The 115,000-nt window shown below is 36.7% G+C and overlaps 4 protein-coding genes across 8 annotated transcripts in view; 1 reads left to right on the forward strand and 3 right to left on the reverse strand.

The window, feature by feature from the left end:
- Positions 1-7,878: 7,878 nt before the first annotated feature.
- LOC106868568 (NADH-ubiquinone oxidoreductase subunit 8) lies at positions 7,879-19,180 on the reverse strand. The gene is made up of 6 exons (XM_014913890.3): positions 19,043-19,180; positions 16,007-16,069; positions 13,223-13,312; positions 12,581-12,753; positions 10,151-10,279; positions 7,879-8,156 (listed from the first exon to the last, which is right to left on the reverse strand). The coding sequence occupies exons 1-6, from the start codon at positions 19,080-19,082 to the stop codon at positions 8,025-8,027; spliced, it is 627 nt and encodes a 208-aa protein (XP_014769376.2). The 5' UTR covers positions 19,083-19,180; the 3' UTR covers positions 7,879-8,024.
- Positions 19,181-19,196: 16 nt separating this feature from the next.
- On the forward strand, positions 19,197-39,149 carry LOC106868567 (putative ATP-dependent RNA helicase DDX52). The gene is made up of 16 exons (XM_014913888.3): positions 19,197-19,675; positions 21,317-21,431; positions 22,147-22,262; positions 24,996-25,178; positions 26,367-26,510; positions 27,459-27,564; positions 29,017-29,089; positions 31,118-31,187; positions 31,957-32,090; positions 32,191-32,281; positions 33,328-33,450; positions 34,175-34,325; positions 35,082-35,157; positions 35,633-35,704; positions 36,502-36,588; positions 38,982-39,149. The coding sequence occupies exons 1-16, from the start codon at positions 19,589-19,591 to the stop codon at positions 39,127-39,129; spliced, it is 1,776 nt and encodes a 591-aa protein (XP_014769374.1). The 5' UTR covers positions 19,197-19,588; the 3' UTR covers positions 39,130-39,149.
- A 2,443-nt stretch (positions 39,150-41,592) lies between these two features.
- Positions 41,593-107,560, reverse strand: LOC106868569 (endoplasmic reticulum disulfide reductase DNAJC10). The gene is made up of 21 exons (XM_089353254.1): positions 107,387-107,560; positions 89,142-89,461; positions 86,532-86,700; positions 86,392-86,442; positions 83,270-83,355; positions 81,719-81,844; positions 79,210-79,369; positions 78,205-78,248; positions 77,982-78,104; positions 75,011-75,100; positions 74,017-74,133; positions 67,974-68,085; positions 66,203-66,339; positions 65,618-65,734; positions 64,849-64,950; positions 63,482-63,637; positions 61,961-62,094; positions 47,973-48,174; positions 46,887-47,009; positions 46,649-46,729; positions 41,593-42,255 (listed from the first exon to the last, which is right to left on the reverse strand). Exons 2-21 carry the CDS (start codon positions 89,334-89,336, stop codon positions 42,238-42,240), a joined length of 2,343 nt encoding a protein of 780 aa, XP_089209380.1. The 5' UTR covers positions 89,337-89,461; positions 107,387-107,560; the 3' UTR covers positions 41,593-42,237.
- Positions 107,561-110,070: 2,510 nt separating this feature from the next.
- Positions 110,071-115,000, reverse strand: part of LOC106868573 (centrosomal protein of 89 kDa) — a 141,549-nt gene continuing 136,619 nt past the window's right edge. For all 5 annotated transcript variants that reach the window (XM_089353276.1, XM_089353267.1, XM_089353271.1 and 2 more), the window contains one exon: positions 110,071-110,381. In XM_089353276.1, the coding sequence (XP_089209402.1) occupies positions 110,204-110,381 (178 nt within the window). In that variant the 3' untranslated portion in view covers positions 110,071-110,203. The remainder of the gene's footprint in view (positions 110,382-115,000) is intronic.

The raw sequence follows: 115,000 nt of genomic DNA on the forward strand, positions 1-115,000 counted from the left end.
CCGTGTCCGTGAGTCCGTGTTTGTCTTCCACCACCGCTTGAAACCACTGTTGGTTTATTTTACATTCACGCAAATTAGCGGTTTAGCAAAAGGGTACGGTAGAGTTAGTAGCAAGCTTTAAAAAATGTAGTATTAGAGTCGATTCGTTCCCACTTCAAGGCGATTCCCTAGCATGGCCGCGGACTAAGACTGAAACAAGTGAATGATGAGCGATAACAGTTAAACATTCAGGCCTAAAAAAAAAAAATAGCGTAACCTGCAAGTCGAGGCGCGATCTAATAACCCCGAGGAGAGACTTAGTCACCAGAGAAACGTTTACACTTACCGTCCACTCCTCTGGTATGTCTAGATATTGTATACTTATATTAAAACATTTATGATCATGAAAATAGGAACCCCCTCACTGTTTACTGCAGATATATATGAATATCAAAACATTATGATTATTAAAAAAATGAAACTCCACGACCACAATGATTTATAGATCGAAGCTCAGTAGGGAGTAATTGTTTAGCTATGGATCTGTAATAACACGTAGTTGTCTTAATGAAACCAAAATAGCCAACAGGCTACTTATGTATGGGAACTAGTTCATAATGTAAACAAAAGAACGAAAGGAAACAAGGTCACTTAGTAAAGTGAGACATCGACAAATATCTACTAATTCTATTTCATTGCTACTGTAACTGATAGAAATGTTCCTATCTTACAAGCTGAGCTCAAAGGTTCAATATTTTCGAAGGAAATACAATTACGTGGACATTCAGACATTTCCCAAGGGAATTAATTTATTGTTTTGTTGCTTTTAGCCCTAGATCACTCTAATCGAGTTGACCTACTATCAAACACATACCATTCTGTCTTTTTCCTATATGCAGTTGTGTAGTTCTAGATCTACATTATTCAACGTGTCTCTTGTATGATGATGAGATGTAAATTGAGGGAGATTTGGCTGCTATTTCTTGCAGGATGACTAACCATGTAGAGAGGCTTCCTCATCTCGAAGCAAAGTATGTGATGCAAATTTGCGTGAAATGGTTATTGAAAGGCAGTGGTATTCAGGATTCAACAATGCAATGTTATACTTTTCGAGAATTGAGATGATTAACTACCAAAGACATCAGTTTCGTGTAAGAACTTGGTTGTGATAGGTTACTGAAATTTATTTATATAACCTTTCTTGTACTTGACTACAAATAATATGAACAAACAAGTTGTAAATTATAGCATTTTCCCCCACAAACAACAAAGGCTCTACGTGGCAGTTTGATCTTCTAAAATTAGCAACCAAATATCCTTCAAATCACACCTTAAAAAAGGCCGCCGAAACAAGAAGTAAATGTAATAACAAAATAAATGATTTTACTGACAGAACAAAATGGTTAAAAAGCATTCCTTTATAATCGAAACTATAGGCTAAAATATCTAAATTATAGGCTGAAATATCTAAAACATAGTCTAAAATAATTAACTATAGGGTCAAATATCGAAACTATAGACTAAAATATCTAATGTATATGCTACAATAACTAAACTATAGGCTGAAATATCGAAACTATAGGCTAAAAATTTTAAATTATAGGCGGAAATATGTAAACTATAGGCTAAAATATCTAATGTATATGCTACAATAACTTTACGATAGGCTGAAATATTGAAACTATAGGCTAAAATATCTTGAAACTATAGGCTAAACTATCTTAAGTATAGGCAAAAATAACTAAACTATAGGCTAAAATATTTAAAGTATAGGCTTAGAATATCTAATGTATAGGCTAACATATTTCAAGTATAGGCTGACATCGAAACTATATGTTAAAATATCTAAATTATAGGCTGAAATATCGAAACTATAGGCTAAAACATCTAAAATATAGGCTAAAATAACAAAACTATAGGTTCAAATATCGTAACTATAGGCTAAAATATCTAAAGTATAGGCTAAAATTCCAGGGTTTAGTGAAATGTCTTTGAATGCCATAGATGCATTAAGAAATAGAGTTAAACGCAGGTGTTATTCAAATCTTGATACTTTCGGAAGTATGAAGATTTGAATAGCACCTGCATTTAACTCCGTTTCTTAATTTATATATATATATATATATATATATGCATGTGTGTATGCACATATATATATATGTAACCTCGTGGACATCGGTACCATTTTCCTATTTCTCCGTTCTTCCATTCTCCGAACTTTCCATCGTTCCGACGAAGGGCTACGCCCGAAACGTCATACACTCTCTCTTTCCTTTCCTGAGCGTCCAATAACACTATCCATATCACGTCCTCACTTTGTTGTTTTTTTGTTATTGTTTTTTTGAACTTATATATATATATATGTGTGTGTGTGTGTGTGTGTGTGTGTATATGTGTGTGCATATGTTTGTGTGTTTCTGTTTGTCCCCCCAACATCGCTTGACAACCGATGCTGGTGTGTTTATATCCCCGTTACTTAGCGGTCCGGCAAAAGAGATCGATAGAATAAGTACTAGGCTTACAAAGAATAAGTCCTGGTCGATTTGCTCGATGGCCACAGTCAAATGACTGAAACAAGTATAAGGGTAAAAGAGCAAAGAGTATATATATATATATAGGTGCAGGAGTAGCAGTGTGGTATGTGGCTTGCTTACCAATCACATGGTCCTGGGTTCAGTCCCACTGCTTGGCACCTTGGGTAAGTGTCTTCTACTACAGCCTGTGTTTATGTCCCCGTAACTTAGCAGTTCAGTAAAAAGAGACCGATAGAATAAGTTCTAGGCTTACAAAAAATAAGTCCTGGGGTCGATTTGCTCGACTAAAGGGGTGCCCCAGCATGACCGCAGTCAAATGACTGAGGCAAGGAAAAGAATTAAAGAATATATATATGTGTGTATGTGTGTGCATATTTATATATGTGTGTATATATATGTGTGTGTGTGTATGTATATATATATATATATGTATATATATATATATATATATATATATATATATATATATATATATATATATATATATTAAAAATGGGGAAGACCAGTTTATGGGATTATCTTAGGTTTCCCGTCCATAAATATATATATCTTTCAGTTAGTGGAGACAGCAGTACCCTTAACTGACAAAAGGAAGTGCGGTAAGCTAGAGTGTGCACCACCCGGGGCAGCCCTTGTGTTTGCTGCTTCTCCTCCGACCCCTCCAAGCTTATTCATGCTTGTATTATACAGCAGACCCCAAAATGCCGCCCCCATAAAAGCATTGACTGGGATGGACCGCTACCCTTGCATAGTGCTTGAAGAAGTAGCGGTTATATAATATGAATTTATATATTTGAAATAAACTGGCAATTGAAACACTTGTAGTGATGCCCTGAAGTATTCATTCGGCTTATTCTTGCTTACTATATATATCACACTACATAAAATGTACCATTATTCCTTTGATACAAATATGGATTTGCAGGATAACCGGCACCAGTGAACAGCTGTTTAAACTCTGTATTGACTGCTGATCTGAACGGCTGAATCACCTAGAAGTTTATACGGAACAATCAACCTAGCCAAAAATTTGCGGAGATGCTTCTATGTTAATTTGCCTTGATTTAATTCATCCTTTTTATTTTAATGTATGTACGTATTTATATTTGTATGTATGCATGTATGTACGAAAGTATGTGTGTGTGTGCGATGTTTTGTATATATGTGCGTGTGTGTGTGTGTATGTGCATGTTTGTGTAATCAAACGTATTATTAACCATCATTTGATTACCTTTCACTTAATGCAGTTTGTTTCACTAAGTCCGCCATCTTACATTTATAAAGTTCGAACAATCGTCAAAGAAAATGGGTTTTAACAAAACTATGGCTAACAGAATACTTTCTTGTTTTGTTTTTTTGGAGGGTGTTTATTTTAAACTTTGGGTTGATAATTGGTGGGAAAAGCAGTACGAAACATTTAAGGTTACTCAGAAACTCCTTTACATTCACAATTACGATAGAGCATGATGGAACATGCATTTCAAAATGAACACATTTACACCAACTATCTTTCTGTCTGTCTCTCTCTTTCTCTCCCTCTCAGTTAAATGAAATAAAAGTGTGTGTGTGTGTATGTATGTGGGTATAGTATGTTAATTCTCTCTCTTTCTTTCTTTCTTTCTCTCTATCCAGTTAAATCGAATGGATAATTAGTTCTCTGCACACATGCACGTGCGTGTCTGTGAATACTGGCTTAATTCTTTTTTTGAAACAGGCTCAAGGCTATAAATAATATAACATAAATATCGGGTTGAAAAACCCTTTTTGGATAGAAAAAGTTGAAGATAACCTCATAAGCTTTCATTTATAGCTTTATGCTGCAGGATTTACTGTTCCAAAACAGAATTATCTCGCGTTCTCTTGAAAGTTTATAAAATTCTTATGGTTGAAAACATGGCTATTAATCAGAAGGTATGCAAGTTTATGTGGAGGCGCAACGGCCCAGTGGTTAGGGCAGCAGACTCGCGGTTTCGATTCCCAGACTGGGCGTTGTGAGTGTTTATTGAGTGAAAACACCTAAAGCTCCACGAGGCTCCGGCAGGGGATGGTGGTGAACCCTGCTGTACTCTTTCACCACAACTTTCTCTCACTATTGCTTCCTGTTTCTGTTGTGCCTGTAATTCAAAGGGTCAGCCTTGTCACTCTGTGTCATGCTGAATATCCCCGAGAACTACGTTAAGGGTACACATGTACACAAGCAGGCTGTTCCGTTGATCGGATCAACTGGAACCCTCGTCGTCGTAAGCGACGGGGTGCCAACAACATGCAAGTTTATGTGATGCTGGAGTAGAGAGCTTTGAAACCAAACACAGGAAATTGTATGGAGGGAGGAGGAGACATCATCAACCCTACGCAGCTGTTGTTCAGGGTCACTTTCTGTGCCCTCAGTGCTACAGGAGCTGCTTCTCTCATATCAGTTTTATTCAACCATGTCTGTTCCCATGAGAAACAATTTGCTGGAGGCAGAGAAGGATGAATGTCCTGGATCAACGCTGTCGTCACTTTTGATGGGCCATCATAAGCAAGCAAGTAAGCAAATGTGATAGAGAGGGAGTGAGAGTGAGAGAAAGATGTAATCAATTGAACCAAACACCTTTATTTACTGTTAGTTATTTCATTGACTATTAGTGAGAAGCTAATCATCATCATCATCATCATCGTTTAACGTCCGCTTTCCATGCTAGCATGGGTTGGACGACTTGACTGAGGACTGGTGAAACCGGATGGCAACACCAGGCTCCAATCTAAATTTGGCAGAGTTTCTACAGCTGGATGCCCTTCCTAACGCCAACCACATTATACCCAGCAAAAGCCAGTTGTTGAGTGAGTAATACAGGCTGTTGCAAATTATTTCTTGGTTTTGTTATTGTTTAGCTTTAAGTCAACTCTGACTAAAGAAATCTATGGTTAATGACGTTTCAACCATAACCACCCTTTTGTTTTCTATATCAGAAACTCCTTTAGTCAATATGTTCCCTTTTATATGATTGTAGAGTACAATTTGATGGTAATTTGGCTGCTATTTCTAACAAGTCAATTGACCATGTAGAGACTTCCACATTGGTTCTGCATTGTCTACCAAAGGTGTTTTACCAATAACTAATTTCTGCTCAAGTTGGCTTCCATTCTCTCTATTGTTGGAAAGAATTATGTAAGATGTGTTTGCTATCAAGTCTGCAATTCAATACCACTGCTCCAGGTCCCATACAGCTTGTAAGACTGACATCTATGTCCTTGACCAAGTAAGCAATCCGCTAAGCCTGTTAAACATTGTATGTTAGCAGAAACTGATATACCACCAGCAAACCATCTTGCCTGGTATTATCTCAAGCAAGCTTTGTTGAAGAAAACCACAGAAGAAATAATGAACTGATGATGTGAAAAAAAATAGATGGGCAACCAACCTGTATGTCACCTACTGAGAATTGCTCCAAGTGCAATCACACTGATGACCAGTCAAGGAAGTCACAATACATTGCTTCTCAATCTCATGGTACAATGAAGACATGGTTTTAGTAGAGCTTATCAAAAACCTGCCTGAGATTCTTGTGCTTTAGGTCAGCACAAAGAGCATCTCTTTGATGCATTAATGCAAGCTTTCATTTACAGACAACTTTGTAGTTTTATCAATTAGGTACTCTTTCAAATTCCAAATTTACTAAGAGAGTGAAGTTTTTTACCTTTCCTGAAGGTGTAGATGTATTATACATACCTGATCTTAGACATATTTTTTATGGGCCCAGTATAATTCTTCTCAACACGATTTTACCTGTACTTTTTCAAAGCACTTGATTTGTGTAGTTATTGTTTAGCTCCATAGTCTGATCAAAGCTGTTCTAACCTTGACCGTTCCATCATTGTTTTCAGTTGTAGTGTATCCAGAAACTATATGGTCCAATCTTTTCCTTCTTTTCATGTGTGGGATCTTAAGAAAAGGTGAATGAATGTTTGACTACTATCTTAAGTAGGTTGAGCAACTATATGTATTCCATTATTGCAATGGATATTGTGCTGGTGTTTCGCATATCTAGGCAATATTACCATAGCAATATTTCCTATACAATTATAGCTAACTTTTAGAATGCTGATGATGAGGTGAAATCTTAGCTTTGAAAGAATGAATTAGTTTCTCTCTCTCACCTACAATATGATGATCGTCATCATTGGGAATTTGATCATATCCAAAGGATAAGTTACAGTCAGTTAAGATAAAGTATTTCAAATAGAAAGTAATAGTGATGTTTCAAACAAGGGGTGTGGTTCTCAATGAGCTAACAGTATTGGTGATGCAAAATTCATATAAGATTCACAGATTCTGATAATCTCCTTGATTTTTGAGTGTTTCTGCTCAGTAATTTTCTGTCACTCTGTATGTATTTAAATCATGTTTGTCAAGTTTTATGTGTGCATTTGTTATCTCCCTGCATTCAGAGCACTCAAGTTAATAGAGCCTCTACAGTCACTCAACAAGCTAGAAATAGCAGCCAAATCTTCAACTCACATATTACCATCTTAATAAAAGACTCATCAGATAATGTTGTCCTTAATGTGCAAAAGAGATGGTCATGACTAGGGTGCCTTTGATCCATGGGTATACTCACTCAGTAGGTGACTTGAGACAAAACAATAACTGCAAAGTTGAACAGTTTGGTCTTTACCAAGTTTCACATGGTAGTATACATTCAATCTATTCATCACAAACCTACCTTGTTTTAACTTAGTTGTTGTAGTCCTTATGACCCTTTATTACTTAGTTTATCTGGCATATGTCTCTTATCTTTGAGACAGTTAAAGCTAACAATCTCTCACAAATTTATACCAGTTCTGATATCACTTCTAACTGTATTTGATATTTTCATTTCTGCTTTTAAATAAAATGCAATTCTTAACAAATTTTAACAAACTGTAGTGACAAATATATATTCTTTCTGTAAACATTGCTGTTTAAGGGGAAAATATTATTTTCTACAGCATGGAAGGCACATATTAGTCATTCAAAATCAAAAACACACAAACACTGTTATTTTCAATTTGTGTCAGTGACTAGGTTGCAGTTGATGCAACAAAAGTTTGGACACCAAATAATAAATATTTAATTGAATTTAACAGATTTAAATCATTTGCCAGGCAAATACAGCTCCAAAATTATTCTTGTTTGTTCATCATAATCATCCTTTAACATCCGTGTGTTGGGTGCTTTTAACTTGGTACCAACACAAGCACTTTTACATGGTGCTGGCATGAGTGGTTTATACATGGCACCAGCACAGGACTCTTGCAGGCCAATCCTCTTCAACAGGGGATACGGAAATTAACATTTCTGCTGGGGAGGACAGGTCTTTTAAGAAATAAAGAATGACAGGCATTATTTGCAATAATGAAATTTAATGTACAAGGTATTTTCATATGCATAAGTACAGTACAAAATGTCAACCTATTGAACTCCATCTAGAAAAGAAACAAGTTACCAACTCATGCTGTCAGGGGTAATCTAAACTAGTACTAAACTAGTTATCGGTATAAATAGTCAGCCTGGAGATTAGCAGCTATTTCAGGTTCCCATCTGTCACCATTTGAAAGTAACTTTTCTTTATTATAAAGTAATTCTTCTCGAGTTTCAGTGGAATACTCAAAATTGGGACCCTGAGAAAAAGAAAAAGGAATAGAAAATCATAAGGAAGTCTATCCAGAGCATTTTTGAAATTTTTACAAATGCATGACTACAAAAATAATTTAAACAAATCATCTACACTTTTATATCAAGATATAAATTCAAAGTAAAAAAGAGTCAACTTGAAAAAATTTTCAAGGTAATGAATGGTATAAGAAAATTATAGAAATTGATGATTAATATATTTGTCAGAAATGGATATCAGATATACTTCACACTGAAATTTAAATTATGGTAAATACCAATGCAGTCTTGTAAAATCAATGTTTATAATGAAAGATTTCATGAAGTAAAATTAGATTCCAAAATTAACTACAATTTTTCATTTAGCATATTTGGTAGAGACATGGCTGAATAGTTAAGATGTTCCCTCTGCAACCACAAGGTTTTAAGTTCATTCCTACAGCACAGCATCTTGGGCTGGTGCCTTCTACTACATTATCCAATATTTAGTGAGCAAATCTGGTAAACAAAAATTGTACAAACTTCAGTGTGTGTGTGTGTGTGTGTGCGCATGTGTGTATGAATGATTACATTCTGAAATTGCATAATAAAATTGTTGTCTTTTGTCATTTCCCAGTCAACAAACCATCTGGTGGCTCTGCACTTTAGAACACAAGTGGAATGGAAATTGTTTTACATAAAAATACAGCTTAGTATTAGAGGTAGGGAGGGCATTCAGCTGTAAAACAATGTCTCAACAATATGCATTCATCTAACCTTTGAACTTGAAACAAAGTCCATCAGAGAAATGGAACCAAGTCAATTATAGTGAAATTGTTACTACACTGAATACATGATTGTTTTAATTGCCTATTAAGAAGAGGAAGGGTGGCATCCATAACCCTTTTTAAGGGCTCCAAGACAGATGGGAGGAAATTCTTCCCATAGATTTGACCTAAATCCTAGCAATAAAGTGGACCCTGCTAAATGCACCCAAGGACCAGATTATGGGGCAAACTACCAAAGAACAGGAATAGTCCCTTTGATGAGCTTCCTTTCAGTTTCAGTTTATCCAATTTCATAGACAATGTTTTAGTTAACCCAAGGCTATGTTAAAAAACATTTGTTCAAGGCACTGTTCAGTTGGAATTGAACCCAAAACCATGTGTTTCCAAAACGAACTTCTTAACTACACAACCCTACTTGTGACCATGTTAATATCTGTTGAGGTTACATCCTGGTTGTGATTTCTAATGTTTCTTCAGTAAAAGTTTTAATTCGTTCATTTCTTTTACATCCACTTTTCCATGCTAGCATGGATTAGATGGATATATTGTTGAGGCATTGTTCTACAGGTGGGTGTCCTTCTTATCACCTAACCCTTACTTGTTTTTTCAAGTTAGGAGCCACTTATTTCACTTCTTTGAAAGCACAAAACCAAGATGTGATTTGTTGACAGAGGAAATAACAACAATCTCTCTGCTTGTAGCTCAACAATTTTCAAAGAAACACAAATGTAAACAAATGCAGACACACAAGTACACACACACACACATGCACATATACATAGGGCTTTGTGCAGTTTCTGTTTGCCAGATTTACACACAAGGCAATGGTTGGTTGAGGACCAAAAATGCCACACAGTGAGGCCTAACCTGAGACCATATGGTTGTGAAGCAAACTTCTTAACCAGACAGCTATGCCCGCACCTATTAACCTGAACAATATATGCGATAAGCACCAATTTGAGAGGAACAGAATAGAATGTTATACATTAAAATGATTTTTAAGGTAATGGAAACAAAATATATTTTATGAAAATTCACTTTCATTCTTCATCAAGATCTTACATGGAAAAATGGATATGAAATGGTGATGACAATACACATCCTTCACAAAGGCATTAGAGACACACATATATGGAATCAAAACAGTATTGTAGAGTCAGTTTGCATGAAAATTTAAAGACTACCATAGCTATAATTTGTATTTATTATTCATAAAATGAAAAGTAAACTTTTACCTCAACGATTGCATCAACAGGACAAGCTTCCTGACAGAATCCACAATAAATACATTTTGTCATATCAATATCATATCTGGTAGTTCTACGACTGCCATCAGCACGTGGTTCAGCTTCAATGGTAATAGCCTGTAGATATATATATATATATATATAATATATATGTACACATGCACACACACACATATATATCAAAGAAACAGAGAAAACAATTACGCTCTGCAGAAGTAAATATTTTATCTTCAACCTAACATCATAAAACAACTGATTTATACCAAATTTTTCTATACTAGTTTGACTGGAGTGATTGCTGAGAATTTAGATATTGACACATTTTAGGAACAAATGATTTTACAACTATATCTCTTTCATAACTATGAAAACAGCAGCTGGGTAGATTAACATTCATCTAACAGTGAATTTTTTTACAAGCACAAAGCAAGGTTTGAGCATATAACCATACACTTATTGTTCCAGTACCTTAATTATACCATACACTAAATTTCAAGTATTTTGGGGTTTTTTTAAAGTTTTTTACTCTATTTTTCAATGCTAGCATGAATAAGATATACCTTGCAAACTTATAACTTTTGCATTTTCTTAGATCAACTGAATTTACGGTTAATGCTAATACAATGGCAAACAGACTGAAGCAACTAGTTACCTGCTTTGCCCAGGTTCACAGATAGTGAAAAATTGTAGCATGGCTATTGTAAACCAACAAATTTAACAGTTCTTTTTTGGAACAGTGAATCTCAAAGCACAGAAAAAGTTGAAGGCTGCCTGTGGGACATTACAGGCCTGTGGAGACATGACAACTTTTGACTATTTCTCACCAAATGCAATTTAGAGTTTTATGTGCATCAAGATTCACTGTTCCAAAAAATAATTATTTCATGTTTTCTCAAAAGATTATAAATTCTAATGACATAAATAAAATTTAACAGTGCTATATGTTGTTTATGCATGCCTGTCCATGACCACAGTTAAACCTATGAATTTCCCTGAAACAGTTAATCAACTATCCCACTTCTTTCTCTTCACTGCTTTAGACATGAGTTTATAGAACTCTAAGTTGTCTCTAAGAGAGAAACTAAACAAATATTAAATTCTTAACAAAAGTTACTGCCAAAAAATATACAAATTAAAAAGCACAAACATTCTACCATTGGACCAAAACAACCCCTTGAATTTCTCAATCCATTTCTCAACTAGCAAGAACTGTATGTTGTTTACATTATTAAAATTTAGAAACTTAGAGAGAACATGAAATAATTTGCTTTTAACCCATTCAGTGTGGAATGAAGATATATCTACTCAACATTTCACTACCGTTAACTGCAAAGAGTGATTTTACTCCATAACTTTGAAAAAAACCCTCTCCGTCTGCTGCAAGAAGAGGAGACACCCTCCTGTGACACTTTTTAAAGACAAATTTTCAAATTTTCTTTATTTTTTTTTTCACATATTTCATCAAATATATCTTTACAGAGAGAGAATCAAATACTTTTAGTGGTGGATATGAAAACCATACCTGCAAGAGATACTCAAAAAGTATCTACAAAAGCAGAAAATATCAATTTTACCATTTGGCGGACAATTAATATCATTATGGGAATGAGCGGAAATTTAATTACATAATCAAACGGTTAATAAATAGTAGCGTTAAAAACACTACAATTTATAACCTTATCAACTGTTAAAAATAAATTATTTCAAATTCTCTCAAAGTTTCCAAATTCTTATGACATAAAATGGTTGGCATTAGGAAGGGCATCCAGCTGTAGAAACCATGCCAAATCAGACTGGAATTTGGTGCAGTTGACCAGCTTTGGTCAAACCGTCCAACCCAACAACAGACATTAAATGATGATGATCATGATAATGATGAACAACATACAATACTTGCTGGTAAAAACAGTTTTTAAAGTGAATAGAGAAATTTGACGGGTAGCTGTAGTTCCAGTGGTAGAACATCTGTCATGGTTACAGAAGATATATGTTCAAGTCCCATAGGCAGCCTTCAATTTTTTCTATCCAAATGGATTTTTGACCCAATGTTTACACGCTATTATTTATAGCTTTATCTACTTTGAGTTGGACCATTAAAAACGAATTATAAATTAACCTTTTTGTTACCAACCCGGCTGAAACCGGCTCTGGCTCTGAGTACAAATGTCTTGTTTTCATAAGTTTTGAATTAAAATCTTCCACTAAACCTTAGTCACAATTTATGTTCCTAACACTAACTGAATGATAACTAAGTTATTTTACTGAATTCTTTGTTATATTTGAAGTAACTGAAAGAAACAGAGAGCATCTCAAAATAAATACAGTAACAAAAGGGTTAAACTACTATAATTCTGAACAGTTAAAATACGATATCATCATAAATAATCTAGATAAATCATGCAATTTCTGATCTGTTACCTGAGCTGGGCAAATAGCTTCACAAAGCTTGCAAGCAATGCATCTTTCTTCTCCAGATGGATACCTGCGTAAAGCATGCTCCCCACGAAATCGTGGACTGAGTGGGCCTTTCTCGAAAGGGTAGTTGATTGTGGCAGGCTCTTTGAAAAGATGACCAAAGACAAGTGCAAGACCTAGAAATGAAAGAGAAAAAAAGAAATAACCAGGAATACCTTGAAATATTTTTGCAACATACTTTCACACATGTCATTCTACTATAGACCCAAGCCAACCATAGCCTTGTGCATGAACTTAGTAGATGGAAACTGAAAGAAGCTTGCTGTGTGTGTGTGTGGGGGGTGTCTGTTCCTGCATAAAACATGTCCAGGCTGTTTACTGTTCAATAGATTAGGAGTTTATTACCTTGCTTGGTAACAAGGGGTGATTAGTGACAGGAGGGAATCTGGCCATAAAAAAAAACACTGTCTCAATGTACTTTCATCTGACCCATGCAAGCAGGGAAAAGCAGACATAAAAATAATGATGATGACACATACACACACACATATATATATATATATATATATATATACACACACACACATGCACATACAACATAGAGCAAAATCACTACCATAAAAGATAAACTCTAAATAATCTTACCACCGATCATTTCTCCCCAGAAGGTTGTTCTTGCGGCTCGATCTGTGATATCAGCCCACTTCATGCTAGGCTCAGGAGGACTTACATCCTCTGAAAAGAGATCATGTGCATCACGATTAGAGATTATTACCAATATTAAGAAAGGCAACAAGCAGTAGACATTGTACAAAACAAAACAAATAATTATCATTCAAAATAGAAAAGTGTTCAATAAAATGATAAAGTATAAAACATAATAAATTCATATTACACAGGAGATGACAAAGGATTGAGATATCTGGTGCCTTGCTGTACTCAAGACCAGTCCACCACAGCAAAATTGATACTGGAGCTGGGGTTACACAAAAAGCATCCAGTGCACTTTGTAAAATGGTTGACATTAGGAAAGGCATCAAGTCATAGAAATCATGCTAGAACAGACAATGGAGCCTGGTGTGGTCCCTGGCCTTACCAGCTCCTGTAAAACCATCCAACCCAAAACCAGCATGTAAAACAGACGTTAAATGATAATGATGATGCTGATGATGTGATGGACAAAGTTTGACAATATCTTTATATATGATTTATAATGGAGGTTTTTCAATGCAATATTGTAGTTTAATAGAAGGAAAACAAAAATCCATTGCTTGATTTAGCACCACCACCAATAACAACCCCTCTAGACTGCCTTTCACAAAGCCCATTATGCTGTAAACATTCAGATCAGATCTTCCAACTGAGGAAACTCAATATTTTAATAAGATGCTTCCTACTGCAGCAGCCCAGGAGTCGTAGTTTCTTCTTCCCCATCCCTACTTTCCAAAGTCATGAGCACTGTCAAAAAGAATCATGAGCCAAAGAATCATCAACATTATTTTTATGTCCACGGTATTTCACCCATCACTGCATTCTGAGTTCAAATTCTGCCGAGGTCGACTTTGCTTTTCATCCTTTCGGGGTTGATAAATAAGTACCAGTTGAAAACCCTGAGGTCAATGTAATTGGCTTATCTCCTCCCTCAAAATTGCTGCCCTTGTGGCAAAATTTGAAACCATTATTTCTTATGTCTAATTTTCCATACTGGCATTGAGTTGGATGGGTTTCATGCAACAGCATTTTATAGCCCTCTTGTCACCAAACATTTTAGTGACCTCTTATGACATGGTATACTCACCCCAATACAAGCCATAAAATACATAGAACTCCTTATATTTGACTGCTATCAAATTCAATAACCTAATTCCCCTACCCTAATTTTTTTCTTTTTCTTTTAAAAATGCCATGCAAACAGGCATAGGACAGACAAGGTTCAGAAAAAGAAAATTTTTGGTACTAAGGTTATGCTGGTACAGTACTTAATGATAAAAAAGACATAAGTTATTAAAAAACAAAAAAAATCACCAGTCTACAGTTCATGTAGCACTGAATAAATGGAAATACTTCTAAGATTAAGAACTGACTCAAATCATGACGACCCATGCAATACATGCTAGCATGGAAAGTAGATATCAAATGCTGGAGATGAGGTGCTGAATACTACCATTGACAGGGTAGTATTCAAGTTGATTCGAGTTATATCCCTTTATGTTAAATTCAACTGCCTTTTGCCACTTAGGAGACAATAAAATTAGTACTTGAAAAATATTGGTGTTGGTATATATAAATCAGTCAACTAAAATCCTTAAAGGTGATGCTCCAGCATGACTGTAGTCCAATGACTGAAACTAGTAACAAAATAAAAATGCAAAAAGATAGTTTAAAAAATCTTACATGGGCACAGGCAAAACTTTGTGGCTAATATTTCGATTCCACTGTGTGGCACCTTAAACATATGTCTTCTGTAACCTCTTCATTGTTATAATGATTAGCCACAGAGCACTTTCTGCCCTCAGATTGTGTCTACTTAAATCAGGATGCAAACTCTTTTTTGGGATCGATGAAGAGGCTACTTCACTATTGATAGCAGTTTAGACAGGATTTTGAACTCGGGAAACATGGAACTAGAATAGACATCATCATCATCATCATCATCATCGTTTAATGTCCAGCTTCCATGCTAGCATGGGTGGAACAGAACACAATTCTACCAATCCACTACCCTGGATTCAAGGAGACCAATTCCTTGTGAGTGGAATTTGGTAGAAAGAAACTGTGTGAAAGTCCATCACAAATAAATATATATGTAGAGAATTCACAAAAAAAACAAAAAGACGAAGACAGGTGGTGTAGACAACAAACAGATGTATTAGTTTAACTCCTTTGTTCATTCTTTCAGGACTGATAAAATAAAGTACAAATTGAACACTTGGGTTGATGTAATCAACTTAACGTCCTGAAAATTGCTGGTCTTGTGCTAAAATTGGAAAGAATTATGAAAGTAAGATCAAACAGTGATGAATAGATTTGTTACTGAATATTACAAGAAATACTGACAAGGTTAAAAGTTGCAGCCTCAGTTTAATCATTTTGATAAAAATACTGCCATGGAATATTTCCTTACTGAAAAAGTCTGTAGAGAAACAGAAAAACTATAAAAATTTATGAGAGAATCAAATAAAAATATCATAAACACCAGTTCCTGAGATAGATCCTACTCCTTATTTTAGAAATGATTTAAGAAGTCAATGGAATAGTTTTAACATATACACACACTGTATTCATCTAAAACCTTACTCTAAAGTATTAAGTTCTAACTACTGGTTATTAGCATTGCTATGCCTAAGCAAAATCATTATATATATATATATATGTCTATGTATGCATGCATTATTAAGTCAACAAATTTAAAATAAATTCTATACTTACTCCATAGTGATCTATTGGGAACAATTGATGTAGCACGAGTAGAATGACATAGTATTTGATGGGCTGTAAAGAAAATGCATAAAGTTAGTCTTAAAACAATATAAAGTTAACACAACTGATGGAGCTTTACATTTCACTTCTGAGTGAAAGGTATTCCAGCCAGTTGTAGCCTATCTTTTTAGGAGTCATTATCATCATCATTTAACATCCACTTTCCATGCTGGCATGGGCTGGGCGGTTTGACTGAGGACTGGTGAGCCAGAGGCTGAACCAGGCTCAATCTGATCTGGCAAAGTTTCTACAGCTGAATGCCCTTCCTAACGCCAACCACTTCGAGAGTGTAGTGGGTGCTTTTACGTGCCACCAGCACGAGGGCTAGTCAGGTGGTTCTGGCTCAAAAGGTGTTTTTTACATGCTACCTGCACAGGAGCCAGTCCAGCGGCACTGGCAATGACCATGCTCGAATGTTGTTTTTCACGTGCCACTGGCACATGTGCCAGTAGGACGACTCTGGCAACGATCACATTCAAATGGTGCTTTCATATGCCAGCGGCATGGGAGCCAATCTGTGGCCCTGGCAACGATCACGCTTGGATGTGCTTTTAACGTTCCACTGGCATGAGTGCCAATTAGGCGGTACTGTCATCAGCCACATCAGCAATTTTGATTTGTTTTCACTTGCCTCAATAGGTCTTCACAAGCAGTGGGCCAGGTTCACATCACATTTGGATGTTCTTTTAACATTCCACTGGCATGAGTGCTAATCAGGCAGTACTGTCAGCGATTTTAATATTGATTTCACTTGCCTCAATAGGTCTTCGCAAGCAAAGTTTATTGTCCAATGAACGAGGGGTAATCATAAGTGGGCTGGTTACACCCACTGGCATAGGCCATGGGCTCACTTGGCTTGTTGGGTCTTCTCAAGCACAGCAAAGGTCTCAGTCACTAGTCATTGCCTCGGTAAGGAGTATTTAGGATATTTTCTAAAGTGGCTTTTTAGTTATTTTTTAAGAAGATAGGAGGTAATTTTAATGAGATTTGGCTGTTGTTTCTTACCATGTAAAAGCTACCTTGTTGGCTCAAATATTTCAGTCTATCAAGTGTTAGAACTTTAGAACTTCTGTTTTGTCAATTATAACAAACCACCCATTAAAAGGAGTAATCTTGTTCTTGAATGATTCCAGGTCAGTACTTATCAAACAAACCTCATAACAAACAGGCAGCTATCCAAAAGACTGGGTACAATCTATGGCTAGATCTAGTTGAGATGACATTCTGACATGTCATGTATATCTATCAGTGTTTGATGGAGACTGACTTCAGTTCACAACACTTCAACAGAAAACGCAGTCACACGAGAGCCACAGAATGATGACTGTTCCCTCTATGCTACACCATCCATGTGCCCTTCCAACTGGGGAAAGTATGAAAGTGGCAGTATTTCACAATTGCAGACATGTGTGATACTACTACAGTAAAAGGCTTGCCATTTGTTTGTAGTTCCAAAAATGTTCACATCAAGCGGGATCAAAGTTATGACTTGCATGTGGTCTAGTTTGAAGTAAAGAAAACTTGCACAGCATCATAAACACTCTCAAGTTCCAAATTATCTGAAAATTCAGCAGCAAGTGACAGTTGCTGGATCCAGCTAATTTGGGATGAGATGAGATGGTAATGAGACTAGAAGCAGGAGTCACTGGACACACAGTAGAATTTGTCAAGGAACCGTTTGCAGAGCTCCACTCTGATAGTTCTATCAAGATTGCTTCCCTTAACCTTCTACTATACCAAGAACTCACAAAACAATGTTATTATTTAACTCCTAGTTGAAGGCGTATCAATGGTCATTGTGTACTCCTCTGACACAGTTCTCAGGGTCATTAAAGCATACAAACAACCACACCACAACAATGACTGGATCTTGAAGTGAACAATCCATGATGGAACAAATATATTGTTTATAAACTTAAATTGTTATTTCTTTGGATTGACCAACTGTGGTTGGCCTATGAGTGCTCTAAGTATATTTTGTGAACTGCTTTTTCTTCATTTTCAATCTTCTATATATGCGATGTGCTAATGTTTTTGAATGTGACGATTGATTGTTATTGATGCTCTCTGATGTTGCTTGTAAAAAAAGTAAAAAGGTGTATTTCGAGTCAGGTTCCAGTGTGACTGACAAGCTTTGCGCTTAGATGGAAGGGAAGATGTTACTATATCATCTGTGTATGAGGATGTGATATGTATATTTTACGGAGGTATAGCACTGTCGTGGAGTAAGAGTTAGAAAAAAAGTAAAGGGACAGATACTTGTGGTACTCTGTTAACGAAGGTGGGGAGTGCCGAAAGTTTACGTTGTAAATCGACCTGCTAGAAATAGCAGCTACATCTTCAAATAACACTATATAACTTAAAGAAAGGAAGGACACATTGGATGAGTTTAAAATCTAAATTTGCTTCCTAAAACACAAATACATACACACCTGTAACCGTAAACAAATTATACCAATAAGATTTGAATACAAAGAATCAAATACATTTTAAATAAATAGAACTACGTTTATTATTATGCTCCAGTTTATGCAAAATAAAGAGGAAAAGAAACAAGACTTATTTTAATCGAGTATTCTGCTATGCTTACGACTTGCATTGGACAATATCAGACTGCGGAGTCTACTCAGTTCACACAACACCCAAGTACATCGGAATATTGTGAATAATAAAGTTGAATTATGGATTATATAAAACGAAATGAACCACAAATTCAACACATATGACTAGAATTGTACAGTCATTGAAAAACATTGCTAGAAGTTGTCTGTGTCAGCTGAGTGAGCTAGAAGAAAACAAATCAGATTTTTAAGACTGCACTGAGAGCACTGAAGGACGAAGCTTCCAAGGTTGTGGAAGAAAAACACTGAATGCTGTATTGACTCAGTGGATTTTGTAGAAATCTATTTTGTAATTAAACAACCTAAGCTGCATTTGCTTATCAATTACAAATTTTAAAAAAAAATTTTAATAATAGACTTTTACCTGAACGTCCCGTCGAATATATCTTTAAATAATTCGTCATATCTGCTACAAAATACGTCACCAAAATGCTGATCAAGGGGAGTTAACTACAAATTAGAGTTTCGTTTCGGAATTACTATAAAATATGGAATACCTGAAGGAACATAATTATTATGTGGTGATACTTTATTGATGTGTGAGGGTGAAACAGTGGAAACGAACTTTTTTTTTTTATAAATAATCTACTAGAACATGACAAATACATCTCTGATTAGTTAAGAATTTTAAATACTAATAGAATTTTAAAATACTAATAGAATTTTAAATCAAGAATTTTAAATACTAATAGAAAAGTTCGACACAATTTCTATGTAATTTACAATTTTCAAGCCAAAACATTGATTACAGTGCGTCTACATTCCTTCTAAATCTTGATAAAACATATTATCAGATATATCATATTCTTTCCTCTGAAGTCATATTAATTACTAGGTAAAATGAAAACGTGAACACCGGTTTCTCGTGTTTATATTATACGACGTCCATCCCACGTGTTTGGTCGTCAAAATGGATGGCCATTCTTTATTCCGACTCCTCGGAGTTGGTGCGAAATTTGACTTAAAGCGCTTTAAGTCTGATGCTCAGAAGCTTAAGGTAATTATTAAGATGTTCATTTTTATATTATCGGTTTTATGTACTTATAAATAATAGATAATCACCCTATTGAGATGAAAAGATAACGTGTCACAACTTCCTCTTAATTTTGGAACTTATTCTTATAATTTTGCAAGTTGCTTATAAATTGTTTTTGATTATCTACTTCTTTTCACAATTTCAAACACAACGACTGATATATTCTTGTTTATTATAATTATTATTAGTAGTAGTATATAGAACATGTGTGTGTTTATATCAAATATGCATGGGGTATGCATCTTTGCATCGATCACAAAACATGGTAACTAATAATGTAAATCAATAATTATTTGTCTTACGTCAACCAAAACTTTTGTTCCACATACTGTTGCCTTTCTCTGTCGATTTATCACTGCTTCAACAGCGTTTGCTCTCTTGAACTAACTTGTTTCATGCTAACTTTTACCCAGGCCTATTCAACAAGCTCGTCTTTCTTCATGTTACCTCTGTTGTGTCTTGCCACCAGATCCCATGCTAGCTACTATAACCAATCATTCTTCCATTAAGTGGTCAACCCAACTTCTCTTCGGTCTTTTTTTTTTTATTATTTCTTTGCACACATTGACTTACATTTGGTCAAGCTGAGCATAAACTGTATTAATCTTAGCAATCTTGGAAAGCTTCCAGATTAAGCCATAAAATTATTTTACATTCTAAGTTAGTCCATATAATTTTACTTGGCTGTGTGGTAAGTAGCTTGCTTACCAACCACATGGTTCCGGGTTCAGTCCCACTGCGTGGCACCTTTGGCAAGTGTCTTCTACTATAGCCTCGGGCCGACCAAAGCCTTGTGAGTGGATTTGGTAGACGGAAACTGAAAGAAGCCCGTCGTATATATGTATGTGTGTCTGTGTTTGTCCCCCCACCATCGCTTGACAACCGATGCTGGTGTGTTTACGTCCCCGTAACTTAGCGGTTCGGCAAAAAGAGACCGATAGAATAAGTACTAGGCTTACAAAGAATAAGTCCTGGGGTCGATTAGTTCGACTAAAGGCGGTGCTCCAGTATGGCCACAGTCAAATGACTGAAACAAATAAAAGAGTAAATATATATATATATATATATATATATATATATATACATATATATATATATATATAAGTGCAGTGCAGCCAAATAGTTAAAAAGTTTGCTTCACAACCAGAAGGTCCTTGATTCAATCTCCCTGCTTGTCATTTTGGGCAAATGTCATTTCTCATGGCCTCAAATTGATCCCTGCTACGAGTGAAACTGATGGATTGTACTTATAATTTTAATAAAATTCAACCATGTCTCATACTGTGTCACGCTGATTTTACCTGTGAATTCAGTTAAGGGTGCACATCTCTGAAATATTCAGTCACTTAAATACTATTTCATTGAGCAGGTAATCTCATTGATTGAACAACTGATAGAAAGCTAAGCATGGTTTTGCTTATGTTTCAGTTCTTAAATCATGATGGATTTTATTGTTATTTGTTACTCCATTTTATTATGAATATATTTTGAAGCAGCAGTTCCTCTTCTGAAAGCTGGATTCTTATCTTGTTAAAGCCCAGTATTTATCAGTTACTCCAAAACATGATTTATGTTTAATTTATTCTCTCATATTTCTTGCAGTTAATTAAGACAGATGTAAAAGAAATCAAACCTGAAACTGATTCTACCTTATTAGAAGAAACCTCTACCACCAATACAGAATTGTCAAAGAAAAAAAGATCTAGAAAAGTTGAAGGTAATATTGGTTTCAAATTTCGGCACAAGGCCAGCAGGTTCAAAGGTGGGGGTAAGTCAATTACATCGACTTGGTGCTCAACTGGTACTTATTTTATCAACCCTGAAAGGGATTGAAGACGACATCGATCTCAGCAGCATTTGAACCCAGAACATACAGACGGACAAAATGCTGCTAAGAATTTTGTCCTGCATGCTGATGATTCTGCCAGTTTGCCACCTCCAGTTGAAGGTAACATTCATAATAAAGTTGTCGCTATTGCTATCACAGAAGATAGGAAGTTGTGACCATATCACAGCTTTTCTGTAAACATTGGTTTGTTGGGATACAACAGTATATTCATTTTAATCTAAGGAGAAAATGTGGGACTTTAAAATATAATTTAATTTTTGGGGTATGATATTACAAAAATAAATTTCGTATATATTATTTTTTTAATTTAGTACTTCACTAGTATATATTATAGTAGATTTGGATAAAAGACCTGAACTACTTTAAGGTATTGGGGCACATTAGTCTACTGTTCATTTCAACTTCACCACTTTCATTTGTGTTTCATGTTATGTCACCAAATGAGAATTACTGGAGCTTACCTAAAACAAGAATATTTACACATTCGACATTAGAACCAATTCGAATGTGTTTTGATGAAATGGTCTGCAGATTGGTCTCACCAATATGTTAATAATGAATCGTCTTTTTTTCTTTCCACTAGAGCTAGATGAGGATGATGAAGGTGACATTATTTTTTATAAACAGAAGAAAGTACAAAAAACAGAACCTGATAAAGGAAATTCTGTGAAGAAAGTAACTAAAAATAAAGACTCATTGGTAGGTGTATAAAGCTCATTTTCAGTTTGCTGGCACACATTTTTTAACATTCATGTTTCATGAGATCTACAAAAGTATTCAAAATATTAAGTCATCCCATAAATAATGCGGTTTTTTTATACTTCTTTTATTTTTCAAAATTAAGATAAAGTTCTTTTTTAATCTGAAATATATACTCCTTCATTTTCTACAATGCTCTTCCATCAATCTGATAGACTTGCAAGACCCCTCTTCCAAAATTCACTTGTCCGTGATGAAAAATACTCCTCCAGTACTGTTCTGACCTCAACTACAGAATTCATATTTTTTCTGTCAAAATGATTTTGAAGACTGCAGAATAAATGACAATCAGATGGGGCAATATGGTGGGTGGGGCATCGTTGCCCATTCAAACTCCTCCAGCCTTTGGAATGTCATCCTCGCTGTATGTGGCTGAGCATTATCTGGATGGAAGAACATCTTTCGTCTTGAAACCAAAGATGGTCGTTTTTCTTCTAGTGCTGACTTAAGCCACTCAAGCTGCTCGCATTAAATCTCCTTTTTTATTGTTTGGTTTGGGTTTAAAAGTTCCAAGTGGACTAAACCTTTCATATATCACCAAACAGATAACAACACCTTACGTAGGTGAAGACTTTCTTTAGCCTGGGGTGCCAATGTTTCTCCTTCCCCTACCCACTGTCTTCGGCACTTGACTTTTTTATAGAGAGCCCATTTCTCGTCACCAGTCTCTATTCAGTCCAAAAAAGGTTCATTCATGAGACGTGACAGCAAAGAAGAGCACACATTCAATCTCTGTGTGTGATTAGACTTGGAAAGTATATGAGGAACCCATTGACCCAATTTGCTGACTTTTCCAATGGCACACAAGTGTTGTCAATAGTTAAATGACCAACCCAAGCTTCTTTTCTAGTTCTTCAACAGTTACAATGGGATCTTGTTCCACCAGCGTTTGCAGAATGTCTTCATCGAGCTCTACAGATCTTCCAGGACAAGGCTCATCTTCTAGGCTGTAGTTTCTGGCTCAGAATTTCTGAAACCACTGCTGACACTGTCTTGCGCTTATTGTCTGATCCCCATATACTGCATTAATATTCCTTGCACTTTCTATTGTATTGCTGCCTTTACTGAATTCATAAAGTAAAATATACTGAATATGCTCCTTTGTCACTTCCATTATAGCTTTGAAAAAATAACTGTTAAAATTGAACTGCACTTTTCAAAACTTGCAATAAGAATAAGGGCATGGTAAAATTACTACTTGCTTTGATAGCAAGTTGATGCAAGTAGTTTATCCCGTCCCCTCCAACTTTTAGTTTATGCAGTTGAAAAAACACATTATTTATGGGATGACCCAATATTTTAAACTACAGAGAAATCTATTCTAACTAATTGAAATACCTTGTTCTTTCTCTTTTCTCTTATTTTACTTGTTCTAGTCAGGGACTAAGGGCATACTGTGGTACTGCCATGAAGGGTTTTAGTTGACCAGACTGACCCCAGTACTTACATTTTTTAAAGCCTTGTATTTATTTTATCAGTGTCTTTTGCTGAACTGCTATGTTATAGAGATGTAAACAAACCAACACTAGTTATCAAGTGGTGGTGGGTGACAGACACAGAGACACACAGACTGCTGATATGTGTTGTGTGTTTAAACAGATCACCTACTTGTTTCTCTGGGATTGATCAAATGATGTAGACAGCTCTGATAAGAACCCAGTAAGGTTTGAAAATTGATTAAGGCTGTTTATCATTTTTCTTTCAATCAACAGATAGTTGAATTTGCTATGTTTAGTATGTGGGTTTGCATATATTATGTCATACCTTGATACTGCATGGACTGAGATCCTTGTAGACAGGCCACTGATATTAAATAAAATATTAAATGCTTATAGCATACAAATTAGTAGCTCCAGTCTTTTGAAGTTACTGGGTTTGTTGTGTATATAAACAGTTTGGCCACTTGTTTCTCGGAGATTGGTCAGCTGATATAGAGACCTCTAATGAGAACCTGATAAGGTTTCAAAATCATGGCTGTATGGTAAGAAGCTTGCTTCCCAACCACGTAGTTCCAGGATCAGTCCCACTGCATGGCATCTTGGGAAAGTTTCTTCTACTATAGCCTCAGGCCGACCAGAGCCTTGTGAGTGGATTTGGTAGACAGAATCTGAAAGAAACCCATCATATATATATGTATGTATATATATACGTGTGTGTGTGTGTTTGTCTCCCCCATCACCACTGGACAATCAGTGTTGGTGTGTTTACGTCCCCATAACTTAGCGGTTTGGCAAAAGAGGCCAACAGAATAAGTACCAGGCTTAAAAAATAAGTACTGGAATTGATTCATTTGACTAAAAATTCAAAGCAGTGCCACCAGTATGGCCGCAGTCTAATGAGTGAAATAGGTAAAAGATAAAAGAAAGCGGTTTGTCATTTTTTCAATCAACAGAGAAATAGTTAAATTGGCCCTGTTTGTATGTCTATTTAATTGGTTTATATATATATATATGATGGGCTTCCATGTGGTTTCCATCTACCAAATTCACTCACAAGTCAATGGTCCACACAACCATGTGGGTAAAAATTTTTTGGAAAATAAAAACAAAACTTTAACAATTTCTATTTTCTTTTCCATTATATCTACTAATTAGATTATACTCCTGTAGAACTTATATTTAGTTCTTTATTTATTATTTCATTGTATTATTTGTTCACATTATTCATTTCTAGGAAACTCTGATTCGCAAGAAAAATAAAATCCATGTGCATGGTTTTGATCCCCCACCACCAGTAACAGATTTTGAGCAACTGAAAAACTACAGCATCCATCCAAGACTCTTGGAGAATGTGAAGAAAGTTGAATACACCAAACCTACTCCCATTCAAATGCAAGCAATACCAGTGATGATGCGTGTAAGTAAAAACTTTGCATCCCTTTAAAACATGTTGATATTCATTTTTATAGATTTATAAGCAATGATACTAAATAATGTGATATGTAGCTAGAATGGTGAGGATAAAATGCTAACATTTCAAGACAGTGAACTGGCAGAATCATTAGCACATCACGCAAAATGCTTAGCAGCATTTCATCCATCCTTACATTCTAAGTTCAGCTTCTACCAAGGTTCACTTTGCCTTTCATCCTTTCAGAGTCAATTAATTTAAGTACCAGTTGGGCGCTGGGGTTAATATAATCGATTTACCCATCCCCTGAAATTGCTGGCCTTGTGCCATAATTTGGAACCAATATTAATACATTTCAGAGCAGTGGATTGGTGGAATCATAGGTGCAAGCATGGCTGTGTGGGTAAGAAGTTCACTTCCCAACCACATGGTTTCAGATTCAACCCACTATATGGTACCTTGGGCCAACCCAAGCCCTATGAGTGGATTTGGTAGACAGAAGTTCTGTCATATGTATATATGTGTGTGAAAGTGTTTGTGCCTCCTTTGATAGATTGGATGGATTACATAATAATGGGGTCCAATTCCACTGCATGGGAACCTTGGACAAAGTCCTCAACAATAGCTGTAACTTGAGCAAAGCTTTGTGAGTGAAGTGTGGGAATTAAAATCTGTATGGAAATATGGAAACCCATCCAGAGAATTTTTATTGTTTTGGGTGTTAGACTTAATTCACTGCCTGGTTTTAGAGCTATCAACAGATTCTCTGATTCTTCTAACAGAATCCACTTTGTTGCAATCATTTAGGCCAAGTTCCTGATCTGAAATGAATTTCCTCCTTTATGCTCACCAATCTTAAAAGGTTTATAGACTCTGATCTTGTTCCTCTGGTTAAGCCACTAAAAAAAAAAAATTAGATACTATAACAGGATGGAAATATTTCATAAGTTCATTATAAGAATGATAAAGTGATATATTAGAGGAAGAAAGAATAAAAAAAACCATGAAATGAAATTAGTATGGAATATATGAATGTCATTATACTCGTTACATTGATGAAAAAAAGGAAAGAAATGTTAAGCAAAATAAAAACAAAACTTGTTTTAATTTTTATAAACATTAATTAGTAAAATGGAATTTTTTTTTTTTTTTGTTCACTTAATTTATATTTCTTATTTTGTTACTTCTTTCCAGAGACGAGAGGTTATGGCATGTGCCCCAACTGGTTCTGGTAAAACAGCAGCATTTGCATTGCCTGTTTTGAACTATCTTAAAGAACCAAGAAATAGTGGTATAAGATCTGTGATACTAGCCCCTACTCGAGAACTGTCCAATCAGGTACCTTTTTTTTTTTTTTACATATTCCTTGTAGCTGCTTTATTTGAGTTATTGATATTGTCATCATTTAACATCCACATTTCCATGCTTGTATGGGTTAGATGGAATTTGTTGGGGCAGATTTTCTATTTCACAAACCATCACCTGTTTCCATGCAAGGTAATATTTCCCATCACCAGACATATATTTTATGGAAGACTGGAAATAAACACGCTCGTTCACAACCATCACATGATATAAAGACATAGTTACAAACATACACACACTCGTGCATACATACATGCATGCACGACAGGCGTTTTTCAGTTTCCATCTTAACTACATAGCCATGCCTGCACTTGTGTGTGTGTGTGTATGTATAATATATATATATATATATATATGTGTGTGTGTGTGTTACATTATGATGCCGGTGTCACGTAACTGTCACCCATGCCAGTAGCACAAGAAAAGCACTTTTTCAAGCATTGGACCTCATGGAGGCAATGTTGGTGATGCTAGTGTCACGTAACTAGCACCCATGCTGGTAGCATGTACGAAGCATCTTTTGAGCGTTGAGCCTCACAGAGACTATGACAAATGACCAAGACCTTTGACAATATGCCATCCCTGAGTAGAAGACCCATCAAGTCAAGTGAAATCGTAGTCATGGCAGATACTGGTGTCACAATACTGACACCCATACCAGGGGTACGTAAAAAAACACCCATTACACTCTCAGAGTGGTTGGTATTAGGAAGTGTATCCAGCTGTAGAAAGCATACCAAATCAGACTGGAGTCTGGTGCAGCCCCTCAGCTTACGAGCCTTGGTCAAACCATCCAACCCATGCCAGCATGGAAAACAGACGCTAAATGATGATGATATATATATGTATGTGTATGTATATATATATATATATATATATATATACACACACACACATATATACACTTAATTTCCTTATCAGATATACCAAGAAATGCAGCGCCTATCTGAGGGACTTGGACTGCGAATTTATTACATTAAAAAAGCTAACCTAAAGAAAATTGGACCAAAGACATTCAGCAAGAAAGGTATGGTTTATTTTTCCTTTCCTTTTTCATAATTGAAGTTATATTTAATTATTCAAAATATACCCTGCTGGGTGGTTGGTGATAGGAAGGGCATCCAGCTGTAAAAACCTCACCAAAGCAGACACAGAAGTATGGTGCAGTGTTCTGCCTAGCCATAATAGTTCTTAGCAACACTGTCTCTTCGTTTTCAAATTGCTCTGTCCAGCTAACTGTAAATAGGTAAGGCAGATAGGAAGAACTAGCTGTTGGTGATTAGTGAGCTTTCTCTGTCAAATTCAATTCTCCTTTTTCAACTTTTGGGAAGGAACAAACTAAGTGAAGCTGACTTGTCTTAATGTGAATCTGAGAGGCCAAACAAGCTGAAGCAGTCTATAGTTATTTTAGATATGGTATCATATATGTGATTAGAGTATTGTATCCTAAATATAGAAGTTGTTTGTATTCATCATGAAAATGGCAGAACAGACGCAAGTTTAGGGATGTGAAGAAAACAAAATCATTGAAGAACTGATTTCTTTTCCAAGTAAAAGTCTCAGATTTATTGAAGAATAAAATTTCCCTACATTTGTACCTTTCTTGAAAGTTATTTTTGAAGTGAAATGGTTACAACTTTAGTAAAAGTAGGGTTACAGTTCATACTTTAGTATTACATTACATTGCTTTCAAGAATGCAGAACAATTTAAAACAAGAAGACAGTTAGTGTCATCATCATCATCATCATTTAGTGTCTATTTTCCATGCTGGCATGGGTTAGATGGTTTGACTGGAACTGGTAAGCCAGATTGCTGTACCAGGCTCCAGTCTGTTTTGGCTTGATTTCTATGACTGGATGCCTTTCCTAATGCTAACCACTCCACAGTGTACCAGTTGCCTTTTACATGTCACCAGCCCTGGCTATGACTATGATTTCACTTAGCTTGACATGTCTTCTTAAGAACAGCAAATTGCTAGAAGTCTCAGTCACTTGTCATCGCTTTCGTGAGACTCGACATCCAAAGATCAAATTTCACCACCTCATCCCACGTCTTCCTGGGTCTACCTCTTCCATAGGTTCCCTCCACAGTTAGAGGTCGACACTTCTTTACACAGCTGTCCTTGTCCAAAATGACGGATCTCTTAAGTACTTATGAGATATATAATTAATTATAACGATAATATTAATAAGTTCAATTAGAGTTTGGTGTATATGTAATTGTAATTGCAACAGGATGCCAGTCCATTGCAAGATTAACTTCCCAGCTGTTGCTGATATGCGTTTAAAGCTGAGTGGACTGGAAACCCATAAAATGAGGTGTTTTACTGAAGAACACAGCACACTTCCCAGTCTGAGAATTAAAAGCATGATCGTATGGTCATGAGTGCAACACCTTGACCAATAAACGACACACCTTCAGATTTCATATAGAAATGCCTAATCTTAATTTTGTTTTTTCTTTTGTATTTCTTTGTAGATATTTTGGTGACGACCCCTCAAAGACTTGTTTTTGTCCTTTCTCAAGAACCACAAATCCTCTCTCTAAGCAGGTTGGTCTTTGATTTTGTATTTTATGTCTGTGTGTGTGTAAATTTTCTTTGACTTTGCTTCACTTTTTCTTCTTATTGCAATTGTAAATATATTTAAAACAAAATTTGCAATAAAGTATTTTTGGCTATTAGACCTTTTATGCTACTTGCATTTCCATAACCACCTAGTTATTGAATGCTTTTAGCAGAGTTCACGCTATTACAGATGTTCAAATCAGTTACCCAGTCCTTTCTTGACACACAATTTACTTGCAGACAACACCAGTTGCATCAATATCAAGGAGGGCTTTTGAAGATCATACTCGCTCTCTCTCTCTTTTACTTGTTTCAGTCATTTGACTGCGGCCATGCTGGGGCACCACCTTTAGTCGAGCAAATCAACCCCAGGACTTATTCTTTGTAAGCCCAGTACTTATTCTATTGGTCTCTTTTGCCGAACCGCTAAGTGACGGGCACATAAACACACCAGCATCAGTTGTCAAGCAATGCTAGGGGAACAAACAGAGACACACAAACACACACACATATATATATATATATATATATATATATATATATATATATATATATATATATATACATATATACGACGGGCTTCTTTCAGTTTCCGTCTACCAAATCCTCTCAAGGATTTGGTCGGCCCGAGGCTATAGTAGAAGACACTTGCCCAAGATGCCACGCAGTGGGACTGAACCCGGAACCATGTGGTTGGTAAGCAAGCTACTTATCACACAGCCACTCCTGCACCACTCATAAGCACTATTTTTTTTGTTTTTTTATAAGTTAAAGTTTTTAATCAGTATTTATAATTTAAAGAAAAGATCTTTCGACCATGGGAAACTCAAAAAGAATCTGTGTACATTTTGCTTTGAGCAGAAATAATTTTGGTGAGAAGCTTTTAACAAAATATCCTGTTCTTAATTAAGTTTATTTGATGAAAACAGAGCCCTAATTTGATTGTGCCTTTCTTGACCTAATATTTACATTTTAGATTTGAATTATAGTTTATTTCCAGATACTTTTATTACATTTAATGTTTTGTTTCCCTTTAACATGTTTCCTATGCTTTCACGGGTTGGAGGAATATGTTATGGGTGTCATTATTTTACAGTTGGGTACCTTTCCTGTTGCTAACCCTTGCCTGTTTATCAAGTAAGGGATTCTTTACTCCACAGGTCTTCGAAAGCACAGAACAAGCAGATGATTTGTGGACAGGAAAATTAACAACATCAACACTACTTGTGTATCATAATTTTTGTAGAAGTGATCAAGATGTAAACACATACATGCACGCCGGTACACACACATACACACACACACACACACATATACAATGGTCTTCTTTTAGTTTCTACCAAATCCACTCACAAGTTTTTCCTCAGCCCAAAACTATAGTAGAAGACACTTGTTCAAGGTGCTGCACTGTACAACTGAACCCAAAACCATGTAATTTAGAAGTGAACTTCTTAATCATACAGCCATGTCTGTACATGGTCATAGATATTTAAGAATCAAGTCATAAATATCTCAACGCAGACACAAGTTGAAATTATATAATCATTTATATTTTTGTTGTTGTTGTTGTTCTAGACTCAATGCATTTTATTTTAGTTCGTCTTCCTTTTCCTTGTGTTTTGTTCTATTTTGCCTCTTATCTATCTGAAACTCAAAAGTACAGGTTATCTATTATAATCTATTAAATTGACTATTCCTCTTTCCTTGAAAATCATTATTTTGTTTTTAATATCATGATTATAATTATTAATAAAAAATAATAATAATGTGGCAAGCTGGCTGGATTGTTAGCACACTGGACGAAACTCTCAGCGGCATTTTGTCCCTCTTTACATTCGGAGCTCAAATTCTACAATGGTTGACTTTTCCTTTCATCCTTTTGGAAGTCAATGAAATAAATATTAGTTGAGTACTGAGTTTAGTTCAATCAACTAATTCCACCCAACCAAACAAATTTCAAACTTTGTACTTGTAATAGAAAGTATTATTGTTATTATTCCTATTTTCTTTCAGTGTTGAATGGCTTATCATAGATGAATCTGACAAATTGTTTGAAGATGGTAAAACAGGATTCCGCGACCAGGTATTTCTATGTTCTGATTGTCTAAACTTTTGACTTATTCTGCATGTCCACCATATAAACACTTTTATGCAGTGAACACACTAAAATAAACCTTTAAAAAAAATAAAAGTGAAAATTGTAAATTTTAAAACTTGGTAAAAGGAAAGCTGAAAACCTAGAGTTTGTTGTCAGCACTTGACTGAGTCCTGAGCAAAGACACTTAAGTTGTAAACTTCACTGCTGTATAGTGAATGCTCTGTTTGACATGCTTTTTGTTGTTTATTTTAGCCCATAGAATTCTGGGAGAAGTATTTCTCAGATGCTTCCTAATGAAATCAGTGGTCTGTCAACCTTTGTGTAATTTAATTATTCTATAGCCATAAATCTTTTGTTTATCAATAATCTCGACAGATTATCAGTGTTCTTCCTCGTACAGACTTGTCCAATCTATGCAAATATGGAAAAGTGGATGTAATGAAGTACACTACCATTGCATTTCATTTAATTTTGAAAATAATCAAGAATTTGACTGGGCTTAACAAAATAACCAACATTTTTTTATTATTTAGGTGGTGTTTGGAATACAACTTAACAAGAGATTCTAATGTTAAATTATATTGAAAGGGTTTAATTTAAATATAAGTACTTTAAAACAGCCTGTTCTGTATCAGAACCAGAGTCAGTCTCAGGCAGGTTGGTACAAAAAGAGCTAAACTCATGAATAATGCACCAAACTATACTCAACCAATTACTATTTGTACATAATTACAATAATGTTTATTTTCTTCAGCTTGGTGTTATCTACAAAGCATGTGACTCTCCAAATATCCGTAGAGCCATGTTTAGTGCTACTTTTGCCCATGATGTTGAACAGTGGTGTAAGAAGAGTCTAAATGATGTGATACAGGTCTACATTGGTGGCAAGTAAGTTATTAACTTTTTCAGTTTTTCATTCCTTGTCCGTTTTATATCTTGATTTAAATACATAATAGTTCTTTATAACAGTCTCATCCTGTCTCTCTAGGAACACTGCTACGGAAACAGTTGAGCAACAACTGATGTTTGTTGGGTCTGAAAGTGGCAAGCTCTTTGCTTTGAGAGATATAGTTCAAAAGGTATGTTGATTTAATGATATTTATGATTGGTTTAATATGTATATCATTTATTAATGCTTCTTTTTGAATACACACTGCAATTTTTAATAACTGAATGCCATTCCTCTTGCCTACCACTTTATAGTATAGGTTGGGCTCGTTTTATCAGGTCACAGGCACTGGAAAGGTTGTCTACAGTAAGACTATAGAACCTATCTACACTCTAGTTTATTCATGGCTAGTTGCCTTCACTATGACTTGTGGGTTCACATTTCCTTATATATGTAAATATATAGATATAAAGAGGGTATAATATATCATCATCAGCATTTAATATCTGTTGTCCATGCTGGCATGGGTTGGATGGTTTGACCAGAGCTGGTAAGCTGAAGGGCTGCATTAGACCAGTCTGATTCGGCGAGGTTTCTAAGGCTGGATGCCCTTCCTAAAGCCTCCCACTCCAAGAGTATAATGGGTGTTTTCAAATGCCACTAGCACAGGTGCCAGTTCACATCTATGATTTCACTTGGCTTGATGAGTCTTCTACTCAAGCAAGCACAGCATGTTGTTGAAGATCTCTGTTATTTGTCATTTCCTCCATGAGGCCCAACACTCGAAAGTGCTTTTTACATGCCTCCGGCAAAGGTGCTAGTTACACAACGCTAGTGTTGGCCACATTGCCTCCTTGAGGACCAATGTTCGAAAGGTGCTTTTTTACATGCCACCAGCACGGGTGCTACTTATGCAACACTAGCATCAGCTACATTACCTCTGTGAGGCCCAACACTCAATAAGTGGTTTTTACATGCCACTGGCATGAGTGCCAGTTATGTGACACCAGCATTGACCACAACTACAATTTCACTTGGCTTGACAGGTCTTTTTGGTTAATAATCATTGCTTCCATGAGGCCCAACGTTTGAAGATCATGCTTCACCACCTCGTCCCATGTCTTCCTGGGCCTACCACTTCTACAGGTTCCCACCACAGTTGAATTAGCTTTTCTCAATTTCTTTTACTTATACTGTCTCTAGCTTTTCCAAATTATTTTTTTATTTTTAATTCAGGGTATTGAACCTCCAGTTTTAATATTTGTGCAATCCCAGGAACGTGCAACAGAGTTATTTCAAGAATTGATTTATGATGGCATAAATGTTGATGTTATACATGCTGGTCGTTCACAGGCTCAGGTTATTTATTTATTAATTTTCATTTTCTCATATTATTTAAATTTATGGAGTTTACAAAGAGGAACATGGGCATCTTAGCTTTTCTTTAAAAACGCTGAAATATTGACATAAAGAGCCTTGAGTTAGATGTTGTACTTCTTAGTGAGGTACATTATTCCACATACCTTTGTCAGGTCTCTTTCCTATCAAAGTTGAGTATTAAGTATTTGAAACAGTGTCGTAAAAATTATCTAACAATTCATGTAAATATGAAAGATTATTGGTTCCATCCTACTCATATGGCTGCACAGAAAAATTGCTTGTAAATGCTCTAAAAATATGTGAAAACCGGAAGACTCTGGGTTGTAAATTTGTTAAGGAAGCTTAATAAATTCATCAGATAATGTCAGACAGTTGTGATAGATTATTGATATTACATCAATGCTATATTTACCATTGAAACCTGATTAAAATTAACTATCTATACATTGTTTTATTTTAACAATACTACATAACAGGATCATAATATTTTTATTTAATGAATCGTGAAGAAGTGAAGAATTAACAATTAATTCAAATCAGTTTGTGTTTCAAACAGCATCCCTAGATACAGCGATCAAAACTAATATTCCAAGACTCCTTCAGTTGTTATTCATCCCTGATTTGTTCTCAAAATAGAGTTTTAAGGTTCTTAAGTGTAGTTTACTTAACTCATCTTATTTTTTTATTCCATTCTTCTTTTCAGAGAGAAAATGTTGTATCAAGTTTCCGTGAAGGCAAAATATGGGTCCTTATTTGTACTGAGCTCATGGGACGAGGTATCGATTTCAAAGGTGTAAACCTGGTAGTCAATTATGATTTTCCAACCAGTGCCATCAGTTATATTCACAGAATCGGTAAGTTTCTTGCAAAACCTTGTTCATATATAGACACAAGCAATGCCATGTAGTAAGAAGTTTTTTTCCCCAACCATGTGACTTCAGGTTCAGTTCCACTGTATGGCACCTTGAACAAGTGCATTCTACAACCCCAAACTGAACCGAAGTCTTTTGACTGGATTTGGTAGATGGAAACTGAAAGAACCTCATCATGATATATGTATATATACATTGTGTTTCCTCATTTTGATATCTTGTAATAGCTGTAAATGAGTATCACTGTGATATAAGCAATGTTATTTGTTTCAAATCTTCCATTAAAAACACACCCAGTTGTAGAGAAGTATTTTTTACCTTGTTTGGAAACAAGCGAAGGTTGGTCTCAGGAAGGTGATCCAGCCTTAGAAAATCTACTAAAATGAATTCCATCTGCCCTGTGCAAGACTGGAAAAGTGGACATTAAAACAATGATGATGATTATGTGTATGTTTCTGAATCCTAGGAAAATAACTTATAAATAAGAAATCACTCAAATAAGTATTGACTGGAGAATAGCTGTGGAAAATTAAGATATTTGAAGAAGTGATGAGCCCTCTTCTGAAGATGTTAGGCCTCTCAAACAAAACAAGATCAAGAGAAATCACATGCTATATGGCAGACCTCTCCAACTTGTATCGGCATGGATGATGATGAGTTAATATTTTAACCTTTTTCTAACACTTTAAAAACCTTATATTTATAAGAGAAAAAATATTCTTTTGTGTTCTTGTGCAGGTCGTACTGGACGTGCTGGAAGACAAGGCAAGGCTATTACATTCTTTGTTGAAGACGATGTTGATTATTTACGAAGGTGAGTTGTAATGCCATCTCTTATCTAATTATTACTATTACTACAGAAATTTTTTTCTTTTTTGGATGGTGAGTATATATATTGTCTATTTTAGGAATACATTATGCCTTATAAAATTAATCTTTTAGACTATTAGCCTCAGCTCATCTGTAGAGATGAAACTTTTTTTATATTGATATCTACATTATTTTTAATTATTTTCATTACCAATTCTCATCGGGGGTCTCATTCCTGGACATGGATTTGAACTGGGAACATTTATAACTTTACCAAGAACAATAACATTCCTATCTTTTAGGTCACTCATAGATACAGAAACAAGACACAATGATCATGAATTGAAACAGATGTAAATCTGAAAAAAGAGTTTGTATTCAAAGATGATGTTAATATTCCAGAAAATTATTATTAATAATGTCATGGATATTTAGACATATGTTGATGTTTATATCAAGTATGCATTTATTGTTTACAGTATTGCCAATGTTATGCATGGTGCTGGTTGTCCTGTTCCAGAATATATGTTGAAACTAAAACGTCCTAGCAAGTAAGTCTTTCTAGTTTAATCCAGTTCATGGTTATTATTCTTGATGGCAAGGATAATAATTTATATCCTTTTATTGTTTCCTGTTAAATTCTGCTAAGGTTGATCATTTAATGTTTAGGGGGTTTGTAAATTTCAGAAACATCAATCACATGGTTCTAGATTCAGTCTCACTGCATAGCTCCTTTGGCATATGTCTTCTAATGTAGCTTCAGAATTGACCAATGCTTTGTGAACAGAATTGAGTAGTGGTAGAAGGAAACTGAGAAGCCTGTCATACATATGTATGTGTGTATATATATATATATATATACACACACACACATACGTGTACGTGCACGTGTGCAAATGCTTTCCCACACATCCTAATTAAAAACATCTGAGCAAAATAAGAGTGTTTTTGTTTACACTCTCCAGGAAGCAAAAGCCTTGTACTTTCAGTGTGTGAAGGACCCATGGAATGAAAACATGTCTAACTTAAAAAGCAAGTAAGGATCAGCAACAGAAAAAACATCCAGCCATAAATATCTACTTCAACAAGTTTCATCAAACCCAAGCCAGCATGGAAAAACAGACATAAAACCAAATGAACTGAATTGAGATGAAATGAGATGGTTTTAATAATGAAGAAACCAGATCACAATTTTTTTAACCTTATTGAAATTGGCTGGCATACCTGAACTTTTATGATAGAGTCCATTTGAATCTAAGCAGTTATCTTAAACACTAACCATGTCAACTCATTTACTTTACTGGCTTTTGATTAAAGGATTCTGTTTCACTACCTTTTACTTTTGCAGGAAAGACCGCAGAAAAATGGCTCAGAAAAATCCCAAACGAAAAGGCATTTCTACTTCCCTTAGAGAAAATAAAAAGAAACTAAAAAGGTAAAGTTTTTTTTATATAAAAGAATTTTAATCAGTTTGGTTGTTGTGTATTTTCATTTAGATTCATCAAACTACTTCTCTTGTTTGTCTTGATGGCAAAGAAATGCACAAAAAAGAGGATTTTGGTATTTTTATTAAATACATTTCCATTTATTATTCACCATAATGTTTACAAGGTGAATATTGTTGTTCGACTGCAACTTCCATGTATCAAAATTGCTTTTATGAAACAATTTAATAATATTTAAGTTAAGCTAAGATGTAATCATCATCATTATCGTTTAACATCCGCTTTCCATGCTGGCATGGGTGGGATAGTACCACAAGAGCCAGCAAGGCTGAAGCCTGCACCAGACTTCTGTGGCTGTTTTGGCAGGATTTTTACAGCTGGATGCCTTTCCTAACAGTTGAAGGCTTACTTTTGACCAAATACTTTTCCTGCATCTCATTTTGTTTAATTCTATTCCTAATCAATTAAGCTATAACCTTCTCAGTAACTTTCGTGACTTGGTGTAGCAGTTTAATACCTCTGTAGTTGTTTTTATCTAAGGCATCAACTTTACCCTTGTAGCAGCTAACTATAACACTACTACCACAGTCATTGGGGATGGCACCTTCCTGAATAACCTGATTAACTATGCAGGTGACAAAGTTTTATCCTATACCACCAGAAATTTTAATCATCTCTACAGTGATTCCTGATGGCCCAGGGGCTTTCCCTGTCTTTGTATGCTTAATTGCTTTATCTATTATGCTGCTATCAACTCTAATGGTTGGTTCCTCAATTGGTTCAATATTTGGTAGATTCTCCTTCTCCCATTCATTTTCTACATTTAGTAACCTTTCATAGTGACACTTCCATGCATCTTTCTTCTCTGAGTCACTAAGTGCAAGCATACCATTATCCATTCACACACATTTCTCACCTACCACATCTCTATTCTCTCTGATACACTACTTTGCAATCCTGAACACCTCACACTGTAGTACATTTGTAAATTTCTTACCTTCAGCTATTCCTTTTGCTATATAAACCTGACGCCTAGCTGCCCTTTTGGCTACCTGATATAATTCTCTGCTTCCACCATTTTTTTTTTGTCTTTCCAGGCCTGTCTTTTTGCTTTTATAGCATTGTCTACCTCCTTGTTCCACCACCATGTCCCCTTTTGTCTAGATGGGACTCTGCACTAACCACAGATTTCATCTGTAGCTCTCAGTAGATTGTCCTGCGGGAACTTCCAATTGTCCTCTAAGCTATATGTCCCCAACTCTTCCTCTCTTTCATCAGAAGCTTCCATTAGGAAATCTCTAAATTTTTGTCTATTTGCTGGGACTTTGAGCTTCCATAGTCTTCTTTTCCAGATTGGTTTATTTCTATGAATCTTTCTAGCTCTAATTCTGAAGTCACTAACTAGTAAACTATGTTAGGTTGTACACTCTTCACCTGGGAGAGACTTAAGCATCCATCTATCTCGTTGCCTGGTGAGGAGGTAGTCAATCTGGCTTATGTGCCCACCAGACTGATAAGTGGTTAGGTGGCTGGTTTTCTGAAGTTAGTGTTGCAGATCATGAGATCATTTGCATATGTTATGAATATATAAAAATCAATCTAGCTGTAAAGTTTGCTTTAATTTAAAGCCCAAGCAAATGAGAACATATCATCAGGGATTTTAAACTAAAAAAATGCTCTACAGTAATGCTTTGTAGTGAAATCACCACTTTTGGTACATTACCAAAGAGTTATAAATTTTAAACCCTAATTAAGGGAGCATGTGTTAAGCGTAACAAGAATTCAAACATGGGAACCTTCTTTCTGATTTAGTAAGTTTGAAGCAAACCAGCCTTCTAACACTTTTCTAATTCCTTAGAAGAACCCTGCACACCTCAGGGCACACCAACTTACCAACACAGACATAATAGATTCAATATTATTTGTTAGCTTTTAATCCATGTTAAGTTGTTTATTAACGCTTGTCATGTTCATATTAGCAATGCTACTATGTGTAATTACAGTATTATTTAATAGGAATAAAAGTGGTGAATTAGTAGAATCATTAGTGCACTGGACCAAATACCTTATATTTTTTCCAACTATTTATGTTTTAGGTTCAAATCTCACTGAGGTCAACTTTGCTTTTCATCTTTTTGAGGTGGTTGATAAAATAAGTACTGGGATCAATGGTATTGACTTAGTTCCTCTACATAAAAGTGTTGGCCTTATGCCTAAATTAGAAACAACTATATAATAGGGACCTCATAGAAGACTTAATTCATTAGAATCAGTTTTTTTTTTGAACTGCACATGGTTTATATAAATTGTGTTTTAATCTTTCTTGGTCATTTTAATCCTTTTTATCTATTGCTTCAACTGAAAATTTTTTTTTTTTATTTAGGAACAAAAATAATTCTGATTTACCAAATGGAATTTCAAAAACAAAGTTGAAAGCTTCAAGAGAGTTCCCTGGGAAAAAGAAGAAAAAAGTTTCAAAGGAGTTTCCTGGAAAAAGAAAGAAAGCTTCAAAGAAATCATCTAATAAATAAAATAGTTTCAAATTTTATAATGTGTTGGCTTGTGTCTAGAATTTTATTGTACATTTTTTTAAAAGAGTGTGGCAAATGTATATTAGCTGACTATGAAAGCTATGGAAATAAAAACAAGCATGAATAATTTCCTTTAGTTTAGCCTCTATTAAACTGATATGGCTGGTTTAAATGCAAAAGGGTTAAGAGATTTTATATTATCTGCAACTTACCTCTACAGCATTTATCTCAGTTATCATGTAAAAATTAAATATGTAGCATAAAATCAAAATACAAATTGGATGTAAATTTACATGAAAGAAAATCATTACAGGTAAACTAAACTGAGAATTATATTACCAGATTATAGCCAGTCATCAAACTATGAAAATATGTTGCAAAATACCTAAAATACATAAAATATTTAACAATTCATCATCATTTGATGTCTGTTTTCTATGCTGGCATGAGTTGGATGGCTTGACAGGAACTGGTAAGGCCAAGGGCCTGCATCAGGTTCCATATTCTGTTTTGGCTTGGTTTCTACAGCTTCATGCCCTTCCTAATGCCAACCACTCCATAGAGTGTACTGGGTGCTTTTTAAGTGGCACCATAACCAATGCTTTTTATGTGGTACCAGCACTAGTGCTTTTCACATGGCACCAGCACCCACACCAATGCTTTTTACGTGGCACCTTGGCTTTAAGATCTCAATTCTGTTGTGGTGGGCAAGTCTTCTCAAGTACAGCAATGCACCACATATCTTGGTCCTCTGTCATCTTTATAAGGTTCAGCATTTTGAGATCAGCCTTCAAAACTTCAGTCTTTTAAGATCAGCCTTATTTAATTAATGAAATATGATAGAATTTTTTAAACATCATATGGCTATGAGAGTTCAATAGAGTAAAATAGGAATCAAAGGGGTTTGTAGATAAAAAATGGTTGGGAACCACTGAGTTTAGAGTATGCTTCTGAGTAATTTCATAGCAATCAGTTGAATGGCCTTGGCTCTTCTTCAGTTGCAGTCTAGGATGTGTGAATATATGTAGCAGAAACATCATCTCAGATGTGGATGCAGTACATCCATTGTAGGCTTCACTTGAGCTTTATAGAGGGTTGGTAGTTATTGGTGGGGACAAAGTATTTCAGTTGTTACAACTATATTGAGCATCAATTTCAAGAGATATAAATCATGGTCCCAGAATTTAAAATGACAGGTATTAAAAAAAAAAAAATTAAGATGCTATAAGATTTTTCTTTGCTTCCTCATCTTCAAAGTATTATATATATGTCCTAGTAAAAATAAAGGACTTCAAATGATCAGAAGGAGAAAATAACAGGTGTGAGTCATTGATTATTTAATAATTAGTAATGCAACAGCATAAACACAAGATGAATTAAGGATAACTCGGTGAACAAAACAATATCTCACTAACCCGACAAAGAAAGTAAACAAATATAGTTATTTCTGTTAGGAAACAAGTACCTAATATCAAAATCTAAATCTAAGCCTAGCAGTTAGCTCAAGGCTACCAGGTTTTAAATGAAAATAAAACACATGCCTAATAGTGAAATAATACAGTAACTTAACACTTAACTTTGAATAGACATGACTAAGAGCTAATGAGGAAGTCTTCAAAAAATGCTAGAAATAGTAGCAAAACTGACTCGAATTTTTTTTTAAAAGTCAATACAATAAGTAATATGGTTCTCTTTCTTATATATATATATACACACACACACATGCACACTATACCTGAGAAAAGGATGGAATGGTCAAAGCAGCAACATCTTTGACTGCAAAACTTTCAGCATGAAACTCCTGTTGAAAATTAAGGAATCATGCAAATCTGTTCGCTGTTGAACAAATATCCAGAGGGAGAAGGCTCGCTATTTTTTTCACCTGATTTACAGGTTGCAAATGAAAAACTCTGAGACTAAGTGATGGAAACTGTCTTTGAAAATGTCAAGAGAAACACTAGGTAGACAACACCATCTGCGTTTTGAACATGGTGGCATTAAAGTTGGACACAGAGCCGTGTAAAATGGAGATGTTATCACATCCCCACATTACTTGATTTCAATGCTATGTATAGGAAACAAATAGAAAAATTTATTGTAGTAATTTCCAGCGTCAACATTAAACACACAGAAAAATTAATCTATTAATTAAAACTTGTAAATTAAGCACAAGGCCAAATCTTTTTGTGAAAGGGATGGAAGAATTGATTACATTGACCCAGTATTTGACTAGTATGTATTGATCCCAAGAGGATAACAGGCAAAGCTGCCAACGATTGGATTTGAAATCAGAATGTGTAGAGGGATGAATATAAATATGGCAGAGCATTTTGTCAGATGCTGTACCAATTCCACCAATCTACTTTGAATACTTCATACAAAATCCAACAACAGATTTCTGCATCAAAGAATATAGCTTCCAGCAGCATTAAATATGAAAACAATTAAAAATATAAAACAACGTAAATTTATAAAATGTTTTTTATCAATTTCTTTTTCTTTTTTTATGTTCTTCAAAAATAATCTCAGTGAACACTGAACTCAAAACACTTAATTCTCATTCACACAAAATTTCATTTCCTTTCAGTCATAAAATAAATGGGACATATATATTTGAAGCATTTTTGTTTTGCTTATCTGTTTTTGTTTCTTGTTTGTTTGTTTGTATGTTTGTTTAGTTGTGTTTGGGGTATCTGAATTCTTAAATAATATATTTAATTTTTCTCTATTTTATCATAAAAAAAAAATAAAATGAAAGTCACCAGTTTGTTCATGTGGAACTCCTTGCTAAGGGATGGATGAACATAGTCACCGAAAGTTATTTCAGTAGAAAAATACCCTACAGAAATCCTGAAAGTTAATGTCACAAAAAAATCTCATAAGTACAACTTATGAGATTTTAAAAGAGAGCTTGATTATAGAGATTTAAAGAGAAAAAAAATAACAGAACTGTTGTTATGCATCACTTATTTTTGTAAAATAGGCTGCAATGTTCAAAAAGGTATCTCCAAAATGCGTAGAAAGTCAAATACAGGATTTTTTTTCAAAATGGTTGTTATTTCATTTCAGCAACTGTAAGGCTGTGTACTGTTTCTTACACGAGTTTAATTAAAATTCATCATGTTTCTGAAAATTAAAATAAAAAAAAAACATATTCAGTAATCAAAAACACAAAAATATAGTGTTTGGTTGTTGTCTGCCATACTCCTCCCATCCTTTCCTCCTACTTACCATTCCTTATCCCTCTACTCACTCTTTCTTCTTTCATTTCTTAGTTTTAGGGGCCACATGAGGCCCTTAGCCTTGCAAGCTATAAAGCAATCTTCACCAATGCAGGTGCCACACAAAGAGCATTGGGAAGGAAATCCAACAACAGAAACCATACAAAAGTATATATTGAAGCATGATACAGTCCAACTTGTCAAACCATCCAACTCAAGCCAGCATGGAAGATGATGATAAGTTCAACTACAGTCATAGCTACCTTGCATACATTACTAACACCATCATCATCATCATCATCATCGTTTAACGTCCGCTTTCCATGCTAGCATGGGTTGGACGATTTGACTGAGGACTGGTGAAACCGGATGGCAACACCAGGCTCCAGTCTGATTTGGCAGAGTTTCTACAGCTGGATGCCCTTCCTAACGCCAACCACTCAGAGAGTGTAGTGGGTGCTTTTACGTGTCACCCGCACGAAAACGGCCACGCTCGAAATGGTGTCTTTTATGTGCCACCCGCACAAGCCAGTCCAGGGGCACTGGCAACGATCTCGCTCGAAAATCCTACAGGAGCCAGTCAGGCGGTACTGGCAACGGCCACGCTCAAAATGGTGCATCTCATGTGCCACCCGCACAAGAACCAGTCCAGGGGCACTGGCAACGATCTTACTTGGCTTGCCGGGTCTTCTCACGCACAGCCCATTTCCAAAGGTCTCGGTCCGTAGTCATCGCCTCGGTGAGGCCCAATGTACGAAGGTCTTGCCTCACCACCTCAGCCCAGGTCTTCCTGGGCCTACCTCTTCCACGGGTTCCCTCAACTGTTAGGGTGTGGCACTTTTTCACGCAGCTATCCTCCTCCATTCTCACCACATGTCCATACCAGCGCAATCGTCTCTCTTGCACGCCACAACTGATGCTTCTAATGTTCAGCTTTTCTCTCAAGATACTTACACTCTGACGGGTATTCACATTGACATTACACATCCAACGGAGCATACTGGCTTCATTCCTTGCGAGCTTACGTATGTCCTCAGCAGTTACAGCCCATGTTTCACTGCCATGTAGCATGGTTGTTCGTACGCATGCGTCATACAGTCTGCCTTTTACTCTGAGTGAGAGTCCCTTTGTCGCCAGCAGGGGTAAGAGCTCTCTAAACTTTGCCCAGGCTATTCTTATTCTAGCAGCTACACTTTCAGCGCACCCACCCCCACTACTAACTTGGTCGCCCAGATAGCGGAAGCTATCGACTACCTCTAGTTTTTCACCCTGGAATGAGATAGAAGTTGTTTCCTGTTTGTTTGCAGTCTTTATTGCACCTGAACATCTGCCACAAACAAAAACTAACTTGCTAGTTAACCTGCCTTTGATGTTGCTGCACCTCTTATGTGTCCATAGCTTGCACCGGGTACATCTTATAGAGTTACTACCTACTCCTTTTCTACATACTGAGCAGGGCCATCTACCTGAAGGGGTTTGTGTTTTATCTACCTTCCTACTTATTAGGATTTTGGTTTTAGCTAGGTTGACTCTAAGGCCCTTCAATTCTAGACCTTGCTTCCACACCTGAAACTTCTCCTCTAGTTCTGATAGTGACTCCGCAATTAGGGCAAGGTCATCAGCATAGAGGAGCTCCCAGGGGCAACCTGTCTTGAACTCCTCTGTGATTGCCTGGAGGACTATGGTAAATAATAGGGGGCTGAGGACGGAACCTTGGTGGACCCCTACCTCTACCCGGAATTCATTGCTGTACTCATTTCCAACCCTCACCTTACTGGCCGCATCTCTGTACATGGCTCGCACAGCTCTCACTAGCCATTCTTCTATCCCAAGTTTCCTCATTGACCACCAGATAAGGGATCGGGGGACCCTGTCAAAGGCTTTCTCCATGTCAACGAAAGCCAGGTACAGAGGTTTATCCTTGGCTAGGTATTTCTCTTGCAACTGTCTCACTAGAAATAAGGCATCAGTAGTGCTTTTACCTGGCACGAACCCAAACTGCATCTCATCTAAATTGATTCGCTCCCTAATTAGTTGGGCTATGACCCTCTCTGTAACTTTCATAACCTGATCTAACAGCTTGATGCCTCTGTAATTATTTGTATCTAAAGCGTCCCCTTTACCTTTGTAGCAGTTGACTATGATGCTGCTACACCAGTCATAGGGTATGACTCCTTCGTGTATCACCTGGTTCGTAATACGGGTGACTAGGCTATAGCCAACACTGCCAGATATTTTGAGCATCTCTGCAGTGATTCCTGATGGGCCGGGGGCTTTCCCGGTCTTCATACTCTTAATTGCTTTATCTACCCTGGTACTATCAACTCGGATAGCTGGTCCCTCTATTGGGTCGACATAAGGCAGGCTCTCTTTCTCCCATTCATTCTCTTTATTAAGCAATCTATCGTAGTGGCATCTCCAGACCTCTTTCTTTGCATCCTCATTTAATGCAAGCGTACCATCATCCATGCGAACACATTTCTCTCCTACAACATCACTATTCTCTCTCCTACACTGTCTTGCAACCCGAAATACCTCGAGTCTTTGGTCCTCACGGCGCAGAACATTGGCAAATCTTTCCTTATCTGCTTCCCCTCTGGCTAAATAAACCTGTCGCCTAGCCTCCCTTCTGGCACATTGGTACAATTCCCTGCTACCACCGTTCTTCCAGTCCTTCCAAGCTTGTTTCTTTTGTCTAATAGCCCTGTCTACCTCCTTGTTCCACCACCACGTTACTCTGGGTTGGGAGGGGACCTTACACCACCCACAAATCTGGTCGGTGGCTTTCAACAGGTTGTCCCGCAGAAATCTCCAATTGTCTTCCACGTTGTATGATGCTATATCCCCTTCTATTTCGTTAAATGCTTCAAGTAACTTGTCTCTAAGTCTCTGTCCGTTTGCAGGGTCTTTAAGCTTCCACACCCTTCTTCTCCAAGCCTGTCTAATTCTGGGCACCCATTTTGCCTTGATCCCAAAGTCGCTAACTACTAATCTATGTTGTGGGGTACATTCTTCGCCAGGGTAGGTTTTGGCATTTATAAGCCGCCCTCTTTCCCTATTTCTGGCGAGGATGTAGTCGATTTGGCTAGAGTGTCTGCCGGAGCGGTAGGTGACTAGGTGACTGGCAGGTTTCCTGAAGTTGGTATTGCAGACCATAAGATTGGTTGCATCACAGAACTCCAGCAGTCTGGTTCCCTCCTCGTTGCGGGAACCGAAGCCATAGCCTCCATGTATGCCATGGAAGCCCCCAGCACGACGTCCGACATGACCGTTGAAGTCTCCAGCCACAAAGAGAAGGTCCCTGTCACTCGTCGACGAGGTAGTTTGCAAGAGGGTGTCATAGAATTGGTCTTTCAGACCATCTGGTAGCCCAGGTTGAGGTGCATAGGCTGAGATGACAGTAGCTAATCTATGATGAAGCACTAGTCTAAATATTAGTATTATTAATCTAATGCTTTTATTCAAACAATATTTTGAAAAGCACCTCATTACCATGCAATACAGAATTCAAGCTAAGTTCAAAATGAGCTTCCAATCAACTGACTAGGAAAAGCATGAACATCACAACTCTAATTTTACCCTTACATTTCTTGCCAAGTTGTTTAGGTAAAACATCTCCAAAATACAGTAAGAGTTGTAACTATATCTGGGGATAAATATTCATTTTCTATCACAAGTAGAACACAAATATTTTTCAATATACAGAAGCAAATTACAAAAGTTTTCATTCTTTTAAGATGCTAATACTTTTCCAAGATGTAAAGTCATTCAAAATTTAAACATAAGTACTACGGCAGAAAATTCAATCACTAGAGTGTTAAATGGTCTTGTGGTATTTGTTCCAACTCAGAGTTCAAATGCCACCAATGTAAACTTTGCCTTTCATCTTTACAGGATCGATAATAGAGTACCAATCCAGACCAGACCTGCAAGAATACTGGACTGGATGTTTGGTTGTATTTGTTTCAGCATTCTAAGTTCAAATCCTGCCATGGCAGAGGAAGTAAACTGTTGCACATGAGTGCCTTTAGTGTTGTCCACTCTGTAACAAACATTTAAGCCAAGTCTTCTGCTGAGGATACCTCATTCCCTAATACCCGTTTCAGAGGGCTTGTAAGGGATCATGGACACTACCTTATCTCCTGACTTTAAAAAAAAAAGATAAAGAAAAATTCAATTTGAATTATAATAAACTAAGGAAAATAACTCATAAGAGCAACAGATGTACTAATTTCGATTTAGTAAATTTAACTGTTCCTTCCTTTAATCCATATCTTTAAAACATTTTCAATACTTACTTTAGATTTTTTCTTTTGCAATCTACTGTTTACAATATCGATAATTTCCTCTGCATCCTGACTGTCAATATCATAACCATTCTGAAAAAAAAGGTTTAGAAATATAAACAGGAGAAAAGTCTAAATCTTATAAATTCTTTAGTCTGATTTGGTAATAGAGTTATAATTTCAGTAGTACTAGGGAGGGAGGGAGGAAGGAAGGAAGGAAGGAAGGAAATCATAATGGAATTAGTATTACCTTATAATGTTTGGAACCCGTGAATAATCGTACTGAGGGATATGCTGAGATTCCATATTGCTGGCATATATGAAATTCTACTTCACAATCAACTTTACCAGCATGAACAATGCCTTCTAATTTCTGTAGTAATTAAAAAAACAAAAAGAAAATTTCATATTAACATTTATGCACTGAATAAATCTGATTATTACCAATTCATTCAAGCACAATACAGATTCTCACAATTCTTTTAAAGGTATGGTTGGTCTTCCAAATATTGATTTCAAATTTTGGCATAAGGCCAGCAATTTCAGGGAAGGGGTAAGTCATTTACATCAACACCTGTGTTCAACTAGTACTTATTTTATCTACTTCAAAAGGATAAAAAGTAAAGCCAACTTTGGCAGAATTTGAACTCAGTACGTTAGGACAGACAAAATGCTGCTAAGCATTTTGCCCCGCGTTCTAACTATTCCACTAGCTTGCTGCCTTTCTCCTTCCAAATATTGTCTATAGATTTCATCCTCAGCCACTTTTACAGGAGCCTTGTGCTCAGTCTTTCTGATATCTAAATGTTATGTACTCAATGAGTATAAAGACAAAATTGTAAAATGCACGCACGCACACACACATACACACGCACACACACACACACATACACCCACACACAAACAAACATACGCATGCATGCATATATAAGTATGTATGTAAGGCATGACTGTGTGGTTCATAAGCCCACTTTGCAACCATGTGGTTTCAAGTTCAGTTTCACTAAATGTCTACTACTATAGCGCCAAGCAACCAATGTCTTGTGAGTGGATTTGGTAGGTGGAAATTGTGTTGAAGCCCATTTTTGTGTGTGTGTGTGTGTGTGTGTGTGTGTGTGTGCAGGTCTGTTTTGCCCCCTCCTTAGTGCTCAACAACCAGTGCTGGTTTGTTTACATCCCTATAACTTAGCAATTCATCAACAGGAGTCGGTAGAATAAATACCAGACTTTAAAATAAGTTCTGGTGTTGATCTGTTTAACTAAAACCCTTCAAACTGATGCCCCAGTGTGGCCACAGTCCAATGAAAAACAGATAAAAAGATAAAGCATTACTTACAGCAGCAACTTGTTCAAACTGAGGTTTAAATATCTGACAATGTCCACACCAAGAAGCATAGAAATCTACAATCCAAGGTTGCTTGGAATTAATAACTTTGGAATGGAAACTACTTGAGCGAAGAGTAACAACTTTACTGGGAAGAAATTCATAGATCCACGCATGTAATGACTGCACGTCTCGATTCCAGCCATTGTACGACCTGGATAAATAAAAATAAATAAATATTGAAATAGTAAATTAGTTTCAGTCATCAATTAAGGTCCAAACATTACTAATTTCATATCTGTCTTTCAATCTATTCCACCATCTTCTCTGTCCAATATTCTCGGAAGGCTAATGGTGGTACAGTCCTCAAGCACCTACTCCATAGGGTCCTATCAGAAGCAACTGTCATTAAACTTTAATGCAGGATTCCTAAGTATGATCAACTGAGACTATGGATATTATCCAACCATCTCACTTGTGGTCTAACCCTATGTCTTCTGCCAGTTGGCTCAGTTCGAAGAACCTGTCTTGTGGTCTTTTCCTGTGACATTCTAACCACATGTCCACCATGATGCCAGAACTTTGATCTCTCAATGCAGAGAAGGAGCAGCTTGACTTGGAGAAACTCCCTTGTCTCTAAGCTATGCACCCTGTCTTTCCATAAACATGCTTCATCAATTTTTTTACAATCAGACATGTTCCGTTGCACAGTCTGGGGGGCTCCAAATTGCGCAGAAGCATAACCAGAGTTCTAACTTTAAGGCGGAGCAGATGTGGTGGTAGGCCCAGAGGGTTTAAAGAGTTGAGGAACTTCATTGGGAAATTCACCAATTCATTCGCATCTACCATCGTATCTACAGATTTGTATGTGAAAGGAGCACCGGGAAGTGACTGCAACAGTTGATCATTGAGTTTTGTAACGGTCACATTTTTTGGAGCCACTCTTTCAGACAGCCATTCATGATTGAGATAATTATCTTTTAAATGAGGAAACACTTTATCGGTGAGTTCGGCCAGAGATGAAACAGGAGTTGCGAACGGGTGAACTTCCAGTTCCCCATCAGCGTCAAGAGGCACTTTACCGTTGCCAAGTTTCAGAATGTCACTTGCGAAGTTAGCTGTCGTTTAGTTGCCGAGCAATCGAGCACTCATGTTGATTGCCAGGGTCAGTAACCTGACATGACGCCAGAGCAGAGACGACTTAAGGTATGCTTGAACCTCATCTGCTCACGTGCCTTTGGGGATAACAGAGTTTGCCTAAAGTCACCTGAAAGTAAAAGCGTAACACCTCCCATGGGGGCTTCACAACCCCTGATATCCTGAAGGGTTCTGTTTAATGCGTCAAAGGCTCCCTTGTGGGCCATAGTACACTTGTCCCACACAATAAGCTGACAGCATTTCAGCACTTGGCCCTGGTCAGAGTTCTTGCTTATATTGCAGGTAGGTGTTTCTGACTTAGTTAAAGGTGGAGTGTGCAGTTCTGCCACCAGGCGGCAAAGTTGCAGCAATCTCTGAAGATGCGACAACAACCGCAAATGCTCTTTTGCATCCTGACTTTCACTAGGATGAGCTTTGTTAGAAAGGTTTTGCCTGTACACCCTGGAGCTGTTTGATGGTGTATTGCTGGGCTCATCCACTATAACTTCTTAAAACCCGGAAAAACCATTACTGCAGAAACATATTGCTATGAAATTGCTAAAACAAACGAAAAACTGCTTCTCCTCCATCCCAGACTGGTCAACAGAAGATGGCCAATCATTCTTCATGACAATGCTCGACCACACGTTTGACTAATGACATTCCAGAAGTTGAGGGAACTTAGCTACAACATTCTTCCCCACCCAGCTTATTCCCCAGGCCTTTTTGTCTATCGACTACCACTTTTTCAAGCACCTTGATGGTTTCCCACAAGAGGAGGAGTTCAAAAATCAAACCGATACTAAAAGTCCATTCAAAGAGTTTATCAGCTCCAGAACTCCAGATTTTTATGTTACCGGAATAAATAAACTTGTACCTTGTTGACAAAAATGTGTTGATTGTAATGATACTTGCTTTGATGAATAAAATTTCCGCATTGTTGAAATATATTGTGTTGAATTTCATGTTTCAAAACGTTGCTTACTTTTTACTCAGCCTGATATATATATATATATATACCCGTCAGAGTGTAAGTATCTTGAGAGAAAAGCTGAACATTAGAAGCATCAGTTGTGGTGTGCAAGAGAGAGGATTGCGCTGGTATGGACATGTGGTGAGAATGGATGAGGATAGCTGCGTGAAAAAGTGCCACAGGAAGACCTGGGCTGAGGTGGTGAGGCAAGACCTTCGTACATTGGGCCTCACCGAGGCGATGACTACTGACCGAGACCTTTGGAAATGTGCTGTGCGTGAGAAGACCCGGCAAGCCAAGTAAGATCGTTGCCAGTGCCCCTGGACTGGTTCTTGTGCGGGTGGCACATGAGATGCACCATTTTGAGCGTGGCCGTTGCCAGTACCACCTGACTGGCTCCCGTAGGATTTTCGAGCGAGATCGTTGCCAGTGCCCCTGGACTGGCTTGTGCAGGTGGCACATAAAAGACACCATTTCGAGCGTGGCCGTTTTCGTGCGGGTGACACGTAAAAGCACCCACTACACTCTCTGAGTGGTTGGCGTTAGGAAGGGCATCCAGCTGTAGAAACTCTGCCAAATTAGATTGGAGCCTGGTGTTGCCATCCGGTTTCACCAGTCCTCAGTCAAATCGTCCAACCCATGCTAGCATGGAAAGCGGACGTTAAACGATGATGATGATGATGATGATATATATATATATATATATATATCTAAATTATCTAGCTGACGTACTACGACGAAATACCCAAGATGCAGATAAGATAGAGATTTTTATTTATTTACGGCCTCAAACATCTCAATACCTTGCGCTTTCTTGTTTCTCTCCATGAAATTCAATTGAATTCAGTTGTTGTCTTAAATTCATGCTTATTCATTTTCTAAGCTTCCTAAATTCATGCTACGTTATATTCTAATCACCCAGAATTCATTGCTCTTTTAAAAAAAATTACGATTTATGCATTGTTGTCTCTCAAATATTTAAAATCTACAATTAAGAGCCCTCTCTACTCGCTGGCGGTACCTACCCACCACCACTACCCATTTTCCTTTATTCAAAAATTCTTATCGCTCCTTAAAATTATGGCTTTTAAGTGTTGATTTCTCAGCCCAAGAATTACAGCGTGATGTGCTGCTTGACTGGTCCCCCCTCTCCCTCTCTCTCTCTCTCTCTCTCTTTATATATATATATGATGATGATGATGATGATCTTTTCTCCCGCCATGCCTCTGTCTACCCCTCCATCCTCTCTCTCCCCCTTCGTAGTTTTTCCTTTAAGGTCTTCAGGTTCTGGCTATATATAAATGAGAAACCCATTCTAAATTATCTAGCTGACGTACTACGACGAAATACCCAAGATGCAGATAAGATAGAGATTTTTATTTATTTACGGCCTCAAACATCTCAATACCTTGCGCTTTCTTGTTTCTCTCCATGAAATTCAATTGAATTCAGTTGTTGTCTTAAATTCATGCTTATTCATTTTCTAAGCTTCCTAAATTCATGCTACGTTATATTCTAATCACCCAGAATTCATTGCTCTTTTAAAAAAAATTACGATTTATGCATTGTTGTCTCTCAAATATTTAAAATCTACAATTAAGAGCCCTCTCTACTCGCTGGCGGTACCTACCCACCACCACTACCCATTTTCCTTTATTCAAAAATTCTTATCGCTCCTTAAAATTATGGCTTTTAAGTGTTGATTTCTCAGCCCAAGAATTACAGCGTGATGTGCTGCTTGACTGGTCCCCCCTCTCCCTCTCTCTCTCTCTCTCTCTCTTTATATATATATATGATGATGATGATGATGATCTTTTCTCCCGCCATGCCTCTGTCTACCCCTCCATCCTCTCTCTCCCCCTTCGTAGTTTTTCCTTTAAGGTCTTCAGGTTCTGGCTATATATAAATGAGAAACCCATTCTAAATTATCTAGCTGACGTACTACGACGAAATACCCAAGATGCAGATAAGATAGAGATTTTTATTTATTTACGGCCTCAAACATCTCAATACCTTGCGCTTTCTTGTTTCTCTCCATGAAATTCAATTGAATTCAGTTGTTGTCTTAAATTCATGCTTATTCATTTTCTAAGCTTCCTAAATTCATGCTACGTTATATTCTAATCACCCAGAATTCATTGCTCTTTTAAAAAAAATTACGATTTATGCATTGTTGTCTCTCAAATATTTAAAATCTACAATTAAGAGCCCTCTCTACTCGCTGGCAGTACCTACCCACCACCACTACCCATTTTCCTTTATTCAAAAATTCTTATCGCTCCTTAAAATTATGGCTTTTAAGTGTTGATTTCTCAGCCCAAGAATTACAGCGTGATGTGCTGCTTGACTGGTCCCCCCTCTCCCTCTCTCTCTCTCTCTCTCTCTTTATATATATATATGATGATGATGATGATGATCTTTTCTCCCGCCATGCCTCTGTCTACCCCTCCATCCTCTCTCTCCCCCTTCGTAGTTTTTCCTTTAAGGTCTTCAGGTTCTGGCTATATATAAATGAGAAACCCATTCTAAATTATCTAGCTGACGTACTACGACGAAATACCCAAGATGCAGATAAGATAGAGATTTTTATTTATTTACGGCCTCAAACATCTCAATACCTTGCGCTTTCTTGTTTCTCTCCATGAAATTCAATTGAATTCAGTTGTTGTCTTAAATTCATGCTTATTCATTTTCTAAGCTTCCTAAATTCATGCTACGTTATATTCTAATCACCCAGAATTCATTGCTCTTTTAAAAAAAATTACGATTTATGCATTGTTGTCTCTCAAATATTTAAAATCTACAATTAAGAGCCCTCTCTACTCGCTGGCGGTACCTACCCACCACCACTACCCATTTTCCTTTATTCAAAAATTCTTATCGCTCCTTAAAATTATGGCTTTTAAGTGTTGATTTCTCAGCCCAAGAATTACAGCGTGATGTGCTGCTTGACTGGTCCCCCCTCTCCCTCTCTCTCTCTCTCTCTCTCTTTATATATATATATGATGATGATGATGATGATCTTTTCTCCCGCCATGCCTCTGTCTACCCCTCCATCCTCTCTCTCCCCCTTCGTAGTTTTTCCTTTAAGGTCTTCAGGTTCTGGCTATATATAAATGAGAAACCCATTCTAAATTATCTAGCTGACGTACTACGACGAAATACCCAAGATGCAGATAAGATAGAGATTTTTATTTATTTACGGCCTCAAACATCTCAATACCTTGCGCTTTCTTGTTTCTCTCCATGAAATTCAATTGAATTCAGTTGTTGTCTTAAATTCATGCTTATTCATTTTCTAAGCTTCCTAAATTCATGCTACGTTATATTCTAATCACCCAGAATTCATTGCTCTTTTAAAAAAAATTACGATTTATGCATTGTTGTCTCTCAAATATTTAAAATCTACAATTAAGAGCCCTCTCTACTCGCTGGCGGTACCTACCCACCACCACTACCCATTTTCCTTTATTCAAAAATTCTTATCGCTCCTTAAAATTATGGCTTTTAAGTGTTGATTTCTCAGCCCAAGAATTACAGCGTGATGTGCTGCTTGACTGGTCCCCCCTCTCCCTCTCTCTCTCTCTCTCTCTCTTTATATATATATATGATGATGATGATGATGATCTTTTCTCCCGCCATGCCTCTGTCTACCCCTCCATCCTCTCTCTCCCCCTTCGTAGTTTTTCCTTTAAGGTCTTCAGGTTCTGGCTATATATAAATGAGAAACCCATTCTAAATTATCTAGCTGACGTACTACGACGAAATACCCAAGATGTAGATAAGATAGAGATTTTTATTTATTTACGGCCTCAAACATCTCAATACCTTGCGCTTTCTTGTTTCTCTCCATGAAATTCAATTGAATTCAGTTGTTGTCTTAAATTCATGCTTATTCATTTTCTAAGCTTCCTAAATTCATGCTACGTTATATTCTAATCACCCAGAATTCATTGCTCTTTTAAAAAAATTACGATTTATGCATTGTTGTCTCTCAAATATTTAAAATCTACAATTAAGAGCCCTCTCTACTCGCTGGCGGTACCTACCCACCACCACTACCCATTTTCCTTTATTCAAAAATTCTTATCGCTCCTTAAAATTATGGCTTTTAAGTGTTGATTTCTCAGCCCAAGAATTACAGCGTGATGTGCTGCTTGACTGGTCCCCCCTCTCCCTCTCTCTCTCTCTCTCTCTCTTTATATATATATATGATGATGATGATGATGATCTTTTCTCCCGCCATGCCTCTGTCTACCCCTCCATCCTCTCTCTCCCCCTTCGTAGTTTTTCCTTTAAGGTCTTCAGGTTCTGGCTATATATAAATGAGAAACCCATTCTAAATTATCTAGCTGACGTACTACGACGAAATACCCAAGATGCAGATAAGATAGAGATTTTTATTTATTTACGGCCTCAAACATCTCAATACCTTGCGCTTTCTTGTTTCTCTCCATGAAATTCAATTGAATTCAGTTGTTGTCTTAAATTCATGCTTATTCATTTTCTAAGCTTCCTAAATTCATGCTACGTTATATTCTAATCACCCAGAATTCATTGCTCTTTTAAAAAAAATTACGATTTATGCATTGTTGTCTCTCAAATATTTAAAATCTACAATTAAGAGCCCTCTCTACTCGCTGGCGGTACCTACCCACCACCACTACCCATTTTCCTTTATTCAAAAATTCTTATCGCTCCTTAAAATTATGGCTTTTAAGTGTTGATTTCTCAGCCCAAGAATTACAGCGTGATGTGCTGCTTGACTGGTCCCCCCTCTCCCTCTCTCTCTCTCTCTCTCTCTTTATATATATATATGATGATGATGATGATGATCTTTTCTCCCGCCATGCCTCTGTCTACCCCTCCATCCTCTCTCTCCCCCTTCGTAGTTTTTCCTTTAAGGTCTTCAGGTTCTGGCTATATATAAATGAGAAACCCATTCTAAATTATCTAGCTGACGTACTACGACGAAATACCCAAGATGCAGATAAGATAGAGATTTTTATTTATTTACGGCCTCAAACATCTCAATACCTTGCGCTTTCTTGTTTCTCTCCATGAAATTCAATTGAATTCAGTTGTTGTCTTAAATTCATGCTTATTCATTTTCTAAGCTTCCTAAATTCATGCTACGTTATATTCTAATCACCCAGAATTCATTGCTCTTTTAAAAAAATTACGATTTATGCATTGTTGTCTCTCAAATATTTAAAATCTACAATTAAGAGCCCTCTCTACTCGCTGGCGGTACCTACCCACCACCACTACCCATTTTCCTTTATTCAAAAATTCTTATCGCTCCTTAAAATTATGGCTTTTAAGTGTTGATTTCTCAGCCCAAGAATTACAGCGTGATGTGCTGCTTGACTGGTCCCCCCTCTCCCTCTCTCTCTCTCTCTTTATATATATATATGATGATGATGATGATGATCTTTTCTCCCGCCATGCCTCTGTCTACCCCTCCATCCTCTCTCTCCCCCTTCGTAGTTTTTCCTTTAAGGTCTTCAGGTTCTGGCTATATATAAATGAGAAACCCATTCTAAATTATCTAGCTGACGTACTACGACGAAATACCCAAGATGCAGATAAGATAGAGATTTTTATTTATTTACGGCCTCAAACATCTCAATACCTTGCGCTTTCTTGTTTCTCTCCATGAAATTCAATTGAATTCAGTTGTTGTCTTAAATTCATGCTTATTCATTTTCTAAGCTTCCTAAATTCATGCTACGTTATATTCTAATCACCCAGAATTCATTGCTCTTTTAAAAAAAATTACGATTTATGCATTGTTGTCTCTCAAATATTTAAAATCTACAATTAAGAGCCCTCTCTACTCGCTGGCGGTACCTACCCACCACCACTACCCATTTTCCTTTATTCAAAAATTCTTATCGCTCCTTAAAATTATGGCTTTTAAGTGTTGATTTCTCAGCCCAAGAATTACAGCGTGATGTGCTGCTTGACTGGTCCCCCCTCTCCCTCTCTCTCTCTCTCTCTCTCTTTATATATATATATGATGATGATGATGATGATCTTTTCTCCCGCCATGCCTCTGTCTACCCCTCCATCCTCTCTCTCCCCCTTCGTAGTTTTTCCTTTAAGGTCTTCAGGTTCTGGCTATATATAAATGAGAAACCCATTCTAAATTATCTAGCTGACGTACTACGACGAAATACCCAAGATGCAGATAAGATAGAGATTTTTATTTATTTACGGCCTCAAACATCTCAATACCTTGCGCTTTCTTGTTTCTCTCCATGAAATTCAATTGAATTCAGTTGTTGTCTTAAATTCATGCTTATTCATTTTCTAAGCTTCCTAAATTCATGCTACGTTATATTCTAATCACCCAGAATTCATTGCTCTTTTAAAAAAATTACGATTTATGCATTGTTGTCTCTCAAATATTTAAAATCTACAATTAAGAGCCCTCTCTACTCGCTGGCGGTAACCCGCCCTCCCACCCCCTCCACCGGAAGTTCATTCGTCTGTCATTCCTCTGTCATCCCACCCCCTCCACCGGAAGTTTCATTCCTCTGTCATCCCACCCCCTCCACCGGAAGTTCATTCCTCTGCCATCCCACCCCCTCCACCGGAAGTTCATTCCTCTGTCATCCCACCCCCTCCACCGGAAGTTCATTCCTCTGCCACCCCCCCTCCACCGGAAGTTCATTCCTCTGTCATCCCACCCCTCCACCGGAAGTTCATTCCTCTGTCATCCCACCCCCTCCACCGGAAGTTCATTCCTCTGTCATCGCACCCCCTCCACCGGAAGTTCATTCCTCTGCCATCCCACCCCCTCCACCGGAAGTTCATTTCTCTGTCATCCCGCCCCCTCCACCGGAAGTTCATTCCTCTGTCATCCCACCCCCTCCACCGGAAGTTCATTCCTCTGTCATCCCACCCCTCCACCGGAAGTTCATTCCTCTGTCATCCCACCCCCTCCACCGGAAGTTCATTCCTCTGTCATCCCACCCCTCCACCGGAAGTTCATTCCTCTGTCATCCCACCCCCTCCACCGGAAGTTCATTCCTCTGTCATCCCACCCCCTCCACCGGAAGTTCATTCCTCTGTCATCCCGCCCCCTCCACCGGAAGTTCATCCCTTTGTCATCCTGTCAACCTCGGCTGTCTCCCGGAACCCATCTAGTGGCCTTGGCCATCCTCTCCCCTACCTTTGGGTAGCGCATTAAGGTTGAGAAATGTTTGCAGGTTGTAGGTAATGTTTTGCTTATGAATTCTTCCAATTGCAAGTTTTCTTTTCAGGTACACGACACTGCTTTTCCTCTTCCCAGGCTACAGGCCCACACCCCCAACACCCATACTGTTAGGATTGGCACTCTCAACGTCGGCACGCTGAAAGGTAGATCTGGTGAAATTGTTGAGATGCTTGAACGGAGATGCGTAGATATGTGCTGCATCCAGGAAGTAAGATGGAGAGGAGGTTCTGCAAGGTTCCTCACAGGCAAAGAACACAGGTACAAGATTTTCTGGGCAGGGAACACTGACGGGGTCGGGGGCGTAGGAATACTTCTAGCGGAGAAATGGGTGGATAAGGTAATCGAGGTCGTTAGAGTAAGTGACAGAGTACTTAAGATCAGACTAGTGCTTCATCATAGATTAGCTACTGTCATCTCAGCCTATGCACCTCAACCTGGGCTACCAGATGGTCTGAAAGACCAATTCTATGACACCCTCTTGCAAACTACCTCGTCGACGAGTGACAGGGACCTTCTCTTTGTGGCTGGAGACTTCAACGGTCATGTCGGACGTCGTGCTGGGGGCTTCCATGGCATACATGGAGGCTATGGCTTCGGTTCCCGCAACGAGGAGGGAACCAGACTGCTGGAGTTCTGTGATGCAACCAATCTTATAGTCTGCAATACCAACTTCAGGAAACCTGCCAGTCACCTAGTCACCTACCGCTCCGGCAGACACTCTAGCCAAATCGACTACATCCTCGCCAGAAATAGGGAAAGAGGGCGGCTTATAAATGCCAAAACCTACCCTGGCGAAGAATGTACCCCACAACATAGATTAGTAGTTAGCGACTTTGGGATCAAGGCAAAATGGGTGCCCAGAATTAGACAGGCTTGGAGAAGAAGGGTGTGGAAGCTTAAAGACCCTGCAAACGGACAGAGACTTAGAGACAAGTTACTTGAAGCATTTAACGAAATAGAAGGGGATATAGCATCATACAACGTGGAAGACAATTGGAGATTTCTGCGGGACAACCTGTTGAAAGCCACCGACCAGATTTGTGGGTGGTGTAAGGTCCCCTCCCAACCCAGAGTAACGTGGTGGTGGAACAAGGAGGTAGACAGGGCTATTAGACAAAAGAAACAAGCTTGGAAGGACTGGAAGAACGGTGGTAGCAGGGAATTGTACCAATGTGCCAGAAGGGAGGCTAGGCGACAGGTTTATTTAGCCAGAGGGGAAGCAGATAAGGAAAGATTTGCCAATGTTCTGCGCCGTGAGGACCAAAGACTCGAGGTATTTCGGGTTGCAAGACAGTGTAGGAGAGAGAATAGTGATGTTGTAGGAGAGAAATGTGTTCGCATGGATGATGGTACGCTTGCATTAAATGAGGATGCAAAGAAAGAGGTCTGGAGATGCCACTACGATAGATTGCTTAATAAAGAGAATGAATGGGAGAAAGAGAGCCTGCCTTATGTCGACCCAATAGAGGGACCAGCTATCCGAGTTGATAGTACCAGGGTAGATAAAGCAATTAAGAGTATGAAGACCGGGAAAGCCCCCGGCCCATCAGGAATCACTGCAGAGATGCTCAAAATATCTGGCAGTGTTGGCTATAGCCTAGTCACCCGTATTACGAACCAGGTGATACACGAAGGAGTCATACCCTATGACTGGTGTAGCAGCATCATAGTCAACTGCTACAAAGGTAAAGGGGACGCTTTAGATACAAATAATTACAGAGGCATCAAGCTGTTAGATCAGGTTATGAAAGTTACAGAGAGGGTCATAGCCCAACTAATTAGGGAGCGAATCAATTTAGATGAGATGCAGTTTGGGTTCGTGCCAGGTAAAAGCACTACTGATGCCTTATTTCTAGTGAGACAGTTGCAAGAGAAATACCTAGCCAAGGATAAACCTCTGTACCTGGCTTTCGTTGACATGGAGAAAGCCTTTGACAGGGTCCCCCGATCCCTTATCTGGTGGTCAATGAGGAAACTTGGGATAGAAGAATGGCTAGTGAGAGCTGTGCGAGCCATGTACAGAGATGCGGCCAGTAAGGTGAGGGTTGGAAATGAGTACAGCAATGAATTCCGGGTAGAGGTAGGGGTCCACCAAGGTTCCGTCCTCAGCCCCCTATTATTTACCATAGTCCTCCAGGCAATCACAGAGGAGTTCAAGACAGGTTGCCCCTGGGAGCTCCTCTATGCTGATGACCTTGCCCTAATTGCGGAGTCACTATCAGAACTAGAGGAGAAGTTTCAGGTGTGGAAGCAAGGTCTAGAATTGAAGGGCCTTAGAGTCAACCTAGCTAAAACCAAAATCCTAATAAGTAGGAAGGTAGATAAAACACAAACCCCTTCAGGTAGATGGCCCTGCTCAGTATGTAGAAAAGGAGTAGGTAGTAACTCTATAAGATGTACCCGGTGCAAGCTATGGACACATAAGAGGTGCAGCAACATCAAAGGCAGGTTAACTAGCAAGTTAGTTTTTGTTTGTGGCAGATGTTCAGGTGCAATAAAGACTGCAAACAAACAGGAAACAACTTCTATCTCATTCCAGGGTGAAAAACTAGAGGTAGTCGATAGCTTCCGCTATCTGGGCGACCAAGTTAGTAGTGGGGGTGGGTGCGCTGAAAGTGTAGCTGCTAGAATAAGAATAGCCTGGGCAAAGTTTAGAGAGCTCTTACCCCTGCTGGCGACAAAGGGACTCTCACTCAGAGTAAAAGGCAGACTGTATGACGCATGCGTACGAACAACCATGCTACATGGCAGTGAAACATGGGCTGTAACTGCTGAGGACATACGTAAGCTCGCAAGGAATGAAGCCAGTATGCTCCGTTGGATGTGTAATGTCAATGTGAATACCCGTCAGAGTGTAAGTATCTTGAGAGAAAAGCTGAACATTAGAAGCATCAGTTGTGGCGTGCAAGAGAGACGATTGCGCTGGTATGGACATGTGGTGAGAATGGAGGAGGATAGCTGCGTGAAAAAGTGCCACACCCTAACAGTTGAGGGAACCCGTGGAAGAGGTAGGCCCAGGAAGACCTGGGCTGAGGTGGTGAGGCAAGACCTTCGTACATTGGGCCTCACCGAGGCGATGACTACGGACCGAGACCTTTGGAAATGGGCTGTGCGTGAGAAGACCCGGCAAGCCAAGTAAGATCGTTGCCAGTGCCCCTGGACTGGTTCTTGTGCGGGTGGCACATGAGATGCACCATTTTGAGCGTGGCCGTTGCCAGTACCGCCTGACTGGCTCCTGTAGGATTTTCGAGCGAGATCGTTGCCAGTGCCCCTGGACTGGCTTGTGCGGGTGGCACATAAAAGACACCATTTCGAGCGTGGCCGTTTTCGTGCGGGTGACACGTAAAAGCACCCACTACACTCTCTGAGTGGTTGGCGTTAGGAAGGGCATCCAGCTGTAGAAACTCTGCCAAATCAGACTGGAGCCTGGTGTTGCCATCCGGTTTCACCAGTCCTCAGTCAAATCGTCCAACCCATGCTAGCATGGAAAGCGGACGTTAAACGATGATGATGATGATGATGATATATATATATATATATATATATATATAAAGATGATGATGATGATGACACACACATACATACAGAACCAGCAAATTTATCAACCTGGGGCAAAAATTACTAACCTCAGTTTGAGAACCCTTACTATAGACCAATATATATTGCATAATTTGTGGCAGAGAAATGACTGAGTGATGAAGATATTGTACTAAATGCTCATCAATTAGGGTGGCAGACTTAATCAATTGCCCAATTTACTACCTCCTGAGTGCCCTTTAGCAGTGTCTGCTCTTTTCCAAGTATTCAGATGAGGTCTCTAGCCTGGGAACAGCCCAATATCTGGATGCACTGATTCTTCCTACTACAGCAACCCATGAGTTATAGTTTCTTCCTACCTTTCTTCCCATCAATCTTTGTGACCCCACAAATATCATGGGTGCAGCCCTTCTTCTTCTAGGTCAAAGGAAGTTTTAATAAGTATACACTGACTACAAATTTTCTGCAGATATTTTGTCATGTGTCTAAGCAGAATACCTTATTCTACAATGCTTCCTCATCATCACCATCATTATAATTTAATATCCATATCCCATGCTAGCAGGAGTTGGATGATATGACAAAGTTTGCTTTGGCACAGGTTCTACAGCTGGATGCCTGTCTTAAACTATTTTTATGGCACCAACACAAGTAAGGTTGCCACTTAGCTCACAACACTAAGACTGCTTTCATCTGAGTGAAACTACAGTAGAAGCAGAGGCACTTTTATGCTAAGTGATGAGCGATTAAGTATGAAAGGAACCAGAACAGGTTCCTTGCTATAGAGGATATACATGGCTACTCATATCTTACAAGAGTGAATGTCAATAATCAGGATGCACCTAAATGATGCACAAGAACAATATTGGTTTCAAATTTTGGCACAAGGCCAGTAATTTGGAGAGAGGGGGTAAAATTAATTACATCGACCCCAGTACTCAGCTGGTAGTTATTTTAAGGATGAAAGGTAGAGTCAACCTTGGCAGAATTTGAACTCAGAATGTTAAGGCAGACGAAAAACCACTAAGCATTTTGTCTGGCATGCTAATGATTCTGCCAGCTCACCACCTTTTGCACAGGAACAATATTAATCCCTATATTAAACAAATAAGAAAGATGAGATCTTACTCGAATAATGATGATCTAGATAACGGATACAAGCGCATCGTGGGATAAGAGTGTACCCCTTCTTGTTGACATAAAGATCTATATTTTTTGCAATCAATATCAGCGATATGTACATTTTTATTGGATTTGAACATCTGGAAAGAGAAATGAAAAAAGGCATAATTAAAATGGATTGTTTTCCAATATAAATGAAAATGTTTGAAATTCTGTTTATTTAAATGTACATAAAATCCAAAATTGGAAGAAATACTACACATCAACATTAAATATAAGTGAATCTATCTTTTAAACTTGAAAGGTATTTAATCTTTAATACATCAAAATTAAATCTAAGGAAAGAATTAAAATAAAGAATGTTATGTTTTATCTTTTACTTGTTTCAGTCATTAGACTGCAGCCATGCTGGGGTACCACCTTGAAGAATTTTAGTTGAACAAATTGATTCCAGTACTTTTTTTTAAAACCTGGTATTTATTCTATCAGTCTCTTTAGCCTTGGCTACATTTATGAAATATTTATGAAGGGTCGTATTATTTTTATTAGAATGAAACACAATTTATGGATGATATTCTTAGAATAATTTCTTTAAAAAAAAATAGGTATTAATAAAAACTTGCATTTCCCTCTCTGTTAGGAGGCACAAGCACTTACACACACAATGTTAACTTCTGCCTGCCAAATTCAATCATAAGGCTTCGGTCAACCCGAGGTTATAGCAGAAGACACTTGCCCAAGGTGCCATGCAGTGGGATTGGGCCTGAAACCATGTGGCTACAAAGCAAGCTTCCCACTGGTTTCGAATTTTGGCACAAGGCCAGCAATTTTAGAAGAGGGGATAAATCAATTACATCGACCCAGCCATGTAACTGGTACTTATTTTGTGAACCCCGAAGAGTAGAAAGCGAAAGTCGACCTCGACAGAATTTGAACTCTGAATGTAAAGTCAGATGAAATGCCGCTAAGCATTTTGCCAGGCATGTTAACAATTCTGCCAGCTCACTGCCTTTTCCATCTATCACTTGGTTTTAAATTGAATTAATATTCAATTTATCACCCTATCTATATAAATAATAATTTAAATAATTATGTTCTCCAGCCAACAACATATACTGCGGTGAATTATTCCCTGCAGAATTGTTTCCGGAATTTGGCGTGCCAGAGCTGAAGCATTTTGAAAAATGACCCAAATGTAATCGGTAGAACTGTATGCAAGTCTTATTTGTTGAAGACAATTCGTGTATAGTTCTGCAAATTATATTGATTCTAGAACGGCTGTGCTGACAAGAACACAGATGTTGTTACGTAATTAAAACGTTAATGTTCAAAACTGCAGTACACAGCTAATTCTTTATTCTGTATATTTCTCATTTTGTCCTGTTCTGGTGTTTTGCGAAATTTTTTCTGGAGAACATTATTTTTCTTTGTGGTTGGGTCGTTGATGACCTCTTTCTAGCATATTGGATGTCCACCTAGTGGTCATCCCTTATACGCGTATATATATTGATAGATATATTGTGTTACCTTAGAGAGCTTACGCCATTCAGGAGCCAACTGTTGACAAGGGCCACACCATGGAGCAAAGAAATCGACAACCCAGATTTCATTTTGGCCACGCTGTTTAACTTTGGAATGAAAGTTGTCAGGAGTCAGTTGTTCTACAGATGGATGAAGAGTATCCTAGTAAAATGTGAAAGTAAAGGAGGAAAAAATATCAGAAAATGTGTTTATTTGGAAAGCAACAAATAAATTTCCCTCTATAGAGAGACTTGTACATCAATTTTAATTTTGCCTACATTTATCTTGTTTAAGTCATTGGACTGTGGCCATGCTAGAGCACTACCTTGAAAGATTTAGTCAAACAAATCAATCCCATAACTTATTTGTCAGTCTGGTACCTATTCTATTGGTCTCTTTTGCTGAGCTGCAAAGAAATAAGCTAACACCAGTCTTCAAGCAGTGTCAGGGACAAACACGCATGCACACACATACACACAACAGGCTTCCACAGTCTCCAGCAACCAAATCCACTCTCAAGGCATTGGTGGGCCTGGGCACTTTAATAGAGGTGGTGGTGGTGGTGGCGTCAGCAGCTGTAGCGATGGGGGTGGAGAAGATGATGGAAGTAATTGTGGCAGTGATGATGATGGTGAAGGTGAACCATTGTCTTTACATTTGCTTTTCTATGCTGGCATGAGTTGACCAGGACTTTCTCAAGAAGTGTTTTATAACCAAATGCTCTTCTTGACATTCATCCTTGTAGATAAAGTGTACTTATTCTAAAATCAGGATACACACAGGTATTACATATCATCTTTATCATCATCATTTATCTATAGAAGATTTTTGACAGTTAGACGCCTTTCCTGTCACCAACCCTTACCCATTCCAAGATTCCCCTTGGCCAGACATGTTCATATTTAAATTAAAACTTGCCATCATAATTTAATGTAAGACATTCATTTATATCCATTATGTCAAGACAAGGAGACACAAACACACACACACAGATACACAACAGGCTTCTTTCAGTTTCCACTTACCAAATCCACTCACAAAGCTTTGGTTGGTGCAACGCTATAGTAGAAGCCCAAGGTGCCATGCAGTGGAACTGAGCCTGAAACCATGTTGGGAAGCAAACTTTTTAACCACACAGCTACACCAGCACTCATATGTGTGTGTGCGCGCGCGCGCATGTGCGCATCTAATGGGTTCCTGAATAGTTTTCATCTCCTAAATTTAACTCAGAAGGTTCTGAGTCCACAGAATGGTATGATTGAAGTCATCTGCCCAAGATGTCATACAGTGGGATTAAATCTGGAACCACATGACTGCTAAGCCATAAAAATTACAAAACAGGTGTAAAAACCCCTAAGGTGAATTATGCTTACCTCAATAAAATCAATGATATCTTGTGCGCGATGTTGACCATGGTAATGATGAGGTGTGCTTCTATTGTAAAAAATAGTGGTTGGATAAGATCTAATGTTGTACTAAAATGACAAAAAAAAAACAAGGGAAAAAATACAATCATCAGTTATGGAAATTAAGTATTTATTTTCTTCGACAGAGGTTTTACTTATACTTTAAATAGTCTATATTTATTTAAACCAAGGTCAGCTCTAATCAAGTAGACTTCTGAGCTAACTCCCAAAGTGTACTTCCAAGCTAACAGCCATTCTTATTAAGTCCCCCCCCCTACCCAAGAATTTACTCTCTGATCTTTGGAAATATGCTACAGTGTTTTCAAATCAGGCAATAAAAACATTATTTCAGATAACGAATTTCTTGAAAAGCAATACATATTTTAACACAGACTATTTGTAAATCAGTTTTAAACTGGTCTCTTCATCTTGTAGTTCAAAACACAATCCTTTGCCTGTCCATGCTTGTTTTCAGATTTTCAGTCCTTGTTTCATTCATTCTGAATAACATAAATCTTCCCTTTCTTAAGTCCCAAGTTACTCTGTGGTTGAAAAAACTTTGGGAGTGTAAATCATATATGATGCATAGATGCCAAGGAAATATTTACTGCGTCACATGTGATACATGGGACAGGCAAAGAGTTAAAATTCTAAAATTTAAATTGTTTTTTTTCTTCAAAGTTTATGAAAACTTTCGAATTTATAAAAAAAAAAACTTTAGGAAAAGCTATTATACCTGAGTGCAGAGGCCCTGATGTACAGTACAGTCAACAGAACCAAAAGATATTGTTTTACCATAACTTTTGGATGCTTTTCTAAATTCTGGCAGCAACCGCATACACGGAGGGCACCACTATAAAACAAAAGTATGAATAAGCAAATCAAGAAAAAGAAAAGAAAATTTAATAAGACTTGATATTTAGATTCTTTAATTCTTTTGATGCCAACTCACTAAGAGCTCCTCTAGTTCTATGATATATATGTATTAAAAAAAACCCATTTACTTTAAAATGTTCATATTTAAATTAAAACTTGCCATCATAATTTAATGTAACAACCTTTAAAGTTGCAAAAATGATATTTTTTCTAAATTCCCTCACATTCCTGATTATTTTAAGAAATAATTGAAACACATAGGCAGTGTATTTCTTTAAAAATAACCACAAAAGAATGAACTATGGCAGAACATGTTTAAAGTATTGGTGACAAAAATATCTGAATGTTATTTTCATTATTTATATCATTTTAAAAATTAGCCTAATAGCAAACACCATAGTTCATTTTAAAAAGGTAGATTAGGAATATACAGAAATGTACTTACTGGCGCAAAAAAATCAACAAACCATGGATCTTGACTATCTACTACCCGATGAGGAAAATCGCCAGGACCAAGTGCTTCTAAAGAAGCTTTCACACTCTCTTTAGCAAAAGCAGCTACATCATGAGCAATTGCACGACCTGAAATTAAGAAAGCAATAAACTAAAACATATAGTTTTAATGCTACATTTGATCTGATGATGCACAATAAACAAAAGTAATACTCTGTGTGTGTGTGTAAGAAGCAAATATATAAATTGCTCAAATTAAGATTTCTATTAATAACTTTATTTCAAATTTTGATTTATTGAAATTCCATATTGAGAAATTGATAAATATATAAGATGAAGTTATTTCTCTTGAGTAGGGGCACCAGAATCATTAATCATATTCCTTGGTAGCATCTTGATGAGACAGAAATGAAATGACTTGAGTGGATATAATATTGAATTATTGAGGATGCTTCTAGAGGACACACTGGACTAGATCATGTAGTCATAAATTTAGAATGTTTGCAAAATCTGCTCAAAGCTGGCTGAGTGTCAAATAGCAAGAACCTTTAGCTTATATCCACTTTGGGGGCTTCACTGTATATTTGAACATACATTTAAATCTACATGACTCAGTTCACTTACTATATTTACTCAAGTATTATGAAAGAAATATAATACAAAGCATCAGAGACAAAATTGGTGGGATAGCATGAAACACAAGTGAAAAACAAAAGTACTAAAAGTGGAAGTCACATTGTATTCAAGATTACATTGTATACAAGTCAAGTAATTATGATATATGTTAGTAGTAGGTACCATATCAACTGAGAATGTTGCCTGAGTTTGACTTGCATCATAACTAGTAGAGTAAAATCTATCTCTTATTTACTTAATACAAAAGTCATCCAGTACTGAAAAACTCAAAATTGTTGAAGTATGGAATAAACTATCGGCATCAGTTGTTAGCTGTCAAAACACTACAACCTTCAAAACGTCCATGCTTCCTGAAATTTGCCAACCTGATGCCCCCTACCCCCATTTCTTCTTCCTTTTTTTTTTTTAAGATTTTCTCACTGTTCACTTTCTGTACATATTCTATGTACTGTTCATGCAATTTTGGTTACTTTTTTTGATGGGTTTTGCACCTGAGCATTGTATACAATAAGTTCGTTATTATTATTTTAAGTTATTTGGGAGAGATCCCTACAACAGACTAGCATTTTGTCAAAGAGAAGATTTATATTTCATCAAATTCCCACACCTGTAAACACAAGTGAATTACATAGTTGTGGTTTCACAAAAAGAAATTAACTTCCAAATGAGCTCATATTCTATTTAGGTACACAAAATGACTGTGTGATTAAGAAGCTTGCTTTGCAACCACATGGTTTCGAGTTCAGACTCAGTATACAGTATCTTGGGTAAGTGTCTTCTACTATAGCTTCAGGGTGATCAATGCTATGTAAGTGAATTTGGTAGATGGAAACTGTGTGGAAGTGTGTGTGTGTGTGTGTGTGTGTGTGTGTGTTTGTCCCACACACACACACCACTTGACAAATGGTCTTGGTTTGTCTACATCTCCATAACTTGGCAGTTTGGCAAAAAAGACCGATAAAATAAATATCAGACTTTAAAAAAATAATAATTACTAGGGTAAAACCCTTTACAGTCATGCCTCAGCATAGCCACAGTCCAATATCTAAAAGTGAAAGACAAAAGATTATATTTTAGCATTCATGCAAAAACAGCATAAAAGATATTTCTTAAAACTGTTTCCTTACCATAATATATTTCATGGCCACCACTTGATTTGAAAAGGACAAAAGTTGGCATTTTAAAAATATGTAACTGGTGACATTCATTCTGAAGAATCCTACAGTCAACACGACCAACCTAAAAAATATTGTATTGAAAGGAAAATATAATTCATACAGTATCATCTGTTGTTTAACTTAACTCATCCCTCATTAAGCAAACCTATGAGCAAAGATTTTCCTGCCATGACCATCACATCTTTATTTTCAGATAAGATGACAAGATGTACTGAGGACTATATTATCCAAAGTGTCCTTTTTCTATGGTATGTGATTTGAGGGAGATATGGCTGCTATTTCCAGCAAGTAAAGCAACCCTGTAAAAGCTTCCTTTGATGTTAAGATACTTTGTGATCGGTTACTGTTAGAGCCACTTCATTTCAGACCCTTTTTGCCCTTGTAAAAAAACATAAACATCACAAACACCTATTTCCCTCACATAAAAATCTCAGGCTTCATGTTTATCTAAAAAGAAAATACAATAGCTTTTACATATATCCTGTGTTTGTTGTCCACCACTATTTGACAACTGGTGAGTTTATGCCCCCATAATTCAGAGGTTTGGCAAAGAAACTGATAGAATAAGTACTAGGCTTTAAAAAAATAAGTCCTGGAGTCAATTAGTTCAACTGAAGTCTTTCAGGGCAGTGCCCCAGCATAGCTGCATGGCCGCCACACTGCAGGCAAATGACTGAAACAAGATATATATATATATATATATATATATATATATATATAATAATATTAGGGACAAAATCCAAAATTACAGGTAAAAACTCAATTAAAATCAATTTATAAAAAATTAAAATTAAATTGAGCTTTATAGATAAAATATACATAAATAGCTAAAACCAAAATCCTAATAAGTAGGAAGGTAGATAAAACACAAACCCCTTCAGGTAGATGGCCCTGCTCAGTATGTAGAAAAGGAGTAGGTAGTAACTCTATAAGATGTACCCGGTGCAAGCTATGGACACATAAGAGGTGCAGCAACATCAAAGGCAGGTTAACTAGCAAGTTAGTTTTTGTTTGTGGCAGATGTTCAGGTGCAATAAAGACTGCAAACAAACAGGAAACAACTTCTATCTCATTCCAGGGTGAAAAACTAGAGGTAGTCGATAGCTTCCGCTATCTGGGCGACCAAGTTAGTAGTGGGGGTGGGTGCGCTGAAAGTGTAGCTGCTAGAATAAGAATAGCCTGGGCAAAGTTTAGAGAGCTCTTACCCCTGCTGGCGACAAAAGGACTCTCACTCAGAGTAAAAGGCAGACTGTATGACGCATGCGTACAAACAACCATGCTACATGGCAGTGAAACATGGGCTGTAACTGCTGAGGACATACGTAAGCTCGCAAGGAATGAAGCCAGTATGCTCCGTTGGATGTGTAATGTCAATGTGAATACCCGTCAGAGTGTAAGTATCTTGAGAGAAAAGCTGAACATTAGAAGCATCAGTTGTGGCGTGCAAGAGAGACGATTGCGCTGGTATGGACATGTGGTGAGAATGGAGGAGGATAGCTGCGTGAAAAAGTGCCACACCCTAACAGTTGAGGGAACCCGTGGAAGAGGTAGGCCCAGGAAGACCTGGGCTGAGGTGGTGAGGCAAGACCTTCGTACATTGGGCCTCACCGAGGCGATGACTACGGACCGAGACCTTTGGAAATGGGCTGTGCGTGAGAAGACCCGGCAAGCCAAGTAAGATCGTTGCCAGTGCCCCTGGACTGGTTCTTGTGCGGGTGGCACATGAGATGCACCATTTTGAGCGTGGCCGTTGCCAGTACCGCCTGACTGGCTCCTGTAGGATTTTCGAGCAAGATCGTTGCCAGTGCCCCTGGACTGGCTTGTGCGGGTGGCACATAAAAGACACCATTTCGAGCGTGGCCGTTTTCGTGCGGGTGACACGTAAAAGCACCCACTACACTCTCTGAGTGGTTGGCGTTAGGAAGGGCATCCAGCTGTAGAAACTCTGCCAAATCAGACTGGAGCCTGGTGTTGCCATCCGGTTTCACCAGTCCTCAGTCAAATCGTCCAACCCATGCTAGCATGGAAAGCGGACGTTAAACGATGATGATGATATAGTTTTAGGGAAAATAACCAAGTTTCAAGAACTCATCGATGAAAATCCACTATCACATATAGAAAAATTAATAATTAAAAGCACAATAAATGAGTATAATATAAAGTAAAGTAAATATCATAAGATAAATATAATATGATATAATATAATATATAATATAATATTATATTTATCTTATGATATTTACTTTACTTTATATTATACTCATTTATTGTGCTTTTAATTATTAATTTTTTTATATGTGATAGTGGATTTTCATCGATGAGTTCTTGAAACTTGGTTATTTTCCCTAAAACTATATATATATATATATATATATATATATATATATATATATATATATATATATATATATATATATAAAGACCCTGCAAACGGACAGAGACTTAGAGACAAGTTACTTGAAGCATTTAACGAAATAGAAGGGGATATAGCATCATACAACGTGGAAGACAATTGGAGATTTCTGCGGGACAACCTGTTGAAAGCCACCGACCAGATTTGTGGGTGGTGTAAGGTCCCCTCCCGACCCAGAGTAACGTGGTGGTGGAACAAGGAGGTAGACAGGGCTATTAGACAAAAGAAACAGGCTTGGAAGGACTGGAAGAACGGTGGTAGCAGGGAATTGTACCAATGTGCCAGAAGGGAGGCTAGGCGACAGGTTTATTTAGCCAGAGGGGAAGCAGATAAGGAAAGATTTGCCAATGTTCTGCGCCGTGAGGACCAAAGACTCGAGGTATTTCGTGTTGCAAGACAGTGTAGGAGAGAGAATAGTGATGTTGTAGGAGAGAAATGTGTTCGCATGGATGATGATACGCTTGCATTAAATGAGGATGCAAAGAAAGAGGTCTGGAGATGCCACTACGATAGATTGCTTAATAAAGAGAATGAATGGGAGAAAGAGAGCCTGCCGTATGTCGACCCAATAGAGGGACCAGCTATCCGAGTTGATAGTACCAGGGTAGATAAAGCAATTAAGAGTATGAAGACCGGGAAAGCCCCCGGCCCATCAGGAATTACTGCAGAGATGCTCAAAATATCTGGCAGTGTTGGCTATAGCCTAGTCACCCGTATTACGAACCAGGTGATACACGAAGGAGTCATACCCAATGACTGGTGTAGCAGCATCATAGTCAACTGCTACAAAGGTAAAGGTGACGCTTTAGATACAAATAATTACAGAGGCATCAAGCTGTTAGATCAGGTTATGAAAGTTACAGAGAGGGTCATAGCCCAACTAATTAGGGAGCGAATCAATTTAGATGAGATGTAGTTTGGGTTCGTGCCAGGTAAAAGCACTACTGATGCCTTATTTCTAGTGAGACAGTTGCAGGAGAAATACCTAGCTAAGGATAAACCTCTGTACCTGGCTTTCGTTGACATGGAGAAAGCCTTTGACAGGGTCCCCCGATCCCTTATCTGGTGGTCAATGAGGAAACTTGGGATAGAAGAATGGTTAGTGAGAGCTGTGCGAGCCATGTACAGAGATGCTGCCAGTAAGGTGAGGGTTGGAAATGAGTACAGCAATGAATTCCGGGTAGAGGTAGGGGTCCACCAAGGTTCCGTCCTCAGCCCCCTCTTATTTATCATAGTCCTCCAGGCAATCACAGAGGAGTTCAAGACAGGTTGCCCCTGGGAGCTCCTCTATGCTGATGACCTTGCCCTAATTGCGGAGTCACTATCAGAACTAGAGGAGAAGTTTCAGGTGTGGAAGCAAGGTCTAGAACTGAAGGGCCTTAGAGTCAACTTAGCTAAAACCAAAATCCTAATAAGTAGGAAGGTAGATAAAACACAAACCCCTTCAGGTAGATGGCCCTGCTCAGTATGTAGAAAAGGAGTAGGTAGCAACTCTATAAGATGTACCCGGTGCAAGCTATGGACACATAAGAGGTGCAGCAACATCAAAGGCAGGTTAACTAGCAAGTTAGTTTTTGTTTGTGGCAGATGTTCAGGTGCAATAAAGACTGTAAACAAACAGGAAACAACTTCTATCTCATTCCAGGGTGAAAAACTAGAGGTAGTCGATAGCTTCCGCTATCTGGGCGACCAAGTTAGTAGTGGGGGTGGGTGCGCTGAAAGTGTAGCTGCTAGAATAAGAATAGCCTGGGCAAAGTTTAGAGAGCTCTTACCCCTGCTGGCAACAAAGGGACTCTCACTCAGAGTAAAAGGCAGACTGTATGACGCATGCGTACGAACAGCCATGCTACATGGCAGTGAAACATGGGCTGTAACTGCTGAGGACATACGTAAGCTCGCAAGGAATGAAGCCAGTATGCTCCGTTAGACGTGTAATGTCAATGTGAATACCCGTCAGAGTGTAAGTATCTTGAGAGAAAAGCTGAACATTAGAAGCATCAGCTGTGGCGTGCAAGAGAGACGATTGCGCTGGTATGGACATGTGGTGAGAATGGATGAGGATAGCTGCGTGAAAAAGTGCCACACCCTAACAGTTGAGGGAACCCGTGGAAGAGGTAGGCCCAGGAAGACCTGGGCTGAGGTGGTGAGGCAAGACCTTCGTACATTGGGCCTCACCGAGGCGATGACTACTGACCGAGACCTTTGGAAATGTGCTGTGCGTGAGAAGACCCGGCAAGCCAAGTAAGATCGTTGCCAGTGCCCCTGGACTGGTTCTTGTGCGGGTGGCACATGAGATGCACCATTTTGAGCGTGGCCGTTGCCAGTACTGCCTGACTGGCTCCCGTAGGATTTTCGAGCGAGATCGTTGCCAGTACCCCTGGACTGGCTTGTGCGGGTGGCACATAAAAGACACCATTTCGAGCGTGGCCGTTTTCGTGCGGGTGACACGTAAAAGCACCCACTACACTCTCTGAGTGGTTGGCATTAGGAAGGGCATCCAGCTGTAGAAACTCTGCCAAATTAGACTGGAGCCTGGTGTTGCCATCCGGTTTCACCAGTCCTCAGTCAAATCGTCCAACCCATGCTAGCATGGAAAGCGGACGTTAAACGATGATGATGATGATGATGATATATATATAAGTGAGTGGACAAATGAAAGAAAGGCACTCAACCAATTTATTGGGAGTTACACGTATGGATCAAAAGTTTGATTGAAATTCGTTGTAAACTCAAGAGTGCCAACAAATTTGAATCAAACTGTTTTGATCCACACTCACACACACACACACACATATATATACATATTAATCCAGCCATATCCAGCCAAATATTCTTTCTGTTTTATCTTCAAACTGGCTAGATCCTGCTTCTCACAATTACCCTACAATGTCATTTTAAAAATATACAATCACATGATTGAAATCTCAATGCTACAAGGTGATAAATGATTAGTTGAAAATGATATGAATCGACATTACATTTGACAGAGTAATGTCAGGTTTAAAATAATCTAATGATCAACACAACACACTTTACTTTAACAAAAATCCTTGTGATAGAATAACTGGTTGAGTAAAAGGAGCATCATTATCACCTCTATATTTTGGATGGTAAGGTAGCTGAAATTGTCAAGAGCAATTTAATTACTTGTGGCATTTAACTTCATTTCTCTATGTTCAAATCTTCAAATCCTACTACAATCAACTTTTTATTTCATTCTTCTGGAACTAGTAAAATCCTTATCAGTCATGTACTGACAATTTTTCAGACACTATACACCTTCCCTTATTAAGTGTCAATGTAAGAAACTATAAACATATTTACGTTTTGCACACATTTTCTATGAAGGAAATAATTAGTTGTAGAATGAATAGTTAAAGAACTGAACCGTACCTAGAATTTTAGATTTGTGGCTGCACATTAAGTATCCACAACTATTTGAATAATTAACAAATATATTCCTGATATGTCATTATAGTAATGTTTCATAACATAACTGGTAAGTAAGGAGTGACTTCTTAATGTTTCTTATAGGCTTGTAATATATTTAAGAAAAATACTAACAAACTAACAACTTACATGAATGTTTTCATCTTCAAGAAGGCTTGGAATCTTTCTCAATTCCAAATTACCTTCATCTTTATCAAAGAAATGAACAATCCATGCTGTGTTTTCTTGATTTTCATGTCTGATATCCTGGTAAGAAAGTATTAAAAGATTGTTAACATGAATAGATAATTATTACAATATCATAGGGAAAAACAACAATAATAGGAGAAAACCAACAAAAGAATGGACTTAATATTTTAAGTATCTATAAATATATATAATTATACCAGAGTTTTATTAAAACCCTGGGTGTTGTTAGAGGTGACTCCAAGGATTAGCAAGAAATAGAGCATCCAGCAATAAAACACTACCTTAAAAAATTTCTCCAACCCATGCCAGGATGGGAGGACAGTAGGTGTAAAACAATAATGGTGAGAAAAGCAATGTCTGAAGTACAGGGTCTCCCATACTGAAAATAATCAGAATGAGATGTTATGATACATCAGTCTGCTAGCCAATATTTCAGTTTATCTGGTATCAACAACTTCAACACCATAACCCTCTGTATTGCATGCAAATCCTGCAATGCTGAGCATATAGGCAAAACAAGGTACATTTGGATGACTGCTCCTGGGAACATCTCTTTGATGCCTGTAACAAAGCAAATGACCTCTCCCAAACCTATGACTGGAAACTTTAATCTATGAGAATTCTGTACTAACCAAAGAGTTCTGACACAATATTCACTACTACACAAAATACCTTCCAGAATTAGGTGATATACACAAGAATTTGTAACACATAATTCTACAGAAACTAAATACAACCAGCAGGTATACCAATAACCCAGATCCCTCACATGAAAATTATGTTTATTTAATCATAAAAAAAGGAAATCAGTAAAAGTGGTCAACTGTCTGAGAAAACTAAGGCTTATAATCATCTAGGTTTTTATAAAAAAAAAAACTAGACACAAAATCTAAAATAAACAGTTATAAATAAATGAGAAATTTTAAAATCTTACCTGAAGTTGTTCTTCATTCAAGAGTGTAACATCAGGTAGTTGTAATAAAACTTCATGTGCAACTTCTTGAGCTACAAGACTTGAAATGACCTGCCGATATGTTAGAGAAAATAAATATACAGATAATGCACAAAAAAACTGAAGCCGCTATTGTTTATTTTTGAAGAAAATGTGGTTTTAAAACTAGAACAAAAATTAAGAATATACAAACAATTTGGCATCTTCAACATTTTTGCATCATTTATTTTGTTTAACCATTTTATTCATGCATACAGCTGAATTACCTATGTAGTGTGTTATTATCATCATTTAATGTTCTTTTTTCGATGCTGGTATGGGTTGGATGGTTCAACAGGAACTGACAAGCCAGAGGGCTGCACTAAGCCCCACTGCTTTGGTATGGTTTTTACAGCTGGATGCCCTTCCTAATACCAACCACTTTACAGAGTTAACTGTGCGCTTCCTTATGACCAAGCACTAGTGAGATCACTATGTACTTGCAAGACAAGACCCTTTAACTGAGCAGGGCTAGTATTGAAGAATATGAAAGTATAATAGAAGGTCAGGAACAGGTGTCTTGCTGAAGAGATGAATTCATGGCTGTTATTTTTAGGACAATGAACATTCTCCCATCTTTTGATAATGATAATAAACTTATAAAACAATGTGATGCAAGCACAGCTATGTGATTAACGAGTTGGTTTCATGTTCAGGACTTCTACATAGTACCTTGTGAAACTGTCTTCTTCAACAGTTCCAGGCTAACCAATACCTTGGAAGGGAATTTAATAGACAGAAACAGCATAAAACCCATTATATATATATATATATATATATATATATATATATTGGCTGTGTGGTAAGTAGCTTGCTTACCAACCACATGGTTCCGGGTTCAGTCCCACTGCATGGCATCTTGGGCAAGTATCTTCTATTATAGCCACAGGCCGACCAAAGCCTTGTGAGTGGATTTGGTAGACGGAAACTGAAAGAAGCCCGTCATATATGTATGTGTGTGTGTGTGTGCGTGCGTGCGTGTGTGTGTGTGTGTTTTCCGGAGAGAAGGAAAAAAATTGTTCAAGAAAAGTATGTGTTGTTGCATAGCTGCAGTCATATAACCACATGGTTCCAGGTTCAGTCCCACAGCATGGCAGCTTGGACAAGTGTATTCTACTACAGCCTCAGGCTGACCAAAGGCTTGTGAGTGAATTGGGTAGATGGAAACTAAAAGAAGCATGCCTGCCACCATTCATCTCCCTCTCCCTTATTCTACCATCCCATTTATGCCCCGATCCCCATTCCTTGCAAGTATACCCTGGCATTTGCCACCATCTCTCTCCTGCTCTTGCTGTTTCCAACTCTCTCTTTCTCTCTCTCTTTCCCTTGCTCTCCCCTCTGGCTGAGTAATCATGTATCTCTTCTACAGCAACAAACCCATTTCTACCCTCATTCTTGATCACTCGCTCTCCCTCCTTCCCTTGCCCTTACCTCTGGCTAGGTAACCATGTATCTCTTTTACAGCAGCACACCTCTTGTTAACTCCCAATTCTCTTTCTAGGTAACTGTCTCTGCCCTCATTCTTGTTAACTCTAGCTCTCTTTCTCTCGCTCTCTATGACTGAGTAACCATGGACCTCCTCTACAGCATGACTGCTGTTTCTGTTTCTCAGTCACACTCTAATCTTTCATCATCTAACACAAGATCACCTCCTCCAATACCCCCTCCCCTCTCAAAGACTCTTTGTCTTGTAAAGTCACTTAGTGACTCTACCAGTGCAGGTGCCACTTAAAAAGCACCCAGCCCACACTGTAAAGTGGTGGGCATTTGGAAGGGCATCTGGCTGTAAAACCACAGCAAAACTGACCTTGCCTGTGTGAGTGCCATGTAAAAAGCACTCAGCCCACTCTACAGAACGGGTGGTGTTAGGAAGGGCATCCAACCATAAAAACCATACCAAAACACTCAGAAGCATGCTGCAAGTTCCCTGTCAAACCGTCCAACCCATGCCAGCATGGAAGGAGGACTTATGATGATGATGATGATGATAATATATATATATATATATATATAAATATAGATATCTACATGTGTCTTTGTATCTGTGTTTGGTCCTCTACTCTCTTATCACCACTTGACAACTGGTGTTGGGATGCTTGTATCCCCATAACCTAGTGGTTCAGCAAAAGAGACTGATAGAATAAGTACTAGGCTTAAAAAGTAAGTCCTGGGGTCGATTTATCCGACTAAAACACTTCAAGGTTATGCTCCAGTGTGGCCGCAGTCAATTGACTGAAACAGGTGAAAGAAAATACACGCACACATACACATGTATTCGTTTGTTTATTTTATGTACACTTTTCCATGTTAGCATGAGTCAGATGAATATGTGAATGCTCATATTCCATGCTTGTCACTGATTGAGTGAAGTGGTAGTGATGTCAACATTTGTTGACATTAGGATCAATCATTCAGCACGTTTGAAAGACATTTGGAATAAAGAAATCCCTGACTTGAAAAACAGGTATGGGTTGGTGATAGAAAGAGCATCCAGCCAGAATATCCTGTCTCAAACAACTTGTCATCTAAATTCATGCTGGTATGGAAAAATAGACATGAAATAAACAAATGAATATATACTCACAGCAAAATTGTAAAGACAGTATTCAAAATGCACAAAAAAAAAACAATTATAACACTATAAAAAAAAAACACAAATTTTTGTTACTTAAATGCTAAAGGGACATCTGAATCACCTAATGTTTGCCACATTTAAAAACATGTCAAAACAGAACAGACAATCACATACATAATTTAGTTTGTTGTTATTATAATTCTTCTAATTCTTCTGTCACATCTATCTTTAAATGGTACTTTATAAAATAGTTTACATTTCAGCAGTCACTGTAAATTCTGCACAATTTACTTCTTGATGATTTTCCAATTAAATAAACAAATTGGTATTATAACTTACCATTCCTTTGCCTTTCTCCACTTCTCCCAATTTGTAAAAATATACACCATCATTGGCTCCCATTTTTGAACACAAGGAACTATGTCTATCACAATTGACTGTTCCAACATTCACCAAACTTTCCTGAAAATTTAATAAAGTGAAAAAGCAATTTAAGAATGTTTTTTTTTTTTTAAATTTAAGGAGAGAATTCATTTCAAAAAGAAATGTGGAAGACACTTACCAACATGGTAGCTACTTTCAGTTCAGTATTGGAAGACATGCAATCTGAAACAAGGTAAAATGGGCAAACAATAGAAATATGTAAGATAGTCCAAACATATTTAAATACTAAGACCATTAAAAAAGATAACTAGAAATAAATTTGTAGTGAGTGTTTAAGGAAAAAGAGCAGCATGGCTAATTTTTTAAATTAATTCTTATGTATATTTCGTTAACTAAAACCATATACTAAAGCAAAAAGTATCAGATTACTATATCTAACTTAATGATACTTCCCTATCCATCATCATTTTAACATTCATTCTACCATGCTTGTATAGTTCACATGAAATTTGTTGAGGCAGATTTTCTATGGCTGAATGCTCCTCTTCATGTCAAGCATCATATATTCACAATAATATTCCCTTTGATCTTTTGAACACAAACAACACAATGGCTGAACATATTTTCAAGGAAGATGGCAAACAAACAACACCATATACATGAAGGTGATGCTTGTTTATCATAAGCACACAATGTCAATACGAAATACACACATACATACAATGGGCTTCTTTCAGTTTTGGCCACCCAAATCCACTCACAAAGCTTTGGTCAACTTAGGGCTATAACAAAAAGACACTTGCCAAAGGAGCTACACAGTTGGGGCTGAACCTGAAACCATGTAGTTGAGAAACAAACTTTCTTAATTTTGATGATGTGATTGTTTATTTTAGAATGACATTGTAGGGTAGGTGTGAGAGGCTGGATCTGGCTAGTCTGAATATAAAATGGGCAGAATATATGGCCAGTTCAAATGCTAAAGGGTTAACCACATGACCATACCTCAACCAAATATGTTTTGCAACAATGCATTTTTCTGTCACAGTTTACATTATTAATTAAAAACTCCAATTTTATCAATCTTTAATTCCAAATACAAATATTTTTTTTTTAATGATTATAAAAATTTCTTACAACTTGGATCAAATAATTCTCATTTACAAAATTTGGAATAAAAACTAACCTCCATCACCACTGCAATAGTTTATGAGCCATGGAAGATTCCTTTCAGTTGTTTCAGACTTGAAGTTGGAAGGATATAATGTGAAAACATTTGCCTGAACATTTGACAAGGCATACTTGATAAGAGCTTCAGTGCTTCGTTCACCATTGTACTTGTTTTTCTATATAAAATATATAGGATATAATATATATTAAATAATATAATAAAATAATACTGAACACCATATATGGCAAGCAATTCATCTTTATCATGAAATCAATAAGGATATTATGTTTCTTCAAACATAATGTTCCAAGGTTTACAATCTAGATTTTCTTTTTTTTTTAATTATTTTCCTACTGTAAACCATTGGGGTAGATCAGTTGCTCCAGGAATGAAGGGTGGGTTAAAAAGTATAGTTTATAGATATGGAGGAGAAGAATTAGTAGAAGAAGTAGTAAGAGGCGGAAGAAATTGTCAGCTGGTCAATATTCACTTCTTCCTCCTCCTCCATCTCCTATTACTACTACTACTAGACTAACAATCTAAATAAAGAGCATCATAATAAAATGATAGTGATGATGACAACATACAGATGAAGAAGAAAATAGGTGTAGAGATAACTTAAGTAAGAGTTCAAGACAAGATATTTAAAGATAAAAAAAGGAGAAGGGCAGAGGGTGAAATACAAGAACAGCTACCTAACTGTAACACTAACCAAATCCTTTTACAATTATATCTCCCAATTGAAATTTGTAATTTACAATTTCTTCATAAAAATATAACTATCCACAGCATTAAAGGCCTTTGCTTAGAAGTATAATTAAAATATCATTATTACTATTGAATGTCTTTACTGACTCTTAGAGTATATTGCTTACTCCATTACTTCAATTCTCATTGTGTTTAAGTACATTTTATCACAGCACTCAAGTATGTTTAATCATGGAGCTCAAGTGGATTTTATCACAGAGCTTCAGTACATATCTATATCTCACTAACCTGTGTGTGGTGAACATGTATAGTAATTAAACTGCTACTATGAAAGGATATTAAATATGGAGAAAGCTTAGGAGAAAAAGGGTCTTCCTAATGTGAACCCAAAAGAAAGACCAGCTATCCTAATTGACAGCAATATGATAGAGCAATTAAGGAGATGAAGGCAGGGAAAGGCCCCTAGTCCATCAGGAATCACTGTTGAGATGCTTAAAATATAACTGGTGGAGTATAATACAGCCTAGTCACCTGTATTATTAATTAGGTTTCACAAGAAGGTGCCATTCCCTATAATGCTGGTGGAGCAGCATTATAGTTAACCACTACAACTGAAGTCATCTTCATAGTAAGATGACTGAATAACTGTAAGAGAAGTATTTAGTTAAAAGTAAACCACTGTACTTGGCATTTGTTGACCTGGAGAAACCCTTTGACAGACTCCTTCTCTCAGTGATCTTGTGAGCTCTGAAAAACCTGGGGATAGACAAATGGCTTGTAAGAGCTATATAAGTCATGTAATGTCAGTGAGATAAGAGTAGGCAACAAGTACAGCAATGAATCTAGTGTACAAGTTCACCAGAACTCAGTTCTCACTTCCCCTCCTATTCATCATAGTTATCAAGGCTACAAGAGTTATTTAAAACTCATTGCCCTCAATAACACCTTCATATCAATAACCTCGTTCTATAGCAGAAACTATAGTAAAACTAAAAAAGAAAATCCAAGTGGGGAAGCAAAACCTGAAATCAAAAGATCTTAAAGTTAACCTAGCAAAAACCTAAGTGTTAATAAGCAGGATAACAGACAGGACTCTGCTTCCATCAATTAAATAACCTTGCTTTATATGTAGAAGAAAAGGTGTAGGCAGGAATTCCGTTCAGTGTATCAAGTGCAAATTATAAATATATGAGAGGTACAGCAGAATCACAGGAAGACTAACAAAGAGAATAGTGTTTGTATATGAAAGATGTGCCGGGAAACAAATTTTCTCGAATGCCTGAAAGCTCACTAAAGGTAGTAGATAGTTTCTGTTACCTAAGTGACCTAATTTGCAGTGGAGGAGGAAGTTCTGAAAGTATAGTTGCTTGAATAAGAATAGGATAGAGAAAGTTCAAAGAGCTATTACATCTGTTGGCTGCAAACGGTTTTTGTCTCAGAGTGAAAGGTAGATTGTATGATGATACAAACAGCAATGTACATGATAGTGAGACAATAGACCTGAATGCAGTGGACATGTGAAAACTAAAAAGGAATGAAGTCAGTATGCTCCACTAAATGAGCAATATCAGTATGCATGTACAATAAAGTGCAAATGTATTGAGAGAAAACTTAGATATAAGAGGAATCTTCCAAATGCACATTGGCCAAGGTACCATGCAGTGGGACTGAACCTGAAACTATGTTTTAAAAAGTAATTCATAACCATAAAACCATGCCAGCACCTATTTTCTTTTTAATAATTAGAAACATTCAATTGCTCAAAGACAAAGGAAAGATATATCCTACAGGATAATGGCATTAAAATTTATCTTACTATTGGATAAAGCATTAGGGTTGGATAGGAACGAATTTCTTGCATACGACACAAGTTCCAGTCATCCTGACAATTCACAGCACCAATTCGTAAAACGCCATCAAGTTGTCGAGCAACTTCACGCCACTGAAAGAAAACAGAATCAAATAATAATTTGTATTTATAATTGATATATTCAATTTAATGTTTAACAATGGTTTCTACCATACAAATAAGGTCTGAAATATTAGAGGAAGGAATATTCAATTATACCGACCCCAATATTAGACTACTTTTTTATTTATCGACCCTGAGAGATTGAAAGGAACAGTTGATCTCAGCAGGATTTAAACACAGAAAGTAAAGATCCTAAAAAAATACCACAAAATATTTTTTTATGACAGTCTTAACAATCTGCTAATCCACTGTACCAAATTAGTGTTTTATAATGACATAATTTACAAAAAGTTCAATCGTTTTATAATTCTTCCAGTTTTGGTACAAAGGCCAACAATTCTGAGGGGAGAGGCAAGTTGGTTGCAAGCCTATTTTTATTTTATCAACCCTGGAAGGACGAAAGACAAAGTCAACTTCAGTGGAATTTGAACTCAGAACATAAAGGGTTGGAAGAAGTGCTGCTAAGCATTTTGTCCAATGTATTAATGATTCACCACCTTAATTTAAATAAAAACATTTTAAATGAAAGATTTTTGTTATCACTTTGTACATATACTACTGGCCTCAATAACTTTCTGATTGTCTCTTTGTTCAATTATAGATTGATTGATCCATACATCTTACTTCTTCACCTACAATTCCTTGGATTGGCTGGGGGAGCAGTCCTCTGGCACCTCCTCCATAGGGTCTCTTCAGAAGCAACTGTTATTTGAATTTCAGATTGGATTCCCAAAGCACAACCAACTGAGATTAGGATATTATCCAACCATCTCATTCTTAATCTACCCCTAGATCTCTTGCCAGTTGGCTCAGCTTCAAAACTCTGTTACACTGGTACTCCCAAGAAAGTTTTCCCAGTGCACCCTGCATATCAGCGGAATATCATTGAGACAAGTGAAGAAGTTCAAGTATCATTTTGATGTTTTTCGAATTAATTAAAATTTTAAGATTGAAAGATTATTGCTATCTCATGTAACATTTACAAACCAGTATCATCATCATCATCATCATCATCATTTAATGTCAGTCTCCCACGCTGGCATGGGCTGGACAGTTTGACTGGAGCTGGTAAAGCCAGGGGCTGCACCAGGCTCCATTGTCTTTTTTGACATGGTTTCTATGGCTGAATGCCCATCCTAACACCAACCACTCCATAGAGTGTACTGTATGCTTTTAACATGGCACCAGCACAAGTGCTTTTAATGTGGCACCAGCACTGGTATCGATAAAGCTGTGGTGGACAGGTCCTCGAGTACAGCAGTGCACCAGATATCTTGGCACTTAGTCATCTACACACACACACACATATATATATATATATATATATATATACACATACACACACACAATCATTGTATTTTTGTTGATCAGCTAATGTAACTAAAATAACCTTACCACAGGTGCCAAATGATGACAATGAGAGCAATGAGGTGAGTAATAATTGATGAACCAAATATCTTCAGTGCCCTCAACAGATTGTTCTGAAATAAAATTCAAAATAAATTCAGACTTAAGAAATTGAAAAAGTGGAATTAAAAAAAAATAATACATTTCTCTGACTGTGGCCCAATCCCTAATACCAACATAAAGATTCTAACAAAGGAGCCTCATCATGATCATTTGATCAGCTAGAAATAACAGCCAAATATTCCTCTCAAATCACAATCCAACAACTTAAATAAAGGACATATTAGATAATGTAGTTTTAGATACCCTAAAAAGAAGGGAAGGTTTAGGATAGAACCAGGGGTTTCGTTGACCATAAATGTCCTGGAGCCAAACAACCACAAACAACATGTCAAGATTTTCCGACAATAAATACATAGTACAGTAATTCCAGTTAACTAGACCTTCACTATACAGGAAAATAAATGTATTTCATAGTAGAAAATACATTTTACATCTAATTTTCCAAAAGTTGCCAAAATTATTTCCACTTTCTATGGGACTTTTAAACTCAATCCCATTTAAGCATAATCATCACACCCTATCTCTTCTTCCTAATAGCTTCTTACCACGTTTGTATCAATCTATATTGCAATAATTTTTCATAGCTGCCCTGAAGACAGTCAGAATAGCCCTCATTTTCATTAAATTTGTTCATAGTATGGTGGGAATCTAATTTCAACAGCTATGGCTTGAAAAGTTATTTCAGAAAGTTCTCAATCACATCTATGAAAATAAGCTTATTTACTTACTAAGCACCATAGATCTTGGAATGATACAATTAAAATAGTAATAAACAATTTATCTTACTAAGAGTATAATACTGAATATAAGAATTAAAATACATTTTTTCTACTCTGCTGTAAAATTAAATGGCATTCATTATGCTTAAGCCTACATCACTGAAAATAGTAAAAAATGCTCTAATAAAATACAATTTGAATCGTGATAAAATAAATGAAAATAAAAAAAAAACTTAATCTTCAGTATACTTTTGTTTTTAAAATAAATCATGTCACTATATAAATACATGTCAAATGACAATCAATACATAATAAACATTACCAATAATAGTAGTTGGCAACAGATGTTTAAATACTTTACAGCAAGGAAATATTTTAGTTGCAACATAAGGTGTACTACATGAGATATACTATAATCATTATTAAAATATATTTCAACAAACAAAAATGAGAAATACCAAAGTATCATGGTCATAATCAAAAGTTTAATGTCTGTCATTTCCGTACAGTCACAAACAGGTTAGAAGAACCTCAAAATAGATTTCTTTGTCCTTTGATATCTGTTGCTTTAGCTTTGAAATTTGTTTAGATCAAATATATCTAACCCAAGTCTACCTTAGCATATCAATAGTGTATGTTCTCATACCTAACACATTTTTATCTGCAATATGTTCTTCTTTGTTATGTGCCATGCTGACAGGCAGCAGCAATCATGGATCTCCATGTCCTATCTCACACACAACTGAGCACGTTATCAGGCAATTCTCTCCAAAGCCAGCTGGTTGGCAAGATCATAAAGAAGCTTCTCTCTGTGTCTTACCTGGCTTCTCATTCTTTTTTGCTTCTAACCATTCAACAAATACATCAACAGTGGCAAGTTAACTCAAGTTCAAAGCAGTAGAAAAAAATCTTAAATCAAAATGTATACTTTCAAAGCATCTCTTCCAACTGTTTCTATATAAAAAGAAAATTTGATTTTGACTTATGTTTTTTAAATACGTTTTTTAAATTTATATTTCTTAAGTAAATTGGTCGAGATTGTAGTTTTGATGTGATTGGTAAAATAAACATACAATCATAAATTATCAATATGTTGATTAACAATTCAGTAACAAGGAACAACAAATAACTGAAACTCAACCACCTGTCGGCACTAAACTTCATTACAAACACAACAGTCTCTACAATGTTACCTTCCTTTCAAGAAATAGCAGCCAAATTTTTCTCAAATTACAGTCATCTTAAAAAGAAGTACACAATGAACTATGGACTTCTAGATACACTATGGTTGAAAAGAGGAGAGGATGGTCACAGCTGGAATGCAGTTGAACATAGGTCTACATCATCTATACAATTGGCTGATGGATTAAAATGCTTTGTCATTATACAACCTACTGTCATTTATACTATATGAGTACACTGCATGCATTTTTCTTCACATATTTACTGGCTAGTTTTATGAATGTTTCAGATTCCACAAGCTATTAGCTGTTCCTCACCCTCCCTAAAATATTTCCAATATGAATTCATTACATAAACTTTATGTCCATAACTATTTGCTCCTCCCCTTTTCTGGTCAGAATTAAATCAGTTTGATTCCAAGTAGTGCTTGTCTGAAATTCAAATTAACTGTTCCAACAAGATAAATACATAGATAAACAGCCATGCTTATTCTAAATAAGTGTTTGATATTCAGTTATCAAAGATTGCTATTTTAAGAATATAAGTTAATTAAAATTGAGTCAAAAATGAATAACTCTCTATTGACCTTTTAACACGTACTATTAAGAGGAAGTAAACATTAAATGGATATATCTATTTGGTTCAGAAGGCCGACATCTCTCCTTTACAATACCTTCATATTCTAGCATAGAAAATTCTATGTATCCTATAAGACCCAACTAAAATTGTTATTCTGTGAATGTGGTACAAATCCAGAGGCCTAGTTTACCAACATAATAATGCTAGCAATAACTGCTGCTAATATAAGCACAAGAGAGAATGAAATAGTTAATTATAACTACCCTAGTATATAACAGTTAATATACTTTATTGATCCCTCCAAAAGGACAAAAGGTAGAGTTGGCCTCATTAGGATTTGAATTCAAAATGTAAAGTCCCAAAGCAATTAATAAGAGGCATTTTGTCTGATGCTCTTACAATGCTGTCAATCCACCATCCATAATAATAGGTGTACTAAACAAAATTTATGTGGAAAATGTAAAAGAACTTTTACAAGATGCATAATCAAGAATATTGACTTCTTGAAAGCAATATCAGCTTCACTACATAAAGCCAAGAAAATAGTTTCCATAGGAAAATACTTACCAAAATCAGAAAGACTTAATGTTATAATCTCTGGATCATCATCATATATACCTGGAAGGAGAAAAGAAGTTTTGGTTAGCCAAAAATATAATGTTTGAGTTATAATTTCAGTTAAGCATGTGAAACTTGAAAAAACCTACCAAATTCATCTTGGTAAAAGGACCAACTTTCATAGTGGTGTCCACCATGGAAATCTTCCTTCAAACCATCTTCACCATATGTATCAAACTTTTTCCGTAGCTTATCATCTTTCAACACTTCATAAGCTCTCGTGATTTTCAAGAATTTTTCATGAGCATTAGGATCATCCTAAAAAGAAACATATAACTTTTACTATTTATATCTTTTTATTCATCCATCCATTCTCTCTTCCCACTATTCCTGGGAGGGTCATGGGGATACAATCCCCAGGCACCTCTTCCATAGGGTCCTACAACAAGCAGCCATCATTACGCTTTCCAGATGGATTTCCAAGCATGACCAACTAAGTCTATAGATATTATCCAAACATTTCGTTCTTGGTCTACTCCAAGGTCTCTTGCTGGTTAGCTTGGCTTGAAGAATCCATCTTGCAATTCTTTCTTGCAACATTCTACTCACATAACTGGAGCCATGTAGTGTAATACATCTATTCTGCAGTGAAATCCAGATTTTGTTTCTGATGGGAACTGTTTCACTATCTCCACTAATGCCTTTGAGAAATACAAGACATCACAACTCAAAAGTAAATAAAGAACTGATTATTCATTGATGAAAGCTCAAGTAATTCAGTATTATTCATTTGTCATTCACTTTTTGTATATTCTGGCTGCCCTTCAAACTATAAATCACTCAGTTCTATATTTTTAAGAGATGAGGAATTATGTACATAATTTACATTTGACGGATATTTGTCCTCATCTTGTTTATTGTTAACACAATGTTTCAGCTGATATACCCTCCAGCCTTCATCAGGTGTCTTAGGGAAAATTTCGAACCTGGGTTCCCATTCCTAAGGTATTTTTTCATTGTTGTTGTTATTATTATTATTATTATCATTATTCTTCAGGTCACTGCCTGGTATCGAACTCAGAATCGTGGAGTTAGTAGCCCGTGCTCTTAACCACTATGCCATATGCCGGTGAGCAATTATGGAGTGAATTTTAGGGCTTATAAATCCTATCCTTCCTTAATACTGGTTCCCATATGCTATTCATGGAATTATCACTCTGTAGTCTTTCGATAGCGAACTTTTCTTCCTTAGTGATGGTTGGTTTGGGAAGTTTCGCTTTTTCCAGTACCTGTCTCACTTTCCACCTTAGCTCATCTCCCTGAGCTTTTGGTATCTTTATGGCTATCTCTTCAATAGGGGCTATTGTGTCCAAGTATGGAATGCGACTTTTCTAGATCTTGTTGGATTCTCTTTCTATCATCATCTCTGGTTATTTTCCTAAGCAATGAAGATAACCTCTCTTTCATTTCGTTATTTAGTTGATGTTTTTTCCAACGGTTATAATGGATACTCTCACGGACGAGGGCATGTCCTGCCCTTTCCGCTACTCTTTAAGCTTTATATAAATCCACTGGTGTCATTATATTCAAGCCAGGTGGTATTAGTTTTGAGTCTCTACATCTACACAAGAAAGTTAGATGATTTGAAAGCCGAGCTAGTTTTTGATGGAGTTTCTCTATATGTCTCCATTGAAGTCTAATGTCGGCTCCGTACCGATTAGATAATACAGCTCTATATTTAAGAGATGAGGAATTATGTACATTATTTACATTTGACGGATATTTGTCCTCCTCCTTAGCAGCAGCAGCAGCAGCACCGCCGCCACCACCACCAAAGAAAAAAAACCTTAGGAATGAGAACCCAGGTTCGAAATTTCCCCAAGACACCTGATGAAAGCTGGAGAGTATATCAGCCAAAACGTGTTAACAACAAACAAGATAAGGACAAATATCCGTCAAATGTAAATAACATATACAAATCATTCAGTTGTAAAGTTGACAAATGTACAACAAATTTCATGCTTTAACATAATAATGATCTTTAGTATTCATTAGTATCGACAGGTTTAAAATGATTGAATATATATATTAACACTGGCAACTACTGATAATATCAAGTTTGCAGAATGGCTGACTGTATAATGCATTCTATCAACTCATACAATGAAAGACATTTCATGGAGTATCTTATAGGTCTTGGTTGACTAAGATATCAGAAGAGGTAACAGATTTTCTGAGAATGTTACTTGTGATAGACAAGTATCATATCAAAGAGAGGATTTACTTTTTAACCAGCTAACATTTCAAAACTAAAGTAAAAACGAGCACCTATGAACCACTGAGGGCTCTCAAAGGTTAATCAGTTTGTGTCTTTTTACTTTTAGTGTTTTTAAATTATGTAAAATAGCTTTATCATCATCATCATCATCATCGTTTAACGTCCACTTTCCATGCTAGCATGGGTTGGACGATTTGACTGAGGACTGGTGAAACCGGATGGCAACACCAGGCTCCAATCTAATTTGGCAGAGTTTCTACAGCTGGATGCCCTTCCTAACGCCAACCACTCAGAGAGTGTAGTGGGTGCTTTTACGTGTCACCCGCACGAAAACGGCCACGCTCGAAATGGTGTCTTTTATGTGCCACCCGCACAAGCCAGTCCAGGGGCACTGACAACGATCTCACTCGAAAATCCTACGGGAGCCAGTCAGGCGGTTATGCATTTTAAATGATAATGAAACAGTTTATAGAATACTCACAGTCTTTTTATCAGGATGTTCATTGACTGCCAATTTCTTGAATGCTTGCCGAATCTCTTTCTGACTAGCTGATCGAGAAACTTTCAAAATTTCATAATAATCTACATTGGCTATCACTGGCGAAAGTAAAGAAAAGCAGAAAAAGACAACCAAGATATTGAAAGAGCACGAAGGGTTTTCCATACAATTAAACATTACCAGAATTCTTAGAATGTGTAGGGAGGTCAGGAATCCAAAGTAACAGAGATATTATTTCAGATGTAAATATGACTTTGTTTGAGACATGGACAGTAACTTCCCACTGGGACTTGCGTGCTGATCTGAAATTAACAAAATGGAAAAATAATTATTTTACATAAAGGCATTCACATGAAATAAAGATTATAAAGAAAATATTCAGAAAAATTATCATTATTATAATGTCCATTTTCCCATGAGAAAATGAGTTAGATGTGTTTACAGAATAACTTACAACCATTCCTCTCAATTTTATTATGCAGTCTGTGAGTTCAGCCACCAGTATCTGTCTCAATACTATAACACATGTCTTCATTAATAATCAAGGTATTCTGAACAGCCAGATATTGACTGAATCAGATATAATTTAATGAATTTGTAATGTATTTTATCTTCTGTTTACAAAGGCCAATTAGCAATATTTTCCATAGTAAATGAAGTATGAATTAGGACAGCTAACATTAGGCCTCACCGAGGCAATGACTTGTGACTGAGACCTTTGGAAATATGCTGTGCATGAGAAGACCCAGCAAGCCAAGTGAGACCATAATACAAGGCCTCTGCCAAAGGTGTAGCCAGCCCACTTATGCGTACCTTTCTTTCATTGAACACTAAACTCCACTAGCGAAGACCTGTTGAGGAAAGTGAAATCGAAATCAAACTAAATTCGATGACTGGCACCCATGCCAACGTCTCCTTCATTGGACACTAAACTCGGCTTGTGAAGACCTGTTGGGGCAAGTGAAAGCGAAATCGTGACAGCACCTGTACCAGTAGAGCGCTAAGAGCACCATCCGAGCGTGATCCTTGCTAGAGCAGCTGTCTGGCCTCCGCGCCAGTGGCACATAAATAACACCATTTGAGCGTAATCATTACCAGCATTGCCTTACTGGCACTTGTGCTAGTGGCACGTGAAAAGACATTTGAACAAGGTCATTGCCAGTGCCGCTGGACTGGCTCCTGTGCAGGTGGCACATAAAATACACCATTTTGAGCGTGGCCATTGCCAGTACCGCCTGACTGGCCTTCGTGCCGGAGGCACGTAAAAGCACCCACTACACTCTCAGAGTGGTTGGCATTAGGAAGGGCATCCAGCTGTAGAAACTCTGCCAAATCAGATTGGAGCCTAGCGTAGCCATCTGGTTCACCAGTCCTCAGTCAAATCGTCCAACCCATGCTAGCATGGAAAGCGGACGCTAAAGGATGATGAACATTGGCAATTTGTTTTGACAAAGACCTGATAAATTAAAAGCAATCAGGCAATGAAAGTGATCAATTCAAAATAATAATAAAGTTTTATATACATTTCCATAATAAAAAGAAAAACTATGATGTTCTGCATATAGTTCACTGACAAACTGACACATATTATTTATTCTTTTGTGCTTGTACAAACACTGCTGTTTAAGGATTCAACTACAAACAATGCAATGCCAACTTGGTATTCATCAAAACTAACACAGGACAAGACAAACCTATATCAGACATAGAAAATTTTTAAATGATAATAATAGTTTGAAATTTTGGCACAAAGACAGTAATTTTAAGGGAGCAGGTAAGTCAATTACATCATCCCCAGTGTTCAACTGATACTTATTTTATCAATCCCAAAAGGATGAAAGACAAAGACAACATTAGGGGAATGTGAACTTCAGAACATTAAGACAGATGAAATGCTGTAAAGCATTTTGCCACATTATTATCATTATTAATAATAATGATAATAATGGTTTCAGATTTTGGCTCAAGGCCAGAAAGTTTGGGAGTCAATTATTTCAACCACAGTGTTAAACTGGTACTTATTTTATCAACCTCAAAAGGATGAAAAGTCAACTTTGGTGGAATTTGAACTCAGAACGTAAAGATAGACAAAATGCCACTAAGCATTTTGCTTGGCATGCTAATGATTCTGCCAGCTTGCAATGATAATAAGGGTTTTTTATTTTTTATTGGTTGACTGGTTATAAGGCCAATTTTTTTTATTATGAGAAAGTCAGCCTCATTATATTACTGGTACTTATTTTACAGATCCAGCTAATGTTCTTCAAAAACATGTATATGTTATTTCTCTGCTCTCTGTCACTTAAAATCTTATATCAATAAGTATACAAAAAAACAGATAAACAAGTAACATGAAAGCAAGACTAGTACCTTTACTTTTCATTAGAAATCTTACTGATCTGAGTTCAAATCATTCCAGAACTGAGTTTAATTTTCATTTGATCAGAGTTCAATAAGATAAATACCAGCAATATTTTTCAGCTAACTCAAAGACAATCACACACCCATTTGAAAACAAAACTGGCTTTATGCCTATTCACAATAAATCAATATGGTTTCAATTCTGGAAGTGTTAGTGTTTTACACTGGAAGTGTGTGGTTTGTTAATAGGGTGGAAATTAGGCATTCTTCCCATAAGGATGTTTGTCAAAATACGTAACAAAACTGGTTTTATTTGCAAACCATCTGATTATTAGTAATTTTCAGATTTAGCTTCATTATACATTTACATATATATGCATATAATAATCAATTAAAGAAACAGAAGATGGATTTAGTATTGGTCTTTATTTTGTATGACGATCATTTCAACCCATCCTGTGAGTGTCCCTTATGAGTGGGATTTTATGCATCATGTTGTGTTGCATCAATTTCACAGTCTGGGTCATATCAGGTACTACAAAATTGATACAACACAACATGATGCATAAAATCCCACTCATAAAGGACACTCGCAGGATGGGTTGAAACAATCATTGTATAAAATAAAGCCCAATACCAAATCCAGCTTCTGTTTCCTTAATCGATTATTATTTCAACTAATGCTGCAGAATTCCTGAAGTAGATCCAATGGAAATATACCCCAACTGCAGATGACACCAGGTAGCCTAAACCATGCCAGTGCTTTACTTTACACATCAATACACTAATTGACATATACCCATTAATCCAAAATATTACACACAAACATATATATATAATACATATATATATATATATATATATATATATAAATGAATGTTTGTATCTGTTTGCCTTGACATTGCATAAAAGTTGTCAATTAGTGTCCAGGTCACACAAGCAATGCCATTCATTTCCTGTAGCCTATGAGAACATGTCCAACAATCGGGAAATATTACCTTGCTTGCAAACAGCATCCAGTCATAGAAAATCTACACCAACAAATTAATCTGACCCATGCAAGCAGAGAAAAGTGGATGTTAAATTGTGGTAGTGGTGGGGGGAATCATCATCATCATCTAACATCCATTTTTCCATTTTCCAGACAAATTTGTTGAAGCAGATTTTCTGTGGCTGGATGCCCTTCCTGACACCAATCTTCACCAGTTTCCAAGCAAAGTAATATTTCCCCATGACCATGGCATGTGTTTCATAGAAGACTAGAAATGACATCACTTGTATAGTGGTGATCCTGTGATGTTAAGACAAGAGTACGCACACACACACACACACATTTATATACAATGGATTTCTTCCAGTTACCATCTATGAAATCCACTCACAAGGCATTAGTTGGCCCAAGGCTAAAACAGAAAACACTCAACCAAGGTGTCTGTCACGCAATGGTATTGAACCTGAGATTACATAGTTAGGAAGCAAGCTTGTTTATCCCACAGCCACACTTGTGCCTAACTGATGATACTATTGGCATTAATTGGTGAAATTTCTGATCTTTATTTTATTGATTCCAATGTTAGTTCCAGCAATTGAACTCAGAACAGTGACTACTTTGCTAAAACATCTGAAAGAAATGTAATCAGCATAAAAATAACCTTGAAAAACAAATAAAATAAAAACGATTTATATATATATATATATATATATATATATATATATATATATATATATATATATATATATATATATATAGGTGCAGGCATGACAGTGTAATTAAAAGCTTGCTTCACAACTATATGGTTTTGAGTTCAGTCATACTGTGTGACATCTTGGGCAACTGTCTTATACTATTACCTTAGGCTGGCTAAAGTCTTTTTAGCAGATTTGGGAGATGGGAACTGAAAGAAGCTCATCATTTCATCATTATCATCATTTAACATCCGCTGTCATGGGTTAGGCGATTTGGCTGGAACAGATATGTCAGAGAGCTGCACCAGGTTCCAGTCTGATTTGGCATGGTTCCTATGGCTGGTTTTTATGTGACACTGGCATCAGCCACAACTACAGTTTAACCTGGTTTGATGAGTCTTGTGTGTGTGTGTGTGTGTGTGATTCCCCCCGCCCCACCACTTACCAACTGGTGTTGGTGTGTTTACATCCTTGTAACTTAGTGGTTCAGCAAAAGATACTGACAGAATAAGTAGTGCCTTGAAGTATTTTTAGCTGAATGAATTGACTAAAAATTCTTCAAAGCAATCCCCCAGCATGGCTGCAATCAAATGACTGAAACAAGTAAAGGATAAAAAAAAAGATATCAAAAATAATTTTTTTTGTTTTTTTAATTGCTTCCCCAGAGGAGGAAAAGCAGTAACCATGATCTTTATGACAGATAGCATATGGGGGTTTTTATCACTAATAGCATGTGTTGGCACTCCGTCGAGGGTTCCAGTTGATCAGATCAACGGAACAGCCTGCTCGTGAAATTAACATGCAAGTGGCTGAGCACTCCACAGACACGTGTACCCTTAACGTAGTTCTCAGGGATATTCAGCGTGACACAGTGTGACAAGGCTGACCCTTTGAATGACAGGCACAACAGATACAGGAAGAGTGAGAGAAAGTTGTGGTGAAAGAGTACAGCAGGGTTCGCCACCATCCCCTGCCGGAGCCTCGTGGAGCTTTAGGTGTTTTCGCTCAATAAACACTCACAATGCCCGGTCTGGGAATCGAAACCGCGATCCTATGACCACGAGTCCACTGCCCTAACCACTGGGCCATTGCGCCTCCACGACTAATAGCATATGGAAAGAGTAATCCTCAGCCCAGAGAACTGGCTTGAATGCTTTTAACAATGGGGACTCTACTAAAGACCCGAGGTTACCAGACAGTGTTATATTAGGTGACAGATTAAGTCAACCACTCAAGAACAGTAACAATTGAATATCAAATGGCAAAGAAATTGGCAATCTTTTGGTTAAAGTAACCCAATAATGAAGGAGTTTGATTGGTAATTTCTGTACACAGGTTTATGTTTTGTGTATATACTATGTGTTTGTGTGTATGTGTATATATATATATATGTTTGTGTAAGTACTATGTTTATGTATTTTTTGTGTAAATATGTATGTGTTTATGTTAGTATGTACGTATATTTGCGTAAGTATATGTATGTGTTTATGTGCGTGTATGTATGGGTATACACAAATATACATACATATGCACTCTTGGAGTGGTTGGCGTTAGGAAGGGCATCCAGCTGTAGAAACTCTGCCAAATCAGATTGGAGCCTGGTGTAGCCATCTGGTTCACCAGTCCTCAATCAAATCGTCCAACCCATGCTAGCATGGAAAGCGGACGTTAAACGATGATGATGATGATGCACGAACGCATGATACATACACAAAAGATACATAAATATAAGCAATTCAGCTGAAAAAAAATTAAAGAAACAAAAATTTTGTACAGAAATTGCCAAACAAACACTTTCATTATTGTGCTACTTTAACCAAATGATTGCCAAGAAATCTCTTTAGATAAGAAACTCTTTTGTTTCTTTACTGACAGTAACTGACAAAATTTACTTGCAAAAAAAAAAAAAAAATGTTCCTGTCTACTAAGTATGTGGATACAAAAATATGTGGAAACAAACTGAAAGAAGAAAAAAAAAGATTGCATTTAACCTTTTTTCTTTTATATCTCCATTGAAATACACTGCCTTTGTTTTAATTAATTTTGAAATTAATTAAGAATTTTATAAAATAAGCTTGTCATTATTAAACTGGTATTTAGAACATTAACATAAAATTTTGACAGGCTTCGACTTAGATCACTTTGAAACCTAAAATTTATTTCACAGAACCAGAGATAGTTTCAGGTGCGTTGGAATAAAAAAAAAAAAGTTAAACTGCAGAGCATTAGATAAACCAATGACAGAGCCTCTACTGTCACTTGGCCTGATGGAAAAAAAAAACCTCCATCAAATCATCTCCTACTCTCTTAAAAAAGAGAGTCACATCTGATAGCAATTGTCACATCACTAATGCTTTTGATCATAGGTGTCCTCAATCAGGACTAACTTATGGTTAAACAACAACAACAACAAACAGGAAATTAAAGAAATATTTCACAATTCACAAAGTGTTAGAGCTTGTACAGGAAATGTTAGGAACATCCCAACCCCCGCTGTCAAAATTGAAAAGTAAAGGACAGCAACAAGTATGTCAGTTGTAATGAATTAATTGGTGAACTAACATTATACAATATTGATTGTGTATATATATATATATATATATATATATATATATATATATATATATAAGTATGCTAACCACTAGTTGAAATTGATATTATTTAATAATATTAGTTTCTATTCTTATTATTTAATTTCATATATCTGTGTTCTCTAGCCAGTTGATTCACTGCTGAATATAATTAATTTGCAGTTATTTTCTGGTTTAACGCGCTAGTACAAGGGGATTAGAATCGAAGTTTAAATACATGATATTGGAACTCTATTCATGTGTATAATTATTGAATTGTTCATGTTAGGAATGGAATTAAGTGCTATGTTTATTTCTTTTCTAAGTTGAGAACACGGATTTAGTGTTAAGATCGTTTGACGTTTATTTTTAGCATACAAGGGATCCAGAAAGTGATCTCTAATATTGTTTATATATATAGTTGTACAATATATTTACATTGTACAATATATTTGCATTAGACGGATAGGTGTCCTCACCTTGTTTGTTGTTACCACATTTCGGCTGATGTACTCTCCAGCCTTCATCAGGTGTCCTGGTGGAATTTCAAAGCCAACCATTTACTGGAGTACTCTGTTCTCCTTTCTAAGGCATTTTTTACAAATGTTATTATTATTATTATTTATTCAAGTCACTGACTAGGATTGAACCTAGAATCTTGGGATTAGCCCGCGCTCTTAACCACTATGCTATATACCCGTGGGCAATTATAGAGTGAATTTTAGGGCTTATAAACCTATTATTTTTGTATCTTTCCTTAATACCAGTTCCCATATTCTGCTCATATCTGCACTAGGTCTGCTTAGGAGATTATTGTGTCCTAGCATATGTGCTGCCTATTTTAGTTTTTGTATTTTCCAGTGGTGTTCTCTGTCTATTATTTTAACTTCATCCCACAGGGGAAGGTGGTCTCTGTTTTTTCATACATGATCAGCAATACCCAATTTTCCAATATCTCCTCATGTCACAGCTTTACGCTATTCCACTACCCTTATTTTGAGAGGGCAACATGTTTCACCTTTGTATAACCTACCACAACTGCATGGGATGGAGTACACACAGTCTTTGTTCATATTCTCTTCTACTTGTGGTTTTACTCAAAGGAGATATTTGCGAAGTGTTGTATTACTCTTGAATACTGTCCTGATGTCATATGGACCACATATCTTTTGTATCTTTTCTGAGAGACCTTTCACATAGGGTAGACAGACTGTGGTCAGTTTATGGGTTTCATCTTCTTTCCTAATTGAAGTGGACACTGTATTTTTTGGGTACTTATTGCTTAACAGATTGTTAATTAGCTTGACCATTTCTTTGTGGTGTGTATCAGGATTGCTATTTAGATTCTTTGCTCGATGTATACAAAAGTGAAACATGCTGCCTCCTCAAAATAAGGGCAGAGGAACATCGTAAAGCTGTGACATGAGGAGATATTGGAAAATTGGGTATTGCTGATCATATATGAAAAAACAGAGACCACCTTCCCCTGTGGGATGAAGTTAAAATAATAGACAGAGAACACCACTGGAAAATACGAAAACTAAAAGAAGCAGCACATATGCTAGGACACAATAACTTCCTAAGCAGATCTAGTGCAGATATGAATAGAATATGGGAACCGATATTAAGGAAAGATACAAAAATAATAGGTTTATAAGCCTTAGGAATGAGAACAGAGTACCCCAGTAAATGGTTGGCTTCAAAATTCCACCAGGACACCTGATGAAGGCTGGAGAGTACATCAGCCAAAACGTGGTAACAACAAACAAGGTGAGGACACCTATCCATCCAATGTAAATATTATATATATATATATATATATATATATATATATATATATATATATATATATATATATAATTATTTTTATTATATATCAACCACAGATGGCTTATTTATAATCTAATGTTCATATTAACATTACACATCTTTTTTTTCTCTGATATTGTCACATACATTTTAATGTCAACTGCACACACATGCTATAAAAGACTTACTTGCATTCACACACACATACAGACCTGTTCCTCTGTATCATAATATGATGTTAGATATTTTTACAGCCTCTTCCACCAGATAAATTTTTCTGCTCTCCTGTAACCAGCTATATCAGTGATTCTGAATGTGGATGGTACTACCCTCTGGGGGGACAGATGAAAATTTTATGTGGGCACTGGTGACAAAAAAAGGGGCAACAGATTGCCCTAATTTTCAATTTTTATTGTTTGTGAACATCTTATAATATAAGTAGATGAAATATTGGGATCTTTTTGGTTTGACGGGCAACACTTGTTTTCTTAACGAAACACTTTCAAACTTGGGATACTGGTAGAATGTGTCATATAAAATATCTTTTTCTCTTAGCCTTCTTAACAAAAATTAGTTCTTAATAAATTATTTCATGTTAAAGTTGTCGTGTTTGTGTAATTTCAACCAATCACTAACGTCTATTGAGGTGAAAACAATTACTGCCGTAGAATGTAAACAACATATTCTAACGGTGTTATGGGATCTTTTCCCTTGAATAAAATTAGTGCCGTTGTTTGTCAACAACAACTATCAGCGGTAGTTATTTATAACATCGTTTGTGCGTTTAGGGTTTTAGGGTTAGGGTTATGAGTGAGGTTATGGCAAAAATAATCATAACCCTAACCGTAACCCTAAAACTAACTTTAACTCTAAAACCGGAACCCTAACCCTAAAACCCTAAAGCTAAAACCAGTACAAACGCACGAACGATGTTATAAATAACAGTACCGCCGATAGTTGTTGTTAACAAACAACAGCACTAATTTTATTCAAGGGAAAAGATCCCATAACACTGTTAGAATATATTGCTTACATTCTATGGCAGTAATTGTTTTCACCTCAATAGACGTCAGTGATTGGTTGAAATTACCGAAATACGACAACTTTTTACATGAAATAACTTCGAATACAAAATTTTTTATCTGTTGTCTAACACAAAATATACAAGTATACGAAGTTTGAAAGTGTTTCGGTACCAAAAACACTACATAAAACATAAATGAAAAATGTTGCCCGTCAAACCAAAAAGATCCAAATATTGTTTTGACATTGCACAATTCATTGGGGAAATGAGTTATGTGCAACTAGTCACTTGTCGGTGATCAACCTGTTGGCAGCAATTTTTTTGTAGCATATTTAATTTTGTTCAATTGTAGCAATGTAGCTTTGAAAGAGTGTTAATAAAAGAAAAAAGAGGCTGCTAGTTGAGCATTGAGCTCTTCCTTTTAGCATTGTTTAAAAATATATATCTCTAAAGGAAAACATTCTCAATAATTCCTTTATAAACACTTCTTTCTACACATCACAAACATTTACATGAAAGAGTCTTCTTCAGTGCTGCCCTGACAATCTGGTTTCGTTTCATACATTATTAACAGGTAGGATACTGCTTCAAAACATGTTATAAGCATTGTAATGATTCCCCCAAGTATGTGCTTTTTCAGTTTGTTTTTCTAAGTAAAGCAGTGATAAAACAAGTCATACATTTAACATGTGACATTTGTAGTTTGTTTTATAACTGACTATAAAATAGAAAATATTAGAAATGACTATTTCAATTACTGGGCCATATTCCTTCTCTGAGACACAAATTACGTTTTCTATCTTCCAATTTATGATCATCTGCCTACTTGGGTCAGGCACAATGACAGACATGTCACATATGTTAATTATAGGATTTGTGTAGCAATGATCCATTATTTTGTTCCACACTGAAGCTAATAATAGCTGGAGTTGCTGCTCTTTGTAGAAAAAATATGGCCTTTAGGATTTACACCTTTGTAAGCCCTTCACCCTTTAGCATTTAAACAGGCCATATCCAACCCAAATACTCTACATGTTTTATGATAAAAATTGCCCAGATCTGGCCTGTCACACTTATCCTACAATGCCATTCCAAATATCATTCAAATCTCATTCAATCACATCATTCAAATCTCAAAGCTACAAGGTAATATACAATTAATTCAAAACAATGTGAATAAATAAGCATTACATTTGACAGAAAAATCTAAATGTCAAGAAGTTAAAGAGCAAGTAGCAGAAAGATTTCTTTAGGGTTCTCAACCCATACTTCCATACATTGAAGACACCTCAGAGTTTCCACAGTATCATTCAATCAAATCAACCTCAACACATGACTGGTACTTTATTTCATCTTGTGATAGCAAAGCTCAATTCAGACAAGATATTTACTTATCTAATCCCTAGCATTATGAACCAATAAGAAATTATAAAGAGAAAGAAATGAAAATGAAAGAAGTATGAGATAGACTTCACCTCACAGAAGATTGAAAAGGGGCAGATGAATTGCCACGACTAATAAAATTAAGATAATTTTAAATTTGTCCTACACCAAAATGAAGAAACAGGGGTGACATGATGCAAATTCCATTTTATTTTCTCGTTTTTAAAGGTGAGAGGAGGGGAGTGCAAAAAAAATATTAACGTTGTAGGAGGTTATTTGTCAGTCTGAGAACTACTGATCTAAATTATATCTAAAGTAGTATTCCAACTTTTATTTTGTTTTGTTTTTGTTTTTTTCTACCTTAGTAAGTGAACCAACTGTTTCTCTACTGGTCTAAAATATCTTCTTTATCAGTTGTAAATTGTCAATCTACTTCTTTGTTCTACTGCAAAGAAAAATATATTGTCAGGGTCAAGAAAATCATTAAGTACCTGACCTATTTAATACAGCTATGGGAATACAATTGATTTCCTGTACATTAAAAATGTTAAAACAGAAAATGAAGATATACAGCAATAACAAATGAATATAAGGAGTCACATCCTTATATGTTTAAACTCTATGTTGGCTTTTGGGATCCTTCAGTATCTTGTTCTGATGAAACATTAAGTAACAACGAAAACCAGTTAGTGTGATGTAATGAGGCAGCAATGCTGCATAAATCCCTTCATGGGATCTATTTTCAAAGTGAAACTAAAAACATATGAATACCATCACCATTTATTTAATGTCCATGTTCCATGCAGGCATAAGCTGGGCAGTTTCACAAAGATCCAATGAGTTAAGGATTGCATCATATTCCAGTGTCTGCTTTGGCATGGTTTCTATGGCTGGATGCCCTTCCTAATGCCAATCACTTTACAATATGTACAGGGTACTGTTTTTCATGCTGCTAGTACTGTTAAGGTCACAATGTAGCTCACAAGTCAATTCCAGGAAAGGAGACTGTTGCCTCTGTATGTTAGATGAGGGTTAAGGTTTGAGGGAAGAGGTTGGAATAGAGCAGGTTCGTATTGAAGAGGAGCCCTGTATATTTATATATTAAATTAATATACTCTGTACATTTATTTATCAGTATTGATAAATGACTTGTGCCTAGGTATATGTTTGTTCACATTTTAACAAGTAGTCTTCTGCTACTATAGTTCAGCATTTTAAGGGAAAGAATTAAATTTATCCCAATTATTAAGTAACAATGAAACTGATTGATTCCATCCACATTTGAAGCTGTCAAACAAGGCCTTTTTGTACCCTAATACTACTGCAAGACAAAATACAAACAGATATGACTTCACTATAACCCATGATACATTAATACTCTGCTAATTATAAAAACTTAAGATAGTTATAGTGGAAATCAAATGCAAATCCACAAACAGATGTTAGGAGGTTAATGCAACCTTCATGGCAAAGCTTTACAACATTTACACATGAGAAAGACACTTTATAAACAAAATTTCTCATAGCATATTAATTATGTTTTGCAAGCAATTAAATATCCTATCAAGTGTCACCTGTAATGCTTCTAATTTTACGTAAAATTGTTACATCTCAAATACACTTTACAGCCAAATATTCATAGAAATTTATAAGATTTGATTTATTTTTTGCAATGCACTAAGAGAATACTGGAAACAAAGTTAGAAAATGTCTTAAAAATGATATTTACAGAACGGATATTGCAAATAATTTCATTAAATGTATAATCACTGAAATGAAGTAGTTTAAATAAATAAATTTTCTAGAGATCTGGTTAATTCACCATAGAAATATAAGATTTGTTTCAGGTACATAAAATGAAAATTCAATTAGAAATTGAAACTGAATATGCCTTCCATTTTGTCAGGTCTCCTACATGACAAGATGGAAGGCCTCCTAATTTTTGTTTCTTTGGCTTCTGGGTTTTTGTTTTATTTTGTACACTAACAATACATGTTGTCATTTCTAACAACCCACACTTTTATGTAGACGTTACCACCCTTCACTAATCCTTAACTTTCAATACACTGGCAACATTCATTTTACGCCAGATAAACACTGAATCTACAGTGACCATGAAAACATACTTTAATGGGACATCATGACAAATAGTCTCTTTCAAAATTGTGATTACATATCAACAAAGCAAACAATACTATTTAATAGTCACAAGTACTATGCTTCAAAACCTTTGATTATCTCACATATACAAACATATATATGTGGAGGGGGGAGTCTATATCATTCGTCCTGGATCTGTCAGTAACCAGTTAAAGTCAAATAGTGACTGCTACAACACCCAGACAGAAACAGGCTCACTTTGCAGATTGAGTTATAGATATTAAAGCCTAAGGAGCCAGCCCCAGTAAAAAAAGGGTTTCTGAAAGTTTTGTGCTTTCAGTTGACTGTCAGTATAATTACTGACAGTCAACTAAAACCACAATACTTTTAAAATATGACTTCATGAATGGTTGACATGTTGGATGAGGTACTGATAAAAAGTCAATAATCCTTGAAATAGGCATATACATCCATTCCCTATTTTTCATTATATTGTTTATGAAATGTCATAACTTAGTACTGGCTCTGAATTCTACAGAAAATCTACAGGTAAACTTAAAATATGTATATGCCATTTTGTAATCTGACAAGGATGACAACTAGCAACATTTTGAAGTCACTGTCACTATATTTTCCTTGTGTAAAAATTAACCCATGCTCTATCTATAAGTATTGAATGGCTCTTCAGTTTATTTGTCTTTTGTGTATTTAAAAACATACACATCAATGCTGTGTGCTATGAAAAAAGCACCCAATACACACTGTAAAGTGGTTGTAGGAAGGGTAATCAACAATAGAAACCATACCAAAGCAGACATTAGAGCATGATATGGTCACTGGACTCATAGGATCCTGTCAAACCATCAAACCCATGCCAGTATGTAACACAGGTATTAAATAGTATGTGCTTATATATAAATATATATATATATATATATATATATATATATATATATATATAGGTGAAGTATATTTGCCACTTAAATGTGGCTGACCCCTAAGGGTGGATATTACTGTTGCTTTTAGCCCCAGGAGAACATTTAAGTGGCAAATATACTTCACCTTGTCGTGCAGTTACTGTTAATACCTCGTTCAGAGATTTAACATTGCTTATATATATATATATATATATATATATATATATATATATAAATATAATATATATCATTATTTAATGTTTGTTTTTGATGTTGGCATGGGTTGAATGGTTTGACAACTTGTAAACAATGATATCAATGGATTACCGATCTCCAAAAGTTCAATCTCTCATTCATTGGCTTTCTGACGGCAAGAGTTAACAAGGGTGTGTTTGTAACTTGACAAACTCTACATGAAGAATGGTTTACATCTTTCACTAATAAAAAAATATATATATAAATGTATATACATGATAGGTTTCTATACAGTTTCCATCTCCAAAATTCTCTTTGTAAAGCAAGATTGTGTGGCACTTTGGGTTAACCAATCCTCTCCTAAGCTGAAATCAGATGGTCAAAGTAAACTACAACTGCATCAGTCTCACCAGATTATAGAAAGTCTGCATAGGTTATAAGCACTGCCTGTACCATCCTCTGATAACACATTTAAAGATTGTTATCTATTAACTATTAGTGCAGATTTCTAACTGTAAAAGGTATCTGTGCAAGAAGTAAACTCAGCAAGACATGTGGCAAGGTGGTGAAGTATGATCTTCAAATGTTGCACCTTACAGAGGCAATGACTAGTGACCAAGACCTTTTGTGATATGCTGTGCTTGAGAAGACCTGTCAAGCCAAATGAAATCCTAGTTGTGGCTGATGCTGGTCCCAAGTAACTTGCACCCATGCCGGTGGCACATAAAAAGCACTTTCAAGCGTTGAGCCTCCCAGAGGCAACTGGCAACTATGCTGGTGGCATGTGGAAAGTACCTGCAAGTGTTGGGCCTCGCAGAGGCAATGTGGCCAATGCCAGTGTTGTGTAACGGGTACCCATGCCAGTGACACATAAAAAGCACCTTTTGAGTGTTGGGCCTTACAGAGTCAGTGACAAATGACCAAGACCTTTAGCAATATGCCATACTTGAGAAGACCCATCAAGCCAAGTGAAATTATAATCGTGGTAGACACTGGTGTCACGCAACTGGCACCCATGCTGGTGACATGTAAAAGCACCTATTATACGCTTGGAGTGGTTGGCATTAGGGAGGGGTTCCAGCCTTAGAAACCATGCAAAATTAGACTGGAGTCTGGTGCAGCCCCTCAGCTTACCAGCCCCCTGGTCAAACCGTCCAGCCCATACCTGCATGGACAACGGACATTAAATCATGATGATGATATATATATATATATATATATATATATATATATATATATATATATATATATATATATATATATCACCATCATTTGTCATCTACTTTTCCATGCTTGTGTGGGTCTGATGGAGTTTACTGAGGTAATTTTCTACAGTTGGATGCCCTTCCTGTCAACAACACTTGAGTTTCCAATAAATGTGTATGTGTCTGTGAACAACATATTTGATGTGGATATTATGCATTGAATAAAGAATATTGTAAACTGGGTAACAAAAGATCTATGAAAAAACATAATCCAATTGATAAATGTGTACAGTATGATTATAACTAATTGAAATTAAAGCATAGCACTTCTGAGATATGTTTTATTGCTTATCTCCAATCTAGTGGCCTGCTTGATTATGATTCCATTCACATCTAGGATACTTGATCTCAGTACTTGAAAAGTATATAATTTTACTGACACCCACCCAAGATGAAATAAAAACAGTTAACGTTGATAGGATTTGAACTTAAGATCTAAAAAGCCATAACTAAATACTGCTCTAATGATTGTGCCAATCCACTACTACTTAGCAATATCCATTCACAATAAACCTGTATAAGAAATGGATATTATGATAATGATGTTACCAATATATGTAGTGGTACGTTTTTTTAGGTGCCAGATTTTATCTATAAGTATTCATCTTCTAACATTTCCTAAGAATAATGCTTTCTCTTTCTTAGCTATGCCATGTTTTTTTGTCTTTATTGGTGTCAATGCATTATTATGCATTATTGAATTACATACAGATTACCTCCAAGTTAGAATTTAAAAAATCAAGCAAGTCTTGGTGACAGATGTGGCTGACTCAAGACCAATCTATTTTTCTTTACACATACAAAAAAAAAATTCTAAAATAAATTATTAAAAATCTGTTTGTATATACATGAATTTGGTGAAGTGATTAATTAAAACCCCCAAAATACTTCCGATTCCAACAGTTGCTTTAAGGCTTTAGTGAGACCCACAATGCAATACTGCTCTGCCCCTACATCTTGAATGATGCAGGTGTTGCCACATACACAGCCAACCAGTAAACAGCTCCCACACACACACCTAGCATAGTCACCTCTTATCTTTGGAGTTAGCTGATTTCGTACCATCTACACTGATCTCCTTCAGGCACTGGTGTTGTGCTTGCCTCCACACTAACCATTATTCTCAATTAATATTCCTAGAAAATCATCCCTCTGAAATTCCCTCCTTGCCCACTGTTCTTCCCCACCACCACACATGCACAACTGTCCATTTGCAGTGGTTTAAGAATATCAATCAAACTGACCTATCTCACAGTCTACGAAGGTCATGGACATAGCCCCTTCCAATCCATTAGAATAAATTTAATAAGGAAATTTGTGCCGCATCTAACTATATATATAAATCAATTTACAATGCATATATGGATTTGTCTTTCTCTTTGCTTAGTCGTTTTTACCGAATTTTATTTGGCCTGCTAAAGTTTATAAGTATTCTCTCCATTTCAGATAAGCATCCGACGAGTATTTTATAGATTTACTAGCGTGCACAATAGGTTATACTATACTGTACGATTGTATTAAGTTCCAGTAAAGATAATAAAATAAAAATAAAAAGTAAGCAGATCATTTTTTATATGTACGTTGATAATGTACCCTTTTAAAATTCTCAGGTATCTATCTATCAAACAAATGTCAAGTGTTTTAAATTTTGTTCAGTGGAAAAAACAGGTAGTGAGATAAATTTGGTCGTTCCTCCCTAATTCTAGAATAACAAAGTAATAATAATCATAATTTTCCAAAAAGCCTAACAATTTGCAAATGTTTAGCTCTAAGTTCAGAATATTTTCATTTCAATTACCAGCAGGTCATCTATGAGTTGACAGCAAGAAAAAGATTAACTGCGATATATGCATATTCACTCGGAAGAATTATAAATAAACCAATCAAAGAATGCTTTGCTTCACCTAAGTGTGTTTATGTAACTGTATTTCTTGAAAATATCTTGTAGAAAAACATGGTACTAACAAGTGAAATTAAGTTATCGCATAAGGAATGTTTTCTTTAACTTTAAAATATATAAATGTAATATCAATATCACTAAATTGCTTTTTGTTATCCCCATCATTCATTAAATCGTGCCCAAGAAATATTTGTAACAATAATACATGGAATGGAATCCTGTATCAATTTAAATTTCACCCCATCAATTGAACTGAAAGTGACAAACGGGATTTTAACAAAGACCCAAAAAGCGTAGCGAGAAGTTAAGAATAGGACTGCTTAAAGATCTTTCTTAGTGTTCAACTTCAAGAAAATTGAAGAATTTGGTTAAGAACTAGTTTCCTATATTTAACACTTAAGATGGGTGACGGTGCGGTTCCCTTTCTAGGAGAAAACTTTCTAAATTGTTTTGTTGTTATATCAACGAGTAGCGTTTAAAATTAACTGTTATATCGATTTCATCAGAATAAAGACAAATAAAAAAAAGAACGATGCATAAATGTATGCTTAAAGAAGTAAAGATATATGCCGACTTCTTTAAAAAAAAAAAATCAACTTTTAAGAACATTCCAAAACTTCGGTGAGTTCATTTCGCGACAAATTCAATTACACTATTCACTAAATTTCGAGAAAAAAATAGTAAAATACCAAACCAAGAGAGGCGACAATCTTCGACTATAATTCTGAAATATTTTGTTTTTCTTCTAACTTTGAATTTACATTAACTTCAAACAAGATATATAACATCAATGAAAAAATTGAAAAGTGTGAAAACTAATTAGATGAAAGAATAAATCTGACGTGATCGTAACATCCTATCATCTAGTCTCTGATTAAAATAATTAAAAGAAAGAAAATTAGAGAATTAACTGAGAAGATTTATTACAGGTGTCAGTTTTTTTAACAAGGTACTGCCGAAAACAATAGTGATAACGGATAATCTAGAAATCTCATTAAAATACAAAATATTGCATACCTTAGTAATAAGAGCTGCGTCTCGAAGTTAATTATAGTATTTAAATGTTCTCCGATCTGGTAAACTGTCAAGAATTAATTCACAAGTGGCTGCTGATTATAATCTACCGGCAACTAGGAAAGCGTGATACACGAAACCAAACTCTTCTGATGACAATAAGCAAAGCCAAATGACAGTGTGTACACAATATTGATGACGTCACTGGTTTTGCTGTTATTCATTGACAATCACACGTGTTGAGTTTTTCCTTCCTGTCTTTATCTTCAACCATTTAGCGTTAAAGTACAAACGAAAATATCATCGATCTAGCTGCGGAGATTTTTTTAAAGGAATTTAAAAGAAAACAAAAGTAATTTAAATAACTAATTGGATTTTTTTTGCAATGTACTAAGAAACCTAAATTTGAAAGAAAAAAACTAAATATCTATTCTGAATTCTAAAATGATATAAATTATGTTAACGAAAATGTACTTTCTTCTTCAGAAAGAAAAAGCCCCAAATGTTTACATTTGTGTTGGCGATTTCACGTTCTTAAACGTGGTCATTTCTGATTGGTTGACCCACACTGTAAAAACGTAAATTTAAATCGCACCCAAACATGATAAAGTAATCATGCATTTAATTTTGTCAGGAAGAATTAAATACAATTTCATTTTCGTGTAAAATACGTGGAATGTTTACATTTCGGCGATCTTTCAGTACGATTACCTAAATATCGGCCTACATTTCTAATGGTTTCTAAGGTTGTTGCTGTTTGGCCCTAGGTCAGCCCTGATCGAGCAAACCTGGCTACTATTTCTAGCAGGTCGAACGAATTCTCTCTCTCGCCAGGGAAAGAAAAATCTGGATACCATCCAATCCATCTGCAACACGCCGATATTTGTATTTATCTCAAATGTAATAGCTAAAAGTGGTAAAATAAAACTAAAATATAAAATATAAGATAGTAGTGGTAGTATGTGTTGATAAATATCCTTTAAGTTATAACATTTGGGTTAAGTTGAAATGAGGGCCTTCATCAGAAAAAGTTGTAGAAATGTATTTACTCAAATGAGAACTATTTTAACTTCGACATTCTTATTTAATAGGTCGTGCAAGACTGAGTTTATCTCAGTTAAGTCACAACTGCATGCAACCCTTTACGTCCAATACTTTTATTCAACAGAATATCCAAGTCATTGATTTACTGACCACCTTAAATAGTTTTAGTGTGTAACCAGTGGCTTAGCAAGGGTTCTTAGCATTAAATGGTAAAAACATTTTTTATACCTCCACCCTAATTAACAGACATAACAAGCTAATAGGAAATTTGTAACCCTACAAACATGCACCAAATGGGAGACCGACTCTTCTATTTCATCTCCTCTGGCTGTAACCTCTAGGATAAGCATGCAAAGGTATTCAGTACTGAAATATTATTAGCATAATAAGGCTATCACACAATAACAGGAAATTCTTTCCAAATGTAAAGCTGTAGAGATGGTTCAAATTATGCAAGGCTTCATTGAGAAAATGACAAGGGATCGGGAGTTGTGACAATTTGCTGTACTTGAGAAAACGCATCATCATCATCGTTTAACGTCTGTTTTCCATGCTAGCATGGGTTGAACGATTTGACTGAGCACTGGCGAACCAGATAGCTGAACCAGGCTGATCTGGCAGAGTTTCTACAGCTGGATGCCCTTCCTAACGCCAACCATTCTGAGAGTGTAGTGGGTGCTTTTACGTGCCACCGGCACGAGGGCCAATTAGGCAGTACTGGCAACGGCCACACTCAAGTGGTGTTTTTTACTTGCCACCTGCACAGGAACCAGTCCAGCGGCGCTGGCAATGACCTTGCTTGAATGTTTCTTCACGTGCCACAGGCACAAGTGCCAGTAGGGCGATGCTGGTAACGAACACATTCAAATGGTGCTTTTTACATGCCAGTGGCATGTAAGCCAGTCAGCTGCTCTGGCAGTGATCATGCTCGGATGGTGCTCTTAGCGCTCCACTGGCACGGATACCAGTCATCGAATTTGCGAATTTGATTTGATCTAAGTAAAATCACTGTCATCCATTCATACATACAGGTTTGTCCTTTATAGGTGTCAATAAAATAAGTACCAGTCAAGTACTAGGGTCGATGAAATGACTTTCTCCTCACCTCAAAAACTGCTGGCCCTGTGCCAAAATTTGAAACTATTATTATACATTAATGGAGGATGGAGAACTGGCATAAATGTTAGATTGTCACATAAATTTGCTTACAGTAGTTGCAGTGGCATAACTAGAGTGTGTGCTACATTGGGCAGCTTTTGAGTGTGCGTTTCTCCCCACCCCAGGCCCCCTATATTTGTCCACCACCACCACCACCACTGGTTGACAACCGGTACTGGTTTGTTTATGACCCTGTAACTTAGCTATTCAGCAAAAGAATCTGATAGTGCTGGACTTAAAAAGGAAAAGTACTGGGGTTGATTTATTTGACTAAAACCCTTGGAGCAGTGCCCCAGCATGGCCACAGTCCAATGACTGAAACAAGTAAAAAAAAATAAAAGAAGAAATCTTAGGATTTCATCAGCAAATGAATATTTTTGGCCATTTACTTTATCTATGACTTCTTCTCAATCCTTCTAAATTTAAGACTAAGACAAAGAAAAACAAGAAAAAAACCCAACAAATGATTAACAAAACAAAGTGAGTAATGCTTGATGATAATTTATTCACAATACTTATACACAATAAATTAATAACATTCTGAGGTAAATGTTGAAATTAGACTATACACTACATAAACATTCATATAAATACACAATAAATACAAACTGCTATACTTTATATACTAGGTAAAATTATTTCCTTATCACTATCACAATTAGAAACGTTTTCTTCATCACTATCACAACAAGTAACAATGTTTTTATTACATGATATTCCATTCAAAAGCTGGTACATCACTGAATTTTCATTCTGTGCTGCCATATACAATGTCTCCATATCTTCTTCCATTTGTCTATAAAAACAAAGAGAAAAGTTTCAAAATGGAACTTTTAAAATACATGGATATTTGAAATTACAAATTATTAGATTGTTAGTGGCCAGAGATCTACCTTCATGGCTAAGACATTCAATTGAAGTTGACTCACAGCACTTCATCATAGAGACGGTCACAAGTTGCAATTTACTATTATAAGCAGTAGAAACCTTAGATAATTCATAAGTGGTTTGTAATTTATAGTGTGGTTGTGCAGTTGGGAGTTTGCTTCCCTACCACTGTGTTCAATCTGGGTTCAGTTGCACTGTGTTGCACCTTGGTTAAATGTCTTTTATTATAACCACAGGTTGACCAAAGCATTGTGAGTAGATTTGCAGGTAGAAAATGAAAGAAGCTTGTCGTGTGTGTGCGCGCTTAAAATATGCATGTGTTTATGTCTCCTTATGTTGACATCATATGTGTGGGCATGAGGTGGACCGGAAGGAAAGGGTCAGTGACGTCAATGGCTGAGGAGCCCTACCACAAGAGAAAGAGTGAGTGAGAACATGCGTGGAAGTAGGACCAGTGTGGGCCTCTTTGACCTCAGGTAGTGGGAGTGGATGGATGCATGTAGATCTGCAAGCTAGAAAGGGAATTAGTCGTAGGTTCTAGCAATAGATCAGACAGGTGGGGCATGTCTCAGCTTTAACCTAGCTGGACAGTCAACACTGAGAGGTAGGTGAATTGCACTTTGTTCCTCATATTACAGTTCCCCATATTACAGTGTGATCAGCTATAAATAAGTGTCACTGTCATAGAATCAGTGTCATTCATTTCCAATCTTCTGCATAAACATGTCTGGCCAAAATATTACCTTGCTTTGAAACAGGTGAGGGTTGGCAACAAGGTAAGGCATTCAGCTGTAGAAAATTTACCTCAAATAAACTCCATCCAACCCATGCAAGCATGGAAAATTGGACATTAAATAACAATTATGGTGAGTGTAAAACTCAAATCTTACCAGATCTTCATATGTAAGCGGGGGCTAACACACTGACTGTAGTAATTAAAAAGTGTTTGAGCAATTTAAATTATTCTATAGCATGTCAGGAAAGCTACTTTTGTTGTCACATAATAGCCAATCAGGGCTGGGTACATAAGAATACTAGAGACAGTTCTTTGCCCATGAAGAGAGTTTTTTTAATCAGTTACCAGATAGACATTGCTTCTTCATCATGGAATGGCTCTCAACTTGTCATTTCATTTATGCTAACTTTACTCCGCGAAATTCTGGATGACATCAGCCTCATAATGAACAGCATATTTTTGTTTAAGCTGGCTCAGTTCCTATTAGCTTATAATGACTTTTCAGCTGAATCTATTTTTCAAACATAAGTTATAATGCTTTCCTTGATTCGTGCATACACATAGGCTACACTCTTTTTGCTTGTTAGCTCTTGTAATAATTCAATAAATTAAATTATTTGTTTGAAAACTGCTTTCTGGTATTCCATTACACATGCTTCTCAAAAGCTCATTTACTGAACTTTTCCACGAACACTTTCATACTATAAATTAGTGACCACACTCACTAAAACTCCAATAGCAACGAAAACAAAAAAATCACAAGCTTTAATAATAAATTCTTCTCAAAAAAGGCAAGGCAGACAACTCTGAAATAAAATTAAATCTAAAACTCATTGCAGTTATGCAGTGGGGAATAAGTCTTGATTTTGGGGAAGTAAATTACAATGACCATAGAACCATCTTTATAATACATTGATGAATGCAATAGATAGATAAATAGACAGACAGACAGATAGATAGATAAACAGGCAGACAGACAGGCGTCTGCTGCTGCTGCTGCTGCCACCACCATCATCTTCATCATCATCATTGTTTTAACATCTACTTTTCCATGCCTGCATGGGTTGGACTGAATTTGTTGAGGGAGATTAACTACAGCAAGATACACTTCCTGTCACCAACCATCACCTGTTTCCAGATAAGGTAATATTTCCAATTGGCTGGGATGTTTCATAGATGTTTGGAAATGAATAACACCACTTGTATGATAGTGACACTTGTTTACAACAATTACACGATATCAAGAGAAGACACCAATTCACACACACGTGCACACTCACCAACATACACATATGCACACTCATCAATACACACACACACACACATGCACGCATATATACATACATACATGCATGCATACATAAATACTTATATAGGCAAACTCAACAATATACACACACATACCAACGTCAATACATACATACTTACATACATGGATACATACATACTTATATATACAATGATTTTTTTCAGTTTCTCTCTATCAAATCTACTCAAAATCTTAGTCTGTGGCTATAGTAGAAGACACTTGCCTAAGGTGCTACACAGTGGGATTGAACCTAAAACCAAGTGGTTGGGAAGCAAGTTTCTTAACCACATAGCCATGCCTGTGCCTAAATGAAAATTTATAGTTGTACAAAAAATTTTCTTATTTCTTTATTGCCCACAAGGGGCTAAATATAGAGGGGACAAACAAGGACAGACAAAGGGATCAAATTGATTATATCAACCCCAGTGCATAATTGGTACTTAATTTTATTGACCCCAAAAGGATGAAAGGCAAAGTCGACCTCGGCAGAATTTGAACTCAGAACGTAGGGCAGACGAAATACCGATAAGCATTTCGCCCGGCGTGCTAACGTTTCTGCCAACTTGCCGCCTTTTGTACAAAAATTTTCTATAATACCAATGTATGTGTTTTGAAGTGAGACATGTGTGTGTGTGTGTGCGCATATCTGCGTGCATGTGTATGTTACATCACTGATAGGATTTCTATCCAGTTTAGTTTTACATACACACTCACAGACAGTAATGGAATAATGCAAGAATAGGTTCAGTGGATCATCTTGTGCAAATCCCTATGTTTCAGAGTATTTATAAATATATCTTTCTTTGGTAGGGTTTCAGAGATTTTCAACATTTTAACTCCCTTGCCTTCTTTTGTATACCTTAACCTAAGTATTTGGTATAAATACTTCAGTATTACATTAGACAGATTATATACTTAGAATTTCCTGTTTCTAAATGTAAACCTCATCAAATCAGCTTTGTTTCATTCTCTCATTTGGTCATTCATTTAACTCTTTAGCATTTAAACCAGCCATATCCAGCCCAAATATTCTACCTGTTTTATGTTCAAACCAGCTAGATCTGGCATCTTACACATAACATAAATATCATTCCAAAAATAAACCATCACATTTTTGAAATCTCAAAGCTATAAAATTATACATGATTAATTCAAATCAATGTGAACAAACAGCTATTAAATTTGACAGAGTAATCTGAATGCTAAAGGGTTAACATGTTTTTCCATGCTAACATGGATGGAGACAGGATTTTATGGCTGGATGCTCTTCCTGTCACCAACCCTTATTTGTTTTTCAGATTCAAAATTCAAGTAAGGGATTGCATTATTCTGCAGGTCTTCCAAGCACAAAGAACAATAGGTCAAAATGTCGACATCACAACCAGTCTACTCAAACAGTGACAAGCATGGAATATAAACACTGATGCACATTTGCAATACACACACGCACGCGCATGCATGCACACTCACACACACTCAAGACACAGGTATGCATCCTCATCACCATCGTTATTTAATGTCCATTTTCTATGCTATCATGGGCTGGACAGTTCAGCAGGAGCTGGCAAACCAGAAGACTTCACTAAGCCCCATTGTCTGCTTTGACATGGTCTCTATGGTTGGATGCCCTTTCTAATGCCAACCACTTTACACAGTGTACAAGATGCTTTTTTTGTGGCTCTGACACTAACACACACAACAGGGTTCCTGTAGTTTCTGACTACCAAATTCATTTACATACCATTTATTAGTCTGGGGTTATAATTGAAGACATTTACTGAAAGTACTAGGCAATAGGACTGTTGTTAACCACACAGCCATGCCTGTAGCTGTTATATATGAGAACATCATTTTTACTAAATAGCCAAAGCTCCATGCAAATAACATCAGTAGTATCTCATCCAATGCAATATTTACATAGTAATTAATACCAATGCAACACTTCAGTGGTCAGAATAATCTCAAGTCTTTGTTCTTGTGCCTTATTAAATATAGTAGAATTGCATTAGCACAAATGTACCAAGCTTAAGTAACCACAGAAAGATATAAACTTTACATGGAAAGTAATGATAGGATATATGAAGAGTGCAGTTTATTGTTTCAGTAAGATCCAGCTGTTCAGTCCTTGTTACTAGATGTTAAATTATCCTCAACTCCAACATCCATTTACAACATCATCTTAAAAATACAATCTCTCCCGCACTATAGTTCAATAACTATAAAGGGCGTACTGTGATGTATACCATCTAGAATAAGCTCTGAAGGGAAATGACTGTTATACTCTTGACTGAACCCATCTAGTTCATCTCCACTGTGAGCACAACCAGGACAACAGACATTGATCTGAACAGTAGAGGAAATATAACATCCCTGGTCTATCATGCAGCACAATAAACCATAGCATGTCAGATTGCACAGTGGAATTGTTAAACAAATGAAGATATAGAATATCCAAAGCGGGTTCTGTGGGCCAGATTCACAG

This window comes from Octopus bimaculoides, chromosome 1 (genome assembly GCF_046866305.1).
Source record: "Octopus bimaculoides isolate indiv1 chromosome 1, ASM4686630v1, whole genome shotgun sequence".
Classification (NCBI taxonomy): Eukaryota; Metazoa; Mollusca; class Cephalopoda; order Octopoda; family Octopodidae; genus Octopus; species Octopus bimaculoides.

What these genes read in the sequence shown, in the direction of transcription:
- LOC106868569 (XM_089353254.1), bottom strand. Translation starts at nt 89,336, where the DNA reads ATGTTTAATTGTATGGAAAACCCTTCGTGCTCTTTCAATATCTTGGTT. An exon ending in CTTTTACCAAGATGAATTTG is followed by an intron (nt 86,443 to 86,531) that starts GTAGGTTTTTTC and finishes TTCTCCTTCCAG; the next exon opens with GTATATATGATGATGATCCA. An exon ending in TCTAGATCATCATTATTCGA is followed by an intron (nt 48,175 to 61,960) that starts GTAAGATCTCAT and finishes TTATTTATCCAG; the next exon opens with GTCGTACAATGGCTGGAATC.
- LOC106868567 (XM_014913888.3), top strand. Translation starts at nt 19,589, where the DNA reads ATGGATGGCCATTCTTTATTCCGACTCCTCGGAGTTGGTGCGAAATTT. An exon ending in AAACAGGATTCCGCGACCAG is followed by an intron (nt 31,188 to 31,956) that starts GTATTTCTATGT and finishes TATTTTCTTCAG; the next exon opens with CTTGGTGTTATCTACAAAGC. An exon ending in CTGGTCGTTCACAGGCTCAG is followed by an intron (nt 33,451 to 34,174) that starts GTTATTTATTTA and finishes TCTTCTTTTCAG; the next exon opens with AGAGAAAATGTTGTATCAAG.
- LOC106868568 (XM_014913890.3), bottom strand. Translation starts at nt 19,082, where the DNA reads ATGACGAATTATTTAAAGATATATTCGACGGGACGTTCAG. An exon ending in TCCCAATAGATCACTATGGA is followed by an intron (nt 13,313 to 16,006) that starts GTAAGTATAGAA and finishes ATCTCTTTTCAG; the next exon opens with AGGATGTAAGTCCTCCTGAG. An exon ending in CTGTTGATGCAATCGTTGAG is followed by an intron (nt 8,157 to 10,150) that starts GTAAAAGTTTAC and finishes TCTTTTTCTCAG; the next exon opens with GGTCCCAATTTTGAGTATTC.